Source organism: Populus nigra, chromosome 9 (genome assembly GCF_951802175.1).
Source record: "Populus nigra chromosome 9, ddPopNigr1.1, whole genome shotgun sequence".
NCBI classification, from domain to species: domain Eukaryota; kingdom Viridiplantae; phylum Streptophyta; class Magnoliopsida; order Malpighiales; family Salicaceae; genus Populus; species Populus nigra.
In genome coordinates this window covers 4,007,722-4,149,343 of record NC_084860.1, presented here as the reverse complement: position 1 = coordinate 4,149,343, position 141,622 = coordinate 4,007,722, and the positions used below count along the sequence as shown (strand labels likewise).

General features: G+C 33.6%; 14 protein-coding genes and 2 non-coding genes across 29 annotated transcripts; 5 read left to right on the top strand and 11 right to left on the bottom strand.

Annotated features, from left to right (window-relative positions):
- The first annotated feature begins 4,076 nt into the window (after positions 1–4,076).
- LOC133703532 (probable hexosyltransferase MUCI70) lies at positions 4,077–10,264 on the top strand. Of its 4 annotated transcripts, XR_009843902.1 has the most exons (10): positions 4,077–5,051; positions 5,515–5,745; positions 5,823–6,036; positions 6,225–6,334; positions 6,425–6,624; positions 7,021–7,124; positions 8,318–8,505; positions 8,593–8,792; positions 8,962–9,133; positions 9,661–9,798. XR_009843902.1 is itself a non-coding variant. In XM_062128124.1 (9 exons), exons 1-9 carry the CDS (start codon positions 4,781–4,783, stop codon positions 9,019–9,021), a joined length of 1,578 nt encoding a protein of 525 aa, XP_061984108.1. In that variant the 5' UTR covers positions 4,077–4,780; the 3' UTR covers positions 9,022–9,375. The 4 variants fall into 4 exon arrangements, 3 of the variants coding, with proteins under 3 accessions (XP_061984108.1, XP_061984109.1, XP_061984107.1); XM_062128124.1 differs by lacking the exon at positions 9,661–9,798 and having other exon boundaries at positions 8,962–9,375; XM_062128125.1 differs by lacking the exon at positions 9,661–9,798 and having other exon boundaries at positions 4,078–5,051; positions 8,956–9,375.
- Positions 10,265–13,441: 3,177 nt separating this feature from the next.
- Positions 13,442–14,250, top strand: LOC133703504 (uncharacterized). Its single transcript, XM_062128077.1, has one exon. It carries the CDS (start codon positions 13,607–13,609, stop codon positions 14,045–14,047), a length of 441 nt encoding a protein of 146 aa, XP_061984061.1. The 5' UTR covers positions 13,442–13,606; the 3' UTR covers positions 14,048–14,250.
- A 59-nt stretch (positions 14,251–14,309) lies between these two features.
- LOC133703503 (vesicle-fusing ATPase-like) lies at positions 14,310–23,672 on the bottom strand. The gene is made up of 21 exons (XM_062128076.1): positions 23,351–23,672; positions 22,862–22,958; positions 22,697–22,778; positions 22,534–22,584; positions 21,405–21,575; positions 20,719–20,873; positions 20,525–20,633; positions 19,860–19,959; positions 19,723–19,778; positions 18,973–19,038; positions 18,763–18,845; positions 18,271–18,404; positions 17,867–18,077; positions 17,475–17,606; positions 17,317–17,377; positions 17,160–17,219; positions 16,849–16,907; positions 16,656–16,743; positions 15,867–15,989; positions 15,240–15,305; positions 14,310–14,682 (listed from the first exon to the last, which is right to left on the bottom strand). The coding sequence occupies exons 1-21, from the start codon at positions 23,523–23,525 to the stop codon at positions 14,539–14,541; spliced, it is 2,223 nt and encodes a 740-aa protein (XP_061984060.1). The 5' UTR covers positions 23,526–23,672; the 3' UTR covers positions 14,310–14,538.
- A 1,044-nt stretch (positions 23,673–24,716) lies between these two features.
- LOC133703422 (ketol-acid reductoisomerase, chloroplastic) lies at positions 24,717–28,878 on the bottom strand. Its single transcript, XM_062127911.1, has 10 exons — positions 28,521–28,878; positions 28,235–28,327; positions 27,941–28,006; positions 27,691–27,831; positions 26,692–26,919; positions 26,453–26,570; positions 26,228–26,367; positions 25,947–26,114; positions 25,613–25,768; positions 24,717–25,355 (listed from the first exon to the last, which is right to left on the bottom strand). Exons 1-10 carry the CDS (start codon positions 28,806–28,808, stop codon positions 24,987–24,989), a joined length of 1,767 nt encoding a protein of 588 aa, XP_061983895.1. The 5' UTR covers positions 28,809–28,878; the 3' UTR covers positions 24,717–24,986.
- A 27,589-nt stretch (positions 28,879–56,467) lies between these two features.
- Positions 56,468–64,319, top strand: LOC133703445 (probable ubiquitin-conjugating enzyme E2 24). Of its 2 annotated transcripts, XM_062127963.1 has the most exons (9): positions 56,470–56,959; positions 57,798–58,648; positions 58,752–60,206; positions 61,076–61,213; positions 61,893–62,342; positions 62,430–62,493; positions 62,597–62,736; positions 63,034–63,345; positions 63,765–64,319. In XM_062127963.1, the coding sequence occupies exons 3-9, from the start codon at positions 58,782–58,784 to the stop codon at positions 64,008–64,010; spliced, it is 2,775 nt and encodes a 924-aa protein (XP_061983947.1). In that variant the 5' UTR covers positions 56,470–56,959; positions 57,798–58,648; positions 58,752–58,781; the 3' UTR covers positions 64,011–64,319. The 2 variants fall into 2 exon arrangements, with proteins under 2 accessions (XP_061983948.1, XP_061983947.1); XM_062127964.1 differs by lacking the exon at positions 63,765–64,319 and having other exon boundaries at positions 56,468–56,959; positions 62,616–62,736; positions 63,034–63,218.
- A 1,870-nt stretch (positions 64,320–66,189) lies between these two features.
- LOC133703410 (uncharacterized) lies at positions 66,190–70,284 on the top strand. 2 transcript variants are annotated; one of them, XM_062127896.1, is made up of 2 exons: positions 66,190–69,329; positions 69,861–70,284. In XM_062127896.1, exon 1 carries the CDS (start codon positions 66,426–66,428, stop codon positions 69,279–69,281), a length of 2,856 nt encoding a protein of 951 aa, XP_061983880.1. In that variant the 5' UTR covers positions 66,190–66,425; the 3' UTR covers positions 69,282–69,329; positions 69,861–70,284. The 2 variants fall into 2 exon arrangements, with proteins under 2 accessions (XP_061983880.1, XP_061983879.1); XM_062127895.1 differs by having other exon boundaries at positions 66,192–69,329; positions 69,934–70,284.
- Positions 70,285–71,231: 947 nt separating this feature from the next.
- On the bottom strand, positions 71,232–78,584 carry LOC133703442 (callose synthase 11-like). Of its 2 annotated transcripts, none has more exons than XM_062127955.1 (2): positions 72,973–78,584; positions 71,232–71,590 (listed from the first exon to the last, which is right to left on the bottom strand). In XM_062127955.1, exon 1 carries the CDS (start codon positions 78,320–78,322, stop codon positions 72,986–72,988), a length of 5,337 nt encoding a protein of 1,778 aa, XP_061983939.1. In that variant the 5' UTR covers positions 78,323–78,584; the 3' UTR covers positions 71,232–71,590; positions 72,973–72,985. The 2 variants fall into 2 exon arrangements, with proteins under 2 accessions (XP_061983939.1, XP_061983940.1); XM_062127956.1 differs by lacking the exon at positions 71,232–71,590 and adding an exon at positions 71,627–71,781.
- Positions 75,266–75,345, bottom strand: LOC133703998 (small nucleolar RNA J33). Its single transcript, XR_009843966.1, has one exon. It is a non-coding gene; the product is annotated as a small nucleolar RNA J33 (small nucleolar RNA).
- A 6,208-nt stretch (positions 78,585–84,792) lies between the features above and the next one.
- On the bottom strand, positions 84,793–86,700 carry LOC133703272 (pentatricopeptide repeat-containing protein At2g33760-like). The gene has a single exon (XM_062127735.1). It carries the CDS (start codon positions 86,657–86,659, stop codon positions 84,902–84,904), a length of 1,758 nt encoding a protein of 585 aa, XP_061983719.1. The 5' UTR covers positions 86,660–86,700; the 3' UTR covers positions 84,793–84,901.
- Positions 86,701–89,389: 2,689 nt separating this feature from the next.
- Positions 89,390–89,472, bottom strand: TRNAL-UAA (transfer RNA leucine (anticodon UAA)). The gene has a single exon. It is a non-coding gene; the product is annotated as a tRNA-Leu (tRNA).
- An 80-nt stretch (positions 89,473–89,552) lies between these two features.
- On the bottom strand, positions 89,553–98,678 carry LOC133702834 (probable 2-carboxy-D-arabinitol-1-phosphatase). Of its 2 annotated transcripts, XR_009843789.1 has the most exons (8): positions 98,386–98,678; positions 91,952–92,103; positions 91,739–91,858; positions 91,557–91,656; positions 91,152–91,291; positions 90,989–91,068; positions 90,405–90,735; positions 89,553–90,282 (listed from the first exon to the last, which is right to left on the bottom strand). XR_009843789.1 is itself a non-coding variant. In XM_062127149.1 (7 exons), exons 1-7 carry the CDS (start codon positions 98,525–98,527, stop codon positions 90,609–90,611), a joined length of 861 nt encoding a protein of 286 aa, XP_061983133.1. In that variant the 5' UTR covers positions 98,528–98,678; the 3' UTR covers positions 90,327–90,608. The 2 variants fall into 2 exon arrangements, 1 of the variants encoding a protein (XP_061983133.1); XM_062127149.1 differs by lacking the exon at positions 89,553–90,282 and having other exon boundaries at positions 90,327–90,735.
- A 5,329-nt stretch (positions 98,679–104,007) lies between these two features.
- On the bottom strand, positions 104,008–104,872 carry LOC133702931 (CASP-like protein 1C2). Its single transcript, XM_062127267.1, has 3 exons — positions 104,587–104,872; positions 104,370–104,472; positions 104,008–104,258 (listed from the first exon to the last, which is right to left on the bottom strand). Exons 1-3 carry the CDS (start codon positions 104,739–104,741, stop codon positions 104,025–104,027), a joined length of 492 nt encoding a protein of 163 aa, XP_061983251.1. The 5' UTR covers positions 104,742–104,872; the 3' UTR covers positions 104,008–104,024.
- A 2,977-nt stretch (positions 104,873–107,849) lies between these two features.
- Positions 107,850–110,316, bottom strand: LOC133703667 (FT-interacting protein 3-like). Its single transcript, XM_062128277.1, has one exon. It carries the CDS (start codon positions 110,314–110,316, stop codon positions 107,998–108,000), a length of 2,319 nt encoding a protein of 772 aa, XP_061984261.1. The 3' UTR covers positions 107,850–107,997.
- Positions 110,317–112,991: 2,675 nt separating this feature from the next.
- On the bottom strand, positions 112,992–117,902 carry LOC133703352 (uncharacterized). Of its 5 annotated transcripts, none has more exons than XR_009843870.1 (9): positions 117,495–117,902; positions 117,328–117,417; positions 116,811–116,870; positions 116,680–116,719; positions 116,460–116,553; positions 115,769–115,828; positions 115,599–115,690; positions 115,042–115,503; positions 112,992–113,182 (listed from the first exon to the last, which is right to left on the bottom strand). XR_009843870.1 is itself a non-coding variant. In XM_062127826.1 (9 exons), the coding sequence occupies exons 1-8, from the start codon at positions 117,599–117,601 to the stop codon at positions 115,417–115,419; spliced, it is 630 nt and encodes a 209-aa protein (XP_061983810.1). In that variant the 5' UTR covers positions 117,602–117,902; the 3' UTR covers positions 114,595–115,206; positions 115,415–115,416. The 5 variants fall into 5 exon arrangements, 3 of the variants coding, with proteins under 3 accessions (XP_061983810.1, XP_061983809.1, XP_061983811.1); XR_009843869.1 differs by lacking the exon at positions 112,992–113,182 and having other exon boundaries at positions 114,595–115,206; positions 115,306–115,503; XM_062127826.1 differs by lacking the exon at positions 112,992–113,182 and having other exon boundaries at positions 114,595–115,206; positions 115,415–115,503.
- An 8,140-nt stretch (positions 117,903–126,042) lies between these two features.
- Positions 126,043–128,924, top strand: LOC133703739 (E3 ubiquitin-protein ligase RMA1H1-like). 3 transcript variants are annotated; one of them, XM_062128372.1, is made up of 3 exons: positions 126,069–126,205; positions 127,287–127,374; positions 128,061–128,924. In XM_062128372.1, the coding sequence occupies exon 3, from the start codon at positions 128,085–128,087 to the stop codon at positions 128,784–128,786; it is 702 nt and encodes a 233-aa protein (XP_061984356.1). In that variant the 5' UTR covers positions 126,069–126,205; positions 127,287–127,374; positions 128,061–128,084; the 3' UTR covers positions 128,787–128,924. The 3 variants fall into 3 exon arrangements, with proteins under 3 accessions (XP_061984354.1, XP_061984355.1, XP_061984356.1); XM_062128370.1 differs by lacking the exon at positions 127,287–127,374 and having other exon boundaries at positions 126,043–126,205; XM_062128371.1 differs by lacking the exon at positions 127,287–127,374 and having other exon boundaries at positions 126,061–126,205; positions 127,950–128,924.
- Positions 128,925–137,621: 8,697 nt separating this feature from the next.
- Positions 137,622–140,315, bottom strand: LOC133703666 (pentatricopeptide repeat-containing protein At2g20710, mitochondrial-like). Its single transcript, XM_062128276.1, has 4 exons — positions 138,911–140,315; positions 138,242–138,804; positions 137,941–137,981; positions 137,622–137,872 (listed from the first exon to the last, which is right to left on the bottom strand). Exons 1-4 carry the CDS (start codon positions 139,358–139,360, stop codon positions 137,622–137,624), a joined length of 1,305 nt encoding a protein of 434 aa, XP_061984260.1. The 5' UTR covers positions 139,361–140,315.
- Positions 140,316–141,622: the final 1,307 nt, after the last annotated feature.

Here is a 141,622-nt window from a genome sequence, read left to right as displayed (position 1 = left end):
GTTTCTTTTTAAAATAGGGTAAATATCGCTAAAGGGATTCTTCAACAAATTTATTTTTACGAAGATTACAAAAAATGAAATTAAAAGAAAAAATAAAAGAAAAAACTACTAGAATTATATATATAAAAAATTATACCCTCAACATCAAATATGAATAATTTTTCATGTCATCACAAATCTAAAAAAAAAAACCTACTCAATTACTACATTAAATAGGAATGTTTTTGGAGGGCAACTATATTAGGTTGTCGCTCCATCGATATTGAAATAGGACTGATATGTTGCTTCAATACAACAAGAATAGAGGAGTTTGAGAAATTTAGAAAGTCTTTTTCCCTTTTTAATAAACCCTTTTTCCAACAACCGAGAGAAATCTAGCTGTCGGTGGAGATGAGAGAATAAAATTATTGTTTTTAGCTACTTAAATTAGTCAAAAAACCATTTCTTCTTAAACTTAATTCGAGGTGCTCCAAACATCTAATTAGGAATTCAGTGGGCAAAGATATACTTTCTTGAAGAAAGGTTATTTTGGAGCCCATATCAAAGCAGGCTGGTGAGGCGAAGTTCTCAGCCTTAGCCATATCAGTTATGAGTTTACCAGCAAATTAGAGGGAATTGTATTCATAGCCTTGTACGATATCCAGTATACTAAGGCTATATTTTTAGATCCAATTATCATATCAACTTTACGAGTCATTGATATAGTTATTAAATCCAGTTCGGGTAAAATAAACATTGAGATAAGCAAAAACCTGGTAAAATTCAGTTGATTTGTGACTCGAGCAACCCGACAAAACCCCATTGAGACCTGTTTTTTTTTATGTGTTTTTTCTCCTAACCGGAGAACTTTTTTTATATATTTTTTAGTTGGTTATTAACCATTTTCAAAATTCACTACATAAATAATAAAAGAATATTTTATTTTTACAATGTGGGATTTGAAACTCTTTAGTATATATATTATATGTTCACAAGAAAAAAATTATTTTTTCAATGTGGGATTTGAAACCCTTTAGTATATATACTCTATGTTCACAAAAAAAATATTTTGTTTTTTTAATGTAGGATAAAAAAACCTTTTTAGTTTAAATATTTCAACTTAAAAGATAACATATTAACATAGTATATTTTCAATGTGGGATAAAAAACTTTTTGAAATAATATTTTAAACCTCATTATTTATAACATGTATAACCTATATTCACATGAATTATTTTTTAATTTTTTCATATAAAATATTAAATATTTTTTTAAATTTTTCCAAGTTGATTCAGATTAACTTGGGACTTCTTGATGAAGTTAACCACCAGGTCGGGTAATAACTATGTTCTTAATGTTAAAAGTTAAGTACTAATTGATATTTGGGTTTGAGAGAGAATGTAAAGCATGGAAATCAACCAAAATGGATAGGCTCATGACACAGTGATGACTCCTCTATTCCCAGCAAGAAATCTTCAGAGATGTTGTATCCTTGGTCTCGCACTAAGATTAGTGCAAAAGTATTTAAACTAATCATGTTAATGGCTTTAAGGCCTCCTGAATTAGGTTAAATTACAAGTATTTATATTCTCTTCTACGAGACTCAATTAGTCTTCCTTTTATTGACATGTTTCTTACCTTTTCTTTCTATCTCTAGGGATCACTCTCAACGAGGGGTTACTGCCTTGACAAAGCCTTCACTTGGCTACAAAAAGGTCTTGTAACGCAACTTGGGCCTCACCCTCTAGGAGTGTGAAAGCAATAAGAAGAAAGTTTTAGGTGCAAAAAGCTTCTGAATTGGTTCAAGAACGGGTAGAGAGAGAGCCATTAAATTGAAGTCTTTTTCTATAAGATATGCTTGCGTTTCCCCCTCCCCGTCAACAATTGTATCCATTGGAGCACCTACTCTTTGCCTTCAATCATATCAAGACATATTTTCTTATGAAATCACACAATTAAGTTCAATGGATAATAACAGCAGGCTCAATTAATCGTTGTAGAGTCACATTAAATGATATATGTTGCCGCAAATCAAAGTAATTTGCCACAGAAATTAGAAGTTGTATAAGAATACGGTGGTAGTTACGGTTCAAAGTTTTTTCTATTTGAAAATATATTAAAATAATATTTTTTATTTTTAAAAAAATTATTTTTGATATCAACATAAAATATAAAAAAATAAATTAAAATTTAAAAATATATAATTTTAACCACATCCCTAAACACCCTCTAAACGGTCGAAATCTAGATTTGCAAAACTTGTGTTTCAGGGGTGATGCACACTCTCAAAATTGACCTGAAAATGATCAAGGTAGAAAATGGTGATGCCTCTCGTGGTTAAGACTTATCCTTCTGTTTAAACATGAAAAGGAAAATATATTTAAATTGGGGTTCTATAAATTAATGATAGTTGTATGATTACCACCAATAACCATCTTAACACTAATTGTATCATTAATCACATAATCAAGTTCAACTAACAACGTCAACAGGCCTTTGGTGTAGTGATGATGTAAAAAATTTTGTGTTTAAATTCTTTCTTTGAATTATTTGAGCTTAAGAAAAATATTATGGTAATACAACTTTTTTATTCCATTAACCATTAAGATACTACGAGTCTCTTGTTCCGTCTAACCATTAATTATGAATTGTGAGTTCTTGAATGTTTTATTCACAATTATTCTATACGGTCAATGTATATTTTTATTTCAATATAGTTTTTATAAATCTAATTCTTTTATTTTGAAGCAAAGATATCCATAGGACAAATAATCAATATGTTTAACCAATTGTTAAGAATCCAATAATAATAATAATAATAATAATAATAATAATAATTTCAATGCTTGAAAGAATTTTAAAAAGTAAATATCTATTAGTTCTTTTTTTTTTATCTATGACCCGGGTATTTTCATACCCTTTTAAAGGGTTGGACTAATCTCATTTGAGGTTCGTGACTGCCCATCTCAACAAGTGCATTTTTCAAAGATAGAATTTGTATTCTCACCCTTACAAGGTTATAGCGGTGCCTTAATCGCTAAACCAACACTTCGTTGGATATTGCGTTAGTAAATATCCATTATAATAATAATAATAATTTCAATGCTTGAAAGAATTTTAAAAAGTAAATATACATTAGTCCTTTTTTTTTTAATCTATGACCTGGGTATCCCCATACCCTTTTAAAGGGTTGGACTAATCTTGTTCGGGGTTCGTATCTGCCCCTTCCCACAAGTATGTTTTTTAAAAATTAAATTTGTGTTCTCACTCTTACAGAGTTATAGCGATATCTTAATTGCTAAACCAACACTTCATTGGATATTGTGTTGGTAAATATCCATTAGTCCAAGTGCATTGAACTAGTTTCCCTGTAAAATCCTAATTATTCAAAAGAGAATTATCGAACATAATTGCTCCAACATTCCACAATCTAAATTTGTGTTCTCACTCTTACAGGGTTATAGCGATACTTTAATTGCTAAACCAACACTTCGTTGAATATTGTGTTGGTAAATATCCATTAGATCAAGTACATTGAACTAGTTTCCCTGTAAAATCCTAATTATTCAAAAGAGAATTATCAAACATAATTGCTCCAACATTCCACAACCCAATATGTTTAGAACTGTTCATCAACTAATAATCTTTAGGGTTTATGAAAAATAAGTTAATTTTTATTCCTTTTTTCCTTGCGCAAAGATCCCTATTGCTTAATGCTTCCGATTTCAACAAACGGCTGCTTGTTTAGTTACTGGATTAATTAATTAATAGCATTAACAAATACAATTAGGCCATTAATGGCTTTATTTAATCTTTGATAAGTTCTTTCCTTGCCATAAACATATATTGTTTTACGCATCACTGTGATATTGTTTTTTTGGTCACCCAGAGATTTAGATAATGTTTGTTGTTTTGTTTGTTCTCGTTTTTTTAAATTTATTTTTAATATTAATATATTAAAATAATTTAAAAATAAAATAAAAATATTTTTTTTAAAAAAAATGAACATAGCGACGCTAAAAAACAAACCGTCCGTTAGCCTATCAAAATTATTATTTCCTTGTTTTCATGCCATAATTCTAAGCATGATTTGATTTTATCTGTCTTTTGCCAAGTAAATGCTAATATAAATATAAACACTGAATTTCTCAGTTTCTGTAATAACCTCAAATTTAGCGAAAAAGAAACCAAAAAACATAACCATGCACTCATAAAACACAAATCCCAGATTTGATTTGAAATACAAAAAAGGAAATAAACCTCGATTTCATCAATCTTAGATTTTTGCTCCTTTTCATCCAATCACAAATCCTAGATTTATTCTCTTCAAGATCCAATAAAAATCCCTTTCTTTTCTTATTCCTTTTTCTTCAAAATTCATTTTTTTTGTTACACAGTTTCTTTGATCTGTTTATTCATAGATGCAAAAAAGATTTATACTTTCTGCCACGTTCTAATCGTTGTCTATTCGTGTTGTTTTCATTTCAGTTTTGGGATTTGTAAGTGTATTTTGGATACGGAGAGTGAAAATCTTGAAGGTACCCCAAGAGTTTAGGGACAATTTGGTGAAGTGGTCTTAACTATTTTGCTTTATTTGTTGAATTTAGAGTGTGATTAGATAGTTTGTTTAAGAAAAAAATCGTATCTTTGGCCAATTTGGTGAAGTGGGTTTTGATTGTTTTCCTCATTAACGCATTATATGTTGATGAATTCATGATAGTATTTGATTCTCACGTGGGCAAAAGGGTTTCTGAGATGAGATGAGAGGGGTGTTGTTTTGTGTGAGGTTTAAGGAGAGACAATGACTGGAGGGTCATTGGGGATCCGTTCTAGTAGTTATGGTTCATTGGACAAGCAACTACAACAACAGCAACATAATGGTAATGGTGTTCTTAGTAGTACCCCCTTTCCTATGCAAACAAATGGCCGTACTAAGCCTGCAAAGATGTTCAAGGAGAAAGAGAGTCTCTTCCATTGGATCTTCAAGTTTGCTGGTAGGAAAAAGGTTGGCATGCTGTTCCTTGGCGTCATCTCTGCCGCGGTTTTTGTCTGGGTTTTGTATGTAGGAAAAGGTATGTTTTATTTTTCAATCTATCTATATGTTGTTATTGCTTAGATATTGATGTGTTCAATCATATGATATGGGATTTTAGTGGTGATTAAGTTTGTTTCTTAGTTTAGAATAATGCTCAAATTCATCACTGATGCTGTGTTGAATCGGTGCTTATGGCTGTTATGTAGTTCTTGCCTTTCTTTCAGTTGATTGTTTGAATTGGAGAAAGTGTGTTTCAGCTAGTTCGTGCTTTGCTCTTATTACATGAGCTGGGAGATTTGTATACTCATGGATAATTGGTCCCGCTGATTGATGTTTATTTTGTACTAAATTTTGAAAATATTCTCTTCTATTCACTTCTCGAGCCTTCTTGGATTAGTCTTGACTGCATTTGAACCTTTGCTAGAGTTATCAGTGTGGTGTTCTTTTTGGAGTTCGATTGCAACTGTGGAAATAACGTCTTCATTTTGCTTTGTTTGCAGGTGAAGATGCACAAGAAGGTGGCCGTCCCCCGACTATAAGTCTCAGTGATACATCATCCTTAAGCAGGATTGAGAACAAGACTTCTTTTTTTCTAGGAATATTTTCGAATATTAGTTTGCTTCATCCTCCTCCTGCATATTTTTTGGGATATACCCTTCCACCAGGGCACCCGTGTAATAGTTTCACTTTACCTCCCCCACCAGCAGATAAAAAAAGAACCGGACCACGGCGTAAGTTCCTTTATGATAAGTTAGTAATGAGATTTCACTCTCATGTTCCTGAGATTTCTCTGTCATTTATGTTTCAGCATGTCCTGTATGTTACCTACCTGTGGAAGAAGCCATTGCCTTAATGCCGAAGGTCCCTTCGTTTTCTCCAGTAATTAAGAATTTGACATATATCCAGGAGGATCCTCTTAGTAGAGAAGGAGAGTTTGGAGGCTCTGATTTTGGTGGATATCCTACTTTAAAGCAGAGAAGTGTCTCTTATGATATTAGAGAGTCAATGAGAGTGCATTGTGGGTAAGCTCTCTCTCCAAAGATCTTTTATGTATTTATGAATATTGAAGGTTGTTCCTTTGAAATTTCAGCCAACTCTATATTTGTAGGATAATCATTCTAGTGACTAGTTATTGGACCAGTTTCTCTTACTGTTGCCAACTTATAACTTTTCACTCTGCATATATTTGACACATATGTGCACTGATCAGATTTGTCCAAGGGAAAAGACCTGGCCAGAATACAGGATTTGACATGGACAAAATTGACCTGGATGCGATGGAGCAGTGCCATGGTGTTGTCGTTGCCTCAGCAATATTTGGTATTTCTCCGTGTAATGGGATCCCAACTCCTCTTTCATCTGTTGATTTGATGGCTTGTTATTAAATGATCTCCTTTTCTTTCCTCTCAGGAGCTTTTGATGACATACAACAGCCACGTAATATTAGTGAATACTCCAAGAACACTATCTGCTTCTTCATGTTCGTTGATGAAGAAACAGAGGCTTATTTGAAGAATAACAGTGGTCTTAATGACAGCAGGAAAGTTGGTATATGGAGAATTGTTGTTGTCCATAATCTTCCTTACACAGATGGAAGGCGCAACGGGAAGGTACTTGCCGTAAACTTCATTCAGCACCTTTTGTTTTGGACTTATGGGTGCAAATTTGGCTTAATGGTTGTCTGTTTGGTCATCGATGACACTATAGCTCTAATTATTTGATTTCCTTTGGCTTCTTTATGATCCATATCATGAATGGAAGGAAGATGCATATGGCTTAATGAACTTGATTTTTTCCATCACTTCCAGAACCGAAAAGTCTTATGCAACAATGATCAATTACTCATTCCAACTCCCATACCCGCTTCCCTGCTACCACCAATAGATAAAACGTGAACCAGCTTATTTTTTTTTCCAAATCAGCAGCAGACTCATGGTTCTCTAACGTCTACATTACACTAGATTGTACTTTAGCATACTTAGTAAACCTGGTTTTGTCCATGGCAGGTCCCAAAGCTTCTATCGCATAGAATGTTTCCAAATGCCCGCTTTTCTTTGTGGATTGATGGAAAACTTGAACTTGTTGTCGATCCATATCAAATTTTAGAAAGGTGACACTGATGTCTGCTCTCTCACTCTCTGTGTTTGTGTATCCATTGTGTCTGCTTTTTTTCCTTGATCTAGTTATTCCATTTATGCATAGAATAAGTCTACTAGTATCTGGATATAAGCCGCTTGTTTCTAATTGAATTGATTAAATTACCTTGGTCCTATTATTATTTTGAGCTAGGTTTGTTTTCAGTGACAATACTTGACAATCTGGCGATACAAGAAAATTTTGATTACTCGAGTTTCTGGAATTAGACATCAGATCCTCTCCAACATATGCGTTCATTATAACTTGAATCTCCTTGTTTGATTGCCTGCTTACTCTCTTTCCACTTCTCAATTTCTTATTTTATCTTTAAATTAACTTTGCATTTGCTTTCCTCTCTTTTTTCAATTTGTATTCGTTGTCCTTTTTTGTCATCCCAATGGTCACTCTTTTTTTTACTCTCAATATTGGCTAGATTAGAATCCTGAACTCAGAAACTTCCATCCAATGGCACTCGGTTATCACAACCCTTAGATTCTCATGCCCCCAAATTGCTATGAAGTTTATCATTGAATAATTTTTTTTGTTGATTTGGAGATCTTTGAGATTTCGTATCACCACTTACATGCTTATAATTCCAACAAGTTCTGGTTGACTTTTTTGGTCCTGGTATTTTCATTAAATGTATCCTTTTCTTCCAAGTAAATGGACAAAATTGATCCATGTAGCTTATCTCAAATTGATTGAGATTGTAGGCTTTACATCAGTTGAATACATCCTTTTCTTCCTAGAACATCAAACCACATCCTGCAATGTCCTGCAAGTGCCTGTCACTGAAACATTTCTCAATTGGAATGGTGATGGTGTGATGCACATCTTTGTGGACCAAATCATATTGTATTTGATTGAATAAAAACACTGTTTCTGAGAGAAACGAATGGGGTGTACATCCGAAACCAAATGGTAATTTTCTCTCATTATTGAATGAAAACACTGTTTCCTTTAAAGGACATTTCATGTGCTTAGCATTGATAATAGAAGTTAGTGAGTGGATTACTTAACAAGCTTATAAAACACTTGCCTCTGATCATTACTAAATATTTCAAATGATGTCCTCTCATGCTTTGATCAATTTAGATGATATTATTATTGGTTATTTGCCTGAATCTACTTTTGGGCACCACGCTTATTTCTTGAGCTACTCTTCAGGTTCTTGTGGAGGGAAAATGCTACTTTTGCAATTTCTAGACATTATCGACGCTTTGATGTGTTTATTGAAGCTGAGGCAAATAAAGCTGCTGGAAAATATGAAAATGCCTCCATTGACTTTCAGGTTGAATTTTATAAAAAGGAGGGCTTGACTCCATATTCTGAGGCCAAGTTTCCTATTATAAGTGGTAGGTGCAAATTCCTGGTTTTCTTTCGGTGTTTTGTTGCCTGTCCTTTGTCTTTGATATAGTTCCTGTTTACCTGTGGCTCTGCAGATGTCCCTGAAGGATGTGTTGTGATAAGGGAGCATGTTCCTATTAGCAACCTCTTTACTTGTCTTTGGTTCAATGAAGTTGATCGCTTTACTTCCAGGGACCAAATCAGCTTTTCCACTGTCAGGGATAAGATTCATGAGAAAACAAATTGGACTGTCAACATGTTCCTGGACTGTCAAAGGCGCAACTTTGTTGTTCAGGTAATCATTTTATGTACTGTTGGTTCTGTTTGTACCAAAATATCATGTGAACACCCAGTTCATTGGAAAACAAGATTATAACAAATTCTCAAGGAAACAAAAAAAGATTATAACAAATTCAACTCCTTTATAGAAAATTGTTTCTGACATAATTTTGTTTTAGTTTTAGGTTGCAGATAAGCATTTCCTTCTGATTTCCATAACTGCGTATGTTTATAGAGTCCATTAGCACCCCTCATGGAAGTTACAGTTTCGGTCTAATTGCACTGGACCAAATTGTGATAAAGAATGCCATATTTCATGGTGGCTTATCGCAAGGAGGCTTCACATGGCGACTGCTGGTGATATCCTGAATTTTATCCCATACAGTGATTTTTTGTCCTGATTCTTTTTTTATGAAAATTACCTCAAATGGTTCTTGCTAGAAACTCATCATAGTGTAGAGTTCTCTTATATTTAATTACCAGAGGATGTGTTTAACCAGGAGATTGGTTGTGGAGTGGAGAAGCTCACATAAAATTAGTGAACTGCATAAAGGACATGCATATGAAACTTGCAAGGCAGACTTTCATAAACTTCTTGAGGTTTGCCAAAAGTAAATTAGTAATTTTATATTTTTGTAATGCTTTCTCACTGGTGTCTTTAATGCTTTAAAGGCATTGCCCTAAAATTTTTCTTTGTGCTTGAGTGCAATAGATTTTTGTGCTCATATGAAACTTGTTTGAATTTGTGTGAACTGTTAAACATCGTGATGTTTTAGAAACGGATATTTATCTAATGATACTTTTCCTTTTCTTGATAGTCCAACTCTTCTGTTGTCTCCTTGTGCATTTCTTTTTAACCCTGGACTGTTTGTTCCTATGTGCAGAAATACCATAGAGATGTTTTAGAACAGATGGCTCATCGTCCGCCTGTTTATCCTCCATCGCCACCACTGCTGCTAGCACCACCACCTCCTCCTCCACCCCTTTTGGTTGATGAACCTCCACTTCAAACAACACTCGATACTTCAACTGAAAAGGTGATAGGTGCTCCTGTCCGGAGAGCCCCAGCTAGGCGTGGAAGGAGGTCTGGCTCTAGTCGCCACCGCAAAGTTGTTGCTGGTGGCAAGGAAACTGATGCAAGTTAAAAATTTTGATCAGGAATCGTATCGTTCCTTTTCCTTCTCTTCTAAAATTGTTTGCAGGAACTGAAGATTCGTGCCAGAAGAGTGTTATAGTTCTGCCGCTTCAGGGAGTTCCTTCTCATTCTTTTTTCCCTACTTTTTGAATTATCCTTTCCAACTCATTTTTTGATGTATATAGATTAAAATTTTAATAATTATGACATGGGTTGCTTACCAAAATCCTCACTGTAGTAACCCATTTTTTTGTTCATTATGATAGCAAGGTCATGTTAGACTCGATTATTTAATGGTAATACTAATGTCTCTTCTTTTAGGAACAAATAAATATAATGAACATCATTTTCCACTTCCCTTGTCGCTCTACCATTTTGTTTTGCATTATCGTCTGGTTTGCTGAGGCAGAACCCAATATGTTGAGGTATTACTCTTACAACAGCAGTTATTTCTACCAGATTCAAGGCTTACAACTAGACAGCTGAATTTACCAGTGCTGTGGCTTAATTCTGAGCTTGAAACAGAAAAATAATTGAAGATCTACTGTATTATGAGTGGCTATTAGAAACCACTGAATCTTCTCAGAACAGTAATTTATCTTTTTAACAATTAAACGTCTAAACATGTGTGCGTGTGGCATGAGCCATGTTTTTTTTATTTTAAATTATTTTTTAAATGTTTTTAAATTATATTGATCTGTTGATATTAAATATAAATTAAAAATAATATTATTTTAATATATTTAAAAATAATATTTTAAAACACAACTTCTACCTAAACACTCACTCCAAAGAAAGAAAGTTATGTGGTGAGCAGTCTTTAACCTTGTATCATTTTTTTATTTAAATGACAATGTGACAATGAGACATTCGTTAAAAGGGATAAATCTTAGTTTAGAATGTAAGGGATTAGAAAACAAATCCAACTAAATCGACTCGCCCTTGCTAGCTTAACCTTGACAACAGCCAACAGCCAAGTAAAGAGACGAGGCTCTCTCTCGCATTTAATCTTGTCGGAATTCTTTAGGCTTGATTTGACACCGGAGACCCAAAAATCTGAACATGCAAAAATCATTCACGGCCATGATTCTCTTCCTCTGTTACTAAATCGTAGGATAAAACTGCCTGGTGTGGGCATGCTTACTGCTCAACCTCGTTTGACAGAATAGTCGGCACCACAGCTAGCTACGAGATTGTCATTTTTTGAGGATTTGTATCGATTCTTTATGTCGTATTATATTTGTGATTCATGAATATCTGGATAAATGCAGAATAGCCTCCAAGACAGGGCTTAATTTATGGAAGCAAGTTTTTTTTTTTTTTTCCTTCAGTGAGCTGATGTAAAGAGAAGCAAGCAACTGCAGACATTATCTGGAATTTGTGTCAAAAGCTCATCTCAACACATTGTGCTAAACTTGTTTCTGGTACAGCTGAAAGACTTGCTTTTAGCCTGCGAAACAAGGCAAGCCATTCCTTGATTGATGCAGGCATTGCATCGCATGCGACAAATAAAAGCTAGAGGTAGCAAAAAACCGACCATCATGTCCACATGCACATGGCGAGCGTTGGCCATAATTCTTGGGAGAAAAGCTTGTCTCCACTCTTTCGTTCTGAATCATAAGCGCACATGGCCATATTAATGTACATGCTGCAAGATCATCCATATATCGAGCTCGGGTTGGATAGTCATGGCCCATGTCTCACATCTGGGGTTAGACTTGCTCATCAGTCACCACTCGCCTTAAACCAATACAAGGTGATCACTGCATGCTCATATTTCCTATCAAAGCCGGTGTCGATTGTGATTGAAAGATTTAGATTTAGATTGGCGTAAACCATTCTTGTTCTCTCACTTTTCCGCCTGCTGAGTTGATGATATGCTAGCTAGCACCATTGAAATGACTAAAAACAACCAGAATTCATGACAGCAACGCCTCAGCCCCCTTTCCTAGAGAATCTGATGCGCAGTCAGTTTCAAACTATAAAGAACAACGAGCTAGTATTGCAGGTCTAATTAAAGAAATTCTCGGATATCTATCCGCGTAGCCATTTTTGATAATATATTTTGATGAAAATGCTTTCATTTTAAATGACATTATTGAAATATAATATGGGAGTAATTTTTAAGAAATAATTCTGAAAAAGTTAAATAACATCCATTTATATTTATTTATTTCATTATTCTAATTGATCTTGAAAGGCTTCTCGAGCTCCCTTCAAGGCCAAAAAATCGCTATCTACCAGCGATGCTTAGCATTTCCATTTTCAAAGGGCATGATGATTACATCCAATGGCAATTCCATTTCCATTCACAAACCTTGGCTTTTATTTGTTTTTTCAAAGGCCATAATTACATCTACGAAGTCTACTAGAAATCAAAGCTTTAAGTAACCAATTAGGGCTAACTAGGGTATGTAATCAATTACTAATTAGCCTGCCATGGCCCATCACTGAAGTCCGACCTTCCCCCCAATTCTGTAAAGAGTCAAGACAATACCATTAGCACTACGCAGCGGATTTGAATAAAAAAATATTAAAGTACAAAAACAAATATCTATGATATTGATGACTTGTTTTCTAAAAAATATGATTTTTAAAATGATACTTTTACCTAATATTTTATTTGATATTAAGATCGAAAAATATTTCATCTAATTAGATTAATATGAATTGATTCGTGAAATTTATAAAAATAATTTAAAAAAAATTAAAAAATTTAATATTAAATTAATTTAATGTTAAAGGATAAAATTAATAAAAAATAAAATTTAATTAAAAAACAAAGTGAACTCGAATCAACTAAGAAAACTCGCGACCCAAGTTATGCACTTCATCAAATTCAATAAATTCTTTGTTCCATGAATTATTTTTTATTTAATTATATAATTAAAACACGTGATAATTTTTAAAAATCATGATAAACATGTGGTGCATAAAAATACATCATTGATAACAAAGGATGATATTGAATTCTTTCAGGCTTGAGCTAAAATAAATAAATAACCGATAACAAATGATGAAATTGTATTTTAAAAAAAAAATAAGAGGAAGAAAAAAATTAAATAATAAAAAATAATAGTAACCTGGATGTTGTAAATTAACTTGTTAAACCTATAACCCGACTCATGAGCTCAATTGGATTCAATAATTTTTTTATCAAATTTTTTAACTCATATATTCTTGGCCTATTTTTATTTTTGTAATTTTTCAAAGGGACGGACGACATGTTCAAAGCTTACTGAGGTTCAAAATCTATTGTGAAAAAAAAAATCGTGACCTAAATCTTGAACCGGGTGGACCCCGTCCGGATTTAAAAACACCGAATATTATCCTCGGTATTTGTTAAAGAATAAACACTACAAAATGCTACAGTAAAATAACAGACGGCTTAGTTTCTTTTAATTAATTAATGCACAGTCGTCATGTTACGTCAGGGCGACTAAACACATGACACGTGTCCAATATTAGGACAAACGGTCCTCTATTTTGGGCCCCACAAGATCCTTATCTTGACAGAAAGACACCTACATTCTCCATTTATCTCCCCCGCACGAACCTGCTGACAAAACTCTGCTCCGTATCTCAAAGAGAACTCTTTCTCTTCATGTTCCTTTGTTTCCCATCTCCTCAGAATTAAAACCATGCCTAAATTCCCAAACGAACGACGACCGTCTGATTAAAGCATCAGCCCTCAGATGTCATCATCTTCGTCAGCTTTCTCTACGATCTGCATCCTACACTCCCTGATAGCCATAACAAGTGGAACACTCATGATGTTCCAAATGAAGGAAATCTACACCTTCACACATGGTAATGAAACTGCCACAAAGCTGATGGGGTCGACCCCACACGACCAGCTCCTGATCCGGACCTCCGATTCATTTTCCGGGTTGCTTCTGTTTGATATCGGGTTCTTGATATTCATGGTTTCCTTTGTCAAGGATAGAGAGTTTCAATCTTTCTTTGCAAAGGGGTGTGCTGTTCTTCATGTTTTCATGGTTCTTTGGAGGGTTAATTTTGAGAGGAGAGTTGAGGTGTTGGCTTGGGTTTGTTTGAGACAGACAGTTGGTGATATCTTATTGGCTCTCTCTTGGGTTTTATTTCTTGTTTGTTCTTGGAGCGAGAAGTACGATTAGGGCTCTACTATTTTCTTTAATCTCCATATTTAGGGTTTTCTTTTCTTTTCTTTTTTGCCCTTTTCCGACGGAGTGTTATTTTCCTTTTGATGTGATGTGTATAGTCACGCCCTACCCCTTCGTCCTCGAGTGGACAACTCTTAGGCTTCTGCTGTGTGAACTGTGAAAAGCTTGTTATTATATTGAAGCACCTGATTTTTCCATGGGCAGCTGGGAATTTATTTACTTATTTATTTATGTATTGTGATGAGCAAGACGCAAGTGGCGCAAACCTTTAACAGTGGGTTTCAATACAAAATGCATCGACCTTGTTCTCAAACTCATCTGAAACTTTACAAACCTCATACAAACCTTAGTGCCTCGAAAGCTCAGGGTAAAACACACCTAAATTTACCAAAAATATACAGCAAAAGATCGCCACAACGGATGTGGTAAAAAAATTAAAATGGGAGGGGATGTTTTCTTGGCAAGGTCAACGAGTGAGCTTCAAACTAAAATCGCACCATGTCCTGAAAGCAATCGTAAAAATGTGCAATCTTAATCTTCTCTTTGCCGGAATAGATAGCCTCTGCATCTCCACCTTGCTCTCCTTGGGCAGCCATCTCAATCAGCATATAGAGCTTCTTGATGGTCATCTAATGAAGAGAGATTAAGGAAAGATAAGAGGTTAGAATTGAATATTAAGGCAGAAAACTATAGATTTACCTATTTAAATATTAAAAAATATAGGAAGAAAATCCCAGATGGTTATTCGTTATTCAACGGAAGTCAGGTTCACCCCAAGAACGATCAAACAAATTTCTCCAGTGAGATACCATGACCGTATCATTGCTTAAATGCCATTGATTGGCCAGGCTTGAGCAATTCCATATTGTGATTGCAGAAAAGACAATCATAAAAACCGTGTCATTTTAGTTCCTAGCGAGGGGGTAATAATTAAGAGCCTAAACCATCATTTGCATATATGACTAGGGCATGATCTCAAAAATACACCCCTTGATGGATGAATACGTGAATGTAGTAGCCTCCATCAGAAATTAGTTATGATTCGCGATTCAAGTATGTAATGACCAATCTACTGACAAGGGAGGCATCCAATAGTGTTAGAAGAGCAATTCATCTCTCCTTGACCAGATCTCAGTTTTGGCAGCAAAATTGAGTATAAAATAAGCATTTCAGTAGACAATCTTACATCATCCAGGGCTTCTGCAGCAGCACTGATGTCATCTTCAGCAAAAACATTGAGTTGTTTCAATACCTGGAGAGGAATGCACCATATTAACATAAAGGTTCTGTCAAGTATTTACTATCAGAGGAACTAATAAATGTGAGCTCGCGTTTGAATTATCTATGCAGAATCCTGGAAACAAATTATAGAGAGATGGGAGTTGGGACTTGAGAACAAGTACGACATCCATAGAGAATAGAGCTGTCCAAACATCTCTTAGCAGCAATGACCAGATATATCATTCATTACAAGCAACGTCCTTAAGACAAATCAATTATTTCCAGCCAGAACTGTTCTTAAAAGCTTTGAAATAGATTTGTATGAATCTTTTTGTTCGAAAAACAAATAAATAGATGGTGTCCATTCCCCATCCTAGCTACAAGACAGCAACCCTTTAAACACCTTTCACATTCATCATTCCATTAGAAACCTTTATTCAAAAACTCAAGTAGTTTTGTTGGTTTACAAGAAATGCTTAATTATGAATAACATAAACAAAAAAAGATGCTTTATACTCTTACCATTAATGACCAAGGAAACAATACTAAACTGCAAAAGGATGAAAAGTTGTACATCAAATGACCATATTACCTTCTTTGCATCCTCTGCCTTCAACGTGGGGAGGAGGTAAGTAACAGAGAAAGCATCACAAATACCAACTGAATCCAAGAAGCTTACTTCACTTGTTGTCCCTAACACCAGAAGTCTCTTTCCCTGAAAGCGAAGTTCAAGAATTATAAAAATTGCAGGTTTAATAAGGTCAGGAAAACTACTAACCAAATAAGTGAAGAAGAAAAAGGTCCCAAGATAGATAATTCTTAAATAATCACGAACGTCATTGATGCTCCAAGAAATTCAACAGTCACTAGTACTGAACGAAAATAAGTTTAGCCATTGCATTAATAGCCTATATCCAGTACCCATGTAAACTTCTTATCCCTTTTCCCTTCCTTCACAGCTAAATAGGCAATATCAAGATTAAATGAATCCAAACTATTCACTGATGCTCCAAGAAATTCAATTCGTTGAAACTATACAGACCATAATTTACTCTATTTTCCACTTTTTCTTTGGGGACATATCAACCAAAGGTGCTACTTTGGCCTAAAAAGTAACAGCGGTTTACAGAGACTGATGAGCATTTCTTACGTGGATATAGTTATTTGACCATTCAGAAGGTTCCAGGTGCCAAGGCTAATCAGAGAGTATTATGCACAAAGTACTGTAGAACACTGAATGGAAGGAGGACTTTTTTTGCTCTTAATTTTATAATATCTGAAGTCAAGTGTTATATTACCTGGAGCCGCAAGAAAACACATTACCACAAAATATGCACAAAAGTAGCTATAGCCCAAAAAAGGGAAAGGGAAGAAAGAAAACCTTGGGAGGAAGACGTTTGAGGAGTACCAACAATGTCTGAGAAATTATATTTGAAAAGCGAGGCCCAATAGCAACATACTCCAATAATCTGCAACATCAATTATCAACTGATCATCATGAATATTCATTTAAAATAAAAACATAGGACCTAAGCAAGTGATCGAAGTTAACATGTAAATTCCAAAGTAGATACCTCTCAATGTCATCAAGAATTATAATGCTCAAAGGAGACTTGTACGCATCCTCAAACACCTGTGGACAGTACCAAGTTATCCAGTGCTTAATTCTTTACATTATAAAGGCAAGTGGTACTAGTTGCGGGTGAAACTGAACAGTAAATACAGAGTTACAAATATATTATAGATTGATAACGCTTGTTAGCAAGTTTTGGGGTGTGGAGAAGTTCAAGTTCCAATTTAAAAGGGAAAAATGAAAAGCATGATAAAACCCCAGGGTACCATCAGGGGCTTTGTTCAAGGGCACATAAACCTCCCATTGACATACCTTAACAATCCGAGCGCATTTAGTGCTCTCTTGTAGACCAATCATTGTTTCAGCTGAGATCTATCAAATAAGTGGAAACTCAAAAGTGTTAAGAACAAAAATATACAGTATTAGAGTGGCTATGAAAATTGATGTACATTATGGGGAAAGAGCTCACTATTTTGACATATGGAAAATCACTGTCGATGCCAACAGTAGCTGCCAATGCAGTTTTACCACTGTACACAAGAGAGTAACATTCAAAAAACTGACAATAAAGGAGATTAGGTGACCCAAATGAAAAGGGAAATGTAAAACGGAAGGGAAAGTTCTTACCTGCCACTTGGGCCTTCCAGAAGGCAAGTAACCATTGGACTTCCCTTGCTAACTTTAACTTGCTCCACCAGTAGCATAGCTCTCTGATAAATATGCTTGTGTCGATCACCACAGTCCACCATGCCATTAAGTCTACAAGTCATGTTACGTGGCACAATTTAGGCATTTATATTTGAGTGGGATTACATTTTCTACTTTCACACAACCAACCATGCCTAGCTATAATATAATTATTTAAGCTCTTATCCACCACAGAAAATTTAGCTCCTAATACCAAGAGCTTTGCATCCAGAATTGTGGGGGTAAATTGAGATTCAAACAATTGTCAACACTTTTTGAAAGCCTGAATTAAAAATAATGTATGATTTCAAGTAGAAAATTTCTAACTCTACCTGCATCGTTCAAGGTCATCAGTGGAGGCTCCAAATGCTGGAACAATGTCATGGAGTGCATGCAGAAAGTCATCCATAGTTACTTTAATACTCTCTTCATCTACTGGCTTGGTAAGATCATCTAGACTTAGTTGTCGATTCAAAGCAAATGATACTGCACTTTTCACTACACCTTCAAGTTCTGCTCCACTGTAATTTTTTGTACGAGCAGCTGTACACAAATAAATCAATTTTATAAACTTTACTCGGTCAGTCCCATTAACAAAGTTTTGAAGATAAATGACTTCACCAACAAATATGATATGGCAGGACATAAACCCTCATTCCACCCTCCTACCGCACCCCTTCCACATTCGCACCCCTGCCCCCCCCCCCACACAAAATCACTGTGTGAGAGTACATACCAAGCTCTTGAAGATTTACATCGGGAGATAGAAAAGAATTCTCTTTCATCTTGTTTGTATGAATTTGAAGAATCTGCAGCCGACCATTTTCATCAGGAAGGCTTATCTCAACTTGAACCTCCAATCGTCCTGGCCTACAAATCACAAAATCAAAATGTTTGAAGATGAAAGGATATTTGTTCAAGTAGAAGCTTTGTTGTCATAAGCTAAAAAATAGTGGGGAGAAAAGAGTTCAAATTTCTTGTATTTTTCAGAATAAATTATATTTATCTACACTCTTTGCATCCTGCATTACTGTTCTCGATTTAAATCATCATAATCTCCATGAGTTCCAAAAACTAACTAGAGTTCATCTCTCACATTTTAATTCAATCAACTAATTACACTTCAACTTTTTCTATTATTTGCAACCCATGCTTCCACTATACGCAATTGCAATAAAATGGGACACTGTTTTACATGAGAGTAACAGAAAAGGAGAAAGGCAGTAACCTCAAAAGCGCTTCATCAAGCAAATCCTTTCGATTGGTCATTCCAATAAGTAAAACATTATTCAGGGACTCCACACCATCTATCTGAAAAGCAAGCAGTCTCTTAGTCATGCCGATGGAATCACAAAGCATTTTAAGCAGATTACAAGGGCTGAGGAAAATTATTTTATTTTCTCGAATGTTCAGAAAGCACTGAGAACTCTTCACCAACCTTTGTAAGAAGCTGGTTCACAATGCTATCATGGACTCCAGTACCATCTCGAGTTGATCCTCTTGACTGCAAAAACAAAAATAAAACATGCATGTCTTCTGTTATCGTTTTTATAATGTATGCCGACAGCCTCAATTCCAACATACATGGACACTAATGAGCATTGCATCACTGACAGATTATCATTAGAACAAAAGCTACTATGCCAGAAATGTGTGCTTGCTTCAAGTTTTTGCCATTAACATATACACATACATGAAGAGAACCACAATCAAAGTTGGTACATCTTTCCTAGGTAACACAATATATTTACTTGATAAAAATGCCTCTCTCATCTAAAGGTGCTTGAATAATATTCTTTTTAATAAAATCCCTCCCCAAACTATCAGTGCACTTAATTGGCTTTTCAACAGTGCTTTTCTGTCACTTTTTATTCTCGTCTACTTTTCTTCTTTTCAGAACAGATGTTAACAATCTACCCTTAGATTGAAGATTAGCTAACCATTACTCAGGGATATCATTACCATTTTCTCACTATATTTGAAAGATAACTGCAAAAGACTTTACCAACCACCAAAACCAGGATCAAAAACACACTTTCAATCACCATTAGATGAGTACTAATTGGCTTAAAAATGGCTCTCCCATCCAGGACAGTGGCGGGGTTGAAAAAGTAGAATAATTGCTATATAACATAGGCAATAAAATCTACTTGCATAAATGGTAACAAAGAGTTTAGAAATCTCATACCTTGCATATGGCATCAATTTCATCAAAGATTATTACATGCAAATCACTTTGGTCCCCTGAAAAGTGAAAGTAGTGGTGGCATTAGCATCATGGAGAAAATATCTAAAATCATATTGTGGTTCAAAGAGGTCCCTTACCATTGGTCCTTTGATCATTTTCAGCATCAGCAAACAGGTCTCTAACATTCTTTTCAGTCTCGCCGACAAATTTGCTTAGGACTTCAGGGCCATTAACAATCTAGTGCAGTGTTACCAAACAAAGAAATCACACATTGACATTAAACAGTAATTAACAATAACAGGCACATATTTATTACTGATGTTCCATTACAATATACTATTTCACACTTGAATCTGAACCTTAACATAAAAAGTATAAGATGTAATTCAAAAGTAAAACCATAACCACAAAAGGTTCACACAGGGTAGAAATACATCATAACTATTAACTAAGATGGATGGCTTATAAGATCCTGAAATATAGCATTCCACTGAACACACAAGTAAACCAGCCGTATTGTACTGCTTACCAAAACATAGCACAAAGCTCGATTATATTAGAACATCAGTCATAAACAGGAATACTAAGTGTTATAAAGCATCAATGTTAATATGTTTGTCCAACTTCCCACACATAAAATGAAATAGAAATCTCAGGTGTTTAGATAGGCATAAATATTAAAAGTAAAAGCAAATTTCAGATGACACTAGCAGCAAAAGGTCAAATATTCTTTTCCTTCTAGCAGACCAACAAACACACGCACACCCATGCAAAGAAAAAAACTGTGAAATCAATTCCAAACCTTTGGCTCCCTCCCATTCAACATTTTTCCAATTTGACGAGCCATGAGAGTTTTTCCTGTGCCAGGAGGCCCATAAAGCAGCATACCCTTTACATGCTTGATCCCCAATCTGGAAAATCAAATGCTTATTAACAGCAAGAACATGTGCATATCCCAAATTGGATCAGTATAACTTGAAGAGTTAACTGCATTACTTGCTTGTCACGTGAGGTGGGAAAACACGAGAGGCAAAAGCTCTTCGAAATATATCTGCAAATTCTGCGCCCAAACCACCTATACCTAGTGACTGAAGATTAAACTCCTTTTGCCTAAAGATGTTGCTACTGGCAGCTTCACGCTGATTGACAATCTGCGTGACAATACATGTAAATAAAATCCATAAAGTTTCAATCGTTTCATCAAGTTATAATTATGATCAGCATGTCAGATTAGAGGAATACTTTCCTAAAGAGGACCGGGCAATAAGGACAGTCAAAGGAAATAGATTCAATTGTCACAGATGTCTGCAATAACATGGCATCAAACACACATTCACCATCAAGTTTGGTAATGCTGAGCATTTACCAGGTGCAAATTCTGTGCAATCTAGGATGATACCATTTCATAGATTAGACTGACACAACCATGGAAGTATCCATGTCAAAAACCATTACAATTTACCTCTAGTTAGATTTATTTATAAAAGAAAAGAAAATACAGTTTAAAATGGCATACACGTTATAGTGAACAACAATTCAAAAGTTGAAAAGAAGCAGGTCATCATCTATTCACGTTTCCAAGAACAATTTTTTAAGATGATTAAAATCCACAGATAGGTGGTTTGTCCTAAGCCACATGGAGAATAAAAGGCAAGCTCACAACACAAATATCAAAATTTGACCTTTATGCCACTAGAATTTGATGCTTCAAAGACAATGTACGTGTCACTTGAAATCATTCCTCTCTCAGCATCTTTAGAATCTTCTCGCCCCTCCACAGCAGCTTGAGTGACTGTAAATATGTAATTGTTTCCGTGATACTCAAATGTTACTTTTTGCCCAGATGTCATAACCTGTATACAAAAAGTCAAATTCCATGCCTCAAGCACAATATGCAAATAATAGATCAAAATAAAAAATGGAAATCTCAGTCAGATATAACTGATCAGGATATATCTGGCCCAGAGGTAATGAGGTTAAAAATTGCCCTTTTTTGTATTTAAGTTAGATTGGTTTCCTTTAATGGGAAAGGTGAAACATTGAGAGGGATAATTATTACCCCCATCTTGATGCCTTTAGAGGTTAAGTTTTACCCTGCAAGCGTGGAGGATAAAATTTTAACCTCACGAGCAAGATTATTTCTTTTCATTCTCTTCTTTTGATCTTAACAGACACCCAGATAATTTTTTATTTCTCTCTCTCAAATCATTAGTAATATTTTAATTATTTTCTCTCCTATCACTAACAATTTACCCTTCAATTTATGAATTCACCAAACCTCCTTAAAACTAACTTCTACGTCCTCTAAATTACTTTTGTAATGATTACACTTGTAAGAACTTCCCTTCCAATTTTTAACCTTGCATTGAATGCTACCTTAGATGGAAAAGAAATGCGCATGAGAAAAGTGCGTGCACAAGAGAGAGATGGGCATCACAAAAAAAGTCAAATTCACATGATATCGTACAAGCAAGCATGTCTGATCTTATCCAAGTGTTCATTTTTTAAGTTCAAATTGATCAAAAGTAATGTGTCACCAATCCTGTATTCTTTCTACAATTAATCACATGTAGTCTCAACCAGCAAGCTTCAAATAACCAGTTTTTGTTTTGCAAGAAAAATCAGAAGAAACAAAATGAAACTCGTGATTCCAACACATAAAAAGGAAGAGTTCGATTACTTCAAGGCATTTTCCAATCACTGATGATGCAAATTACTAGATTAACAGTAAAAATCCAATCAAAATAAACCTGACTGCAACTAAGAAATATTTTCAATCATATACAACAGGTAGGGGACACAAATCTCTACCTGTTTAGCAAACCTTTTCCTAAGTTGGTTGGCCAGAATAACAGCATCAATCTACAAAAAAAAAAAAAAAACACGAGAATCCCTTAATCCTGCCACCCGTCCTAAAACAGCACAAAGTTTAATGCCGCCATAATCAAAAGATCAGGACTTCCAATCTACTTGCCTGTTCATTTTTTGTCCCTTTCTTCACAAATTCCAACTCAAGTGTTAATAATGCAAGGTTAAAATCTTCAGGAGGGATAAACCTAAGAAATTTGACCCAGCCAACAATTAGAAACTGCAATTCGTAAGAACAGGAAAAAAAATAAAAAACAAAAAACAAATCAACCTGCGCACAGATACCGTATCACCAGATGAAACCCTCGCATGCCTTCTCTGAATCGAATTCAGCGCAATTTGGCCAGTACGAATATTTTCATGAGGAGTAACTCTTAGTTAAGGCCACCAAATTATGATTACTTCAACAAAGAACTAACTAAAATTGTTACAACACACGATCACGCACATTTAAATTTTCTCATTTGTCACTCGCCGGACATCAAAAGAGAAAGAATAAATTTAAAACCATAGACTTTTTACCAACAATAACTAATAATGGTAATGCGATTATTTACTTAAACTAACAAAAAAGATTATCACAATAAACAAGAAGATTAAGTCGGCTAATTCTCTGTTTGATCATCATGTAGATTTGAGCAAACAAAACAAAATAAAACCTAATTATTAACAATATCAAAACTTAATGATCAAATTAATGAAAATACGAATGCAGTCAAAATTGAAATCGAGATGAATGTATAAATACGTAAAGGATATGAAAGAGATAGAACGAAGGAGTCAGCGACTAAAGCTAAGAAGAGCTTGGTTCCAGGGACGGCGAAGTTGTGGAGATCGGAGGGTGAGCAGTAAGCGAGGTTTGTGAGTGCGAGATCTGCCCCCGGTGTGTTCGTCACGATCATTGTCGACGATTGGAAACCGAACCGACTCGCCATTTTCGATTCTTCTAAGATCTGTTTTTTAATTATTTATAAAAAAAATAGAAATGGAAAGATATTAAATGAAGGTGATGATGATGGTGTATATATACAAGTAAGGAAGGGCGGGAGAGACCGAAGAAAATGAAATCGGAGGGTCTGTAATTGCCGGTTTACGTGTCTTAAGACTTTTAAATGCATTGAACTATTGAAGTCTTTCTCTCTTTTTTCATTTTTGGCCAAATTTCAAATCAATCCCCCAAATTAAAACCCAAACATCAATTGAGTCCCTTAAAGTTTTTTTGTTCCAACTGAGTTTTCAAAGGTTTCAAAAATTCTCCTTTGAGTTTTATGTTTGAACTCTTAGCAAATATTGACGGAAAAACAAAATCAAGCTTCAAACAAATCAACATCATTTATATGCATAACATGCAATTTGAATGGAATCCATTTTAAAAATGGACAAACGACTCAAGTTAGAATTTGGAAATCCAATTCAACCATAAATCAGGGACCAAATCAAGAATGTATTTATAATAGGGGGCATATTTGAGGTTCACCCTTAATTTACCTCCCCAACGGAATTGATCTCGTTAGAAACAGATGTGAAAGCTTATGCCATGCATTCATGACAAGAGAATGAAGACTTGCGTGCTTTTCATTTAAAAGCTGTTCCGATACAGAGACATAGTTTAGATTGGATGAGTTCTTCGTCGTTCACAAAATTGGCTGTGGGACAATCTGATTTCATGCCATGGATGAACCCATTTGGCACAGAGAAAGTAGTCTCAAGATAAAGCTTTTCTTTTTCCAAAGTTACACGCCATGGATGAACCCATTTGGCACAGAGGAAATAGTATCGAGCTAAAGCTTTTATTTTCCAAATTTACCTACCAGGTACTAGGCAGTGCACCCTCTTTCCCACCTATAATCTCACTCTTGAACATCGGACGTCTGGTTGTATTCTCAACACTGCAACAACGGAGATTTGAAACCAACCACATTACACGTCTGCTTCGATTGCATGTTTAGAGGTGATTGTAATTATCATCCCACGTTTTAGTGCCTAAGCAGCGAGTGGAGACAAAATCAGTAAGAAGAGTGCATCTCTCCTAGACTCCTACTGTCATAGCATGTATGTTCGACCTCCCTTTTCTCCCGCATTCCAATTGTACTATGTGGATACTCTGATGCTAGGTACTTTCCATATATCACTACAGAACTAGATTTCACTTCTGCAGAGTGGAAAGGCAACTAAGTTGCTCATAAAAGTGCATACTCTTTAGATGCTGACATGACAAAAATACATACTCGTTTTAATGCAGAACAAGACAGACAGACAGACAGACAGACAATACTAAGCTCACACTAGGAGTTCATAATACAACTACACTCTGCTACTCATGGGAGCTTCTCCATCAGACCAAATATGGAAAAATTCTCCTGGTTATTTCAAGCTAAAGGTTCTCCTTTTGAATCTCAGTTGCTAGATTGGCGGAGCTCAGGTCGCACAAAGTCAGCATCTGCTGGCACGGAAATGTCAACTGTGGGTCTTAATTGGGCACAGACTTCAACGGCTCCATGCACTGGATCTGAAAAGAAGTTGCTGATGAGGTCACGGTTGATGGGAGTACTGTTGTCTACCGCTACCAAGGCCTGCTGGGTGAGGATGTAGTCAAAACGAGGAGCCCATTTCCTTGATCCCAATCTTGCTGTGGTTGAGCAGTTATCAACCATAAAAGAAACTCCACGGGCATGCATAAATGGATTCAAGGAATCCACAGATTCAATCAGACTTTCATTAATGATCTCAGAGTAAGAATGGCCTTTCTTCCTCAATATTTCAATCTGGAAAGAAGCAATAGATATTAGACAGCAGAAAAGCGAAAAACAATAGAGCACCAACTACTATGAGCTTCTTTCTCCAGTTTCACCAGGTGAAACTTAAATTAGATTTCACAGAAAGAAATTAATCATTCATTCGTGTTCAAATTCATAAATCAAACAAGCCCAGCTTCTATGAATACAAAATTCAAGTAAATACCATGCTTTCACAGTATTCAACATTTTGTTGTCCTAACATACTCAGAACAAGAGCAAAGTACCTGAGCCATCATTAGTGCCACATAGACACCAGCAGTGAATGGATGCAATGGACCTAAGTCCCCAGCTGGCCGGGCAGCCCGGACTCGCTCACCAACCTTCCACATGCGTGTCTGATCAATTTTACCCATTGGAAAAGCTGGTAGACCTTCCTTTTCCTGTAAAAGGAATAGCACATCACAATAAAACAAGCTTCAAGTCTCTTCATCTATGGGAACAAAGAGATCATAACTTCAACATAGATGTAAAAGAAGATATCAGTTCCCAAATTCCAAGTTAAAAAATAGTTTCCATAGCATTTCAGTATGGTGGGCGCAACAGAAAGAGTGAACATACATAAAAGCGACGTCCAGCCAGGACAACACTGCGAATCTCACTTCCAGAGGCTACATCTTCATAGCACTCATACAAGATGTCCATGCAGGGATAAAACGAGGCACTGTAAGCAGTCTCGAATTCCTTTTTGCCTTCTGCAGACAAGGAATTGTAAACAGCCAGCATGCCCTGTTGAAACAAAGAAATGAAATCAATTAGGCTACTGATCCCTGGCTTCACTGATTAAATAAATTGACGCAGACAACTGTTTGGTAGCAGGAGAGTCTGAATTTATTATGCACCTTGGTTGATATGGTCCTTGATATGGTTCCAGTAATGCACTCAACAGTATTCTTGTAGGCCTCATCTTCACTCATTCCATTTTCAGTGTACCGTCTAAACAAGGACTCCACAATTCCATGAACAGCACCAAGCAAAATGCCTGCAAACCAATAAAGAAAAGTCAGGTATCAAGCAAGAAAAGTAGCAAAATAATAACAGAATAAGGAATAAGGAACTAAACTCACCCCTCTCCCCAAAGATATCACTCTTGTATTCCTGCTCTAGTGTAGTGGCAAATGTGAAAGGTGAACCAAGGGCAACAGACCATCCCAAGGCAACATCAGTGGCTCTACCATCAACATCCTGTACACAGAAAAGAATAAAAATATGAAGAGTTAGTGAAATGAAATAACCCCTAATTAAAACAGATGGATCTTTTGTGTGTGCGCGCGTGTGTAGGGGCAGGGGCAGGGGCAGAAAGAACCTGGTGGACTGCGAAACTGGAATTAATTCCAGCACCATTGACCTCTTTGCCTTGAACATAGAGTCTCCTCACAGAAGGACCCATTCCCTTGGGGCAAACAGCAATGACACTGATGTTCTTTGGAAAATCAAGTCCCGTTGACTGCAAATGCCCAAGAAGAAATCCATGGGAAAGCCCAAGAATGCTGTTTGGCTTCATGTGAGAGAAGACTTTCTCATAGTTATCTGCCTGTTGCAAGAGATGAAACTGTAATTGTAAAGAGGAAAACATTGACAGACACAAGACAGAAAATGTAATAGGTAATCATCAACCACAAAAAAATAAGGAACTATATGTGACAGCCCATAAACTACAAAAGTGTTGTTTCATTGACTTGAAAAAAAAAGATTTACTCTTAAAAACTTGATAGCTTTCACCATCCCTCTAGTTTACCAAAAAGTACAGGACAAAAAAAGATAGCCAAAAAAACAGCTACAGATGATGTTCTCGGGAAGAAAAAAGCTGAAGCATTGTCATTCCCTTCCTAATTCACCATATCACCTCGATACAAAATATTTACCACATGCAGAGCACTTAAGAGCAGTCCCCAAGACATGATTATGAAATTAACTTCCCAAAAGTGTTTGCTTGAAGATTCTGGGTCATACTCGTTGTAAAAAACCAACTGTCATCTTATCCTCACATACAAAACAGAATGTCAAAGGAGAAGATGCACATTTGACTACTTTTTCACTATATTGCAAGGATTACATAAAAAGGGTAATGAGAAACAGAATGGAGTAGCTTTATAGACATGCTAGATCTTTCTCTGGCTTATTTTTCCACACAACGAAGAACCGGTATGTTACATATCAAATTTTATACATTTTTATTTTTACCAAAACCTCCAAACCCACTAATTAAAAGAAAACAAAAAACAGGAAAACACAAAGAAACAATCTTAAAATTGGAACCAAAAATCTTCAGAAGTACAAACGCAAACAGAACTAATAAACAAACCTGTGCAGCATCAGAAATCAGTAGCAATACTAGATCGCTGCCAGAAACGGTTTCCCATATATCACCTAGAGTCCCATTTTCTTCTGTAAAACCAGCACCACGAGCTTCAGCAAAGGAACGAGAGCCCTTCCTCAATCCAATCTGCATCATTCAAAGCAGCAATACAAATATACAGCCAAGAAAATCAATCAAACAAGCTTTTTGCTAAACAGCTACCTAGAACAGAACATAAGAACAAAGTGCAAATTACCTTGACTTTAATATCAGACTTTGCTTCAGCAAGAGAATCCCTCAGATTCTGAGCTTGAGCAGGACCCTAAGAGGAACAAGGGATCATTGTTTAGCAACTAATGTTAAGCATTCCAAACTAAAGCACATAAAAAATCATTGATTATCTAGCAAAAGTCAGATAATGGCATAAATGATGTGTACAAGTTTTGCACAAATATAGCCAATTTATACAAATCCAATACTTCAAATTTAAGGCAACTTACACAAAAACTAAAATTAACAAAAAAAAACATAAAGAACAGAGAATATTCACCTGGGAACCCCAACCGATAACGCCAATCTGCTTAATCCCCTTAAATGCATCAGGCAGCAGGTGGAACAAATCCCTCCCTCCTCTCACAATGTACTACACAAAATCCACAAAACAACACTATCAATAACCATAACAACATAATACAGCATATAAAACCTCTCTTTACCACTCTAAAAAACAACACAGCAAAAAAAAATCTTATCTTTCTTAACCAAGTCAAAATACTCAAGATCTTATTTACATTCAAACTGAAAATTAGAAAATAAATCCAACATAAAGTAAATACCTCATCGTGACCAGCAAGAGAGACCTTCTCCTTCTTAAACACAGAGGTCTCAAAATCAAGAGAGATCATGGGTTTCACACTGGGAACCGACGAGACCATCTTAGCACCCAAAACTCCAGCAGAGATGTTACCACTGCTGGCTTTGAGTGGTTTGAAGGTCTTAGAAGAGAGTGATGATGAAAACCCTAAATTGCTGTTACATAGCAGCGATCTTGAAGATGCAGGCTTTAGGGTTTTTGAAGGGGTTGGAGTGGTGAGGGTATTGGAGAAGGATGTAGCCGCCGCCATCTGTTTTCAGTGAGAGAGTTGGAGAAGGGAAATGTGGAGAAGAGGAGCAGAGTTCTAAAATGACTTCGCTTTTAAATGCTGGTTCGTATGCTGGTTCGTGTGGACGTGTGGTGTGTGGTGTGTGGACTGGTGTGTGGTGTGAACAGTCCTTTGCTTCTTTTTTTTATTATTCAGAATTTTCCTTCTTGAATTTTTATTTTTATTTTTTCAGGCTATTATTTTCCATATATTTTATTATGCTGTCTTTCATATACGTAAGTTGGATTGTTTTTTATTTAAGTAAAATCATTAATTGTGTTTGGTTTTATGTTTTTAATTTGATTTCTTATTTAAATTTAATCATGTTTTCTCTAAATTTGTTTTATTAACCCAACATTTGACTTCTATCAAGTCTCAATGTTGAATATGAATGCTAATTGTGTATGTTTTTTTTTCAAGTAATTTTTATTCATGAAATTAATTTTTATTTTTATCTATATATGATTTATACCAGCAAATAAATAATTTTATAAGATACATTAAAAATGATTTTTAATTACAAACTTGATGGGAAAAAAACTCTATAATTGACATTACCTATTTAGCTTTTTCTTTAAGATTGATTTTCGTCTATTTTATTTAGAAATATCGAACCATTTTTTTTTATCTTTAGGGAACTTTGAGAAAGTAACTTTTTTATTATTTTAGATTTATTCAACTTTTTAAATTTTATTAAATATAAAACATAATTGACATAATCCATCTATTTTACATATTTTTAAAGATAATTTATATGATGCTATGTGTATTACTTGAATATATAAAAGGTATCTCATCAAGGAAAAATTATCTTACTCTTTTATAGTTTAGTTGTTTTTTCACTTTATTTTTTATAATTTTCTTTTTTTATGTTGATATAAAGTATTATGCAGTAAATTCTAAAATAATAAAGACAGAGTAAAAAATTATAATTAAACTATAAAAGGACCAAAGTAATTTTTCCTAAAAGTATTTAGCAATACCATGTAAACATGCATTAGTTATTTGATCTACGCTTTACTTACCATGAATTGTATACTTGTTTTTCAGCAAAAAAATAATTAATGTGCAAGCTTTTTCAATGTATTTAAAAAGCAATTGAGATCATAAATTGAGAAATTTGTGCATGTATTAAATTAAATAAATTAAGAATTATCCATGAATTATGTCAATAAATACAAAAAAAAAATTGTGTTGGATAATTTTTTTTATGGGAAAGGATAAACATGTAGGTTTTGTTAGCGTACTTTAACATAAAAAAAATATAAATATAAAAAAAATTGATACTTATATATAACAAATAAAATGAGGATTATATACGTTAATGAATACAAAAAAAGTTGTTAATGTAACATCGCGTGTAGAATATCAAGTTAATTTTTAAATTAGTATAAAAAATATAATAATGTTGCAAGTGCATTTCACTGTATTATAATTCTCTTAACTTAAAAAATAAAAACAATATTTATGCTAAATGAAAGTTAAAATAATTACTTTCTTACATGTAACAATTTTTTTGTTGTATAATTAAATAATTTTTTAAAAGCTCATTACATGAAACAATCAAATATCTTAATATTAATACATATCTCTATTTGTCAGCTCAATCTTTGGTTTGTAGCAAAAACAATTTTCAAATTGAAATTGCTGAAAAAATTCTTCAATATAAGTCAAGCGTTCTACTATATGGAGTTGACAAATTGGGTCTGACAACCCTGTTTAGTGCCAAACCCAAGTGAGGTTTAACACCCATGCATGTTCGTCAGACCCAAGAAAATTGAGTCTAGAATATCTGTCAAACCCAAAGCTTTTGGATTTGACATGGTTGTTAAACCAAATTCTCTTGGGTTTGGCAGCCATGCAAGACCCAAGCGCCAGACTCAAAAGCTTTGGGTCTTGCATGGTTGACACATCCAAGAGCCGGACCCAAGGTTCTTAGGTCTGTATTGGATGTTAGACCCAATTCACTTGAGTCTTGCATGATTATCAGACCCAAGATGCTTAAAACATTCTCTATATACTAAATATCTTTTTTATATTTTTTAAAAAAGTTGATATTGACCTTCTGCAGAGCACGGGCTAATATACTAGTAACAACTAAAATGACTAGTCTTCAACTATTTTTTAATCTTTAACGGGATAGGTAAAAGGGATGTTAAAATCCCTTTTGTCCTACATTTTTCTTTTTAAATAAAGCTGTAAAATAGAGAGAAATTTTTTTTTATCCCTTTAAACTTCCATTTTCCCATTTCCATGTAAAATACAAAACAACTTGTTAAAACATCATTTTCTTATCATAATAACACATGAGAAAAAAAATTACATTATTTAAAATATTATATTGATAATTTGGCTATTTTAAATGGCTTTTACCATGCTCTTCTAAAGCTAAACAATGTTATAGTATTTGATTATTGTTTCGAAACAAAAAAGATAGAGATAATGAAGACATAAAAGAAAATAAAACATAATTGTGTTTGGTAGTTGTGTACAAGATAAATTGATTGTCTCTGTATTGTATTTGGTTATGGGGGACAAGATATAATCAAATATAAAAAAATATATTTTACCCTTAATATGTATTATTGCCAAACTTATATATTTAAAAAAATAATTAGATATTATTTTTTAACTTTACTTTATATTAAGTGTTGAAATTAATAATATTATAACAACCCTGATTATAAAACTAGGGTTTAAATTGGTTAGAATTTAAAAAAAAACAGAGTATGGATTAACTTGACCTGACTCAGTTAAAAACCCAAGTTAAACTGGGATAAAACACGAGTAAAAATCTTGTTGACTTTTTTAATTTTTTTTTCAAAACAAGTTGTTTTAATTTTTTTTTAATATTAGAATAACCCGGTTATAAAACCATGACTGACCTAGCAAATTGACTCAGAATCAAACTGGCATGAGGCTTGGACTTGTCTGAATTTAAGAAAAAAATAAAGCATGAATTGACTCGACTTGACCCGGTAAAAATCCAAGTTAAACTGGGATAAAACACGGGTTAAAAAATTGTTGACTTTTTTTAATTTTTTTTGTCAAAACAAATTGCTTTGATTATTTAAATTTCTTTTTGGGTCAACTAAGTTGACCTTCCTAATATATGACTTGAACTTTGTTTCGGGCTGACTTTCGGGGTCAACCAGGTTTTAAATCTATGATGATAACCATTTTTATTCATATGTTATCTCGGGTCAACTCGGGTTGACCCACCTAACTTGTGACTTGGGTTTGGTTTTGGTTGACCCTGAGTCCAATTTTAAAACTATAACAATAATAACTTTTATCCTTATATTGACTCATGTCAACTCAAGTTGACCTACCTAATCCATGACTTAGGTCTTGTCTCGTGTTGACCTTCGAATCGAGTTTTAAATTATGATAATAACTATTTTTATTCTTATGTTGACTTAGGTTAACCCCGATTGACCTTCGTGACATGTGACTAGATCATTACTCCGAGTCAGCTTCTGAATCAAGTTTTAAAATTATGATAATAATCACTCTTGTTCTTATGTTAATCTAGGTCAATGATGAACCCCATTCGTGACTTGAACCTTATTTCGGATCGACCCCCGAATTGATTTTTAAAAATATAATAATAACCTTTTGTATTATTATGTGGATTCAGGTCAACCTATGAATCAAATTTTAAAACTATAATAATAACCTTTTTTTATTTTTATATCAAGTTAGGTCAACTCGACATATGACTAGGGCCTCAATTAGTAACTTGAGCTTTGTCTCTGATTGACCCTTGAGTTGGGATTTAAAACTATGATAATAATCATTTTTATCCTTAAATATCTTAGTTGGATAGTTTTGGAATCGAGAGTTTTTTACAACGAAAATTTAGAAATAAAAAATATTGTCTTTAGAAACATGTTTTCTCTGTACCTTTTATTCTAAAAATACAAATATTCACTCCAAAATTATCCACAAAACAAATTTATTTTTATATTTATCTCTTCAGCCAAACACATTTCTATCTCTACCGTTCCTGTCTCTTCTTTCTTCGAACAGTAACCAGACACTACCACTTGAACCATGTTACTTATCACTGTCTAAGGGAATGTTAAACTTAGGGAGGTTAAAGGTATTTTGTTGAAAAATTCAAAAATTATTAAAACTAAATTTATGTTTATCCTCTCTGTCCATTGCTAAACTCATCGAACAACAAGTCGTTATACTTATTAAACCAGGACCAAACAAATGACACTTACAGGATAACCTCCTTAAAAACCTCTATTTCACATATGCATTTTAAAAGGATGTTTAAGAGTGTGATAACGGTTGCAGTTCAAAATATTTTTCACTTAGAAATGTATTAAAATAATATTTTTTAAATATTTTTAACATCAGCATATCAAAACAATTTAAAAACATAAAAAAATAATTTTAAACAAAAAAAAATATTCAAATTTTAAAAAAATATAGTTTTAACTGCATTTCCAAACACTACCTAAAACCCCACTACCACAATCACTATCATCCATGGCCGAGAGACGGTGGTTCCACCATGCTCTACCTCTCCTTTACTCAAACCCCACCACCTCTCATCCTTGGTTTCTCTCAAATCCCTCCTCACTCCCAAGCCCCTAAAACAATTTCTGTACATGGACCCTGTTGGGGAATTCCGGCACCCCATGCGCGGACCGACGATGTTCTGATAGTTGCTCAATGGAGGGTTAAGCACACTGACACAATATTTTATGTGGTTCGGCAAATTGCCTACATCCACGGGAGAGAGTCCATATTATTTAGGGATAGAGAAATGATACAATAAATACATGGAGGAGGATCACTCAACTCCCAGCTCACACACTCTGCTGCATATGGCAGCAGCTCCTCTTTCTCTTCACTTCACGTTTTCCCTCACTCTCACAACTCTCACATTTTTCTCTCACATAATGTCTCTATTTATAGGCATTTCATGACAGCTTTTCTTGCTTTGTTGTCAACATTGATGGCTGCCAACTCCTACTCTTCTTCAACAAAGGTGGCTGCCAACTCCTCATCTTCTTCAACAAAGGTGGCTGCCAATAGTCAATGGTTGGTGTTGTCCATTTGCTGCACATGCAATGGCAACAACCCAACAATCACCCCCTTTGCCATTCATGTGGGGCAACTGTCCTCTTACTTCTTCAGCACAGGCTTGCATCTTGCAGCTCTTCCAAGCTTACCATTCCGAGAGCGTCTTCGACCAAGTTTACAGGTACTCGCCAAACCTTTCATTCATCAGAGTCACCAAAGCACACCTTTTCTCACACAAAAGGATCACTACAACCAGATGGTCTCCCACATCACATCTGAAGAGTGTTAACGCTTGTCTCTGGAACACAACATTCCCCTTCGAGCGTATCAACCATGCTCGGTCCGGAATGATTCATCAAGCCTTACATCAAGGCTTACAACACCCCCTCAAACGGAAATTTCTATTTCCAAGTGCGACAGTCATTATCTGAGTATCTCAATATGATCACGAGCTCACCACTCTTCCAAGAGTCTACTCATCCAGGAGTTGCGCCTGCCCTCTGTTCCACCCTAGGAACCACGACTTACTTCTCCATGAGTCTCTCGCTCTTAGTCATAAGAGTCCAGGTAGCTCTCCACCTTTAACCATGGGGGCAACCCATTAAAGGTTGATCCATATCTGTCTTCATACTCTGAGTGTTATAATGCCATTACCGAGCTCACCACCTTGACAAGAGTCAACTCGTTCTCGGAACCTGCGCATGCCATTCTGCTTCTTCATAGCAGCCGCGTCTTAATGCCCCATAAGTCACACACTTATTGTCCAAGGCAAATGTCTTCTAGCTCATTGATCTTTAGCATGAGGGCAATATCCATGAAAGTCAATTATGCATTTGTCTTCATACTCATCATAGCCACTTCATTGGCTATCTATACACCTGTCCACTTATATCTAGCCATCACATTGGTTCTGGGGTTGTTCTGAACTGGGCTCATATCGTGGCCCACACACCTTCTCCTTAGGTGTCTCCGCTCGTCGTCATGCGGCGGTCTGAAATAGGGTTCCTATCATGGCCCTCACACATTTTCTAAGGCGTCTTCGCCCGTTGTCATGGGGTGATCTGATCTTGGGCTCATATCAAGGCCCTCACACCTTCTCTAAGGCGTCTTCGCCCGTTGTCATGGGGCGGTCGCATCCTCCTTCAGCTGAGATGCTTTAAAGTGGCTCTAAAATTCTCTACCACTATGTGCACTATGGGAGAGATTACTGCCACTGATTACATAGAAAGAGAAACTTGCGATATACTCCTCGCAATCCTCCACCTCAATTTCTATGTTTGGAGAGCTTCTATGTCTTTCTGCTTGACAGCTCCACCTACACCAACTCTCTTCGGTGTCTTCGCCTTTCGTCATAGGCGGTCGCCTTTTATCACAGGCGTTTGCACCCCTTTAATTAGGTGCCTCTGCAACAGCTCTCTTTCCATCCTTGTATGCATTGGAAAGGTCTTCGCCTGTTGTCTTCATCAAGAGCATAAGAGACTTCATGTTGTACAAACTTTAACAGTCTCTGCTCTGAGCTTCATCTGGGAACTCTTCTTCTCCTTGCACCTGTTGTCTCATTACAGTACCTTGTTGGATCCTACGGGTACTCCAACATAATCTTCATGTGCAATCGTGCAATTTCTGTTCTCCAGGTTTCTCCCTATTCTTTGCTTATGTTTGACGGCAGCTCTTCCTGTCACAACATCTGTCCAAGTCAAAATAGGGTGTCAATCTTTATCCCTTGCTGTATTTCTCTTCCATTATCAGGGTCTTTATCAATTCTCCCCTCGAGAAATCACAATCACCGAATCTAACTTCTTTGGAGAAATCACCACTCCATCAGATCCTTGATCATACGGAACCCAACTGTTCCATTGTGCCATCATCCTGCTAGTCTTCAACTGTTTCATTACAAACTGCTATATATACGAAAATAGTACCGTATGGATAATCCTTCCACTAAGCAAGTTCCCAGGAAAGATTGGAGGGGTCACACTGGTCCCACTTAAAACCCAATCTCCTAGACAGAACTTCTTAGGCCATATCTATCCATCGTACTGTCTTTCCGTATATACAACCATTTGCTAGCTTTGTCCCGGCATTCCTTTACAAGTGATCTGGAATATACTGGTTTAATACATGATTTCTCAACATCTGGCGAGACTACCAGTTCTTAGATTCGTCAAGATTGGTCTTCGTCAATTTCCACTCTTTACCTCAAATTATCCACATGATCGGGTGTCTAGAGTGTCCCAATTTTGCCTTCCTTCAAGGCAGTTCAAATTCTCCCCACTTAGCAGTTCAGCACATGTAATTGGGTAAACATGTGCACCTTCTTCTTCTTCTCTTCAACGACTACCATGATGACCTTCAGATGCCTCCTGATCGGGTAATCTCTCTTTAATAATTCACCACCACCACTTTTGGTCTCAAATCTCAACGATCGGACCATACCATTGCATCCGGAATGATCAAATTAGCTGGAAACAAGTCTGAAATCGTCCAAATCGCATTTCAGACGGCTAAGATTTGATCAAAACAATTCTGGCCTGATCAACGGCTCAGATTCAATCTCAGATCCGGTTGCACGTAGACTCTGCTACACAGAATCTTATCCCTCGGCTCGGCTCCACAACGGCTCGGCTCAACTAGGCTCGAGGCTGGTGACGTGGCAGGTGGGTCCCACTATGCTGACGTGTCTGCTGACTGGACGCTAACATGACATGCTGACTGTGTATGCTGACATCATGATGACGTCATCCTTATCCGGGTCTGGCACGTGGGTCTGGTCGTCTGGTATTCGGGTCGGCTTATCCGGGTGGAGAAGACGCGTGTGACGCGTGGCGCGCGTCTGGGCACGTGGGCAGTCTCCTCACCAGCGCGTGACGACGCGTGAGGACGATTTCGACGTCCGATTTCAACGCGGTTTTCAACAGTGGCTTCGTCTCTTCCTCCTCTACATAGTGGTATGGTCAAAACACAATTTTAACAACTTTTATTTTTGAGCAATATCAAACACCACTTAAACCATATGCTCTGATACCAATTGTTGGGGAATTTCGGCACCCCATACGCGGACCGGCGGTGTTCTAATAGTTGCTCAATGGAGGGTTAAGCACACTGACACAATATTTTACGTGGTTCGGCAAATCGCCTCCATCCACGGGAGAGAGTCCATATTATTTAGGGATAGAGAAATGATACAATAAATACATGGAGGAGGATCACTCAACTCCCAGCTCACACACTCTGCTGCATATGGCAGCAGGGCTGCTGCCCATGGCAGCAACTCCTCTTTCTCTTCACTTCATGTTTTCCCTCACTCTCACAACTCTCACATTTTGCTCTCACATAATATCTCTATTTATAGGCATTTCATGGCAGCTCTTCTTGCTTTGTTGTCAACATTGATGGCTGCCAACTCCTCCTCTTCTTCAACAAAGGTGGCTGCCAATAGTCAATGGTTGGTGTTGTCCATTTGCTGCACATGCAATGGCAACAACCCAACAGACCCCACCTTGTTTCATACTCACGATTTCTCTTCAAGTTCTCGTGAAGATAGCAAAAATGAAGAAGACGATGATGAATAAGGAGAAGAAGAAGAACTGAAGAAGATTATGTTAGTGAAGATAGCAAAAATTTGAAGTGTGTTTTTTCTGATGTGAAATTTTTGTTTTTGAAGTTTATATTAGCTTATTTGTACTTACTACTATAGCCAAAACAATTTGTCAGCACAATATTGTCCTTAATAGAGTAATTTCTAAGGATTAAATCAATTATTCCTTGTTGTAATTTCTTGGATTTGTTATTTTCTAAGGACACACTCCTGCGTTGTGATTTCTTTATAATGGCTTTTGTGCTCAGATGACAATTGATATACAGTATAATAATTGCAAAAAGAGTGTAAGTTTCGATTTCTTGTTTATTCTGATTAGGCAGACTCGCTAATTACATTATGTGTGTCTTGTCTGGAAGTATTGGTTCTTAAAAGCTTGCCTGTTTTTATCCCTAGTTTAGCCGATAGACTTCAACATTGCTCTAAAACAGTTGGCTGGGTTGTGTACAGAAGGGTGTCATATGCACTATGTCTGGCATTCTTTCTTTCTCTTTCTCTTTTTATGCTACTGTGTTTGCTTGAAATGCAATATGCCAAACCTACATGATGATATCTGAAAAACATCAACTTCATGTTTCTAGTGTCTAGTGATGTTCTAGTAATGTTGTCCACAAGTGAATGTTTTTTCTGTAATTGAAGACCGTAATACCATTGAGGGCTGCAGAGTTGAAGTTAAAAGAATGGCCAGCAGCTGCAATGAAAAGTGTACGGAAGGGTCATTCAAGTTTTATTCTGCCACAAATAATTGAATTTTGTGTTCGGTTAGTACTTTCAAGGATTGTTTCTTATGCTCGTTTCAGACAATTATGGAACTCTGAAAGTTGTTTTTTTTAGTTTAATATGTCTATTTGGACCAGCTTTTAAAAATTGTTTTTTTAAATACTAGTGTGGTTTAAGGTTTTTTCAAGACTCTCAAGGGTGTGTATGGACAAAAGAAAGAACAAAGGAGTTGAAAGAAACTAAGATTATTTCCTGCACATGTTTGGATGATACAGAGGGTAGAGATGAAGGAAATGCATAATTTCTTTTGCTTCCAAAAAAATGAGCAAGTGTACTTCGACTTTAGTTTTATTATTAAGAAAAACTCTAGAAATCATGGGAGTTTTACTGTAGCTTAAGATAAAGTTTAATGTGTACTGCTACAGTAATTTTTTTTTTTGTCCTTGAGTAGAAAAAGATAAAGCCCTAAGGGTTTGAGAGTGCTTTAGTCTTTTTCATCAGCCAATTAGACATTAAAAAATTCTACATGAGCGTTTGTTTTTTTAAATTATTCAGACAACACAATAAAAATATTTTTTTACCCTTAAAATCAATAAAATTTAAAATTGTTGATTAACAGCTTTCTTGATTTTTCATAAACTTCTTAACAATAAAAATACTTATTTGGCTCCAGGGTTGAAAAATTGTTGGGCTGCTAGAAAAGGGTTTTTGGAGTTTTCAAATATTCATATAAAATGAAATTACATCTTTAACTTTGAAAAAGACAAAAAAAATATTTTTTCTTTTAGTCTTTCAATTACAATTTCTCATATGTTTTGTTACTGGATAAAGGTTTTTTGGAGTTGTCAATTTTTTCTTTCAATTACAATTTTTCATATGTTTTTTTTCATTTTGGTCCTTATTTGTTTTAATTTTTTTTCTTGGCATTTTTGTTGATTTTTTTGTTTTCAATTTCATCATTCAATTAATTTTTTTTTCAATTTGACCTTCATTCTTTTGATTTGTTTTTCTTTTTATTAAAGCTATTTTTCAATTCAATTTAACTCTCAATTTGAACATTTTTATCCCTCAAATTATTATTTTTCACCCCCATATTTTAGATCTTTTTATGTAATTAATTTTGTTTATTTCATCTTTCGATATTGGAGATTCGGCGTCGTTCTGCATTAGTTTTTCTTAAATACTGATTTTGTGATTATTTTCAAGTTTCTTCTATGACTTTATCTCAATTTCATGATTCAAGTCACAAGTTTTGCATGCCTTTTTTAAATATAAGTTTTTTTAGTTGTTCCATTTCTGTTTAATTTTTCAAGATATTATTTTAATTCACATATAATTTATTTTTTGTTTTCTACAAATAAAGTTTATTTTTCAAAATAAAAAATATTCGTTTTTAAATAATATTATTGATGTGTTTGGCCTTGCTTAATATTTTTTATGGTGTGTTTAGTTTCATTTGTATTTATCTTTTAAGTTATGAGTTTTTAAGGGTATGAATATATCTTGTATTGATTTAAATAAGTAAGTTCAGTAAACACAATTAGGTAAGTGTCTTATTTTACGTGATTGAATATCTTGATCTATATTCATTTCTAATTTTTTTTGTTATTGTTAACGACATTTTTTATCACATAAAATACTATTGATTTATTTAATCAAATGTTTGTATAGGTTTTTCAATTTATACTTTATATTTTTATATATAAAAATATATATTAAAATAACCACTACTAAAAAATATAGTAATTAGCAACTAACTACTCCGTTGCAAATAAAACTAAAATCCGTTGCCAAAACAATTTAGCAATGGATTCAGCAACAACAAATATCGGATGCAGATTTATCGTTGCTGATTTTTCAGCAATAAATTTGTTCATTGCTGATTTCACAGCAATAAAAATTCTGATGCTTACAATCAGCAATGGATAATCCGATGCTCACAAACCAGCAACAGATTTTCCGTTGCATATATTAGCAACAAAAAATCTGTTGCTGGTTTTGTGAATCAGCAACGGATTTTTCGTTGTTGATTGATGAATTATTTACGATCAGCAACGGAAAATCAGTTGCTGACTATATTATTTTTATTAAATTAATTTTTTTTATTTATCAAAATGACTTTTAATTCGTTTAATTAATTATTTATGAACATTTTAAAAGTTGTAGAATATATATAACCAACATAAATTAATATTAAAAATAAATGTATCACTCATAAAAAATGGAATAAAAATAATATTCATAGTATAAAAATTTAGTTAAACTTGCATTAATACAAATAAGTCGAAATACAATAAATAAAATAAATAAAAGATACAATCATGGTGCTAGTTGCGGAGACGAACCATGATATTGTGGATCGACACAAGATGAATCAGGGTATAGTGGTCGAGGTGTAGATCGATAAATTGGTTAAGATGTGGAACCCATACGTGTCATTATCTGGGGAGCCATAGGTGGCGACATTGATGGAGCCAAAGGTGGTGGCATACCTTGGCCAATATTTGATGTCCCACCATGGTATCCAAGATTGTTCACAAGATATTCTTTCATGGAATCCATCTGCCGTTTCATTTCAAGAATAAAATCATCTTTTTTCTTTATCTCCTCTTCTTTATTCTTTATCTCCTTTTGTAATGCTCGATACGATAAACTATGATATGATGACTCCACCGAGTAGGAATGTGATGAAGAGCTTGTACTAACTATAGATTTTGGCATATGAGGTGCACCATATACTCTACCCTTTGTAACTCCTCCTGAAGCCACACACCAAGCTGCTCCATCAAATGAAGGATGATTTTCCCGATTAGTTCCATACTTTGAAATCATCTCTATTTTATAATTTTCTTACAAATAAAATACATGCAATAATAAACTGGCATTGAATAAGGAAAGAAAAAAGACAGTCATATGCCTAGAAAAGTTAATTGAATATAACTAGCATCATGTTTACATGAACCTCCAAAACTAGGATTTACAAGGAAAATAAATTTAAATATGCATTATCTTATCCCAATAAGAAGCAGAGTTCCAATTAATTGAAAAGATTAGGATAGACATGCCCAACAGACAAATTAAGCATGATATAATTAAGCAACCATCTAAAAATAGAGCAAAATAGACTTACCTAAGCTCCAAGAATCAATGGCCCAAGGTGGAGATTTTCTCATTATAACCCAATCAGACTTAGCCAACTCTATTGGTTTATATTGTGATCCAATAAGCTATTTATATTGCTGGAAAAATAAAAAAACATAAACAATACATTAAACCCATCCAGTTATAACCATTGTTAGTTTTTAAAACAAATCCAAGTTAAACTATGAAAAATAGAAAGAATATCCAAGTTAAACTATTAATTTTTTATATTTTTTTAGCACTTGTCTTCTCATAACAATTTTTTTTCTTCTAAGATCTAACCTGAAAAATTTCAATCTTGAACAAGATTACAAATGCATTTTGAAATTTTAAAATAACTAACATTTAATTTATAACAAGGAACTAACTTATGGTTTTCAAAAACATAATGACTAACTTATAAAATCATAAAAAATGCATAGACTAAATTATAATTTACTCTAATTATTATCTTTTAAAACCTATAACTTAATAGGAATCTGTATGGTTAGGACATAATTTTTCTACAAAACCAAGCTTTTGCATAAAAGGAAATTCCAATGAGATGCTTTTAGTTCAAAGAGCAAAACAACAAGGTACAAAAAGCATGGCAGAAATAATTTAGCTGTAAATAAACCTAACTAACCAAAAGTCAGATCAATAGAAAGGCAATACAAGACCAAGAATTCACAACAAGGAACTATTGACTTGAATAAGGAAAGAAAAAATACAGTCCTATGCCTAGAAAAGTTAAATGAATACAACCAACATCATGTTCACATAAACCTCCAAAACTAGGATTTACAAGGAAAATAAATTTAAATATGCATTATCTTGTCCCAATGAAAGGCATAGTTCCAATTAATTGAAAAGATTTGGATAGATATGCCCATCAGACAAATTAAACATGATAAACAGTATGTTAAACCCATCCAACTATAACCATTGCTAATCTTTAAAACAAATCCAAGTTAAACTATGAAAAACAGAAAGAATATCAGCATTGGTAGCTCCTAAATCAACCATCCACCACCATAAAGAATTCTATACTTGATTAATGGAAGAATATGCTAAACATTTATAACATAATTGAAACGTTTCATCCGTGAGAAACATAAGGACAAAACAAAACAGGCTGTGTAAGCCTTGGAGAACAAGTTTCTAAATTACTAAAAAACTTTCTTGGAGAACAAGTTTATTCATCAATGTAAATCAATTTACAAGAAACAAACTTCTTAATGCAATTCTCAAAAAGTAATCAGAGTTTATCCTACTTGCAAAAGCTGTTCAATTTTGAAATTTAGGAATATAGTACAAAATAAATCTACTATAAGAGTAACAAGAAATTTCCATCAATCGCTCTCTTCCAGACACTGGAATTACCAACATTGGTCCAGTTGCCTAAAATCATTCAATTTATGAACCGTAACCCTAAAAATTAAATTGAGTGTTTTGATAAATTTTCAATTAAACGTGTATAATTTCTATCAATCACTCTCTTCCAGACACATGAATTACCAGAATTGGTCCAGTTACCTAAAATCATTCAATTTATGAACCGTAACCCTAAAAATTAAATTGAGGGTTTTGGTAAATTTTCAATTAAATATGCATAATTAGGTTATAGATCATGGTAAAAACATTTCGTAAACCCTTATATTATCGAATTAATAGCCTAAAATCATTATTCAAAGTATCGATAAAAAAAATTGTTACCTATATTCTTGAGTTATAGGTGAACGAGATGAATCTATACGACAGAATAACACTTGAGATTGGGAAAGTTAGGTTAAAATTTTTTCGTGTAAGTTAAATTACAATAGAGAAAAACATAAATCCTAAATTAGTTACCTGAATTATTGAAGAAAAGAGTGCAAAACCCAACCCGTTTACAAAGAGAAGGGGTAAATCAGGATGTTTGATGGTGATAATGATGGGTCTGGCACGATGTTGTCATGGGTCTGTGTTTTTGGTGGTTTACAGAGAAAGATTGAAGCTATTAAGATGAAGGAGAAGAAGATGAAGAAAAAAAATTAGGGATGTTAAAGATGAATGAGAAGAAGATGAAAAGTTTGGGACAAAAGAAAATCACATCAATGAAGAGAGGGTGGTTTTTCTACAGTTATGGATGTTATTAAGGACGAAGGAGACTGGAAGTTAATTAATTTTCAGCTGTTGGTTTCGTTGTTCTCTGTTTACGTTTCTAAGGGTATGAGGGGAGAGTACTGCAGGTGTAGAATTAGCAACGACAACGAAATTAAACGGTTGAGATTTTATCATATCAAAAGTAATCAACGGTCTATATAATTTTGGTTTTATATTAAGATTTAAATAATTATTTTTTTAATTAGTAATAGATAATCCGTTGCAAACTTTACGTTGCCTTTAGCAATGAATTTTTTGTTGCTAAAGCCTATTTCTAATATTAAAAAATAATATATGTGTAATCCGTTGCAAATCTGTTACTGAATTTAGCAACGAAATTATCCGTTACTAAATTCAGATGCTAATAACCCCTGTTTTTAGTAGTAAACATATATACCCAGTATTATTTTATATCAAAAGAACCACAACCAGGGGCAGAGCCAGGAATTTTTCATGTCTTGAGCTATGATATAAATACACAAATCATTTTTTAAGATTAATCATTCACTCGAATATATAAATTTGTTAAGTTAACAATAAAGATTTAATTCAAATACATAACACAATATATATATATATATATATATATATATATATATAAGTACATAAAATTTAAAATTTAAAATAAAAATAAAAATAAATTATACTATCAAAGTTGCACCCTTTGATGTTTTGTAGAATAGAATTCATCTATGATCGAATCCGAATCAATATCTTCAACAAGCTCTCGTTCAATGTAAATCATCATAGAATCTGCTAAGAACTCCTATTCCATTTTATTGCGAAACACAGTTTTAACATGTTTTATAGCTGAAAATGTAGGCTCTATAGTGGCAGTGGAAACAAGCAAAGTCAAAACAAAACGAATCAACTTGTTAATTAAATGGTAGTGCTGCGACTTATTTGTTTCAGCTAATCCTCAACATAATTCAGGAATGGTAGACATATTTTGAAAGCTCTCATAATGAATCACATCAATTTGATAATGCTCTAGCTGAGTTCATTGATATCTTTAGGATAAAATTTCTCAACAAACTTGTAAATAGCATCAGCTTTAAATGATTTAAAGTTGTCGTTAGGTTCTAAAGCAGAGCTAGGTATAAGGAGTTCCACTGTCCCATCACTGAATCTCGAATTTAATTCTTCAACCTGGAAATCTATTGTTGAGTTAAATATATTATAATGATAATGCTGGTAAACTGTCATTGAACCTTGTTGTTGACATGAACGACTTGTAGCCTTTTTATATGAAGCATTCATATGTGGTATGTCAATCTCATATTTTGTGCAAACAGATTGCACATTTGTAAGGAGAAGATCAAATCCGACATCTCTCAAAGTTTGAAGTAATGCTTTAGTAGTTAATACAAGATCCATTGCATTTAAGATGTCAAGAGATTTTTGCTGCAAAGCTCGATAAAGTAAATCAGCAATCCCTATTATTTTATGCATCAAATATAAGATGAATATAAATTCAAAAGATTTTATCACAATCAAACAACCACCAACTTCTCCATGTATAGAATTAGAAGATCCTTCTTGAACCATACTTTCAAGCACAGTAATAGTTACACCATACATATCTATTAAGCTGTAAATAGAATCAAAATGAGAGCTCCAGCGAGTAGTTTCACTTCGATGTAAATTACTGATTTGATTAGCTCCTCTATCAGTCTCATGTTTTTCAGTAGCTACCATATATGCAATTTCTATAGCCTGAGCATAATGTAACTCGGTATGATATTTGGGAGAAGCACAAATAAGGTTGATAATGGTTGTCAATTTTAAGAAAATTAACCAAATATAAATCTCATTTCCAGCTGCTGCAACTAATGCTAGTTGTAGTTGGTTTAAAGAATGCAAACATGGTTTTTCCTCTCTTGCTTTCTTGATTTTCCATTATAATTTATAACCTATTCAAGTAAAAGGGATTAGGGAAGTCAGGTGTAAGATGAAAAGATATTAATGCCATAATAGAATATTCATGAAATGCATAATATACAAAGATAAACTGGTGATGCAGACTACTGGGAGATTTGGAGAACTTAACTTTGAAATGACCAGTAAATTATTAGTACTAGTGTGTTAGCATCCGTCCATCTTTAAGGTACGGTCTACTGTTTACTCCACTAACAATCTATTGTAATGAATGTGAAACATTGAATTCAAAATAAAAAGTCAGGGCTTGTAAATTCTTACCTGATGATTTTATACTCTTGTGGCTCTCTGTATAGATTTTTTTTCAAAATCCAAGTTAAAATTGTATATTATTGAGAAGAAAATGCTAAAACCCCAAGTTACTTAGAAAACATGTGAACCAATTAATTATTTATATTTAGATAGGTTTGTTGTAAAATACAACTAATTAGTTAGTATTCCAAGGGAAATTAAGCAGGCGGCTAATGACTGCTAATTAATTAGTGTTGAAGGAAAAGTGGGTAGTGTTTAGATTTGCTACGTAAAAAATAAAAAAAAAGTGAATTATTAATTTTTTTTTTTGTTACCTGCACGACAGCTCCCTTAGCCTTATAAAAGGCTTCGCCCCTCACCACAACAAAACACCAATTAAATGGCTAGTCTAATCTATTTCGCCTTCTCACAGAAGGGAGGGCTTTTTTACATCCATCCATTTCTTCCAAGGTCAGGAAATAAACCAAGCTCCTTCCCTAGGAGCACTTCTCACGAGTAATCAGAAATGGTCAGTCTCCATTCTTTTAGGGTCTGAATTGTAAAAGGACTGCCTCTACGAATGCTTGCTTGTGGGCAAATGCACTTGTTTAATGGGCTAACACCATGGAGCCAAATTGCCATGTAGCTTTTTTCCAGCAACGAGACAATATTTTGCACATGTTTTTGCTACCTGCAACAGTCGAAAACATATGGATAGAGACAATGACGTTGCATTAAATCTCATCATTTCCTACTACGCACAGTAGCTCCAATCGATTGTGATTGATGTTAATGGAAACTGCAAATAGCTACAAATCCTCCCCTCTATCTCCTTCTCTTCTTTTAAATTGATGCCACTTGCAATATTGTGAGTTCCTCCACGATCTTTTCTCTTGCATGCACATCTCTTTGGTTGAGACTCTCAAGTCCAGATTAGGATGAAACTCTTCACTTTTGGTCGTTAGATTTATTTATTCATTTTCTCCTTTTCATTGATATTCCATTGGCCTCAAATCATCGACGCTTTTTCTGTGCATGGTAGCTGTATTTAGCCCTCGAAGTTATAACCCGCAAGCAAAACCATGCTAAACCTCTCAACTTACGTGACGAAAGATTATTATTTGTTAAAAATTTATCTCAACTTAATAGTTTAAGCTATTAAGTGAGGTTTCAGAATATGATTTATATTATTTTTTAACACATCTTCTTAAGTGAAAGTCTTTTGAACTTGAAATTTGCACAAATCTTATTATCTTGTGTTTAATTTTTATCAAATAAATAGGGATGATGAGATTCGAACTCGTGACTACTTGATCATTAAGACTCTGATACCATGTCAAAGAATTACTCAACCCAGTAACTTAAACTATTAGATAAGATAGCAGAATATAATTTATATTATTCTCTAATAATATAATAAAAAGAGGAGATGAAGCACACAAGACTTGCCTAGGGGTCAATATAGGTGAGCCCAACAGGCCACCTTCATAGAATTTCTATTTCCTTTGATATAATTCGAAATTGAAGCCTAAATCTTACTATATGTTCTATGGGTGGTTCTTACTATATGTTCTATGGGTGGTTGAAGGGCCATGGTGTTTATCATCATCATTATTATTATATGAAAGAATATCTCATTCCATGTAACATATAGTGCCCCTAAGTGGACTTACTTTCTATGCCACCTTTCTGTCATCTTTCAACTAAAAACTACATAAATAAGACTTGGCATTTCCTAAAGCACTTTGTTCCTCCCCCACTATCCTTTAAAATATGATTATGCTAATAGACATCGGCTGTCACAATAGTTTCTCCACTTCCTCCCTCCCTAACCCCAATTATTGCAAGCTACATATTGCTACGCATTGGATGGATTTGTTTACAAATGTGTTCTCCTTACTCCTCTGCAAAAACTCAAGCCAAAACCCTTCTCTCGAACCACATGGGATCTCTCTTGCATTCAACTCTATTATGGACTAGTTTTTTTTTGGTAAATGTCTGCATGATGGAGCTGGAATACCGATCAATCCAAGGGCCTATTGGTAGTACGTATTGTCCTATTTTATATTAAGTCTTTTTAATATTGTGATAATAATTGTTTTTTAAAATGTATTTTTTAGAAATACATTAAAATAATAAATTTTTTATTTTTTAAAATTTATTTTTAATATCAGTATATCAAAACAATTTAAAATTACAAAAAAATACTTTAAAGTAAAAAAAATTAAAAAAATTAATTTTTTTCAAAAATATTTTTAAAATATAAAAATAAACAGGTCGTTCATCCAAAAAGTCTACCACGTTTCTTAGTTACGGCAAGAATCTAACCAAGCACACCAGAAAATCCTGTTGGTGGTTGAAAATTAGAGAGCAAGAGTGCATTTACGTTGACTTGTTTGGCTGATCATTGACCCATGTATTTGGTTTTTATGAATTAAAAACAGAGTTAGTGGCCAAGGGTGAATTCCCTCCCTCCCTCCCTCTCTTCTTTTATTACTTCTTTCAAATAGGATAATCTGTTTTCCCCTCGCAGTTCATAATGGATCCACTTGCCTATATCTCTGGTACCTTCAATGGCGACGTGCAAGCTCACACATCATCTTGCTCTATTGTCAGAATTGATTTCTCATGGTTACTTTAATTTCATGGTTGGATCACACTATAGAAAGTTTTTTCTTTTAATTTCTTCATTAATCTCCCCTTTTTGGACGTGGACAAATTTAAAACATCTAATCTAGAATATATATATATATATATATATATATATATTATAGTTATTGATTCCGATCTAATAACTCAAAACTTTTTCAAGTTATTAAATTTGTTATGAATAATTTATTATATTAATTTGATTAAACCTGAATAATTTGATAAGTTGACTCATAATTAATTGAACTAATCAAATTTATGTTAAAATTAATATATATTTTTAAAAATAAAAATGTTATTTTAAAGAAAACCCAATAACTTAATAATAAGAGTGATTTAAATCAGGTCATATCCAAAGCAAAACTTGATGACTATATATATATATATATATGAATTGCCATCAATTCAGAAAAATAAGCTGATGCAGATAATCAGTGATGATTTTATGATCTCTAGTTACATACGCGGCGCCTGGCATTGAAAATAAATCAGGGAGGACGGACAGGCCAAAAAAAAAAAAAAAACATTTGTTTGCTCTATTAATAATTACATTTGAAAATGAGATTCCCATAAGTGGAAGGATAAAGAGGAAAGAAAACTTTGCTAAAATGGGATATTAGATCACAAATAAGAGAGATAAGGGCTAAATTTGTGATTATATAATAAATAGATTCTCCAATCAATTATATCTCTCTAATTTAAATAATAAAATACTTTTTCAATGAGTTCTCTTGTCAAAATTCTCTATTACTTTATTCTCATTCTATTTGTTTGTTTAAGTGTAGACTAGGGTGGGGGTGGCCATGAGCTTTTTTAATGTCAAGTCTTTCTTTTGAAGGGAAAATCTCGACGGAATGGTTAATTGGAACAATAGGGACCAATTTGAGAATTGCCCCAATATGTGAGGATGTGTTTAACAATTATCCCCATATAGTAAACGAGATCCCTTTTAGCCTGAAAAGAAAGATCATGGATTTATTGTACTCACTAATAGATAATAAATTATTAATAAGAGTTTTCTTAATGGATGATTTTTATCCATAATCATGTTGGTAAGTTTTTTTGTTGAAAAACTATGAGTATAAATATCGATAGAAAATTCTATCAGTAAATCTAAAAATTCTAGTAAGATCCTAGATAATAAAGTATTTTTTTAGTATTTTTGGTTTATGAAATTGAAACTGAAAACCTGCTAATTACAAATAAAATCAGAAATTTACATGACTATCACCTACTAAATTACCACCTACAAACTATAGCCTACTCGTTATCGGCCTATAATTACATGTCTATTTGATAAATAGATTTTAAAGATCATGTGAACTTGATTTAACTGTAATGTAGTTATTATTTTTGATTTATGAAATTAAAATTGAAAGCCTATTAATTATAAATAAAATCATAAACTTACATCACTATCGCCTACTAAATTACCACCTACAAACTATAGCCTACTCGTTATCAGCCTACAATTACATGTTTATTTGATAAATAGATTTTAAAAATCATCTGAACTTAATTGAACTGTAACGTAGTTATTATTTGTTGAGTTGTTCTCTTCTTGGTTGCCTTGCCTTCTTTTTTTAAATAGAAAACTACTTACTCATTTAATTATTCAACCTAACTTTTGTTAATTACTCATTTATTTTATTTGAGATAACTACTTGCTTATTTTTTGTTTTAAAAATCTTGTACCGTGTACTTTTCATTTACTATCTACGTTCAAATCTAGATTTTATCAAGTTTGATATACAATCAAGTAGTTTGACATGTTTTACCATCTTCTTCCTTGCCTAAACTTTTGATCAAATTTTTTTTGTGTGTGTATAACAGATATGTTTGAAAAAATCACAATAAAGATGGAGGAATCCTAAGCATAAAGCCTGAAATAAGATAAGGTGTTGACTTGAGCATTTTCGATTAATTACAGTTGATACAACATGGTAGAACTTTTTTTGTGCCGACCATTATCTATATTGATAATTAAAAAGCCTCTTTTTATAGAGCACAGAATTAGTCCATGCTTGTGAACAGGGATAGAGTGATCCCTCCACTATATATATATGGGGTTCGCTGTAGTTATACCGTGAAAAGACAGGAAAAAGACTGATTTTTTAGTCCACATTCTCAGAGCTTTCTTGTAAATTTACCTGTCTTTCTTGCATCTTTACAGACATTAGCCAACGAACTTGGTCGCCGTCTTGACATGGTAACTGGCTGTTTCTTAAATCATTTAACAGCTCTTGAGATTGTCCGAAGAACAACGGTGGCGGCTATTACATGACATCAATTCTTTAAATATATTGTTTGATTGCAAGCCGTCCATTGTTGTTTTGCAGTTCTGATGCACAATTCCACTATGCTTAATAATACAAGTAATTTAAATTTCAAAGGATGGTCTACGAGGAAAGGGAAGGGTGCTCTCTCTCTCTCTCTCTCTCTCCCTCTCTCTTCTCTTTTTTTTGGAACTTTATGATGCATTATAAAGACAAAATGAAGCATGATTATTGTAGCCAACTCCATGGCTGATTCAAATAATATCATCAGATCATTGAGTCATCCCATGAATCATAGGGTAAATTCAGTTCAATTATTATTATTATTATTATAACAATAAATTTTTGTTCCTTTTTATCTTTAATTGTTGACTCAATTTAGTTTAATTAGGTTAATTGAATCACTAAAAACATAACCAGGTTAAACGATTTTTGTCAATTAAATATCTTGTTTTATTTAACTATAAATCCAATTTAATTTAAAATTTAGATTATCATTTTTACTAGTTAATATATCTTGTAGAGCTTACTTTAACAACTATAGAATTAAAGCCCTTTGTTGGCTAAGAATATACCATATTAAATTAAATTCCTACAGATTTAAGTCATTAATTGCTTTTTCTAATTAACCACTCATGCCAATCCGGGCTTAACAATTATGGAATGAAAGTCCCTTGCTGGCTAAAATATATACTCTATTGAATGAACTGGCTACCAGACTAACTTCTAGGTTCTAACTTTTTTCATTAGGCTTGTAATCTAACCTTGTTAATGCAATTTTCTAGTTCTAACTTTTTTCGTTAATGGAACTGGAGCAGCTTAGTGTAGGAGTTTGACTCGGCAAAAGTTTGCGAGGTTACGTGCATCTCGAAAAATCTTTCTTCAAAATCTCATTTGGCTTTGCTCAAAAAGTCTTCTCACTTCTTTCGCTGAAACTTATTAACCTAACCCAAGTCTATGTAGAACATGGACCATTAACAGTAATTTTGCTGTGAAAGAATTAAAAAATATATTAAGTTGACCCTTAACAAAAATAGAATGATAAATAGATCCATGAAAAAATTATTTTACCCTCTTAAACTAGTTCAATTGATTTTTTATTAAGAGAAAATAGGTTAATTTACTATTGCAATCTATAGTAAATCAAGGTATATTTATAATGATTTTCCCATATGTTTTAGATTTTTATAACTTAGGAGGTGGTTTGCGCTGTGCTATAGACTCTGGGTCAAATTTTCTCTAATTAAAAACAAGGATGTTCAGGTAAAGCTAGAGTTTTTAAAAAAGCAAAAAAAAAAAAACATGAGAATCGAGTTATCGACTTGAATGAGTTCAATAAGGTTGGTTAATTTAATAATATAATTAAAAAAAGATATCAATAGTAAATAAAGGGATAAAGATGACAATAATTAATTATAAAAAATGAGTTGTCAATATCATACTCGGGAAGAGAATAAAAAAAAGCCCGTTGGAAACTCACTATCGCTCCATCATGAATACAATCCCACCATCAGAAAGAACTAATTGAGACAGTTCTAATACCATTGTGAAAGACTAAGAAACGACATTGAAAGAGATTGCACGTGTTGTCAAAGTAACTACTTGGGAAGCAAATCAAATAAAATATTATGAAGCGAGCATCTCATACTTATATTTAATCAATCAATTTCATTTAATTTAAAAACAAAATCTCTTTTAAAAAAGCTAAATTAACAAAAGACAACAAATAAAAAAAACTCAAGATAACCTGAGTTATTTTCAAAATCAATGAAAAACTCTATAAAAAACAAATAAAAAAATAACAGGGTCCAATCTCTAATTAAACAAATGCTTAAGAATAAAACTGAAAAAAAAAAGCTTTAAAAAAGGGGAGAATAGAAACAAACCTGGACAAATCTCATAAAACTGTGTTAATCTTTTAAACTCGTAGCCCATAAAATGGTCAAACGTCACCCTGAAGGTCACCATTTCACCACCACATGACCTTACAGGTGCCACCCCAATAGCGGGCCACATCCCATGTATTAACATGTGAATTACACGCATTAGCTATTTTTTTTCAAATAATATTTATATTTATTAAATTATCATTTTAGTAAATTTAATTAAAAAAACAGAATGAAAAGATAAAAAACTACTAAATGCAAGTTATAAAAATTTGCTTTTAAAAATAATTTAGTCGTTTAACTATGTTTAAAAAAGTAAAATATGAAAAAACCTCTTGACATTGGTTTTGAATTTTTTTTCTTTTAAGAGTAAAGTAGTTATTTTACCTCATTTAGCTAGTTAAATGGTTTTTTTTTTTTTGAACGACAAAACGCTTATTTAGCTATTCCAATCCATACAAACTTGTATTGGAGCATAACTGATATCTTTTTATTTATTTATTTATTGACAAAAAGGATCATATCCAAGGCATATTCAAGAGAAAGTGCAAGAAGTGGGACTTATAGTCCACTCAAAGGATGTATAAAAAACATATTTAAATTATGCCGTGAAAAGATAGTTAGGAAAAAGTCATTTTCATAGCCATATTTAAGCAATGTTTCTGCTTCTCCAACTAGACAGTGAACTAGTGCATTTAGACCATATCATTCTTTGAAGATTGCACCTAGAAAAGAAAAAAAGTTATTGCCCCCTTGCTTTAATTTGGCAAACATGCTTTTCTAGATCAAATTGATCGGGTCCTCCTATGTCTTTTAACGGTGAAGGATGATGCAGCCAAGTAGCTTCTATTTTTAGCAGTCATTGCTTGAAATCTTAATTTAAAAAAATTACCCCATTTTCAATCATACCATTAAATATGTTAGTTAAATTCATGATTAAAAACAAGGGGTGTTACATATCATGTCTTTGTTTCAAGATTTGGTTGCTCAAACCAATGTTATTTTTACATGTAGTACTTTAGTAGGGAGAATTACACTATCAACTTCTATGTTACACGGTAAAAAACCTAAAAATTTTAATGAATTGGACTTTCAAATATGACAATAAAAGATATGTTTCTAGCTGACCACTTTGAGATTAACAAAGTTCTTATAAAAAAAGCACGAAAGTTGTTTAATATACAAATCTAATCCTTTCATTGTAGAAGCTATAAATGCTTGAAATCATAACAACTTCATTTGTAGAAACTAATCTTGAATGGATTGAACAACACATTCTATAATGTGTATAATTCAATCAAGAGTGAAAAGATATTATGAGAAGCTTTAGATCAAAAATACATTGATAAAGATACTAGTATGAAAAGTACACAATTAGCAAATTTTTAAATTTTGAGATGATCAATTCAAGAACCATAGCTATCCTGAAAAGATTTCAAAAACTACCTTAAACATAAGTGCAAAAAAAAGGGAGTTGAGGATAAAAGAGGACAACAATTTGTTTGGAAAAAGAGTCAACTCTTCTAGTATATATGGCCCTTAAAGCAAACATTGTTGAATAAGTAAAGAAATCTTATAATAAAAACCAAAAGAAAAAAACTTGTTGTGAAGGGGAATATAATTACTAATAAATTCAATGGAAAATGTTTTATCCATAATAAAACTAAACACTAAGGCAAGGATAGTAGAAATAGAACTCAACAAAGAAATTATATAAAAATAAAGACTGCTCAAAACAATATCTTAAAGGTGATTACCTTGTCAACCTGACCAAAATTCTTGAGCAATTGTGAGTTTATACTGGAGCAATAAAACATGCATATGTCGAGAAGATGATGTTTTTCACTTACAAAGAAATATATGATGAATATTTATATATGAACGTCTCATAAGTACTAGGTATTGGGAAAGTTATACTAAATAAAACATCTAAATAACTTTTCACCCATAACAATAACAATAACAATATGATATATATATATTCTCTCTTTTCATATATAATATTTTATAAATAAAGTGTGTTAATTAGGTACGAGCCAAGCTTAAGAATATTCTTTGGACTAAAGTATGAAGATTAGAATAAAAAATGAGATCAAACAACCGGATCAAACTGGAATAATGCTTTGATCACTTTTTTTCTTCAGGAAAACAAGGGAGCTTAATTATGAGGCATTTATTTATCAAAAAAAGGTCAGAAATATGCTTTAAATGAGTATCACTACCAAGCATATTCTTTATGCTGTTTCCAAAATAAGTTTAAGCAGAGAACAGCTTGTGATTTCAACTAGCTTACACATGCATGCATGTGGAAGCCATTACTGCTATGTATGATTTTGCTATGGGCAATCTCTCATTGTATCCGAAGTCCCCATTAATTTTAATGATAGGGAACAACAGTTGTCTTCTCTTTGTTTAGAGATCATAATTTCTGCTGCCATGTGCTTGGTCCTCCTGGACATACAGAGACTAAAACTTGAACTATACGCCGCATGGCAAACCCTAATTTATATGTTTAAAGATGGAAGAATCTCCTCTTTTCTTTTGTCTGAATACACAGTACGTGCTATTATTCACTATTAGAAAGTCAGCACAAGTGGGAGAAACTATATATAGTGTGGGATCGAGACTTTTTTTTTTAAAAAAAAAGAGGATCCCTAGCTCGATGTCCAGTTGACATGCAAATAAGAAAAGAAAAGGGCATGTTAATTAAACCAGCTAATTATTAATTAAGGATCCATTTAAATATGGGATTTTTTTCTCACACTTTGAGCTTCGGAAAAGACATTGAGTTTCAATTTTTTATTTTATTTTTCCAAGCTTTTTACTTATATATAATTAATTTTGGTGTTCTTTCTTGTAACACCAAGAAAAGAGAGATTGGTATCTTATTTAATGACTTATGAATGCCTCTTAATTATGTTAGAAAAAAAGAAGTACGAAAACTTATATGTACTACCTAATTGTTAACATCTTGGTTTTCTATTAAGCCCAAATATTATTTGATATAAATTTATTTATTTTATTTAAATTTATTTTTTCATGCTAACAATGCTTATAATGTTGTTTGGTTCTATCATTGTAGAGTTATAATTAAAGTTCAATTTACAAAATAAAAAGAAAATCAGGTTATTAGAGGATTTCACATAAAAAAAATTGTCCAAATCCCTCTTAAAATGAACTGTGTCGTTTAACTAATTTTTGGTTTATTAGAGGCTTAGAAGATGTTTGAAATAATGGTAGAAATTGTTTTTCAAATTATTTTTTGTTTTGAAATATATTAAAATAATATATATTTTTTATTTTTTAAAATTTATTTTGACAGCGATAAATCAAAACAATCTAAAAACATAAAAAAATAATTTAAAACAAAATATTCAAAAAAAACAAATTAATAGTTTAATCGCTGCGCTAAACAGTACCTTAATAAGTAACTTCCAAATATTGATTTGGTAATCAAAGAGATTTATTCTTTTTTTTTTATTTTACAAATTTTAATTTTTAGAGTTGTATTAAAAAAAAATTATTTCTTTATATGTATAAAGACATTATAAACAAAGTTGATCTAACTTTGCACATGATCTGATGTAAATTTGAAGATATTTTTTGAAGAATTCTTTCATGTCAAATTAAATTTTTACGGAATAATATTAGTTGATATATTAGATTTACCAAGTAAACTCCAAATTAATTCTTTTAAAAATCACCCTTTTATGATTATATAAATTGCATTATTTCCTTTGATGGGAAAGAACAGTTAATTTGGTGATCCAAGGCTAATTTCAGAATACCCTAATTTGTTTTTAGAAAAAAAAAAAAAAAAACAAATAGGTTTTAGGCATAGCCACCCCGCCATGCCATTAACCCTTGACTGCTATCGCAACCAAAAAAACATAAAAATCTTTTCAGTAAAAATGGAGTCGTGATTAGCAGTATGTCATTTGATTGCTAGACAAGGGCAAAAAAGTGAATTGAGTAATCTGACTGCTTCTGTAGCAGCAAGAACAGTATTTGAGCCTGATCCTGTTGGTATATTCTGTGCGTATCCACATTTAACCATCTCTATATCTTATTGGATGTGACTGCAAGTTTAAGCACTCAAAACAACCTCCAAAGTTTTAGATTTTAGAGAGAGAGAGACATACCAAAACAGCCTTAAACACATACCTAACTAAACTCTAGAGAGAGAGAGAGAAACTGACCCCTTGTTTTCTTTTTTTTTTTACTGACTGTGTCTGTGTCTTTGTGCAATGTTCTCCGCTTCCGTTCATGTCTTGATGTGTGGGGTTCAGAGAGGACATCCTTATTGACCTCTCTGAATTCCCAGTCACATAAGCCTTCTGTTTTTCTTTTCTTGGCCAAGAAAGTGCGAGGAAAGTCTGAAGAATTTTGTCTTTATTGCCAAGTTATGAATTCGGTTGAGTTCTTTTGATTGGCTCATGTAGTACCTTGTATGGTTTTCCTGGTGGTGGTGGACTGTTGGTCATAGTTTGTACATATGGCTCCTGTGATGTATAGAAGCTTTAAATGGTACTTTTCTATTAAACTTTTTTTTATTTATTTCACATACATGCGTTCATATATTATATAAGTGCATATATGGTGTGTAATAATGCTATGCGTCATGGTGGGATTGATGATTTTTTTTTTTTTGAGGACTTAAGAGCTATGGCGTAGTTTGTTGATTCTTTGATATATAAAAAGGGTTCTTCGAGGTTAATTTTTCTTCTTTTTTTCACATCTGATATTGTTTTGAATTGCTTGGGCAATTGGAAGCCAATTCTTTTGTTGGCTTTTGGTGAAATTTCTCTTATGTTTACAAGGTGCTTGGTTGCTTTATAGTTTTATTTATGTTGTGAATTTATGATGCTGTTATTGAAGGAGGTGGTCCTGGGAATATGCAGATAAATATGGTTTAGGCAATTTGATTCTTTATTTAGTATATATTCAGCATGGGGCTAAAGTTTTGTGTTCTTATATACTTTTGCTCTCTGTCCATATATTTGCCTGTATTTGTGAATTTATGAACGTTCTGATGAAGGTCGTTCTAGAGAATGGGGTAGATTTTTGTTTTTGGAATTAATCAACTAGAGTTTTATTTTTTTAATGGCTTTCTCTGATGGGATGTTAATTCTTTTTCTCTGAGAAAATATGGTTCCAATACGCAGAACAATTCATTCAACATGTTTCAAGTTCTCTGTTCTTTGCTTCCTCATTCAAACATTTGTGCCCTGTTTTGGATTTTTCTTCTTTTACATAACAAAACCATCATAAATTCCTTGAGAAAAGTTTACCTTTTCGTGACTTCTTTGAATTATTGGCTTGTATTTTCTTTACATAATATCATTAATAGGTTTTGTTCTTGAAGGTTGCATGGACACACTAAACTAGATGCAAAAGGACTTACTTTTGGCAACTAATGCTGGCTATGAGACGGTTCTGTTTAAGACATCATTGAGCACAGAATCAAGTTTCCATGAATCAAGTTAAGCTGCAAGAAGTGTGTCTGGATGACCTGGTTTTACATTTTATTCTGTTTAGCCGACTGCTTTCCATGAGGTTTTGGCAATTGGCACTGGACCAACCTGGCAGAAAGTTTGGCTTCTAGCAGGGCAAATCTTCTTTGGCGATATAAATTCCTTTTTAAGAGTTGATAGTAATAATTAGACGTTAAGAGTAAGTTCTTTAGGGCAAATCTCCTTGGGCAAAGTTACTGAAGTTCCCTCCCTATAAAGGGCAGATCTTCTTTGGCATTAAATTCTTTTCTCTCTGTTGAGCTTCACTCCGATCTGCAACAGTTGTGGCTCATCAATTTATCAGCTGTGCAGTACAATCTTCTTTGGAAGTTTCTTCTTGCAGAAGCTTCAGTCCATTTGTCGGGCAAATCTCCTTTGGCATTTGGAGTCCTTGTTGACTCCTGTTATCCCTTTAGGGCAAATCTCCTTTGGCATTAGGAAGTCCTTAGTTGGCTTCCTGTTATCCCTTTAAGGCAAATTTTGGTGTTTTGAACATCATCTCTTCCTTTAAAGGTTAAGATATCCATATTGATCCTCAGCATCAATTGAGAAAACATATACTTTCAACCCATTCCACATTATCAGCACCTGTAGTTCAATCCTACGGCACACCACCATTTAGTTATCTTCTGCCAGTGTGTTTATCACAGCATTACAGTGGCGCTGATCTTGGACAGTTGCTTGAAAAAGTGTTAATTAAACGGTACTTCTCTCTTCTCCTCACTATTCATTACTTTTTTTTAACATATTTGTTAGATTTGCTTTTTTTATTATTATGACCTTAAATTATCATGTTCTTGTCTCAGAGGTGAAGTTTAGATATATCATTGTATGTGATGGATATGCTCCGCAGCGACTCTGATTGGGAAAGTTGCAGTGATAATGGTAGTAGCAGTGAGGACATAGAGGAACTTGACTTTCTGTATGGCGGGAGGGCTAGCAGCATTTTCTCTAGTCTGGAGGAAAGCATAGGGAAAATTGATGATTTCCTCTCATTTGAGAGGGGCTTTGTACATGGGGACATTGTTTCTTCTGTGACTGATCCATCTGGACAGATGGGCAGAGTTGTAAATGTTAATATGCTTGTCAACTTGGAAAATAGGCATGGAAAAATCATAAAAGATGTTGATTCAAAGAAACTTTTGAAGATTCGATCCATTTCAGTGGGGGATTATGTGGTTCATGGGCCATGGATAGGAAGGGTTGATAAAATTGTTGACAATGTCACTGTTGTATTTGATGATGGGACATCTTGTGAGGTTACTGCAGTGGATCAAGAAAAGCTCTTGCCTATTTCTTCTAACATACTTGAAGATCCGACATATCCATATTATCCGGGACAGAGAATACGGATTAGGCTCTCGGCAGTGTCTAAATCAGCTAGATGGTTATGTGGAGTTTGGAAGGAAAATCAGGATGTAGGGACTGTTTCTGCTGTAAAAGCAGGTTTAGTGTATGTTGATTGGCTTGCCTGTGCTCTTGTTGATTTGAGTTTGCCTGCTCCTCAGCGTTTGCAGGATGCGAGAAACTTGACTTTGTTGTCATGCTTCTTGCATGAAAATTGGCAGCTTGGTGATTGGTGCATGCTTCCTTTGGCTGATTGTAAGGGTATGAATGGGCAGATATTTTTTGATGCATCTATCATTAATATCATTAAAGAGGACAGGAGGATAGGCCATGGGTTTAAGGGACAGAACCCTTGCTTGAATTTTCAGGATATATTTGTTATTGTGAAGACAAAAACCATTGTTGATGTTGTGTGGCAGGATGGTGGGTGCTCGCAGGGATTGGATTCACAGTCTCTGCTTCCTGTAAATATTGTAAATGCTCATGATTTCTGGCCAGGGCAGTTCGTATTAGAGAAGGGTGCTTGTGATGATCCCCATGTTTCAGGTAACCAAAAATGGGGTGTTGTGAATTGTGTGGATGCGAAGGAACGGACTGTTATGGTGAAATGGAAATCCATTGGAGTGAACCAGGTTAGCAATGTAGGAAGTGGTCAGATTGAGGAAACTGTTAGTGCTTACGAGCTAGTTGAACACCCTGACTACTCCTACTCTTATGGGGATATTGTATTTAAAAACTTGGATCAGGCTAATAAAGACCATGTGAACAGAGAGACTGGAATGAATGCAGATGCTCCCCTTGAAGGAAGTGACCATGGTAAAGATCAGGTTGATTACCTGTCCTGTATCGGCTATGTGACTGGCTTTGAAGATGGTAGCGTTGAGGTGACTTGGGCTTCTAGTCTCAAAACCAAGGTGCGAGCTCTAGCCATTTTTCACTCTTAATTTGAATTTCATGATTATTGTGTTCATTAATTTACAATTTTCTAGTTTTAGTAGGCATTTGAGAGTCCATGATGTGTTTGCACTGTCTTGGACACATGTAGATGGTGTGATCCGTTCATTTCTCTCAAGTTGTACTATGTATTACAGAATTAGGGGTGATAAAATGGAAGTTGCACTGAATCCAATGGCTAATTATGAAAAATTTGGTAAAAAACCTGTAGTGCAATGACAATGTATGCCCTAATTAGTTTGGTTATTATTATCTAAAACATTCATATTTCCTTATTCTTGTTACTTGTTTCAAATCTGGTTGCACATGTCATGAACCTGCAATTATAGCCTTGTAAAACCCACCACCCAGCTGCAGCCTTAAAGTTGTTTGGACTTTGCACTGCTACTTTTTATGGGAAATTGTCTTGTTCTCTTAAATTGTAGACCATTAGCAAGCTTTTGGCAGAATCCAAGACGAGCCATAAAAATAGGCCAGCAGGTTCCTTGGGTTAGTTCACCCCACCCCACACCTAGTGATATTGTGGAGGTGTAGTTTTGGGGTCAGTAATTTGAATTTCTTTTACTTTTCCTTTTGACATATAGAATTAGGATTTATATTCGTGTTTGGAAGATTAGCAGGTCCATTGTGCTGTTTGATTTCCAGTAACCTTTACATTCTTGACATGTGATAATCTCAGTTTCAAAAACCAGAGAAATCTGAACGTTGGCATAATTCATCCTCTGGTTAAAATCAGCTTTTAAACAACTGTCTGCTTTATTTTTTTCATCGATTGCTGGGGAGACTGATTGAAATGTCAATCTTAAATACCGTGTTGGACATTGTACAGGTTTCACCTAATGACATTTTTCGAATTGATAAAAATGAAGTTTCAGCTGAAACAATGGTGCAACATGAACAACATGAAGAGGAAGTGAATCAAGAGACAGTTGACCATGACAAACAATTTTCAGTCCTGAAAGGAAAGGTAAATTCAACTCCCTTCTCTCATATCAAGAAAATAGAGTTGTTCTCCAGTTCTGGAAGTTCAGTATGGGTGATAACATGCTGAAATGAAGGGTCCAATTTTTTAATTTAGCATAAAATAAATAAGGAAGCAACTTGCATGTTGAGTTTTGAGCTATGAACTTCTGGAATAGCTTATGCGAAATCCAGGATTTCAGTTTTGCTAGGTGTTTCAGCTGTTACAATTTTGGTGAATGATCTGTTGAGTTTTGAAGTATATAGACGTCCAGGATTGATCTGTTGAGTTTTGAAGTGTATAAAATAGAGGATTGATCTGCAATTACAGAAGATACATAATAAAAGTGAATATATAACCTCAAAAATATTCTCTACTTAAAACTCACTGATCAGGACATGTTTGCTTGATGCCCATCTTTGATTGCTTAATAAACTGATGTCAAAACGAATTAATAAAGAATTGTCGGCTCAAAACAGTGACCCAACTTAAACTTGTTCTATGTAATACACAATCACTAAAAATATTGTGTTACCATATTTGGCAGACCATAAACAAAAACAGAATCCTGGTGAATTTCTTTAGTTTGGAATAATTAATGTTCTGGTTATTTTATAAAGCTTCTTGAATCATTTGCATTTTCATCTCCTTTTAAAACTGGAACTGAAGAGAGTTACATTCTTAGGACTTGCTAAATTCCATTAGCATTGGTGATGAGAGCACTAAGTGCCCATGGGAATCCAGTTCCTTTTCCCTTCTTCCTCAATCTGCTCTTGGATTTTTCTCAAGGATTACAGGAGGTATATTTGGACCCTTTGGTTCCACATCAGTGTCTGGCCCAGTAGCATCTGACCTTATTTCTGAAGATGGAAATGAATTCAAGACATGTGAAGAGAAAGAAAATCCGGAAACTTGTGATCTGTGCATGGAGATGCAACCTTTAGTAGCTGGTGACATGCTGAGATTTGAAGGGACAAATTTAAAGCCAGAAATCAATGATGATCAGGAGAGCAAAGAACATCGATCTTCATCTGCCAGCAAGAGACCAGAACGGTTTGATCAATTTGATATGGTTGCTGATTGTTCTGACCACCACTTTCGTGATGGAGCAGGGAATGTGCCAGCATTGTCTCAGGTCAGAAGCTTGACTTCATTTTTTTCTGTAAGCTTAGTAGTCAACAGGAATAACGAATCATATGCTTTATGTTTTTGCTCCACACAGGTGCAAAGAGGTTGGTTGAGGAAGGTTCAACAGGAGTGGAGTATTCTAGAAAAGAATCTTCCTGGTTAGCTTTTTATCTAATCTTGGACTTCACTTTTGATTGTTATTTGTGGAGGTTCATTTTTCAACTTTTGCATCATTTCTAAGACCTTTGGTAACCTGAACAGAGTCAATCTATGTCCGCAGCTATGAGGATAGGATGGATCTTCTTCGAGCAGCCATTGTTGGTTCAAATGGAACTCCATATCATGATGGACTGTTCTTTTTTGATATATTTCTTCCTCCAGGGTATCCTCATGAACCACCTGTAAGTTAATCTAAAGTTCCTAAGCGTTTACACTATAGAGCTGCTTGAGTTAACGGCTGCACAGTGGTCAGTGCTGCTCAAAGACAAAATGATCTCTATAAGTTCTGTTCCCTTATACCAAAGAGTTAATCTGAAAACGCAGTGCCATTGTTCGAAGGGACATACAATTTTTCAAATTTAGGTTATCCGATATAGAAGTCTATCTTCTTCTTTTTTTAACTATATCTACTTACATGAATGAGGATCATTCTTTTTTGACAAGAAACTTACCTTTGGTCACTGTAATCTCTTATGCAGCTGGTGCATTATCATTCTGGTGGACTTCGGGTGAATCCAAATTTGTATGAGTCTGGAAAAATCTGTCTGAGTCTCCTCAACACATGGACAGGCTCAGGCTCTGAAGTATGGAATCCAGAAAGCTCCAGTATTCTTCAAGTTCTTCTCTCCCTCCAGGCCCTTGTGCTTAATGAAAAACCCTACTTTAACGAGGCTGGGTATGATAAGCAGATAGGAAGAGCTGAGGGAGAGAAAAACTCTATAAGCTATAACGAAAACGCATTCCTTATGACCTGGAAATCCATGCTTTACCTGCTCCGCCAACCACCAAAGGTAAAATAAACAATTCTGATAACAAACTTACTCCACTGTTGCATTGATTTTATTCATAACTATGATGATAATTGCCTTTGAACTATTGTCAAAATATCATTAGAAAACCAACTGCCTCTATGTCAACTGCTACTTCTGTTTTTGGATTAATATAATATTAAGGATGCTTGGATCCTTAGATGAATTTCTCAGAGCCCTACTTTGTTCTGAGTGCTGTATTTCATGATGAGAGTGTTACATATTATGTTTTCAGAAAGTTCTTCATTAAAAACAATTTATTTGAGATTTTACAGGATTTTGGACTTCCCCTATCCTGTTATTTTCTCAGGCTTTTTTTTTTTTAGCCTTGTGAATTTAGGTAGAAATGCTGTTTGTTAGTGATCAGGATTGATTTAGTGCGTGTCAATATACTGTTACAGCATTTTGAGCCACTCATAGAGGAGCACTTAAAGCTACGTTCTCAGAATATTCTTTTGGCTTGTAAATCATATCTGGAAGGAGCTCCGGTGGCGTATGCACTTGACTCTGGAAGCTCCGAGCATGAAAATCAAAAGGGTGGTTCGACAGGGTTCAAAATCATGCTTGGAAAGCTCTTCCCAAAGCTCGTAGAGGCATTTTCTGCTAAAGGAATCGATTGCAGCCGATTCACTGAGGAAGAGAAATGAATGTTCATAGCAAGGCATTCCTCCCATATCTATAATTCTATATGATATCAACGTGTTCTTGGTGGTTTTAAGTCTTCGTGTGATCTCATTGTGTGTGCATGCTGTGTGAGAACCCAAAAAAAGGAAAAAAAATATAGTAAATATTTTTAGAGTCTTGGTGTTGTAAATGTATTTATGCTATGGGTTGCAACAAAAATTGATCATGAGAAAGATGCATTATCTAAAAAAAAATAATGTATTCTGGGATGCAGAAAACCTTGAATAATGTAATAAAATTTGGATTGGTGTATAAATGATTATATTTAGCGATGCTGCCAATGTTTTTAATTTTTTTTTTAATTAACAAGGATGTTAGAGTTAATTTGTGCATAACTAAACTAATTTTATAAGTTTTTCTAGTAATCCTCTAAAAAGACTAAAAAGACTTGAACTCGTAATAATTATTAAAATAATAATTCTTACAAACGTGTTTTCTGGAGATTCCAATTGCTAGCAACCAAAGAATTAAGCTAAATCTATTTCTCCCTGACCTAGTTTTTCACTTGATAAAAGAGAAGAAATTTGAAATTTTTACATCGACTAGATGCATCAAAGCCGAGCCCTTCATATTATTTGGCCCCCTGTGTTGACATATCATCTCAAAATCTGTTGCAGCAGTAAGCTTCGCTTTCTTTTTTTGATAATTGAGGACTTAAGTTTTACCAACCATGATTGTACTTCCGCAGAGCTCATCTCTGGATAAATCAAGACCAGATACACAGATTCTCCGATGAGAATTAACGAGTTATTTCAACTATTTCACACTTGCTCACCTAATACCATCTCGGACTTGACTATTTCACGGGTGGTTGCTTTTCAAATACCATTTTGGAGTCAAATGCAAGAGAAGATTATCAAAACAATAAATACATTTAGTCAGAACTAGTTTCCTAACACCAAGTTTTGCTGGGTGTGATTCATAAAAAATGAATCTAAAAAGAAATTTAGGTCAGGATGAATTTTTCTTTTGTAATATTATTAATCCTGACTAACATATTAATCTAAAAAACTCACAAAACTTATAACTCAGATTATGAATTCTATTAATCTAACAATGTTTTTGTTTCTTATACTATTTTCTAATAATATGATAACAAAAATACATACTTGAAAAATTAAACACCAATCAAATATTAGGATGTTCGTTTGAGATTATTGTAACCTTATATATAGCAAACCAATTTAAAATTAATGAAATATTGAATGATAAAATTGATAAAGAAAAAAAGAATTCAATAGGAAAAAAAATAAAAGATGAAATTTTAAAGAAAAATAAAATTATTTGGCATTATTATTAACTCTGACCCAACAAATCAACCTTAAAACCTCCTAACTTGACTTCTTACCTCACTTGAGTTTTAAATTTACCTACATAGGAGTTGATTTTATGTGATTTAATTGACTTGACAGATCCAAAAATAACTCGAACTACAAGTAAAACCATGGTTTGACTTTAAAATAAACTAAAGATGACATCTTTTTTAAATAAAAATTGTTTTTTATTTAATAATATGATAACAAAAATAAAAGCTTATAAAAATTAAATATCAATCAAATATTAGAATATTTATTTAAAATTGTAATAATCTTATAAAAAATAAACAAAAATAAATTATGATAATTAATTCAAAATTAATAAAATATTAAAGAATAAAATTAAACAAAAAAATAAATTAAAAGTTAATTTTAAAAAAAAATAAAAATATTCAAAAAAAATAACTTTAGTATTTACCGTGAACTTTTCTACCACTCTAAGCAGAAATAACATTTATCTAAAACTTGTTTTGAAAAAAAAAAAACTTTTAGCCAATTTGTTTTTCCATGTTAAAAATGTTTTTTTAAAAAATTGATTTTTTAATTATTTTTATTTATTTATTTATTTAAATTATTTCAATATACTAATATTAAAAATAAATTTTAAAATAAAAAAAAATAAAAAAATAACCGCAACTCCAAAGTGATACTAAACGGGTCTTGCTATTAAAAAATCTCAACTGGATTGTTATTTTTAAGATATCTGGAGTTTGAACTTAAATGTTCACTAGTTTTTTTTTTTTTTTTTGTCGAATGATCTCACCAACCCGACGTCAATTCAACGACATAAATGTTTTTTTACAAGGTTCCAAAATGTTCAATCTTTGAAAGTAAATGAAGGAGACAATAAATCTCTTGGAACACCGGATCAAAGTTTATCAACAAAAACGGTGGCCATGCCGTGAGATCCTTTACTAAAACTTTGCCCGCTTAGCCCGATCTCAGAGAGGATCCAAATTCGGGTCTGGTACAATACCGAATACCCAACAACCACACCTATAAATACCACCCTAATCTCCACCTCAGTCTACAGTCTTCACCTTTCTCAAATCGCCACCGACTATGGAGCCGTCTCGCGCTCCTAAATCATCTCCATTTCACAAAAACTCTACTTCCCGCAGATTCCCAATCACTCCCTTCCTCATTTCCCTCGCCTTTCTTCTCCTTACAACCTCGGCAACCTCTGCACCAACAATAAATTCCTTTAATTTCCTTGAATATTACGCCGAACACTGCAACAACGTAGTCCCTGAATCACCAATCACAGGTACTCTCATAAACAATGCTTCTTTCTTTGAAGACAAAATCAAAATCCTTAATTTTGATGTCGCATACTGTACTGGTGGCTCACAAATCATACCCAAAAAAAGGGACTCTGATTCGGCTCCGAGTGTCCTCTCTTTTAAGCCAAAAAAATTCGATCTTCAGCAAACTGCGAACCCTTATGTGGTTTCCCTTCGAGGGTCTCTTAAATTTCGCTTTCCTGCTCGGTTTGATTGGAGTAATGTGACACGGGATCGCAGGAATTCGAAGAGAATCCGGTACCGCCCACCGAGAATTCCAGTCAGGTCGAGGTATCTACTGTTTGAGCTATATGGGTTCTGGTCAATGAATACAGGGAAGCTGTGTATGGTGGGATCTGGTTCAGGTAACAGTGGTGTAAGTTCTTTAAATGCTGCTTTTAAGGCTAATTATCCTGTGGGTATTAGTGACTTTAGTGGCTTGATTAATGGGGTTTTGGAAAGTTTGGATTTTCAGGATAGTTTTGGTTATTTTGAGCAGGTTTCGATTTTGGGCATTCCTCATTTTGGTGAATACAAGTATACATTGGTAGATAAAGAGAATGTGGATGTGGGTTTTAGTGGAACTTATGATAGTGTCGGGGAGAGAGAGAATTTGCCTATCGAATCGGTCGATAGAAGTATGTGTTTAAATGAAATGTATAGGCATGCTAGGATATTGGAATTGGAGTATGGGAGTGATTGTAGTGGTGATAATGGTGGTAAATGTAATCCTCTTAGTGGGAGTTCTGGGGTTTTGCCGAAGATTATGACGATTCAGGGAATTAGATGTGACCATGAGCGTGGGCGTGAAGCTCGGGTTTTGATTGGGTTTTCAGATTCTGCCGTTGTTAATGTTTATGGACCTTATGGCTCTGAAAGAGTTTTTGATCCTTATACAACGCTAATTGGCGAGGGGGTCTGGGATGAGAAGAGGAATAGACTATTTGTGGTTGCATGTCGTGTCTTGAATTTTGATGATTCATCAGCTAATGCTACTGTTGGTGATTGCTCGATTCAATTGACCTTGCGGTTCCCCAGAACCTTGACAATTAGAGATCAGAGTGTTGTAGTGGGGCAAATTTATAGCAACAAAACTGTGAATGACACGAGCTACTTTCCTGGAATTGGGTTTCATGGTTCTGAGTTTCGGACAAGGCGACTTCGAGGTCTGGCTTATGAGTATACTATGCTTGACAAGGTGCATAAATCTTGTGCAGAAAAGAAGTCCATGAAAGGTAAAGGAAAGACATACCCACATGGTTATTCATCTGACATGCGGTTTGATATGTTAGTGAGAAATGGAAAAGGACACGTAGCACAGGGCTTTTCAACCCCATTGTTTGTGGGTTATCAGCTGTTTGAACCATATCCAATGACCAACAACTACAGTGGTCATCTAAATATTAGCTACAAGATGTTGTTCACGGGTATGCTTCCATCAAATGACTCTGGCACAATTTCAGCTGAAGGAACGTACGATGATGAGAACGGGGTTCTATGCATGATAGGTTGTCGGCATTTGATATCACGTTTGGGAAATTCAATGAAAAATGATTCAACTGACTGTGAGATTCTTGTCAATGTCCAGTTTTCTCCACTGAATGGAAAGGGTCAGGGTAACATCAAAGGAACCATTGAAAGTGTAAGGAAAAACTCAGACCCTCTTCACTTTGAGAAGCTTGAGATATCTTCAAACTCGATTTATAGGCACCAAGCTGCGGAATCCATTTGGAGAATGGATATGGAAATAACCATGGTTTTGATTTCTAATACTCTTGCTTGTATCCTTATGGGTTTGCAGCTCTATCATGTGAAAAGGCATCCTGATGTGCTACCCTTCATTTCTTTTATGATGCTTCTTGTTCTTACTCTGGGTCATATGATACCTCTATTGTTAAATTTTGAAGCCTTGTTTTTGTCAAACCGTAACCAACAAAATGTTTTTCTTGAGAGTGGTGGATGGCTTGAAGTCAATGAAGTAGCAGTAAGGGTGGTAAAGATGGTAGCCTTTCTTTTGATATTCCGGCTTCTCCAACTCACTTGGTCTGCTAGGCCGAGCGATGGAAGCAACAAAAACGTGTGGATTTCTGAGAAAAGAGTTCTTTATTTGTCTTTACCGATGTACATTGTTGGTGGACTCATTGCATGGTATGTGCATCACTGGAAAAACACTTCTAGGAGCCCACACCTGCTACAAGGTCATAAGGTTTACCAACAACATTATCCCTGGACAGATCTTAAATCATATGCTGGTTTGGTTCTGGATGGTTTCTTACTCCCACAGATAATGTTTAACTTATTCTTGAACTCTAGTGAAAAAGCTCTTGCCCCTTCGTTTTATGCTGGGACAACTGTTATTCGTTTGCTGCCTCATGCATATGACCTTTACAGGGCTCACAGTTCCGCATGGTACCTTGATTTGTCATACTTGTATGCAAATCACACATATGATTTTTATTCTACTGCATGGGACATCATAATCCCTTTGTGTGGCCTGTTGTTTGCTATCCTCATTTACTTACAGCAGCAATTTGGTGGTCGTTGCTTTCTTCCAAAGAGATTTAGAGGGGGTCCTGCATATGAAAAGGTTCCCATAGTTAGCAACGAGGAACTGCAAGAGATAACAACTCATTGAAGATTTTGTGACACTGAATGACTGCTTTGATGCATGAAAACAACTGAGGTAAAGTTCTGCTAAATACTCTGATTGTCTTGGTTATCTTACAAGTTCGTGATTATGGAATTTGATCACTTTATTTGTTTGGTGATTTAGAGTATCTGAGCCTGGTATCAAGATCCACCATAGCACTTTTTCCTGAGATTATCACATCTATTCTTGGAAATTGAGTTCTTGGTCATCTAGCTTTTTTTTAAAACAGCAAATGCCAACACTGATATCTGGATTTTTTTTAAGCTGCTTGCATGTTTGTGTTTTTGCTTTGTTCTTCAACAGCATCATGGAGCAAATTAAACTTCATATTTGCATCATATTACATGTGTATATGTTTGCGTGCACTCTATCAATCTTTGTTTTCTTTCAAGGGATAAATGTCCACCATGTGTCGTGCTCCATAAAATTTTGATGCGGAAAGTGAATGGTTGGTGGTTATCTTATTACCTGCACATGAGCTAATTAGGAGAATATTTAATTGCCATTTCTTTGATTCGCTGCAGACTGCAGGCACATTAACATTCTTTAAATTTGATATTGCAGCCAATAAAGCTTATAATTATAATTTGATCTTCAGAAGTCATAGTCTGTTCTGATCATGGTGATTTGAATTTAGTTACTAGGGGACAACTGGAGAAGGTCATAATATCAGTCACATGGAAATCTCAGAAAGCAGATTCAGAAGACGGGGGCAAGCTGTGGACTGGAGACTACCTTCTTCATCTACCTGTTCCATGGAACTTCTTCCTTTGCATCTCAAGAATGCTTTTCAAGTCAGTATTTGCTGTAAATGAACCAACAAAGCGTTGCCTCAAGTCTTAGTTATCCATAGGAACAACTGATTTTTTTTCGTCATCTATGAAGCATCATTCGATACTTGATGTATATTGAACTTAATCTGTGAAGGCTTTGATACTTACAGAGAAATGGTGTAGATAATTTAAACTAAACATGGTTCTTCCTCCCAGCTCCAATTTTATTTTTTTTTCTCTTGTGAGCATTACATCATGTTGTCTAAAAGAGCTGCCATATCTCTTCTATCCTCAGAAAGCAACTGAAGGACTTAATAACTTGGACTGCTGGGAGAAGTTTTATGGTGTTCTGAGTGAAATTTCTGAAATTGAATCATTAAATGGTTTAACATTATTTTACTCAATTAATTGTGCCACCCTTTAAAAACCTTATTTGTAAATCTCAAGTACAATAATGCAAATTAAATATAAAACCACCATTTTTGATGAATCTAGTGAAGATTTAATGGTTAGGTTGGATTTGATAGATTAGCCCTAACTCATCTTTTACCTGTGTTTTCTTCACAATTTCAGAATTTCATCCGTGTAATCCAGTTTTTAACTGTAGTTTTTTTCAAGTCAAATATTATTTGGCTGTGAGTTAGACTAATCATCAGGAGTTTTTTTTAAAATAAAATAAAATATGGATTGTATACATGAGAAATTGAAAAATTATTAAGAGTGATGAAATTGGGAAATTTTTACAAACACAAGGGCGGAACAATACGTTATGCTATAAGAGTTCCTGCTGCGAAAAAAACAATTGCCTACATGAACTCGATGAGACTGCTGTTCAAATTTGACCCCTTCTCACATTTCAAGTTTAGGCTGGTGGAGTTTGGCTATGGCATCAACAGGGGATAACGAGAGCAGGTCATATCATTTATGCTAAACAATGAATTTAGCCCCTGCTTCTAAGAGTTCTTATCTCTGAATATGAACCCTAAAGTATCACTTTTTTTATGCCTTGATCATGAAGATTCAATAACACAAACAATGCAGCTCTTAGCTCAGCCTAAGCAAACACTCGAGTATTTCAAAGCCAATATTCTAAATGTTTTACGTTCTGCTGAGCAATTACCTTATACTTAAAGCAATTCAATCAATATTCGATGCTCACAAGTGCAACAGAATAACTAGCAATGGACATGGAATTCAAGAGAATTACTGGCAATATACTTGGCACTACTCCTAACAAGCTAGCACTGGAGCTTACCATATCAACAATATTTACGAAGTCATGAAAAGAATAAATGCGCGGCTGGATCAAAATTCCTGTGAATCATTTCTATTTATTTTGTACAAGCAGAAAGATCTTGAAATGAGTCGAATGCAACAACATGATCTGATATGGCAGCAGCAGATGAAGTTGACAGTGGTAAAGATCAGGTAGCAGCAGCATAGAATAAAACCAACTCCTTGGTCTGTGGGAAAGGAGTCCGCCACCTTGTCTACTTATGTTCTCTAGTCCAACCTAGAAACCTGAGATGTAACAAAATCTTTGTTAATTTCATATAAGAATAGCAACAATCAACCAGGCAGAGAGAAAAAACGAATTGCATAGATGCATAATTGTCATAAAGCATGGCAGTACTTATGTGCACAATTTATAGAGCTCGCATTGCACAATCCAGTGAGCAGTTGTGAGGAATCTCCAACTTCATTTTACACAGCTGCAATAAGCATTCTTTTGACAATAAAAAATTTGTTTGCATCATTCAAAATTAAATAAAAAATTTGTTTGAGGCAATGTCATAGATTGAATCAAATAGGTAAGTCCGAGAATTCATTAATTTTTCAATATGCAATTCTGGCAGTAACTCTCAGGATCACACGCAATTCTCAAAAAAAATTGCACATTAAATGTGAAAAAGCACTGGCAGCAGACAAAGCACAGGTGCCAAAAGCAAGTTGCTGTTTTGGAACCAGCAAACATATGAAGGATGCAGTATGTGATGTTCTTATGATTCATGCAAGAATTGGCAGTAAGAGATTACAAGTCATGTTCTGTGAGCACGAAAAGCAAGAAAGCAACAAAAATAGGCTCTTCCCAAATCTGCTTTGGGAAACATTTACGTTAGGACAGGTAGGATCCAGCATCAATCAGAGTAATAGCACATACAGAATGACCAAGGTTTTCAAGTCTGAATACAATTTACCCTTTGATGGCTTGATAATTATGACAGTTTTGGCATTCCAGGAAGCTGTGGGTGTCAGCTTGGGATTAACTGAATGACAGTCCATCTTAAGCAGCCTGTTTCTTGGCTCACCTAGGACATTTTTCGGTCAAACTAGAGATTCACTCTAATAAAATTCCCACTTGGGATACTCATAACTTAAACAAACCAAGATTTCCCTCAGGATGTCTCAAGCTGATATGAGTTCCATCAAGTAAAGTAGATTAGTAGACTGCACAAGAAAAGCCCAGCTTAAGGCTACTGATTAGCTCAACTTTTTGTAACACAACTCTTTATATCCAAACATACAGGGGGTGAAAGTGAATGCTCTTATAGGGAACGGTACAGAGAAATAGCTGACATTGAATATAACCAAAAAATGTCATTCAGCAGGATATTCATGACAGAACCAATAATTGAATCTCCGTTGAAGATCAGCAAAGTGCCCCATGGATTCTTCACAAAAAAAAAAAAACCTCACGTTTTCAAGGGAAAAAAAGAGCAATAATTGAAAAAAAAATCTTTATGGTTTAAACTTCAACAGTAAAGATTAACTTAAGAATACATGAAACACAAAATTAATCCAACTCAATCACAATATTCACTTAAATGGACATACGACCAATGAGAAATAGCAATATGGAGAACTCCAGAAGTCCATGAAATGTTCGAGATAGAAGAAATCACCTCAAGTTATATATCAGTTAGACTTCTTTCCAGTGAGGATTCGAGATATTTGGAGTCCTCGGCTGAATGCCTCGTTAAATAGGATCCTTGTCTGCATTGACTGGAATCCAGGCAACCAAGACAGCAATGCAACAGGAGCCATAACAATTACCCCAAACAGCAAATCATACAGCCGAGCCAAGGACACCACAGTATCCCACACAACAGTGGACTCCAGAAACGGTCTCAGTACCTGGGCAATGCAAATAAAGCCCCACCCTGTTGGGATGAATGCCAAAAGGCTACTCACAAGATCAAGAACTGTCAAATTAGTGAATTTCAGCATTAAAACAACCACAAGTACTATAAGCACGATGACTATAAGCTGTGCTAGACGATATTTGATGTGCTCCTTGGCTGCAAATTTGTCGCTGGCATAAGCAATGATCACATAAATCCCAACCGCCACAACCATATATGTCCAAGATATCAAGTAAACGACTATGCTGGTGCTTCCACCAGAAATGTCAAGATGATATACAACACCATATTGGAAGAAGAAAAAACGAAGATCTAAAATAATCTCCAGTAGCTTCCCCCAAAGACCAGTTGTTCTCAGATGGCTCTGTTCTTCATACCACCATGTTTCCCAGCTTTGTTCTGCTTTTGTGAACACCCCACCACTATACCATATCCAATTGTTAAAACCTCCAAAGTCATATACAGTCTTTAGCCAGTCAAAACCAGAAGGATTGAACACGAAGGGGGCCATTATCCATGAAATCACAAGGAACCAGCTAGATATAGTCATGGCAATGTAAACAAAAGTATTCCGAGCCAATGGGCTGTTGGCAGCATAAACTGTTAGAATGACTCCAAGTTCAACTGCCTTCACAAAATGGCTTCGTGCATAGAGTCTATAGTTCTCAGCAAAGCTCTTGTGCTGCACCACAAAACCACGACCCGTTGCTCGGTATTTGGCACCCCCATGAAGAAGAGTCCGACCAAAGAAATGGGAACGAGTTCCCATGGAGAAAGTGTAAAAAAGTGAGGCTAGCTGCAACTGCATGGTCAGAAAGTCCCACAATGCCGGAAGAAATCCATGCTCAAGTGTGTTCTCTACGATCATTGGGAGGGCAGTGAAGAGTCCTAGCTGGATAATGAACTGCTGGTTCAGAATTGTGCCAAGAGCCTTGTTGTTGCTGCTATGGTTCAGCGCATATTTCTCAACACCACTGAGAGCAAGATAAAGGCGACCCCATAAGAATGTGTAAACAGTCAGGACCACCATCATCGTGTTGAAGTAGAACCCAACAGTTGAGTAGTAAAAAGAAAGCATCCGGAAGAAATCCAATCTGTGGCCCAACCGGTATACATCCCTGCTCAAAACCTGCTCACCATTGCCGCTTGCAACCTTTGCCTCAAACATTGAAATCTGATTCAAGCCAACATCCCTTCCCTTACCTACCTGTATATACTCATGGTGTGTCACATTGCCACCTCGAAGCGTGCAATTGAAGCCAGCAAATATATCTTCACTGATATTGATAACTTTGGAAGCCTTGCTGATTCCACCCCTAGGCAAGAACCAAAATCTATCAAACACATCGGGGTGACCGTAATGCATTCGCACCTTCAAAGGGTTTGCAAGAACACGCTGCCCCAGGGTCACAAAACTTGTTTCCTGAGCAGACATGAACCAAGCAAGTGAGGACACTGAACCAGTGAAGATATTCTCACGGACTCCTAAAATGGTTGGTCTCCTGATACCATAAAAGGCTTTAAATTCCTCCAGCAAATTCCGCATCTTCAGTGCCTCTTCAAAGTAATTATCCTGGTTCATGTCAATGGTCTGGACTGCATCACCACGAGTAAAGATTATAGCATGGTTCTGATTTTCAGGCTTCCCTTCTCCAATCTTTATGGAACCAGGTAATCTGATCCGATAAATCTCCACTTCCCTCTGCAGCTGCTGATCATACTTCACAAGAACTGAATAATACTCCACTCCATCTCTCCCCAACTTAACCTCATCAACATAAGCTACTCGAAGGGCCTCATTATTTTTCATGAGATATAGAATCTCTTCAGCACGGTGGTCTGGCTTTGCCTTTTGCTGTCCATACAACTGGCAGGCGACTACATATGTAAATTTCATCAGAGCACTACCATACTCATGCCCTTTAAACAAAAGACTGACGTTGCTGCTAGCTTTGGTCAGTTTAGGTGCGGAGGGTGGCTTGATTGAGTTAAGACCATCCAAACCACGATTGTTTCTCGATGAGTGATGAGAAGCAAGTTCTTGTGTGCCCATCCTTATATCCATCTCAGATGCCGAATCTAAATAGGAAAGTGTCTTAAGTGCTCGATAATAATACATCATCCCCCTCACAGTGCGGGATAGTGTCTGGCCTCTGTGCGAAGCCCAAAGTCGGAGATCCCTAGACCTCTTCTCCCAGATTTCGTTCTCATTCTCCATTCCCTCTCTGCGCATGCGCTCCATAAAATTATTCCACTCATCTTCATAGATTTTCTGCAGATAAAAGATTATGGAAATGCCATCTTCATTGGGGGTTCGAATGTCTTGTTTGCCAAAGCACACATCTTCCTCATAGTAAGGCGTCAGAACACTGAAAGCCATCATTTTCTCGACATTGGGAGCATGGGGCATGTTCATGAACACTGAGTTGCTAAAGAAGGCCATACGTCGCCTTGCCTCGATATTCTTTGGGACATCATGCATTGAGTCTCTAGAAGTAAGAACTGTGTGCAAACGACGTACCTGCCTATTGAAGAATTCATCCTCAGCATCAGGAAACTCAATAGCATTCTCAAAGAGCAACCCTTCACCAGAAGCTGGACCATGAGGGGCCAAACCATCTTGTTTCAATTGCAGAGTGTTCCTCTTACTTTTTGGAAATTCTCGAACATAAATCTCATACAAAGCCTGAAATATATTCACTGCTTTGCTAAGATCTTTCCATGGTCTCATCAGAAGCTCAACAAGTGATATTAATTTTGAAAGAATATCTTCTAGAAGATTCATCTTGTAAGACTCGGTGAACTTCTCGATATGTATTTTCTCATCTATTTCTTGAAAAATTTTTGCAACAATAGAATTCTCTTCTGTGCCCCGTTTAACAACCATAAGAAGCAAATACTTGATGCTATCATATGCTTCAATTATAGCGCACCGTCTATACTCACTTTGACTTGCCTTCAACCAAATCCACCTATCAGGTGCATCTGCCAGCTCTTTTGCCTGGTTCAGGGCAAGCAACAACTCATTGCTGAGCAAGATGCATGGCCAGCGAATAACCCTAATACTCCAACAATTAGGTGGCAGTTCTAAGAGTTCAAATTCCCGATCACTGATGAGATCTTCTTCCCGAAATGTTGTCACAATCTCATTCCATATCAAGGCAAATCTAGTTGCCTCCACTTGGCTTGATTCAATCTTTCTGTAAGGCTGGCCAAGTCCATATCTTAGCTTTAATCTGTGGATTGCATCACGGAGCTTCTTCACCAGTGTCATCTTAGGACTTAGCAACTGTTCTTCAGGCATGAGATTAAATTGCATAGCACTAGCAAAGAACTGAAACCTAAGCCTAAGCTGTTCAACATTCCTAATCTCACCCAAGTGAGAAAACAACCCAATTGCTGCACCAACAAATGAAGAGAAAATAGCATACCAGATTTGCAAATCCATTAAATAAATTAGAACAACAGGCAGCCACAACAGCACAACTGCGATTCTGTTACTGCTACTGAAAAACTCATGCCAATTGTAAGACACCTTCCCGAGATTCAAAAGAGCCTGCGTTGGGGCAACCAGGGGCTTGATTTGAAGGAAATAGCTGAACACAAATTTCGAAGCCAATACTGCAATCCAAAACAGTGTATAACTGATATTGTTAAGAAGCCCTTCCCGCAGTCCACGTCCCACGAAAATCCGAGTGTGAAACCACCAAGTGAACACATACAAAATACTCCAATCCAATTCTTCAAGGGCATTCCTAATCCAAGGAAGAACAAAAAACAACAATGCCAGCAACTCAGGGATAACAAACACAAAGGCAGCCTCAAGAAATGTCACAATTCTCCTGTCTGCCTCGGAAGACCAAAACCCAGCAGAATTCTTTGCACTCCAAATCCTCCCATAAAAGACTCCAAACACCACGGTCCACGTCAAAGCAGCTATACTTTTCAACCCCATCCTCAACCCTAACAACAATGTTTCCCTCGAAACCAGGCTATACTGCGTCCCTGCATCAAGCACCGACTGCACAAATCTAAGCCCAGACCAGGTAATAAAACAAGTCAACAACTCCACCTGAACATCTCGCTTCTCCAACGCCTGCCACGGATATTCAGTCCTCTCCCAAGCAACAATCAGACTAGCTTGAAAATACAAAATCAACAGAACCCAAAGCTTATCGAAACTCCTAAACACATTCCAAAATGACCTTTGCTCCACAAAACCTGTCTTCCCTACTCTCCTAATCTTCTCAACATCAGCGAAAAAATTACATGAGAAATCGATAGGCCATTTTAACTTCCTAAAACACCTCCTACTCCAAAAAAACTCATTTATATCATCATAATTCCTCCAAGCCGAATGTGGCTTACTCCCATTTCGACTACTCTCAACCTCAGTCTTAATAGTCTTATAAAATGGCATAACAATACTCTTCAAAAACGCACAATCACCAGAAATTGAAGGCAAAAAAGCCCTGCCCGTATTAGGGTCAGGCCAATCATCAAGAACTTTATTCAATTCCATTGCTATATGATGATAAATATAACAAACACACTCCGGCACGAAGCGCAGATTTGCAGATTCTCCCCAAACAAGGAGAAAAAGCCCAACATAAAGCAATTCACGGCGAAGACTATTGTCATTCGTAGCTTTCGGTAGGATCACCTCCGACTTACGCCTCAAATAAGAGCACCAAGAAGAGTAGTTTCCCAACAATTTCTTCCGAAACCGGCGGACAACGGCGGGGTCGAGAGCGTCAGGGACAGGCGGCGGCTTTTCAAGCCGCATTTGGGAGTTTGCTAAGTGAAGAACTAGGTGTTCTCTCTGGTTCCTAACGCTGTCGTTCTGAAACCCAAAGAAGACACCAAGCCAGTCCATCAAGTCCCAGTGCGGGTCCCATGTTACATACGGCGGTTTACGGAGGTCGCCGACTGTGCGGAGGGCAGAGGCAGCTGCTCGGACCTCCGGATACCGGAGAGAAGGGTGGTCCGTGAGTAGGTCGTGGATTGGGATTATGTTGTAGACTGACGGTTCTGGTGGTGGTGGTGGTTGAGGTCGCGCGTGGAGATCACTCCGAACGCGCGTGGGATAAGGCCGCTGCCCTACGTTCATGGTAAGGAACAGGTTGGCTGAGTTGGTTCAGTCTACAAATGCCTGTGGTGTAGCCGCTGCTGACTTCATCTCAGCTTGGTTTTCTTATGGTAAGGAAGAAGAGGAGAGCGAAGTCTAAGGAGAGAGAGAAAGCTGGTTGTTTTCCTTTTCTTTTCTTTTCTGGTTAAGCACTGTTTTAAGGAGGAGAAAAGAAAGCTGCAAGCGCTGCACCAGTTTTTGGCTTCGGATAACACAAGAAGAGAAATTTTCAAAAGTTGAAGTGAAAGTGGAGACCACGGCTTTCTGTTTTTGTTGAGGTTTTCAGATCCTTTCAAATAAGTCCCTAGAGTTTTAAATCATACAATTATAGTCCTTACCGTACACCAATCGTCTAATTTGATCCTTAATCATCATATTTATTCCATGACTAACTTTTTCAAACTGCTTGTTTTACTCTAGTAAGATAGTGGGCATTGCAGCCCAGCCAAATGTAATGAGCTTTTGCCCTGTAGAGAAAGAGGGACAAAATGGATGTTGGATGGTAAAATTGAAATACTTATAGTTTTTGTGTACTGATTTCGAGTATAGAGAAAAGTATGGGAACTGATACGTGGCTAAGGCTACCTGAAAATGTTGTGATGTTAGAGCACGCGCTATTAAAGAAGTGACGTGCACGGAGCAATCAGTGAGGTACTGAGAGGGGGGAATCATGTGGGAGCCCACCAGTCAAGGACTTGCCATGACGGGATTTTCTAGGAATTAAAAAAGGAGAAAAGAGAAAGGACGAGAAAATAATGCATGGGGGATATTCTTTAATCCTTTTTACTTATAATAATAGAGATGGAAAACATGCTGATCTGGCTGGTTTTGATTGGATAGATCTAATGTGAAGCTGAAAAAATAGACGTTACGGGGGAATGTCTCGGATTTATTGATTGTGGTTTCTTTAATTTAATTTAATTTTGTGGTGGGGCCTTTCGTCTGAGCTGTAACGGAAGTGCAAATTGGAAACGGGCTTTCATTTCTCTTGATAAGATCATCAAGCAAGGCTAATGGCCGAGGGAAAAGTTTGAGATAACTACATATCAGTCCTCGATGTTTATGTATGATTTCAATTGAGGTCTTATTGTTTAGGATTCAAATCTAGTAACCTTTTTTTCTTAAAAAAATAAATCGCATTTATACCCTTCAACTTTTCAATTTTTTTTCAATTTTGTTTTTGCCTAAAAAGTGATTAAAGTGTATTTGGTATTGCGGTAGTTGTTGTGGTTGTGGTTTGAAAAAAGTTATTTCATAAAAAGTACTTTTAGTTGAGGTTGATTTGAAAAAATAAGTGTTTGGTTAAAACTGTGGTTGAAATTGAGGTTGAAAAAAAAATAGTTTAATGTGTTTGGTTAAGAATGCTTTTGAAATTGAAGTTATAAAATAATTATATATATATATATATATATATATATAGTTTTTAATTAAAATATTATATATTTAACTACTATAATTACATTATGAAATGAATAATACTTAATATAAAATATTTTTTATTGTTCTATTAAACTATCTACAATTTCATCACCTATGAAATACATCCGACAAAGACTACAGTTGCATTGGTTTCGTAAGTACGCAACAACATCAGGTAAAATATTATCAGAAATAAAATTGGGATTGCGATCAAATTCTATAAATATTATATCATCAAACGATCTCCTTCTAATTTATATAATGTTATTGAATAATATGAAACACTAGTTTTTTGAATAAAATACAATTAAAAATAAATATTTTTTTTACTGGATCAGACCTGGTTCAATGTATTTTTATAGCTTTGAACCAGGTCTGATCTTCACTGTTCACGTGAACAGTAGAGAGCGAATTAAAATTCACTGTTCACTTAAGTGAACAGTGAAGAGTTTACTCTCCTGTGAAGAAGAACGCAGGCAAGAGCTGCGGAGAAAAATGCAGGAGAAGCTGATAAAACTTGCTTCTCATAAACTGAGTTTCGACCTCAGTTTTTAGGTAGGATCTATGTGAAAAAAGGGTGGTTTACAATAACCGAACACTGATTTTTAATATTTGCTTTCAACCACTGCCGCTGCCGCATTACCAAACGAGGTCTCAACATCACGTGGGTGCGTCGTACAAAGTTCTTTGTTTTTGTTTTTGCCATCATGGACTTTTGGTTGTTGGGCGCTACCCAACAAGACATTTCTGTGCGTCATACTTACAGAAGCTGTCAGCTCGAGCTTGATGACAGTGCACTCGCGTGTGGGTGGGCTCAAATGTGAAGAAGGCATTTGTGGTCATATTAATTTTGTATTTTAAAAAAAAAATTTATTGATTTTGTATTTTAAAAATTGACCACAAATGCCTTCTTCACATTTGAGCCCCCACGGGAGATTTTTATTTTAAATTAATATTTTTATTTTAGTATATTTATATTAATGTATTAATATTAAAAATAATTTTTTAAAAATAAAAAAAATATTATTTTAATATATTTCTAAATAAAAAAATATTTTTAAAAATAATCGCTATTATATTATTAAATAAGCTTCAAAATAAATGGCAATGTTGTTTTATTAACGTTGCGGACAAATCTTGGTGAAATAGCTCCATTTAGGGGTGATTATTTTCGGTTTGATTTTTATTAAAAAATTAACCAAACTAATTTTTTTTAAAAAACCAAAAACAAACTAAAGCAGGTTTAAACTGACCAGTTTTGGTTCGGTTATTTTAGAACAAAAATAGGTTTGGCTCGGTTTTTTCCAGTTTGGCTTAATTTTTTTGATTTGACTCTGTTTTTTCCCTGTTTTTTTCTATTTGGGTTCAGTTTTTTCAGTTTCAGGCTTATAAAATCAAAATCGAACCGAACCGATAGGTTTTTTCAAAATTTTAATTAGTTTTTGTTCACAGTTCGGTTTTTTTTGTTATTTTTTTCTAATTTAATTGATTTTTTGGTTTTTTTCTCACCCCTAACTGCATCATGTTTTGGAGCTAGAAAGTGTTCACTACATATACCATGTTATGTTTTTAAAATTAATGTATCTTGTTTTGTATAAAATTTATAAGTTACGATTAAAGACTTAGATCCCATTAAACTCTAGTCTAGCTATATAAATATTACATAAAGTCTTCTTTGTTGTATCTTTTATCAACACCCTGAGCGGAGTGAGTTTTTTGATAAAATTTAAAATTTTTTTATTTTTTTATTAATTTCAAATTAATATATTTTTAGTGTTTTCAAATTATTTTGATATGCTGATATCAAAAATGATTTTTAAAAAATAAAAAAATATCATTCACATATATTTTAACATAAAAAATTATTTGAAAAGCAACCACAACCACACTGCTAAATAAACTCTAATCATATAAAATAGACAGAGCAGAAACGATTCTCTCCAGAAGTACACGCAAAAAAAAAAAAAAAAAAAAAAAAACCTTTACCACTTCGTAAGGGAGTTTTCGTTCTTTTAAAAAGATATATGGGTTTGCGTGCAGAAGGGTTTACATGCAATGCAATGGTGGGCTCCATCTCCATTTTCACATTATTTTTTAAGTGAGATATTTATTACTCGAACTTGCAAGGTAATGTTTGGAAACATGATTAAACTGTGTTTTTAAAAATTTTGAAATTTTATTAAAATTTAATATGATTTGTATGTTTTGAATTGTTTTGATGTATTAATATTAAAAATAATTTTTAAAAAATAAAAAATATTATTAACATATATTTTAACACAAAAATTATTTAAAAAAAACTAGTAATTATTTTACCGCACAAACTCTAAATCCCTTCGTTGCATGTGAGTCTGATCCATTTAAACATAAGAGTCGATAGTTCACTTGTATTATGTTTAAACACTTTACTTTTTGTATTAAGAGTTGATTATGATAAACCATATGAAATTAGTTAGTTTTTAACTCATATTTAGAATTAATTTTAATTTAAAATTCTGAATTTTTTAAAGTAACGAGAATGAAAAAAAAAATGTAAGAAATAATTATATGTGCGAGATTATATGGGATTTCCTTCATTGATAGAATCGGGAAAATGTGGAAATGAATGAAAATTTTAATTTGAAATGAACTACCCGAAAGATGATTGTTTTAATTGAATAAGTCAAATGGATTATTATTGGCTAATTTAAATTATTAGATAAATGCTTGAAAATAAAAATTTATTTGGTAATAAATATAAAAAGAAAATATGATATGTTTATTGATACATGAGAACTTCTGGAACCGTGCTGTAGCAAGGAGGCACTCAAAAATCATGACTGCGTATAGGTGTTCTACACCTTAACATTTTTCTTTTTTGTAATATTATTGTTATAATGTTTTAGATATGTTATGTTATTTTATATTTAATTTGTAAAATATATAGTGGAAGAAAGTAATTTTTTAATGAAGGGATTAATACCCAAAATTAATTCTGATGATGAGATTAATATCCTATAAGAAACAGTAGCATTAATTTCAATAAAGGAATTAGCACCTAATAAGAAACAGTGAAATAAATTCCGATGAAATTAAAATTAATGCCCGATAAAAAAAAACGGTAAAATAAGTTCAATTTGCCGATTCCACTTACTTGCTTGCCTTTTTTTTTTTTTAATGATTTGAACTTGGAGAGAGTTGTCAGGATTCTCGTTATGTACTGGCTTTGTTTTCTAGCTGCCCTCGTCCACTCCTTGATGAGTTCTTGTGAATTTAACAGCAAAATATTCAAAGAAACTCAATAATACACATGTTTTCCGTTAAAAAACTACTTATATGACCCGCGCGATACTACAAGTTTATTTTTTTTTGTATAAAAAATAAATATAAAAAATTAAAATCTAAAAATATTAGATCTTTCTTTAAAGTTATATCGAGAGTTTTAGGTTTGACTGCAACGCCTAACCCAAAAATAATATTAATAATAACATTAAACTTGCATGATCTAAGTTTAAGTGAGTTTGACTACAACACCAGAACTAATAGTCTTGGATGTGGGTCTGGCTGCAAGGTCGTGTTATAAAAGTGTGATAATTAAATAAATTAATAAAAATAAAAACAAAAAAAACCAACAGGAAAAAAAATTAACGAAGAAAAAGAAAAAAAAAACCAACAGGAAAAAAAAACTAATGAAGAAAAAGAAAAAAATCTGAATTAACTAGATTAACCTTTCAACACAGGTTAACCCGTCAAACCTGAGATTCACATCATGAAAGTTTAATAACTAAATAGAAAAAAAAATTGATGGGTTAACTTGGTTAAACCGTCAAGCCAGGTTAACCCGTCAAGCCCGGAATACGTGTCATGAAAGTCTGATAATTAAATAGAAAGAAATTTAACATTAACAAACTAAACTAAATGAAAAAAATTAATTAAAAAGAAAAAAGTTAAAAAAAATTCATGGTTAACCCGCCAAACTCGAAATCCGTGTCATTAAAATCTGATATCTAAATAAAAAAATAACATTAACAAACTTAAATTAAAAAAATTATTAAAAAAAAACACAAAAAAAAATTAAATAAAAACGACAAAAAAAACAAAAAAAAGACAGCTATATTTTAGTATATATTATTATAATTATAATTATAATATATAAGTACAGGCGAGGAGAAAACTACAGTGCTTTTCCCAGGCCTTTTAGAGTATTACTTAATGGGTCTACTGTGAAATAGTACAAGTTCGAGTTGTTGAGCATGAAAAGTTTTTTTTAAAATTAATATGAATATTCGGATTAATTTTATATATATATATATATATATATATATATATATATATATATATATATATATATATATATATATAGTTTAACGTAGGTGTCTGGATCAGCTTGCGCGTACCTCTACTAATTTCACGGGCCTTGAAGTTAACGACCATATAAACCTCCAATGACCATCATATGAGCAACTATAAGGCTCGAATCTGAAATCACAAATTTATATATATATTAATTAATTTTAAATGTTCTAAAATTAATAATTATTTAAATTTTTAGTGACTGTACAATTTATATAACTTAAATGAATAATTTTTAAAAAATAAATTTAAAATATAATAAGTTAAAGTACACCTCTTCGATTGCATCAAAGTATTCTTGAATGCGAAGAAGATTGAACTAACTTGCGTGTCAATGTGTACTTTTATGCAGCAGTAGATTCTATAAAAACGCAGCAACTTGCTGTCAAGAAGATAAGTCGGCCACCCATCATCTTTATCGTCTTTATGAGACATCTGTGACATGCTCGCGTAATCGCTGATAGTCTTTTTTTTAATAATGTTGAATTCATCACGCTAAGATTTGTTTTGATAGTGTCATAATAAGAGTTAAAATCATAGTTTCTATGCCTATAGATTCTCTTTTTTATTTCTTTTTTTCTCGCTCATCTTTTTTCTAGCCTGTCCATGTCTAACTGAACAGGATCATGACTGAGAATGAACAATCGATGCCCTTCATATTTGTTTCTGCTTCTCCCAATCACAAAATGATGAGACTCCTGTTGACCAATTGAATCTTGATGCGTCTCCAAGTCCATTTCGAAAGGTACATCAAGGCATCACAAAATGATATTTATTTCATATTTGATTAAAAGATGCAAAAGGGAGCCTTCACCAGTAATCCAGACAAGAACATGAGCCGACCTTGAAGTGATGGAAGCGAAGCTTATCACGGACAATAATCTCTCTACTGGAGATAGCTGAAATAAATTTAATGGCCAAATGACAATCTTCACACATTCGAAGGTTCTTCACTATCCTGATAGGAGTTCCATGGCTCGTTTTCAATAACCCAAATGCTATTGCGAGCTTCTCACTATGGTATCTAAGTGCATATTCTCTCTCCTCCTCTTCCAATTCATGCATCACTGAATCAGATACTGGCACGTAACCCGCTTCTCTACACTTCCACATCAACTCATCTAGATAATGATAAATCGCGTTTGTCTCAGAGTGAGACTTGTCCCCCATGCTAAACAAGTAAGTTTTTTGATCCACTTCTATTGTACTATAGCCAACTTGTTTCTTCAAACATTTTCGATTCATATTGTTTCTGACTATTTCCACCTGGTCCATTCTACCTGCCAAAGCATATATATTTGAGAGTATCACGTAATGAGCTGGATTTTCTGGTTCGGCAGCTAAGAGATGCTCAGCAACTTGTGCTCCAAGGTCAAAATTCTTATGCATCTTGCAAGCTCCAAGCATCGCCGTCAAAATAGCAGGTGCTGGGTTTTCAGGAATCTCTTCTTTGATAAAATTGTATGCTTCATCGAGAAGTCCTGCACGACCAAGCATATCCACCAAGCAAACATGATGCTCCACCCCAGGCACCAAGTGATAATCTTCTCTTATGCTTGCAAACAACCGGCGCCCTTCATTCACTAACCCTGCATGAGCACATGCTGACAAAACAGCAACAAATGTAATACTATTAGGAAATAATCCATTTCTTCTCATTTCATGAAACAATTCAACTGCTTGGCTACCATAACCATTTGTTCCATACCCAGAAATCATTGCCGTCCAAGCCACTACATTCCTTTCCTTCATCGAATCAAAAACATCTCTCGCTTTACTCACATTCCCACACCTTATATACATATTAATCAACGAAGTACCAAGCACCACATTCAAATCTAAGCCATTACCAACAATATACTCATGCACCCAACACCCTAAACTAAATGCACCCAAGTGAGCACAAGCGGATAAAACACTCACAAATGTGGCCGAATCCGGTTCAACACCCGTTTCCTTCATTCGATCAAACAACCCAATTGCCTCTTTAGCAAACCCGTTTTGCTCATACCCAGAAATCATTGAATTCCATGCCACAATACTTCTCTCAAGTATTTTATCAAACACTTTCCTCGCATTAATCAAATCACCACACTTCCCGTAAAGAGCCACCAAAGCAGCTTGAACATACACATCCAATCCAAACCCGTGAACCAAAACATGCCCATGAACAACCCTACCATGTTTCAGAGCCGATAAATCAGCACAAGATTTAATCACACTCGTAAAAGTATAATTTGAAGGTGAAACATTAGAAAGGACCATGCGGCTATAGAAGTAAAGGGAATAAATTGAGAAGTTGTGGGATTTGGAGGTGGATTTGATAAGGGAAGTGAAGAGGAAAGAATCTGGATTTGGGACAGCGAGAAAGATTTGGCGCGTGTAGCTAATGGAGCCAGCAGCGCAAGCTAAATTGAGAAGCTTAGTAAGAAGAGATCGGCTGCGACCATAGCCAGAGACTATAATGTGGGCGTGGACTTGGTGGAGAAGATAGAGACGTGGTCCAGCTTGGAGAAGGAAATTGTAGGCCGGAGAATGTGGGAGTTTGTGGTGTTGTTTGGTCTCCATGAAAGTATGCCATGAATCTGCTGCTGTCCTGTTTTTATGCTATTTTGGCGGGTGAGGAAACGTTTTTTTAAACATCCTCAAAACTGCCATTAAACAATCTTTTTATTTTTTTAGTATTAATTTTATTTTTAAACTTTCATGATTTTTTAATTAAAAAAATATATCTAATTCTAAGATATTTTATTTATGTTTTTATATAAATTATACTTTTTCTTTTTTTAAAAAAAAAACCAGCATCATTGTATAGAAAATTTAACATTTACTTTAAGTAATCTTACTAAAAATATGTAATTGCGAAATTAAATTGTTTAAAATTAATATAAAAATAATTTGGATGCAGGACTGATATTATTTTAATAGTATACAATATATTTGAGGTTTATCCAATTTGAAATCTTATATATGATATACTAGTGTTTAAATAAAAAAAAAATTTAAGAGTTAGAATGACATAAAAAATAATGTGTATTGTTGCCAAAAGTTATAAAAAATATAAAGAATTTATTACTTGATAAAATAACAAATATACCACTACAATAAAAATAGTTTTAAATTGTTACCGGAACTTTTTTAAAATAATAACAAATATACCAAAACGTTTATAAAAAACAAAAAATTTCTAATATGACATTAAAAGAATATTATTTTCTTAAAGAAAACTAAAAAACTAAAAAGAGAGATGAATTCATTGTTTATTTCCTCACATAAATAATAATTTCATCATTATTTTTTAATTATATTATTTAATATTGAGTTTATTAAAAATTATTTTTTATAATTTATTTTGATTTAATTTTTATGAGGTTATTATAATCTCATGGTTTTAATAATATGTTAATCAAGTTGATTCAAGTATTTTTAATAAATTATTTTAATTTTATCTTTTAATATTAAGTTAATTGAAAATTGAGTTTCGTAATTTATTTTAAATTTATTTCTTTAAAATTATTTTATTATCATGACTGAGTTAGATGAGTTAACATTGATAAACTCGAGTTTTATTTATATTTTTTTAATTAATTATTTTTTTAATTTTATTTTTTAACATTACTTAAAATTATCTATATATATTGTTACAAATCCGCAATAAATTAATGTGGGGAGCACACATAATATTTACGGCCACCCGGCCACCTACGTGCCGCAATAATTTGTCATATGCTCAACACGTGCTTGGCGCTGTGTGCTTGCTACAGAAACCTACGTGCTACAAGTCAGCATCACCTAGACAAACAACACCACCCTATACCTCCATCCTACATGCCAGCATTACCTAAATAACACTTCACTCTTGTATTTACATTTTAATAAGAAATAATTGAGAATGGTAAATCACCATTCCCCTCCTTATATATTACTGTTCACCGGAACAAATGTTTTTTTTTTTAAAAAAAATAATTCATTCTTTGAACTAAATTTGAATTCGAGTTTTATAATTTATTTTTTTAATTTTTTTAATATTATAATTTAAATTACAAGTGTCATAGATTAACCTAATTATTTTTAATTTTTAATTTCTTTATAAATAATTTTTTTTCTATTTACTTATTATTGTAAATTAGATTTTATAATTTGTTTTAGTTCTCTATAATATCATTATAGTATCATCACATGAATCACTTACTTTGTGGCTTAATGGGGTTAACTCACGTCATTTTTTTAGATCATTTTTCTCTATTATTTTTTTTTAATTTTATTATTTAATATTGAGTTGATTAGAAAATAAACTTCATAATTTGTTTTGATTTATTTTACATAAGGTTATTTTTATATAATAATATGGGTCAAATTCTAATTTGGTATATTGACTTTAATTATTGATTTGCCTTTTTTAATTGAATTTTTTTAAAATTTTAATATTTAATATTGTGTTAAATAAAAATTAAGGTTAATAATCTGATTTGATTTAATTTTTATAGATTTATACTGATATCATAACCTGAATTGTGAATTTAACAAATTATTCTAAGTTGATCTGAATCAATTCTATATATCATCATTTTATTATTTTAAAATAAATATTATCTTAATTTTTTTAAAAATTAAATTATATTTTTATTATTTTTAACTTTATAAAATAGATAAAGTTATATTAAATTAACACCTCACAATAAAACATGATCTGATATGAGCGTAGTGGGGGAGAATAATCTAGAAGGAAACCAAAGTAAAACTGAGGAATCATTGTCCTCGCGACCACCATTTTTCTCTCCTGAATGACAAGAGATCTCACAACAACGGCAGAAATTTGAATCATAACCACTGACGACTTTTCTTTTTCTTCAAAGTCCCACCACCGTTCCCCCATACCAGCCTCCTTTCTTGACCTTCTTGCATGAACACCACCATGACCACCCTCATCAACCTTTCCGATGAGATCACATTTGCAGTCTAATGGGGAGTCCAAAACTACCTTCAGCCGGGAAACATCCATAAATTTTTCATTATCCATAAAGATTTTATGTGTTTGTATATAAATATCTAATAATTCTAGTACAAATTAAAAGATAATTTATGAAAAACAATTATGGGTTGTTCATATTAGAGTGATTTGGATATAGACTTTTGTGCCATCGTTCAGTATTTTTCGATCAAATGGGATAAAAATCAATGAACCGAGAAAGATTTCAACAGAGAACCTGAAAAGGAAAAAGAAAGAAAGACGATGGAAATATTAAGAGGCCCATAAAGTACGAGTAATAAAATAATAATAATAATGATAAATAAAAATGCAGGCTGTGGGGTTCGAACCCACGCGTACTTATGTACAGAAGATCTTAAGTCTTCCCCCTTAACCTCTCGGGCAAACCTGCCGTTTGTTACATTTCTCGAATTTAATTTAATTGTATAGTATTATTATATTCAATGATGTATTCTTATCCCGCAGCAATGATGGCCATAACTTTTTTCTTTCTCCTTCAAAATTCTTTGGATAACTAATGTGGTATTTATACTTACTTTTACACTGTATTTTGCACCAAATTATAGAACTTAAAACGACAATTCCCGGTGCTTGAGGGTATTTTAATTTTGTGGGCAGCCAGATACTTGAGCACAGAAGACTTCAAACCAGAAAGAAGAAGAAAAGCAGCAGCCTGAAGGCACTTACACCTTCTCCTGTGCAACATTCCTTCTGCCATTTCAATAATATTGATGGCAAAAACCAAATATATGATGTCCATTTCTAGTAACCTTTTTTCTTTCACATAGAATAAAATGGTCACGCATTTCCGTTCTCGCTTTCCATAAATTCCTTGTATCACCGTTCAACAAAGGCAGCCAAAAGAGTTCTGCAGTGATATGTAATTTCTATTAGAACACACTCAGCTCTCACTGCCTCATGACCCTTTTTTTTAAATCAAGAAACGATACCGGAAGTGATGACCAAGAAAATGGACGGTTGACACCAAGCGGTTCATCGACTCCCCGACAAGTTATTAGCTCTTTGCCAAAACAAAGCTTCAGTACATCTCTGCTTTTCAGGTTCCTAAGCCTGCCACTTTATCAGTTCCAAGTATACATTTTTTTGTGATTGTTAATGAATTCACAAAGTTGGGACTCAAACTCGAGTCCTTAACCCTCTTGCTTTGTAAGAATCCATTCTTCAACGAGAAAAATGATAGCTGAGAAAAGAACTTTGGAAGAGAGAATAATGAGAAAACGAATATTCTGGAAAGGGCTTTGCAGGAATACTATTCCACAGTAATGCAGGTTTTCTCATAATGAATTCAGATAAAAGCTTTACCATGGACAAGCGACCATAGCGTGGGCTAAGAATATGCATCCGTTACACCTTTTCAACTTCTAAACTACAATCCTTAACTCCTCATGGTAACCAAACAAAATTACTCTGCCCATTATCATTCCATGAGCACTGTATCACTGTTTCTGCTGTGTGTTTCCTTTCAGCAGAATTTTCTTCCTCGCCAAAAAGTGAAGTCTTGAAGTTTCAGTAAAGATAGGTATGATCATTGTACATGTGAGCTGTCATGTTCAAAGATTGAAGCATTGCTTCTCCTTTTTTGTTGAAAGTGAATACAGATATGCCACCATTATTTACATCAATTGAACGGAACCTGAACCAACAAATAAAGCACTTATAAGCTGAAAGTATGCAGCGAAAAGTGTTTCTGTTGTATAAAACTGATACTCAAGCATGGTGGCAATCAGGCTTTAATAAAATGTCCAAATAAGGCCGCATTAAACTTAATACCGAAAAACAGCCCAAGGCTCAAGGATGTTCTAGGTATTTGAGAACTAGCTGTAGATATCCCAAAGGATCATTATGCCTTAAACAGGGTTACTGACATTTTTTCAAGTCCAGCATACCTCTCTGGACTTAGCCCCAAAGCTGTACAGATCAATGCCCTCAATATTGACTTATGTGTGATGACCAAAAAGTTTTCTCCCTGAAGAAAATAGTTTCAAGTCAGTAGACTTAACATTTCATGAAAACTAATAAGGTATACCCATCAGAAGCAAAGTTACTCACAGATGATAACAATATTTCCTTCCAAGCTTCTCTAGCCGTCCCCCATAGCTTTCGCACAGGGTAGATGCCATTGACAGTAAAATTAGCAGGATCTTCTCTCCATGTTGTGTACTCCTTTGGATATTTCTCCCTAGCATCCACTGCCTCCAAATTCAGAACGTGATTTAGTCTTATAAAAATGAACAGAAAAATGCATGTTCAGTGTTATTCTCCACATAGATTGTAGAGGCTAGTTTTATTCATTAAAGTTGACTGCTCATTCTTCAAATTTGACTGAGTTATGACTTATGAACACCACAACTTCGTGACGGGGTGAGAAAGAACATGACGAGCAAACAAGAGAATTGTACGAAGAAATTCTCAAGCTTTAGCAGTAGCTGAGCAAATAAAACAAAAAGAACAGACCATTTTTCATGCCTTCAAGGTAAAATAGATGGGCCTCTTTCAATGAATCGAGAAAAACCAGTGGCTCTTCCCTCCCTTGCCATATGACTTCGGCAGTGGACTGCATTGAATGCCAAGTTTGTAATTTGATAGAGAGAAAAACTGAAAGTTAGGATACCAATCATGGCAATCATTGATCAAACCTTGGCACGAGATATTGGACTTGAAAAGCACCGATCAAAGTACATATTTCCCAAGGCTTTCCTACACCTCTCCGCTTGCCTCACTCCTGTTTCTGATAAGACAGATAAGTTTGAGCTTCCCTACGTACGCATAACATAATCAGGTTAGCAGCTTACAGAGAATGGTCAAAAAAGAAATTTTTATCCACAAATTGCAAGAGAGAAGCTAAAAACCTGAACTCTACTCTCTTTGTTCCAAGAGCTAAGACCGTGCCTTACAATAGTAACCTTCTTTGGAGATGATAATAACTTCTGAGTAAGTGACGTTGATGCTCTATCAAAATCATATGCACCGCCAGTCAAATAAGAGTCATTTACAATCTTCTCTGTCATAAATCCATGACAAAAATCAGCTTCAATTGGGAACAAGCGTCACCTAGCACTTCACAAGATTGATTGAGCAAGCCTTGTGATCGCGGCAGATGGAGGGAAGGGGGTATCATGCATAAATGCCTTGTGCACATATAGGTTGGCATCATGTCATGTATACTAAGATTATGTAATGCTATTGCCATTCACACAAAATATGCTAAAAGGGGTTTCTTTTTATGCCAAACACCATATGTGCTCAATGGCTTCATTAATTTCATTACATAGAAAAACTGCAACCTATTGAACTCCTATCACTGTTGAGATTTTCCCCAGGAAATACTTATTACCATCTCTCAGATTGGTACAGTTCATAAATTTCTTTCTTCATTTCTCCAAATAGGCAATTGCAACCAGAACACTGAGTACCCTGCAAACTGGCTTGGTACTCTCTATCACTACAAGGCACGAGTTGGTGAAATCCTAGTGTGATGGCCTTCGGACACCAACATTTTCTAGGCCTCAATTCTTATTTGTTCTGGGGTGGTTGTGTTACTTGTGTACAGAAGAAAGTCGTATGAAGATTCTCAAGAAACTTGTAAGGCTTTCAATAGTTATATCTGCAAGACTAAAACTAGAGCAAGCACCCTATTCTGAGAGTACATAAAATGATCAACTGAGGAAAAATTACATCCTTTAACAGGTCAAACAGGCCACAGAGCTAACTGTTGGGTTATTCCCGAACTCAAACACACAAATTTACGTGGTTCGGCAACTTGCCTACTCCACGGAGCTACTGGTTTGTATTAATCAAGCTTAGAAACAATACAAACAACAAAACAAGGAGGAGGAGAAATCTTCTCTACTCAACTCAAGCTCTCTCTCTCACGTTTTTCTCTCTGTGTTTTCACTCTTCTCTGCATTCTTCGCACACCAACACTCTTCACTTTGTCTAATTATAGCCAAAGCTTGGGGGAAGAAGTCAAGGCCACCAATTACGGCAAAATAGTTGCCACCATTTATGCCTCCACTTTATGCTAAGTGGAAGGTGATGTGTTCCCACTAGGCATTAGTGGAGGTGGGGCATTGTTTGTCCCCATGATATTAACAATCTCCCACTTGGAGACAAACAATGAAATTATCTTTTATCCTTGAAGGCCAACTGAAGTTTTACACAACTTCAGTTTGTCCAGTGTAACTCCTTTGGTTAACATGTCAGCTGGATTCTTGCTTCCGCAGACCTTTTCTAGCAGTAGTTGCTCCTCGTCTAGCAATTGTCGGATGAAGTGATATTTGATCTGAATATGCTTCGTCCTGGAGTGAAATGCTGGATTCTTGGCAAGGAAGATTGCACTCTGACTGTCGTTGTACAAAGTACCCTTTTCATTCATCTTGCCCAATTCTTTCAGGAAACTCTGTAGCCATACTATCTCTTTTGCAGATTCTGAAACTGCAACATATTCAGCTTCGGTTGTTGAAAGAGCGACGATCTTTTGTAAGGTCGAACTCCAGGAAACAGCAGTCCCTCCTAGAGTATATACATATCCTGTAGTGCTCTTTCTGCTATCAACATCTCCTGCTAGATCAGCGTCTACAAAACCTTCAAGTTTCAAACCACCAGCTGTGAAGGTAAGACATGTCTCTGATGAACCTTTTAAGTATCTCATGATCCATTTCACCGCCTCCCAATGTTGCTTTCCAGGATTGCTCATATATCAGCTTACAACTCCCACTGCATGGGCAATGTCTGGTCTAGTACAGACCATAGCATACATCAAAGAGCCGATAGCTGAGGCGTATGGAATCTTATCCATGTATCCACTTTCTAGCTCAGTTTTTGGTGACTGGTCTTTGCTGAGCTTGAAATGATTCCCCAGAGGTGTACTTACTGGTTTAGCATTATCCATACTAAACCTGCTGAGAACCTTCTTGACATACTCTGTTTGTGAAAGCTTTAGTATGCCTTTGTCTTGATCTCTGATGATTCTCATGCCAAGTATTTGTTTAGCAGCTCCCAGATCCTTCATTTCAAACTGTTTTGACAATTGTTGTTTCAGCTTGTCAATCTCCTCAATGTTGGATCCTGCAATCAACATATCATCCACATATAATAGTAGAATGATGTAGGAGTTATCAAAATGTTTGACATAGCAACAGTGATCAGCCTGGCATCTTGTGTATCCCGAACTACACATGAAGTTGTCAAACTTCTTGTACCACTGTCTTGGAGCTTGCTTCAAACCGTATAGGCTTTTCTTTAGCTTGCAGACTTGGTTCTCCTTTCCTGGTATTTCAAACCCCTCTGGTTGTTGCATGTAAATGTCTTCCTCCAATTCTCCATGAAGAAAAGCTGTTTTTACATCTAATTGTTCAAGATGTAAATTCTCTGCTGCTACTATCCCCAGAACAACTCTGATTGTTGTAAGCTTCACAACTGGAGAAAATATCTCAGAGTAGTCAATCCCTTTCTTTTGTTGAAACCCTTTTACAACAAGTCTTGCCTTGAACCGTTTGCTTCCATCATGCTCAGTCTTTACTCTGTAGACCCACTTGTTTTGCAAAGCCTTCTTTCCTTCAGGTAGTGTGGTCAGCTCCCAGGTCTTGTTCTTCAGCAACGAACTCATCTCATCCTTCATGGCTAACTCCCACTTGCTTGAGTTTCCATCTTGTAAGGATTCTTCATAACTTAGCGGCTCACCACCATCTGTCAGCAAAATATAATTCAGTAGAAGTGTGAACCGTTGTGGGGGCTTTACAGTCCTTGAAGACCTGCGAACATAAACAATTGGTTCACTTGGATCTGCATCATCTTGTGTAGTGGTGGGTACAGATGTGCTTGAATCTTCTTGTAAAGACTCTTGAGTTTTGTTTTGCTCGGTAACATCGGGAAGCCCTTCTAATCTGATGAATTCAGATTTTTGTGGACTTGTATCTGAATCAGTCATATCTGTTTCTGCACTTGATCTGTCTTTGTACAAAACTTTCTCATTGAAGATCACGTTCCTGCTTCTGATAATCTTTCTGTTCTGATCATCCCAGAACCGAAATCCAAATTCTTCATCTCCATAGCCAATGAAGAAACATTTCTTGGATTTGGCATCTAGCTTGTTGCGAGCATCAGAATCTATATGCACATAGGAAACACACCCAAAGACCTTTAAATGAGAAAGTTGTACCTCTTTTCCTCTCCATACTTCCTCGGGCAATCTGAACTCCAAAGGAACTGATGGTCCACGGTTGATCAAGTAAACTGCAGTATGAACTGCGTCAGCCCAGAATGTTTGAGGTAGCCCTGAATGCAGCCTCATGCTTCTAGCTCGTTCATTGATGGTCCGGTTCATTCTTTCAGCAATGCCATTCTGTTGTGGTGTGCCTGGAATGGTCTTTTCCATTCTGATACCATTAACAGCGCAATACTCCTTGAAACCTCCATCAATGTATTCTCCTCCATTATCAGATCTTAAGCATTTCAACTTTAAACCTGATTCATTTTCAACCATAGCCTTCCACTTCTTGAATGTTTCGAACACATCAGATTTATTTTTCAGAAAGTAGACCCATACCTTTCTGCTGAAATCATCAATGAAAGTTACGTAATACCGAGAACCTCCAAGAGATGCCACTGGAGACGGTCCCCATAAATCTGTGTGCACTAGTTCTAGCTTTCTTGGTCTTAAGGCCCTGCCAACCTTTAAGAAACTAAGCTTCTTCTGTTTTCCAAGAACACAGCTTTCACAAATGTCTAGATCAACATTTTTAAGCTCTGGCAGTTTTCCCTTCGACTGAAGTATTTTCATCCCTTTTTGACTCATATGGCCGAGTCTACAGTGCCATAGCTGTGCTTGATTTTCTGCTTCAGTAGAGGCAATAATGTCTGCAAATCTTGTGGTCATATACAGGGTGCCGGTTTTCTTTCCACGAGCCAAAACCATTGCTCCCTTTGATACCTTCCACATACCTCCAGAAAAAAGGATTGAATGACCACTCTCATCAAGTTGTCCGACTGAGATCAGCTTCTTCTTTAGTCCAGGAACATGCCTTACATTTTGCAAGTTCCATGTAGATCCATTCATTGTCTTGATCTGCACTTCTCCTATACCCACAATCTTCATTGGTTGTCCATCGGCCAGATAGACTACACCGTGATCTCCAGCAACATAGTTTTGCATCATCTCATGGTGTGGTGTACAATGGAATGAAGCACCAGAATCAAGAATCCAATCATCAATTGGACTTTGTACAGCAAGAATCAAAGCGTCTTGCACCTCATCTGTGGTAGCGTTTGCAGAGTCAGCTTCAGGTTTTTTCGGTTTTGTGCAATTCCTCATGAAATGACCAGGTTTGCCACAATTCCAACATTCAACCTGCTTTCTGGGTCCGAACTTGCTTTTACTTCTGTATCTTGATTTGGATCTGCCTCTGGATAAACCTCTATCCTGTCTCCTCCCTCGAGTGTTAATGTTGAGAGCTGATCCTGAACTTGAACTTTCACCTGAGTCTTTCCTTCGCACTTCTTCAGCTAAAATCAAGTCTCGGATATCATCATATTTCAGTTTGGATTTTCCAGCTGAGTTGCTCACGGCTGTCCTCATACCTTCCCAACTGCTTGGAAGTGAAGCTAGTAAAATGAGTGCACGGATCTCATCATCAAACTCAATCTCTACAGATGACAATTGATTTGTGATAGTATTGAAGTTGTTGAGATGCTGTGTAACAGAGGTGCTTTCTGTCATCTTCAAGTTGAACAACTTCTTCATCAGGTGCACTTTGTTATTTGCTGATGGCTTCTCATACATCCCAGACAGGGCTTCCATCAGTCTTGCAGTGGATCTTTCTTTTGTAACATTGTGAGCAACTCTTCTTGATAAAGATAACCGGATAATACCCAAAACTTGTCTATCAAGAAGCAACCAATCTTCTTCTGGCATATTTTCTGGTTTGCTCCCCAACAGAGGAAGATGAAGTTTCTTCCCATATAAATAGTCTTCAATTTGCATTTTCCAATATCCAAAATCTGATCCATCAAATTTTTCAATTCCCGCAGCCTTTATTTCATCTGCCATTTTTACTGTTTCTCTGATTCGAATTTGTCAAATCTGACCTTACAGATGTGTCCGGAACGGCCAAAACTATTGGAAACGACACTGAGATCACCCCAATCGGACTTCGGATGGCTCCGATTTTAACAATCAAAGTTTTGGATCAACGGACGGTGCAGATGAAGCCGCGTGTCAGGCCAGAATAGTGTCTGCGAAGCACTGGATCAAAACTCACTTTTGCTGACGTGTCAAGATGACGTGGCATCCACGTAGGCCAACTGGGACCCACGTTTGCTGACGTGGCAAAAGCACGCGTAATTTCGGCTGACGTGGCAGTTGATGACGTGTCTGCTGACTGGACGGATGACGTGGCGGATGACTGTGCAGGGTTGCTGGCGTGGCTGCTGACTGGCTGCTTGCGTGGCGGGTCAACCCGGTTCAGTTGCAGACAATCGGGTGAAGACGACGCGTGGAGAGCGTGGCGCGAGTGGTCGCGCGTGGGCAGTGCTGTCGTCGGCGCGTGTTGGCGCGTGCGGGCATGCAGGACGTCGGTTCTTCGCCGGGTTTTCACCAGTGAATTCGTCTCTTCTTCCTCTACGCGATGATAATGTCAAAAACACGTTTTGAGAACTTTGATTTTTGAGTTTGGATCAAACACCCTCTTTTTCAAGAACAAGCTCTGATACCAGTTGTTGGGTTATTCCCGAACTCAAACACACAAATTTACTGTGGTTCGGCAACTTGCCTACTCCACGGAGCTACTGGTTTGTATTAATCAAGCTTAGAAACAATACAAACAACAAAACAAGGAGGAGGAGAAATCTTCTCTACTCAACTCAAGCTCTCTCTCTCACGTTTTTCTCTCTGTGTTTTCACTCTTCTCTGCATTCTTCGCACACCAACACTCTTCACTTTGTCTAATTATAGCCAAAGCTTGGGGGAAGAAGTCAAGGCCACCAATTACGGCAAAATAGTTGCCACCATTTATGCCTCCACTTTATGCTAAGTGGAAGGTGATGTGTTCCCACTAGGCATTAGTGGAGGTGGGGCATTGTTTGTCCCCATGATATTAACACTAACTATATTGCAAAACCAAATTCTCATAATTAATCCCAGACCACTTGAAAGTAAAGCATGCAAACAACTTTGTTGAAACATATAGCGAGAACACTGGATTCTGTACAATTTTGTGTCTTGGATTTATAATGGAAACTTAATCCATTGCTTACAGAATGGGGAAGTACAAAAGCAATAACTTACCGGTGGTTAAAGGAATGTCCGGACTAGAATTTGAGCATTGAATTTTGAGTCTGGCAGAATGCTTAGCAGGTCTTTTTGAATCACAAGGGAATGAAGAGCTTGAAGAAAGAGGAGCTCTGAAGGTGAGAACTCCACAAATCATCTTGCTGTAAGATGTGTCCGAAAACCAAGTGTGTGTTAATGGTTCTTCTCTGTTTTTTTATGTCCCATTTGGCTCTCTACCATGTCAGTTGGTGGTTTAGATGCATTGACGAGGAAATACTGACTGGGGACTATGGTGAATGTTGATCAGATAAATTTGCTTGACCCCTTTTCTTTCCAGGGTAAACTTCATTTTCGTCCCTATAAATTCATCAATGTTTCAATTCTACTGTTATAGTTTAAGAATTATCACTGTTACCATTCTAGTTTCTAAAAGGTTCTGATGTTACCCCTAAGTGATTTCTCCCTCTCTGTCTTCTCCCTCTCTTTCTGCATTTCCTCTCCCCTCTCTCTCTCTCTCCCCATCCATCCATCCGTCTACTCTAACCTGATACTTGTGGTAGAGGTTTACGAAAGAGATAATGAGGGGAACACGTGGCATGCATAACCGTATATGAATGCTATACAGCCTTATCAATATCACAGAGGAAAAGTCTAAAATACCCACAAAAGTATACCATGCCGTAAAGGTACTAAAAAAACCAAGCATTTGACAATCGAAACCTTCCGCAGCTAAATGATTATTATTATTATTATTAACATAATACTAGATAAAAGAGATGATAATTAATTGTGATTCATCTCACATAAAATTATTTATTTTAATATCATATATATATTTTTAATTATTTTTATTTTTTATTTTTATAGAATTATTCTAATTACATAGTCCAAATCACAAGTTTAGTAGGTTAACCTAAGTTAATTTTAGTTTTTTTTATTAATTATTTTTTCAATTTTATCTTTCAACATTGAATTAATTGAGAATTGAATATCATAATTTATTTTCTATGAGGTTATCATGGTTTTATGATCATAATTGTAGATTTGAAAGGTTAATCTAAGTTACTTAGATAAATATAATATGTTATCATCTCAATATTTATATATAAAAAAGATGTCATTTTAATTTTGTTTTAGTCAAATAATTTTTTACCAATCATCTGAGTTATCTTTCTATTACCAAGATAATCATATTACATCAACTCAACCTTCACAATGTTTATTTTTCCTACTAGAAAAGGCATTTGCTTTGTATGATTTTTTTTTTTACATTTTAAAAAATGTAATCTAGCCCATGGCATAACGGGGCAAATAATCTAGTTAATTAGCTAATATGTGAACTGAGTTATTCATTGTTCATATGAACATTGAATCGCCTCTCAAGCTTCTTTATTTATTTTATTTTCAATTTTATTTTGAACTTTATTCTCATATTTTATTTTATTTAATTCTTTTATAATTTAATTTCATAAGATAAAATTTTATATTGTAGTAGAAAGACAAAATTAAAAGAGAGAGAACCACAATTTAAAACATTTAGAAAATGTATGGTCAATCTTAAAGTGTTTAGAATTTTGATTTTAGTTTAAAAGTTCATTTCGTTTATTTTTCAATTATACATTTGAAAGAAAATAAAGAAACTCGCTGGGAAACAACGAAAAAAAAATGTTATTGGTTGATCAAGCTTCTACCATAAAAAAAATCTTTGCATCAATAAGTTTCTTTTTTCAAAAGGAGTTTAATGGAGACAGTTTTCTTCTCCATAAAAATTATATTAGGTTTTTTTTAATCAATTAATTTTTGTTTTTCATAGTGATGATTTTTTGAGGAATAAATTATGTTTTTTAAGGTGTTTTCAAATAAAAAAAACTAAAAATTAGGTTTTTTTAGGGTAGAAAACATTATCCTAGTTTTCTAATCACCAAAGATTACTAGAAAAATAATAGTTAGTAACAAGTTGCCTACCACTACATGAGATTTATCGCTCACCTTAAAAAAAAAAAAAAAAGGAAAATACAAGTGCGCCCACTTATAAGGAAAAAAATTAAAAAACCTAGGTGCAGGCCTAGGGTTCTAGGCCTATGTACACTTAGGGTTTTTTTATTGCGGTCTGGTGAGTGGATTTAACACATTAATGCTTGACATCTTTGTTTATATATCTCTTTCCATTAATTTTTTCTATTTAAATATTGATTTGTTCTTACTTTCTTGTTTGTGAATGAAAATCGACTCAATCTTTCTAGATAGTGATTGATCTTTTTAAATTGTATTTTAGTTATATGACACTTTTAAAAGATTAGTTTGATTTGAATTAAGTTTTTTTCTTTTATATTTTACATGAATTAGCTGTATTTGTATGAATTTTATATTAAAAAAGAAATCATTTGTTATTAACAACAATAATTAGCTTTAAAATAAAATTAATACAAAATTTTCTTCAAGCTAAAAAACAAATTGACAATGCTCACACTTTATTCTTTGCTTTTTTCATTGAAAAACAATTTTTAATTCGACCATTAACGTAGCACAGGTAAGTTAGTTAGTGTTTCACTAAAGATAGGAGCAAAGCTCTTATATTATAGTTGTCAGGTTTTGAAGAACGAATCTAAAAAGAAGTTTAGATTATTGAATTATTAAATTAGGTTATGAGATCATTTGGGTCTATTATTTTTATAGACAACATCATTTTGTTTTTTAAATTTTTTTGATATTTGCCTGACTGGATTTGACTTGATCAACTAAGTTATTAAAATATCAATTCAATTATTTAATTTTAATCAAATCAATGTCTTATTCGATTCAATTAAAAATTCAGGCCATATTATATTCTAAGTTTTGAGTTTCTCAAATCAACCCAACAAGTCTGACCATGTTAATAATTACTAGATAATTGATCTGTATTATGTTACAGGTCATATCAGTTTTTTTAACTTAAAACAAAAAAATATTTAGATATTGTTAACATTTTTTTTCTAAAAATAAAAAAATATTAATCATTAACTCAAAATCTAATGCATATGTTTAATAAAATAGATTGAGAATTATGTACACTAATAAATGTTAAAAAAAATCTCAACACTAACATTTAAATTTAAATTGGGGGTAGGGGCCTCTTTTAATCTCAAAATTTATTTTTTAACTCATTTTCACCTAAAAAATCCCTAATTAACACCTTTAGAACCTAAAAAACCTAACTTACCAATCCAAAAAACCTCTAAAATTGATTCAAAAATATAAAATCAAATTAGAAAATAAAATGCTCTCTTAATCCTGATTTATTTTTTCAAACAAGATTAAGGTTTTAAAAAACCTCAATTGAATTTTTCTTGTTGAATAAAATCCGTTGATGAAATGTGACCTCTTGATAACATTCCCTCCTTTGCTATAATTAAGCAACTTTGTCTCAGTTCTTCTAAATTGAGAGACTAAAACATAAATAAAATAAAGTTTTGAACTAAATCGTATAATTTTCAAAATAAAAGGATAATAAACGAATTTGGTCAAAATCTTAAGCCAAAAAAGGCATTGACACCAGTTTTTTGTTTTAAGGGTTGCCATCTCACCCAGCCTTTAATTTCGGTATTTGATTTTTAATTTTTAACAAACAACAAACTTGTTTTTGTGAAATCAAAAACCAACTTAGTGCTGGTAAATTTTTTATTTAGATTACAATTGCTTGAAAGAAAGTAACACAAACCGAATAATCAAGCTAAATCATCACTTTGCAAAATGGAAAAGGAAACACAAAATGGCCAAGCTAGATAAAGGAAATAAAGGACCAAAAAAGAAAAATATTTTCTTCTTAAATAAAGGACTGCACTTTCAATTTTGGTTCTCTCAGTTTTAATTATTCACAAAAAAATCAAATCAAAATTTTCTTTTCAAAATCAAGAACCAATTAAATGTTAGAATTTTTTTTTAGATTACAAAAATTCAAAAGTAAAGAGCACGAAATAAATCATCAAACTCAATTATCAATCAATGCAATGTGGAAAAATCAAATTAAACAAAAAATTAATGATCAAAGTAAAAAAAAAATTCAAGGAAAAAAAACACTTTCACAATTATTCAATTATCAAGCTTGCTTGATAGTTAATAAGTTATATTTCATTTTTTATTTTATTATTTCAAATTTTAGAATCATAATTTTAGAAAATTTATTAAATGTATTATGTGGAGGAATGCATTTTATAAATTATCTAGAGACAAAAAAAAAATTTCAATTGCCTAAAAAGTGATGCAACTTATCATTAAAAAAAAGAAAAAACACAGAGAGACAAGCCCCTCTTGCAGCGGAACAACCTTCTAACTGTTAATAAAATATGTTGTCGTCTAGCCTGTCTTTATAAATAGAAGATTAACATTGAGGTTATTGTTATATTATAACCAGTTCCCTGGTTGCTGGTTAGCGCGTTCGGTGGCGCCAGTGGCAGTGAAAGCAGGGAGCATGGAAGAGATATGCGAAACTGCGTTTACTGTGAAAACTTGTCGAGGCAGCAGAAGAAAATGTAACTCATTTTAAACATCAATGGATGAGGACGGAGAATATGGATGAATAACCCTCAGTGAATATAAGAAATTCCTTGAAAAGAAAGGTTTCGCTTGCATCACAAAACGTAAGTTCTTTGGAGCCCTGGACAAGGACGGGAATGGCTCTTGATTTCAGTGAATTCCTCACCGTCTACTACCTCTACGCAGCTTAAATAGTGATCTTTTGTGACTAGCGTGAAGCCTTTCTTGCGGGAGTCTGCTTCACTTGCTGTCACATCTTCTGTGGTTCATCGGGCAATGATACGTATGGCCTTTTATTGTGCTAGAAATATTTCTGATCATCATCAGAACGATGTTTTTGTTTGAAAACCACGCCTTGCTGAAAATGACATGGCCTGAAGAAAGCTCTACAGATCACAAGGTAACGTCTACTATTTACTCTTGAGCTATATTTACTTATATTCTTCAAATAATTAATTTGTGAATCTACAATGGGAATATTCAAGTCCTAACCACGCTTGTATCACTCTCATTTATCAGGGACGTTTTAGAACGAGTGGTGTGGATAAGGTTCGTAATTGCTTTGATGGAAATGATGAATACAGTTCATGGCTTCTTCAAGGAAACTGGAAAGGACGTTTTTGATTCTGTCGAGGAAACATGCAACGAAATGTAATGAAAATTACATCACAAAGTCTGCTGCAGCCACACAGTATTAATTAAGGACTCCAGCTCCAATAATGAAAACCCCAAGAGCACCATAGCCCGTCGAATAAAGTTTATAATATCTGTTGTTGCTTGCTTTCCTTTTCCTTTGTAGGCCTAGTGATTTCCATGGTTCCTCATGCAGTCATGCTTAGTGGCTTCTCGTTGCTAGGCCTGTTAACTCTTAAATGTTCTGAGGTGGTTGCCTCAAGCAGAAAGCCATATGAAGATTCTCAAGAAAATCCTTTCCAAGGGTTCCTACTGTCATATCTACAAGACAATAACTAGAGCAAGCATGCTACACCGATATGTTAAGTGATCATCAGTCGGGGAAGAGGTACATATATTCTTTCAAAGGTTAAGCAGTCCTTGAGAAACAGAGAAGCATATAAGCTAAACCAAATTGTATAGATGAAATTACAGTATATATCTTTAGTCTTTACTCAAAGGAAGCTTATCTAAGGTGTTGCAACAAAAATAGGACTGAGGACAACATAGAGAGAACAGAGAAGAAGCACAAAGTAAATTATTGCTGCAGCAAAACCAGCAATAAGAGCTATAGTCACATAGTCGCAGAAATCAGGAACTTGTCCACAAATTGGTAGCCAACCAGCATGAGTGTTCCCTTTCTTGCCCACTTGAGCTATTGCCAACGCAGCAGAGATGCTTGATGTGAGTAGCACTGTTGTGACCTATATGACAAGCAAGTTCCCATTACAATTCATAAATTCATATTTCATGATCACAGAAGCACATATAGCTAAAAGGGGAAGAAGAAGAAGAAGATCTGCATCATTAATTACCATATCTAGGATTACAATCAAGCGCCAAAACAGGCCTTTGAACGAGAGAATGATAGATATAACGGTGTATCCACCTGCAATTGCCTCTCCAATCACCAAGTACCTAAATGCCAGCATTTGAGACCAGTAAAACCACAAGGCAGGCATAAAAATGTACTAAAAATAGGATGATAATAATCCAGGGGTCAGGGCAGAAAGGCGGGGAAACTAAACTTACTTGAATGCTGGTGTGTTGCTATATTTTGCAGTGAATGTTAAGTTCAAGACTTGGGCAGAGTCATGGCTGGTGACCATGAAGACAATTGCAACCACAGTGGCAGCCAAGGCAAGGAGCCTGAGGGTGTTGGTGAAAATCTTGTTACTCTTAGCCATGGAGGTTAAGCTCTTGTTGGATGACTAAAGTTAGTATGAAGAGGCAAACGCAGTGTCCATGGAAGTTCTTAAATGCAGAAACAATCGGACACAAAAGCCTGGGATAGTCCAGGTGGGTGAAGCTAGCAAGGAGCTGTGATGTGTAGAAAGAGAGAGAGAGATAGAGGGCTGTGATCTCGTCTCCTCCAATGGTATCTTTCTGAAAACAAGGGTTGGTAACCGGTCAATGCATGGAGCTACAGGCTTCAATGTCTTTGATTTTAATAAAGATTGATCCTAAAAATTATTTTAATAAAGATAGATTCTAATTTTTTTTTTTGTTCAATTTGAGTCTCACTTTACCGATTTCTCCATCATAAAAAAAAATTATTTACTTTGAAAAATAATGAGATATTATATTTTATTTTAGAATAATTCCATTATTAAAAATTTTACTTTTATTTGCTTTATATAAAATAAAATATGTTATTTCTCATTGTATTTGGTTGTTTGTTTTTGCATTTTAAGTGTTTTTAAAAAAAATTAAATTTTTTTATTTTTTTCTTTGCTGTAAATTAATTTTTTTTGTGTTTTCAGATCTTTTTGATATGCTGATGTCAATAATAATTTTTAAAAAATAAAAAAATTATTTTGATATATTTTTGAGTGAAAAACACTTCAAAAAACAATCATTAACACACTCTCAAATACTCTAATTTGATAACAGCTGTTTTTTAATGTGTTTTTCGCTCGTAAATACATGAAAATAATATTTTTTTATTTTTAAAAAATTATTTTTGATATTAGCACATTAAAATGATCTGAAAACACAAAAAAATAATATAAATAAAAAAATAAAAAAAATCTTTTAAAATAAAAAAATAAAAACAAAATTGTGAAAATAAAAGGCTCATCATTTGGCAATTTCGGCTCCAATTATCAATGAGCAGTTGAACTACCAAAACCAATCCGACCGGAGTTTTACCGCTATTGTCCACGCGGACTTTTTATGGCTGAGTAGATAGGTATTGGAGGCACAGTTTTCAAGCTCATCATTGTACCCGGAAAAGGGGTTATGGGTTCTAGATTAATACGTATTTTTTCAAGCTTTTGATTTTTTTTAAAAGCTTTCTATTAATATATTTTTTTATGTTTTTTATTAGTTTGATAAGCTAATATTAAAAATATAAATATAAAATTATATTATTTTAATATATTTTAAAATAAAAAACACCAAGCATACCTGAACACAATCTAATTTTTTTATGAAAGTAGGGCTCACTCAACTAAATTTTATCAAATTAATTTTATTTTACCAGATTAACATCTTATCTATTTTAACTAAAAATTTAACTCAAAATAAATTATAAATCCCAAATTTTCTAAGTTGAGTAGTTTACTCCATCGATCCCCAAATTTTCTAAGCTTGTGCAGCTACCTTGAAAGCCTTTGTGTTGTTTTTCAATCCTGCATCATCATAATGCAAATTCTATTCTACTCTTTTTTTTCTTCTTGTTTTTATTATTTCATAGTTTTTTCGCCTTTTATTTTGCGTTTCAGTTTTTTTTTAAGGCCTTCATTATGTTTTAATAAATAAATTGGAGACAAACTAATCTTAAATATAATGACATTGAATAGTGTGCCTAGTTTTTAAACCCAATTTGGGTTCATCCCGTCAATTTAAATCGAGTGTGTTAATATAGGTTAATCATATAGTAAATGGCCTCTAATAAGAGTTTAGAATAAAAAAGTTTATTTTCTATGTAATCTCAGGTTCGAGTCATGTGGTTACTAATATGATGACCACTAGAGGCTTATATGGTCATTAATTTCAGGGTCCGTGAGATTAGTCGGGATACGCGCAAGCTGACTCAGATACCCACATTAATCTAAAAAAAAGTGTGTTAACACATGTCAGTTAATTTCTTTTATTTTATAAAAATAATAAAAATTCTATTATTTTAAAAAAAATTGATCATATTTTTTCTAGGTCAATCGGCTCAATTAATCCAGGTTTTTTTATTAATCATACAATGTCAATTCTTTTTTTATTTTTATTTTTATTTTTATTTAAAAATAATCTGATTTAGTCTTTATATGACCTAAATTATAGGTTAACCGCTAAGTCAGATTAATTTTTCAAACATTGACTGCGGGCTGTGGGTCTTGAGCCAATCTTTTCTGAAGTGCTTAGGAATGGGTGCCGCCATCCCAGTGTTTTTTTTTTTTTTTCCAAATCCATCATTTTTTCTGGAATGTGGGAGCTATATATAACTGTATACATTCTTGCCATTTATCTCAACTATCAACGTTGGCATTTCTGTATACTTCTGGGTCTATGCTGATTTAAATGATAGATTTCAAGTTTCTCTGAGAATTTTTGTCGTCAGATGCAGCGATTTTGTACAAGTTTCTTTCATTCTTGAAGTAACTTTTCGAGTTATTCAAAGCATGAAGAAATATCTGTTATTTATCAATGGCTACTGTCTTTGGAATTTAGCCATTAGCTTGTCTTGGATTATGGATGTTCAGTCACAAGTAGTGCAACTGAAATTAAACTAAATAACATAGGCAACGAGCTTTTTTCCCTTTTCTTTTCATGTTTTTTGGGCTGTGGCAATGGTAAACTTGTCAAATAGTGTCCTTTATTTTTTCATCTGCTAGTGCTTATCCAGTAACGTCGGAGGACTGCTTAGCGTTACTCTTCATTGCTGGAGCGGATAATGTTCTGTTATTCTTCAAGTTCCATCTCTAAACTATGTATCTACTAAATTTCAGTACATTGCATAATCCAACGAAGAATTCTATTTTAAGAAAAAATATATTGGAAGTATTAGAAGTTACTTTCATATCAGTAAACAACGTTTCACTATAAGAACTTCACCTGTTGCTCCTGGCAAAAACTTCATCACAGTTCCGACTGGCTTGCCATGGAATCTTGCACAATTGAGATTTTTTGTGGTAGCTTCTTTATCAGTTTTTGAAGCTGCTGCTTCCCAGTGATTTTTATTGGTGTTTGAACATAGAGACCAGAATGAATATTTGTCAACAAGAAAAATACGAAGGGAGAACAGTGTGAGGTGGAAGTGCCTATGGATAAAGGAAGCATATCAACTCCTGAATTAAGACTTTCAAAACCCATTGTCAATAAGCAGAGGTTAATGCCCTCTGCTTCATGCAACAATGCAGCACCTGAGCTTGTTGACGACATTATGAAATGTTAGAAGGCAAAAAAAAAAAAAAAACCTGGCCGCAGCACATCATAAAAATGTTTTCCTTACAACATGCTATCAGTTTTAGCAGGCAGTCTCCTGAGGAAATTTTGAGGAATGGAAGGAATGCCAGCACGAAGTCTTGGAGGCCTCATTGCATAAGTCCCTATAACAAGAACCAAGTACTTGAACTTAACTTTATGAACCAAAAAACAAGCAATGAGACAGAATACCAAAAACATTGCAGTAGCTCGTGAATCCCTCCAGCTTACAAGAGCATGAATCCTCTCCAATTGAGTTGCCAAATCTCCTATAATTATCATCAACCTCCCTGAAATTCCTCTCAATCTATCATACCTTGTCTTTAGTGCTTCACCTTGCTTGGAAGATGGAAACGAATCGAATTCCTCGTCAAGTACATCAGGTTGTGCAGTTTCAGCATGGGATAATTTGGTATCCATATGTGGAGGATGTCTTGGCCTCTTTGGAAAGCACCAAACTCCAAACACGAAAGGAGCTAGAAAGAATGCAGTCAATATTAGTTTTGGGCACATAACCATGGCAACGAACAATGAGTAAATCAGGACTGTGATTGCTGAATTGATCTTCCAATGGCGTATTTGATCAAACTGCCTCCAAAGAACAACGATTCCACTCAAACATGTCATGACTCTCTCACAATTTGCATTTGCTCTTCTCAAGCTCCATCTATTTACACCTGTATCAAGCATGTACTCCACAACCTCCCTCCTTAGGGGTGGGTCGGCACGGCCAAGCCTCAAAGAGAGAATGTAAGTAGCTTGGTGTCTTAAACTATCAAGCTGATAGACTGATAATGGTTGAAGGTAATGCATCATAGGAAGCAAAGGTTGTGAGTAAGTATGAAACAAGTTGATCCAGTTGTTGCAACTAAATTTCACAGCCAAATGAAGCTCTCCCATTTTCTTCAATCCATTAGGTTGCAAGACTAAAAGCGGGTAGGAATGTGTATAAATCCTACCAGTTTCGAGAGTAGACAACCGAATCCTTACTTTGCCAAGTCGTGGATCACTCGTCCCATCGTTCTTGTCCCCTGCCTGTAAATGACAATTATCAAAAACTCCAACGGTAACAACTGTATATGGATCATAAACATCCCAGCAGTATTGCTCGTTCCACTTTGGAGCATAACTGTCTACTATAGTACTCGTCCTAACCCATTTCCGCCCGTATTTCGCTACACAATAAGCATCGGTAGTTCCACGACCATCCCTGGACTTCGTTGGTAGCAACCCTTCAGCTTTTAGGATACCTAGCTCCAAGACCCCGATTTTCTCTGGCCATAACTTGGGAGATGTTGCCCTCAAATCACTGCTGTAGTAAGTTGGTTCATCAAAAACATGATATAAACCATCTAAAAAGATCCTCAAATGAAGTCTACTGGCAAACTTCACTTCTGTCTTCTCTTCACCCTCCGCAACATACTTCTCAAGATTGATCCACTGAGCACCAATAGCTTGAGGCATCAACCTCTTCTCCACTTGGTGCAAAGGAATCACAGACCTCCCTAAACATACTTCCTTATTAGCTCCCATCTTGTCCTCCACACTTAAAATTAAATGATCATCAAATGGCTCTGCTGCAACAAACATCACTTCCTCATTCCAAGTAGGATTCGGATTCTTATCCTTTGAAACTGTAGTCCTCAAAACCAAGTTCCCAAGAACAGCCTTGATGTAAGCTTCTGGTTTCCTGTTCTTGTCTGAAGGTGTCAAATCCTGTGCTGCAATCACTTGAACTCTTAAATACCAAAGCACAGGGGAGAGGTATACATTAGAACGAATGTTTGTCACGCTTTTGCCGCTAACAGCAGCTGCATCAGAATGCCAAGCAACAGAAAACGCGTCGTCAGCTTGATTCCCTATCCAAGCAGCTAACATCAACTCTCCTGCAACCTTAACCCCATTGCGATCCTCCAATTTATACCACTGTGGTGCCAATGGACTATTTGGTGGAAACCGCGTAGGAGTATCGCCCAAATCAAAGGAAAGACAGCCAATAATCTCGTTAATCGCAGATTCTTTATCTCTTACCATGATCTCCAATCTCCCACCCTGAAGGCGATCTCTCGTGAAAGCATAGACTTCATTCCATTCCGGGTTTGAGGTCTGTTCAAAGCATCTAGTTATTCCCTTGTAGTTTCCGATCTTCAGCTCCACAAAAGGGTCACAAGTGCCAGTCATGTTGTTCACTGGTAAGCCATTGGCTCTCACAATTCTGACATAAAGAAACTGTCTTTGTTCAACTAGAGTAAGCTTGTCACTGCCTAAGACTGTCCTTCCACCGATATCAGGTGATGTCACCTTAAGGGTGTAGTCCTCCTTTGGTTTCTCTTTTGGAGGCATTTGCTCAAACTACAAGATATAACAGAAGGTGAAAAAAATCAGTCACTGCTTAGTGTTGGATCTTTATTTCCTGTTAAGACATTTTGTTGTAGGAGCAGAGACCTTTCAAAGGAAAATTAATGTCCAAGTATATAAAAATACCAGGCCTCTGAAAGTTTTGAATGCCTGAAATCTGTGATCATAAGAGAAGAAAATACTGTCAGATTTGATAGTGTTGGTTACACAAAAGAACCAGGCAATCTACACATGTATTCTAGTAAAACAGCTCAAGAAATTATAATTCGATATAAATATGACGAAACCTAATTTGTATAGCCAGGGCAGAATTGCATAACATCCTGATGCCTATCAAACACAGTAATTGCACACTTTGGCCCCTCGAGCTCCGGCACTTGAATACCCTATTAATGATTTATGAACAAAATCTTTAAATCATGATGATCTATATTATAGTAATATATAGAAGTTTGATGTGTGGTTGCGAGCACATTGATCATTTTGTAATTTTCCAGCATATAATGATCTGATCTGCATAATTTTTTCTGTCTATGTGAGACATTCATCCGCCTAGCATACCTTGGAAAGTTATTTATAAGTGATGTGATGCAGAGATTATTACCAAACATAAAGCAGAATCTCTAAGAAAGCTGAAAGGCATAAATCTTAATAGAAATTTCAGACAAAGAAACGGTTAAGGAAGTCATGTGACAATACTGTCTTTCTGTCGTTAGCCAGGATAAACACAAAGAATAGAGAGCTAACCTTTTTCATGCACAAAAATTTCCCGCAGACCTCATGCATGAAGTACAAATTGCTACAAACCCCATTAGCAAACCATGCTGTAAATTAGTGAGAAATCAGAACCCTATACAAACAATATCCAAAAGTGCTTGGAATGAGTATTAAATTTTGAAAATACATTAATTAATTGTTTATATATATATATATATAAAAGAAAATGATGCAAGAAAATTAAAAAAAAATACATTATCTTGAATGTCGTGGTTCTTTAAGGCATTAGCTAGCTCTTTTGTACCCAGGGGAAAGCATGATTGGATTCAATTTTTTGAGAACATGTTTTGTGGCAGTTGTTTGAGTTTTTCAGGTCTAAATAATTAAATAGAGAGATTGTCTATGCTAAAAGAATTGGAATTAATAATTACAATTGAATATTTTGACAGTAATAGCAATTGAAAATGGTAAGCTTATATTTCTTTCAGAATTATGTAACGTTTGAGTGTTGAATGTAGAATAAGCTATGTACCAGGGGACAATAAATGAAAGAGAGCCTGGAGATTTTCCGTTTTCTTCTTGCAGGGTGGGGCTTGAATATCATTCTAAAAAGGAAATGTTTTTTTAAAAAAAACAATTAATAATAATACAATCAGGTTGTTTTCGAAATTCAATTTACATTGAATGCTAAAAGCTTCTTTTAAAATTGTTATAATTGTTTCTTGGTAGCAAATTGGCAATGTAAGAGAATATTTAACATTGTATGGATATAATGAGTCCCAAAATTTAGGATATTTAAAAATAAAATTGATATATTATATATTTAATTAATTTTTTAATTTAAATAATCTGATTAATTTTTTATCATCAAGGCTTATGAAAAGTGTAAATAGTTGACAGTTCATAGTAGATGATGCCTTGTAAATAAAGTTTGCTGATTCAAGATGGTGACTAAAAAAGGATCTTCCTTTTTTAATGGATATGGATATGACATCGGACATGCAAAAGTCCCATGCATTGCCATTTGCATTCCTAGCCATGAACAATTACGGTTTATTTTTTGGAAAGTGATTTTTATAAAATTATTTTTTAATTTTTTTTGTATTTATTTGTTTTTAAAAAAATTAATCAATAGAAAATACTTTTCAGTTAAAAAAAATTTGGCTTGGTTTTCAGAAAAGTAATTTCCTGAAAAAATTGGGCGTAAAACACTTTTCGAAAGTTATGTAAAATTTAGAAATGTCATAATATTTGCTGATTATATCAAATTTGATCCTCAAACTTTTAATTACTATATATATTTTGTTTTGAATATTTATTTTTAAATTTTATCTCTTAAAATTTAATTTTTATATTAACTTTGGTCCTCATTTTTATAATTGTTATTTGCTTTTTCCTTATCATTTTTTTATTGAAATTTTTTATCTATTAAATTTGATCTTCATTCTTTTAATTGTTATTTATTTTATTTGAAATAATTTATGAAATGTTAATTATTATTATTTTAATTTCTTCATCTTTTATTTTTTTTATTTTTTAGATTTGATCTCTATTATTTTGATTATTATTTATTTTATTTGAGATAATTTATGAAATTATATTTTTTTTAATTTCATTCTCATTCAACTTTTTAATTTGTAAGATTTGTTCCTCATTATTTTAATAAATTTGAAAAAAATAAAATATCAATAAATTATTTTCCAACTTATTTTTCATTACATAACCAAATACTGGAAAGTGTTTTCCTACTTATTTTTCATTACATTACCAAACATTAAAAAAAAAATTTATTTTTCTATAATTTACTTTTAAAAAAATACTTTACAACAAATAAATGGATCTAGAATGGCTTGCATTTCTAGTCGTTCATGGCTAGAGTTTTTTCAAAAAACAGAAAAAATCACTTCTCCTTTCTTCCAACACTTAAATAATGATAATCATCCGAAGGAAAATCACTTTTAGAGCTCGAGGAGTATCGGTTTACTTTCATATCTAGAAAAAAAAACATTTATTTACTCGTTTTGTTTTCTTCAATCTGTGTCATAAGAAGCCGGTGATATCTCCCAAAGTAAACCAGTATATATCAAAGGCTTGTTCTTCTTCCTCCTATTCATGGCAAACTTGAGCGTCAAAGCTGCAAGTAGAGACATGAGATGAAATCATTTCCTCGCATCCCAAATTCATAACCAACATAATATAACATCTATAAATATTGCTTCTCAACTAAATCAAGCATTTAGTAGCAGCATTAGTGATTTATGTGAGAAAAAAAACATGAATTAACATTATAGACTCTATAGACCATGAAGTTATACAAAAAAAAAAAAAAAAAGAGCAAGCAAAGATCATCAACAGTTTCAGAAGATTAGAGACTGTAAAAGATCAAGTGATTTGAACTAAAATCACTGCTGAAGATTAGGAGAAATCTTCCAAACACCTTCTCTTTTATGTTTCTTTACACGGTATCAGAGCAACCATAAAAATACCAACGTCTACGCCATGTCTTCTTCACCTCCAATTTCCTCTACTGTCACTAATAATTAACAGTCGCAATCTCTTTTTGTTATCACTATGTCTAGTGTGGTCCCTGTCAAACTCAATCCCGATAATTACATTCTTCGCAAAGCATAAATGGTGCCTTAGTTGTATGCTCAGGATCTTTGGATGCCTTGATGGTACTATGCCCAAGCCTCCTCAAACCAGTTCTGTAAGAAATTTTGTTTTCAAATGAAAGGGTGTGGGCTCTGCACGAATTACACCTAAGTTCACAGCCTGACTCATATTATAAGCCCAACTATGGATGATATCCATTTGAAAAGGAATTAACAAAACGAAAAACATGTAAGAAAATGTTCCAATTTATGGAGGATCGATTAAAAAAAATAAGAAGAAGAAGAAGAAATAGTTGCGCTTGTGTTGGATCTCCTCACAGAAGTAGTATTATGATATTTTGGTGGTGACTGTCAAACTGAATTTTAGATGTAACTGAGTTTAATAATTTTGTTTTTTAAATTTTAGTTTTTATTTAACTCAATAATTTTAAAAATTGATTTTTATGGGAAAAATAAAAAATTAAATTATTGAGAAAAAATATATTTCTTCAACCTGTTAGTTTATTAATGCATTTCTTAATTATTTGAACAAAAGCTTGTATTTTTATTGTAACCGCTATGTTTTAAATAAAAACTTATCATGATCTTAAATATAATTTTTTAAAATAAAAAAAATAAAACATTGTCTTAATACCAGGTAACTGATTATTTTTTCTCTTTTATTATTTTCTAGTGACCCTCTTTCTCCACTCTCAAACTTTATAACTAAAATGTAAATAAAATAATATTTTAGATCAAAATATAAAAATTTCAGACTAAAAAATAAAAATAAAAATAAAAAGGAAAACCCACTTTTTTTTTGTCTCATTATCAATTTTGATCCCTCATTTTCATTCAAATTGCACTTTAAAAAACACGGCATTATTTAATGTTTTTTGTTAGAATAATTAGATTCCCTACAAAACGCTGCAATTTAAAAATCAATCAAACATAATTGTTTGGGGGCAAAATTAATGTAAGAATTTGTTCGGACTCAATGAATACTACAAACCCAATAGCTAGGGCACTTTCTTAGGTTCGTCCAGAAATTATGGGATCCCACATTCTTATAATCACACGTATGTGTGGATCCCAATCTGAACGGAGATCTATTTGAAAATCACCATGTCAATTCATGTTGAATTATAGTCCTCCACAAAATGATGAATAATTGACTTTAGAAACTTCGAAAATAATGAAACTCGAAGCATTCAAACTCCTGGAAAGCATGATTTTTATGTCTCGCCAAACCTAAATTAATTTTATTTTTTTTAACGTCAATTACTTCTGTGACTAACTACGAACTCCAACAAAGAACTCCTGTTGCCTCACCAAACTACTTGATTCATTACTGTAGTCATTAATTGATATTTTCCAAAGTCTCACCAAACAACTCTCTTACCACAGAATTTTCAGCTGTTATCGTTGGCCAGAACGTGAAAAGTAAGAGGAAATACGTAGCCTGACAAGGGTAGCTACAACCACCAGCAGGTGCGTATGCAACATTGAACTAGTCATGTCCTCCTTGCCATTATAGTAATAGAGGATATTAAGAGATAATCACCTCCTGCAACAAAATTAGATTACATCCAAAATTTAGACCCAAGTAAAAGTTAAATTGACACATGAACATGAACGAGGAGAATGCTGGAAGCAGAATGCATACGAGTTTCCTAGGGGCAGTATATTGTAAACTAGATTGACTTTGGAAAGGAAGGAATTGGGTATTCACAGTTAAATGCTTGGGGTGATGAAAACTAATGCAGATATGCAACCTTCAATCATCAGGAGGGAAGTCCTCATCTGAAGCATCTTCCAGGAATGAGCCGAGGCTTTTCCTCAAAATGCTGAAAGTCTTGTCATCCTGTGCTTTTCATAAAGAAAAATGTGGTTAATAGTGTTGGCATGAGGGTGGGCGGATCTAATAATTCAGTAACCTGATATCTATAATCAGCATACCTGCTTTTTCTTTTTCAATGATTCCTCCAATTTAGCAATTTTATCAGCACAGGTTTTCTCATGTTCAGATATCATGCTTTTCTCTTTCTTCCCTGATATCGACCCATAACAGAATGAGTTGAGTTATACTTCACCAGAAGAAAGAAAGAGTTTTCTTGTGCAGTCCTTACTCATTTGTTCATATCTCATACACAGCCTTTCCTTGTCTTCCTCGAATTTGGAAACAGTATCTGCCAAACAGCATTGACAAACAAATAGCACCGAAAGTGATCATTTGGAACTGAATTTGCTTGCCATAAAGAGAACAGCATTTTAACATGGAAAGGCAAACCATGAGCTGTTTTCTAGTTTTACTCTACGAGTTGATCCTCCCGAAATGATTCAAATTAAAGTAGCTCGATGTAAGAGCAAATCCTTTAGAATAGTGACACAATGCTTTACATTATTACAAAGTGCTGCTCGATGCACAGGGTCGAAAAAAAATCTGGAATTAATATCTAAGAATTTTCAGAGTGGTCCCATAAGCAAGCAAAATCATCTCATCTTCAACATAAAGGTCTCAATTTTCAAAGAAGCATTCAAATCTATGAAAGACAATAATATGGATTAGATGTCCGTAGAAGACAAGACAAGTGTATTAGGCGCCAATCCTTTTTAACCATTCCCACACTATCCGTGGCCCAATCTCCCTACTTTCCTTCACAAATCACAGTCTTATTCTACGTACTCCATCAAAACCAATGTGTAAAGTTGACTTTAGAAATCCGTTCAATCAACAATTGTTACACTAGCTCAGCGTTCATCATCAGTTGGGAAAAAGATCCAAGAAAATTAACGCCAGAAAGTCGGTAAACTAAGTACCTTTCAGGGCCTGCAAATGAGCTTCCTTCTCTTTGCAAAACTTGTCATATATCTCTTGAAACTTGGCAGTCTCACTCTTCAAGCAATTTTCACACTTCAGACATCCAATCACATAACCACACCCATATGCTCATCATTAATTACCCATTCAAAAATCTTAAAGAAAAAACAATAAAGCAAAAAATTTATCTTCGTTTTAATCCCCCTTTCTTCTACCTACCTCTTTTGAGCTCTTTGAGAGTGCCTTCGCAAAAGTTTGCCTAACAGTTAAAAAAGGAATAAAATTAAACAAGAACATCTACAGAGTTTATCTGGCTTTAATAATGGCTTTGTTTATTCTTACTAATTTACCTGTCCTTCTCGATTTTAGACTTCAATTCATCAATCATAGACTTGATCTCAGAGCCCACACTGTCCCCATAAAATAACAAACAGTCAAATCACTACACAAATTACAGAGATCAATAAATTAATTAAAAGCAAAAAAAAAAAATCAATTCTTAAATAAAAATCAAAAACTAAATTCATATTGTTTAGAGAACTAGAATTACTAAAACTGAGTCCGATCAACAATTAAATTTATATGAGATATAAAAAAGAATTACCAAAATAACATACTTAAACACACAGAAGCACACAAAAAAAAAATAAGTCTCTCAACGGATTTGGTTAAAAAAATTCGAAACATTAGAAACATGAAAATCAATTTGATCGCCTCCGAAATCAAACACTTCATTCAAGCTTTTTATCACTGAAATCCTGGAAGCATTACTAAAAAAACTAGAAATATCATGAATCCGCGAATATATATATATATTACATATAACCGATTAATATCTAACAAAAAAAGACATTAAACTCTACTAGCCTAGAAATCGTCTGCTCGTTCTTCTTCAGACCGTCCTTTTGAGCTTTCTCTCTGATCTGGTGTAGCGCCGACATAATCCCCTTGATATCGCTGAAATTAAGATCATAATTTGAATTTTAGTATACTTCTTCATAAACAATGAAAAGTGAGGTGTTTTGAGGATGTACCTTGAGAGATCGGGATCAAACTCGTCCTCGACTCGGAATTTGGAAGCCGGTTTGGTGAGTAACGACTCGGCAACTCGCTTTTTGGAGCTTGTTTTCGCTGTTGACATTTTTGAGTTTTGAGTGAGGGGTATTTTCTTGTGGTATCTGGAATTGAAATTGAGACAGAAGGAGAGGTTTTTTGAAAACGAGAGGGGGAGGTGCGTTTTCTGTGTTTGGCGCGCGCTTGCTTAATTTGGTTTCTTTTTCTCGAATTCAAATTCGTTCCTTTTTTGGTAGTGTGCGGTTATCTCGTTTGGTATTGGTCCTTTGCTCCAATTGATGACTGCCATGCGGCAACAGGGTTAATCCATGTGTGCACGTGTCATTACTTGTCAGGTTTGGGGAGAAGAGAAAATTACTTTTCCACCCCTGCCTTCCCACACAAGGCATGTATTAAGGAATAGGATTGATTATGGTATTTGCCAGTGATGATATAAATGAGTAGATTTCTTTTTAGTAAACAATGATTTTAGCACCATATTGATTAACTTAATCCAAACTATTTTAATCTCAATTAGAGAGAAGAATCATCATCATTGCCGGTTTATATTAATGGATTCTTGAATGGTGTGACTTTGTCTTGTACCTCTGAAAAAACCAACGTCTTTTTTTTTAAAATAAAATAAAATTTATTGATTCTTGAATAAGCAAGTATGACCAATATATTTTGTTTTATTAAAATGAATATTTAGACCAGTGTATACATACCTCGACTAATTTTATAGACCTTGAAGTTAATAACCATATAAATCTCTAGTGGCTCTAAAATTAATGAGACTCGAGCAAACTAATCATTAAATGCATGAAAAAAAAATTACATTGAGGAATTAAAGCTAAACAAAGCTTCATATTGATTAAAGAAAGGTTGTCTTCTACCCCAGTTTTAGCACCACCAGATTCCGACAATTTATTTCCCCTTCTTCATGGGTGTTTTTTTTATTAATATGGATATCTGGATCAGTTTGCGCGCACCTCGATTAATCTCACGGGCCCTTGAGTTAATGACCATGTAAGCCTCCGGTGGCCTTAAAGTTTGTGAAACTCGAACTAGTGATCTCTAGGAAGCAAATCTAAAGTCTGACTGATTGAACTACACCGCTTATGGTTATAACCTACATATTATTAATAGTATAGAACGGTGTTTGAAAATGTAATATTAATTGTTTTTATAATTTTTAATTAAAAATATATTAAAATTATTTTTAAATATATTTTAAAAAATTATTTTTTATATTAGTATATCAAAATTATTAAAAAACATATAAAAAAATTTTAAATAAAAAAAATTAATTTTTTTAAAAATACTATTTCAAATACATTCTCACACTAGCTTAGCCATCAAGGTTAATGTGTGGCAGGGAGCCAAAAGATGGAATTGAAGATTACAGTAATGGTGTGAACCTTTGAATTCCCTCTAACTTGAATTCATGTTCCTAGTCACCAAACTTGGAAAAAACGAGAAAAATAGAAATTAAAGGTCAAGGATAATTTCCTTATTATCTAGATGCTTCTCCTACTAATGTACTTTAATACCCCTCACCCCCTAACTAGCTGACCACCTCCCCTGGATTTACAGTTAACCAGACCAACAGGCCAGCTGCCTCGTGCCTATATTAATAAGGGAGTAATATAGTGACGAGGAAAGATCAAATACGTTGTCTTTGTTTTCTATTAGCTTTTATGTTTTCAGTCAAACAAATACAATAAAATATTTGGTAATATATCAAATTGTATTTTATGTGGTGGGATTTATTAAAAAATTAAATTTAAAATATAAAGCAGTTTTTATATATTTTTTAATTGAGTTTTGTAAAAATTTCAAAAAAAAAATTGTTTCAAAAATATTTAAAAAAAATTTCATTTTTTTTCTGCTTCAAATTAATATTGTTTTTATGTTTTCAGATCATTTTGATGTGTAAATATTAAAAATATTTTTTAAAAAATAAAAAATATTATTTTAATGTATTTATACATTCTCAAACACAATAACCAAACATTTTATACATATTTTTTGCTATAAATAAACTTTAATTATAATTTTTACATTTAAACCCAACCAACCATATCTCATTATATTTTTTAAAAATTTATTTTTAAAAAACTACAATCACAAAAAACCATATAAGGGAGAAAAGATGGTAAATAGCAGCTCACGGTTTTTTTTTTTCCTTTTCCTTTCACTTTATCATGATATATTATTACTTTTTATTTTTTCTGAGATTGCGCCCCAAAGATCGGGTAAAATTCAAAATTTATTTTACTTAAAAATTTTTTTATATATTTTTAGACTAACCTTATCACAAATCATGTATTATATTACTAGTAAATTAGATAGAATCCTTGTCTTTTCCATACAGCTGGCAATTGGATTATCCATAAATTATGGGACCAGCATTGCTTTTCTTGAAAAGCTATTTATAACTTTTACGGATTTTCTCTTTGAATTATGCCAAATACCATTTATAAATGTTTTCATTTTAAAAACGCTTTTTTAAAAAAATTAAATATTTTTTATTTTTTTTACTTCAAATTATTTTTTTATCTTTTTAAATTTTTTTAATATATTGAATAATTAAAAAAAAATAAAAATATTATTTTAATATATTTTTAAATAAAAAATATTTTAAAAAACAATTCAACGTACCTAAATTTTAGATTTGTATGCTTTGGGATTCCAAGGCCAGCTTTATTCCCTATTAAAGTTTTTACCTCATGTTTATTTTGTGTTTTTTGTGAAATTCATTGAGCATTAGGATATGAGCCATAAATAGACCCCGTCCAATCAATAAAAAGGTTGAGGCTAATTAACCCTCTTATTAATTATCAATCATGATTTTTAGACTTATCTGATTTAAGATCTAGTTCCCAGATTTTAATTAAATTACCCAACTTAATTTTTTTTAAATTAAAATGATGTTGTTTTAATAAAAAAGTAAAAGTTAACAGGTTGCAACCGGGTCTTGTCAGATCAACCGGGTCAATTGATTTTTTCTTCCTTTATTTTTTTAATCCGGCTCGGTTCCAGTTCCAGGTTGACCCACCGGGTCAGACCGGGTTTCAAAACTATGCTACCAACACATATCCTATTTATTACATTCTTAGTGATAAATAATCATTCAATTTAATTTACTTTTAAAATTAACAAATTGACATTTCTAACCTGCCAAGAGACAACAAATTCCACTCAACTGCTACAATTGTAAAATTAAAAATATCAAATTAATTAATATTTTTTCTCGAGATCATTGAAGCATATGATACTGTGAACCGAGATAGAAAGTCAAATATTAGATAATAAACTTTACCCTCACGTCTTCCATCTTTCTGGTTCTTTGTGATATTGTCTGTGCGCTTTTGTGTAAACTTTACTTTGATGCTGTCATCAATTTGCTCTGACAGCACACGAGATTAAAATACGGATATAAAAATATAGAATTCCACAAATTCCGATGGAATTTGACATCCTTGTTTAATTTGACATGTGTCACTGCATGATTGGATTATTCTTTTTAGGGTTTTTTTATAGCAATAAAAAAATAAATAATACGAGGCTGGTACCTAGGTGAGCAACAGGCCAAGAGCACGGGATTTCTATTTTAACCGGGACAAGTGGTAATAAATAATAATTTTAACAGGGTGTTTGTACTTGGAAGCAGTTGTTTTTTTAAATGTATTTTATTTAAAAATATAAAAAATAAATTTTAAATAGAAATAAATTGAAATTTTCATAAAACACCATTAAAACGTAATTATTAGGCCTGGGATAGAGCGTAACGTCCACTTGCTTCTTTATTTATTTAAAGTCTCGTAATTATATATGTTAACAATGGTAAACATAGTTAGTTATTTACTGTCCATGTCATTATCATTAGCATGATGGCATCGCTGTATATATTTTTTAAAATAATGAAATTTTTTTAATAGAAATACATTGAAGTGAACATGCATATTTTTTAAAATTCTATTTTTTTATATATAAAAGTTGAAAATCATTGTATCTCAGTTAACTATACAAATAGGAATGTCAATGTTTAGTTTAAGGACTTGAAATTTATTAATTAATTAGAGTATATAGATGTGACATTATTTACCTTAAATATATACCAGGGGCGTCTCAACCCCTTCAATTATGCTCTAAACATATTTTCCAAATAATTTCAAGAGCATCATCTTATAAAATAATAATAATAAATCAGAAATCAAAACGCCACATGTGACTTGAAATCACACTCTTTTTTTATAATTCAGGGTATTTGGACCAGCTTATACTTACTATAATTAATTTCTGGTTCTATTAAACATGCTGCAATTCCAATGATTAAGCAAGACATCGCAGGGGTGACGATCATGCACAAAAAGAATCAAATCCAGTGCAAAAAAAAAAACTAGAAGAAATTGTTTCGATTTAGATTATGGTGATTTTATAAATGTATGCCAAATCTCACCTATTCATGCCATATTGCACATTTGTTATGGGAAATTTGGTGAATTAGCTCCATTATGTTGTTTGTGAGGGACTCTTTTGTACATTTGCGGAAATGGGCCAGCTATTGACCATGCGTGGTGGCCGTATGTTTGATGATTAAAAGAACCCGTGCCGTGGCCGTATGGTTGGAAGGTATTTTTATAAAAATTTAAATATTTTTATTTTAAATAATATATATATATATATATATATATATATATATATATAATCCTCATTTGATATCGTCGTTACCACTTGTCTCTTTAGGAGCATCGGTAGTTACAGGGCAGTGATGGGCAATGAAAGTGAAACAAGAAGCTTCGAATCCACCGAAAGGTTGTTTCCAAGAAAGTCCAGTCTGCTACATGTCAGAGATTTTGTGCCTATGTGCACACAAAAATTAATTAATTTTTTATTTTTTATTTTTGTAAAATAGCATAGTTTAAGATTATCATAGTTACAAAATACTATACGAGGTAAATATTATATTTTCAAACCATGACTTTTTTATATGTCAATTTTAGAGACAGGGAGAGTTATGTCCTTATAGGGAAAAAGAAGAGAGGCTGAGTTTATTTTAATGATACATCGTGAATCCAAAAAGTTAATACTGTGTTTGCTTTTAAGGAATTTTTGTAGTTGTGGTTTGAAAAAAATAAATTTTAAAAAGGTATAGTTAGTTTGATAATTATGATTGAAGTTACGGGTATATTTAGTATTGTGATAATTTTTATGGTTGTAATTTAAAAAAAATTATTTTATAAAAAATATTTTTAATTGAGATTGGTTTGGTATTTATATATGCTTGGTTAAAATTGTGGATGAAATTGAGGTTGAATAAAAAGTAGTTTAATGTGTTTGGTTAAACATACTTTTTAAATTGAGGTTATAAAATAATTAAAATATATATATATATATATATTAATATTGATAGTTTTAATTTAAATATTGTAAATTTAACTACCATTATTACATCATTAAATAAATAATATTTTATATCAAATATTTTTTATTATTCCATTAGATTATCTACAATTTCATCACTTATGAAATTCATCTGATAAGTACTATAGTTTTCATGGTTTTTTGAGCGTGCAACAAAATCAGGTAAAATATCATCAAAAACAAAATTAGAATTGCGATTAAATTCCACAAATGCTACGTCATCATGCGATGTTCTTCTAATTTATATAGTGTTATTAAATAATATTAAATACTAGTTTTTTGAGTAAAATATAATTTTTAAAAAATAATATTTTTTAATATAAGTAATCATAATCATGACATTTTTTTTAATATAAGTAATTATAATCATGGCACTGCACGTGAACAGTGCTTAGGTGAATTATAATCATCTGGTTTGCAGACGTGAGACGCAGCTCTCAGTTACTTCTCGCAAACCGGCGTTTCAATAAAAAAAAACATGGGTCCCACACAAAAAGTCAATTACATTTTGATGTTACCAAACATATGTTTACGCGGAGAGCTTTTAAAAGCAGAAGTTATCGCGTAAACAAACACCTTATGTGTGATAAAAAAACATGTATAAAATGTTTGATTATTGTGTTTGATAGTGTGGTTGTGTTTGCTTTTTAAAGTGTTTTTTACTTAGAAATATATTAAAATAATATTTTTTTTATTTTTAAAAAATTAATTTTGATATCAGCGCATCAAAATGATCTGAAAACATCAAAAAAATTAATTTGAAGCAGAGAAAAAAAAATATAAAATTTAAATTTTTTCAAATGCGCTTTTAAAATGCAAAAATAAACAGAGTTTTAGAAATTTTTACAAAACTCAGTTAAAAAAACTTGTAAAAACCACGCTTCAAACTTAATTTTTTAATCAACCCCACGACATAAAATACAATTTAATGTGTTGCTAAATAACTTCCTGTGTTTCCCGTGTTTGTTTCACCATAAATGTAAAAACTAGCAAAATAATAATAATAATAATAATAATAACAACAACACAACCTAACTTATCATGTTTTGAATTCTAACAAGATCCTTTATCGTGTTTCGGAATATCAACATCTTTAAAATGTTACCTTTCATAATTGAGAAAGGCTAGGACTATACTATTTTATCAATTCTTTTTTGACTTGTAGTTTTTTTGTCATTTTAAATTTGCTCCGCTAATTTGTTTTTTAAAAAATCCAAATTATTTATTTTGTATTTTTGTGTTTTCTCTTACACTCAGTCAATTTGTAGTATTGGTGTTTAAATTTAAAGATACAATAAAAACAATCAAATCGGGGATGGAGGAACATGCTGCCCAACTACTAATGAAAATGAATCATCATTTTAAATTATTTTAACTCCAAAACACACGTAAAGCTTCTCTAGAAGCAGGCCATCGATTCCTTGCCAGAATACCCACGTCGAAACCCTGTTTTTCTCAGGTTGTTTTGTTCAAATTCAACAGACAAGTTTTCAATTTTCAACAAAATTAGTTTTTTTTCCCCCACTCGAAAAAATTATAAGATCAGGTATGTTACATCAATCAATCCCATAATTTATAATTTAACACATATTATTAAAAAATAATATAAATTATATTTTGAATTCTTAACTAATAACTTAATTTATTAGATTGAGATGATTATTTAGCATGATATCAGAGTCTTGATTACTAAGCGATTACGAGTTTAAATCTCATCATCTTCATTTATTTGAAAATCAAACATAAAGTAATGTGACTTTGGCTCTGAAATCTTACCTAACAGTTTAAATTATTGGGTTGAAATAATTATTTAACATATATTGTAGCTTTAATATTTTTTAAAATATCAAATTGATATTTTCTTAAAATATCCTTTTAAATGATTATAATACAAGGATGTTAGAAAAACTGAAAACATTAGCAAAAACATTAGATTAGTACTTTTAAAAAACAGATACTTATAAAAAATAAAACTTTTAATTGCTTCACTAAACACACCGTTTAATATCAAATGAATGGAGGCTCAGGGTCAAATTCTTATGCAAGAATTAACCATATGCATTAGTTAGAAGTTTCTCTTAATTTAGATTAAAAGTTTATTCGGAAGTGTGTTTGTAATTGCTTTTTAAAATAATTTTTATTTTAAAATGTATTAAAATAATTTTTTTATTTTTAAAAAATTATCTTTAATATCAACGCATCAAAATCATTTGAAAACATAAAAAACTATTAATTTAAATTAAATAAAAAATAAAAAAAATTATTTTTTTTAAAATATTTTTAAAGCACAAAAACAATACCTGTAATAATTAAATCATTCACATAATTTTACAAATTCTGGATTGGTGATGATAATACACGCAACAAGCTTTTTTATTTGGTAACTTTTGGCTGATATTGTTGGAGATTGGGTAAAATGACAGGTAGAAGGTTTAAATGGATTCTGTTTTTTTTTTTTTTGATAGTGTGATGTGAAATGTTTTTTTTTTAAATATTATTTTATATGAAAATATTCTAAAATAATTTTTTATTTATTTTTAACACTAGTATATAAAAATAATTTACAAATATTAAAAAATATCAATTTAATATATTTAAAAAACAAATATATTTTTAAAAAACATATTAAAATAAAAATTACAATACTTTCAAGGAAATCCTAACCTAAAAGGAAGGAATCTAAATTATAAACTAAATAAAACCCTATTTCTTTTAAGACTGCATGATACAGCACCATAGCAAGATTCTTGATATGTCAATAAAAAGAAATTTTTTTAATTAAATGGGAGTCTTTTTTAATCATTTTATACCTCAACCCACGCTAATTCTTCTTTTTAAATGATCTTAAATACGCAGTCTCTGTGTCAATTCACTAAATTCATAAAAAAATATATTTTTAAAATAATATCTTTAAAGGTTAAATTTATAGAGTTAAAGGAGGGAATGGAAAACATCGAGGCAGGATCCACATGTGTCAAAACCCCCCACCGAATAATTGAAAAGAAAATAAATAAAAAAAGATAGAAATAAATAAACTGAAGAATAAAAAAATATAAAAGAAAAACAAAAAAAAACAGGGGACATTAGATTCCCGGCGCTGTTATATAAACCCCACACCGGCAACAACGCTTAACCAGTCCCCTTTGCAAAAATCTCTCTGTCTCTCTGTTATCTGCAAAATCTCCATTAAAGCTTCCTCGAATCCTCTTATTTTAATCAAGCCAAATAACACACTGTTATTTTGCCTTTAATTGTTTTTCAGGTAATCTTTGGTTAGTCAGCTTTCTAGGATTCATGAATTTTTTTATTCTTTGTTTACTCTTAGTGCTTCATTTCTCTGTTTGTTTGGATTTTTGAGTTGTGTTTGTGTCCAGGATCTTGGATCTCGTTAATCTGGCTAGTTTTGTTGTTATTTCTTCTTCTTTTTTTCCTTTTTGTCTTGTATCTTGTGTTTTGTTTGGTTTCTGGGAAAGGGAGGGGGAATTAAGGTGAATGAGAGAAAATTGGCAAATTTTAAGCTTAATTAGAAAAAAATAAGGGTGGGAAGTTTGCTTCTTCTATTTTTGTGTGTGTAAAAGTAGCAAAATCTGCTTTAAATTTGAAGGTTCAAAGTGTGGACGTGAAGAATTAAACAGTTTTGAGGTTCAATTCGACTACTTTTCTTGGCATCTTTTAAAAAAAAACTACAATTATATAGAATTTTTTTTTCATATATTGTTAATTACACTAAATCTTGAAACATTTGACCATCTGGGACATTGATGGTCATCCAACCATTGTTATCCTGCCGTCTCTCCCTCTCTACGATCTTACAAATGGGCGTTCCCCTTGTATGCAATCATCTTTGTGTGCGTTCCAGTCTTTTCGTTTCCCATTTTCTAGTGGTGATAGCTTTGATGATTGGTGGTTGATGAAAGTATTAATAGTGAAAAATTATGGCGGTTCGTAATGGACCCGGTACTGGTAGTCTGGTAATTAGGTATGCTGGATGGCTGTTCAAGGATAATCATAATTTATTTAGTTCTAGAGATGCTGTGTCGTTCCTAATTTAAGTGAAGATCGGTCCTAGAAAGGAACTTAATCTTATACTTTTCAGTTTCTTTGTTGATGCGAGCGATCACCTTGACATAAAAGCACTGATTGTCTTGAAGTTCTTGTCATTTCTCTGAATTCTTGAGGTTGTCGAAAGCAAAATTGTTTTATTTTTTGTTTATGGTTTTGTCTGTCATTGATTATATGATGTAACAAGAATCCAATGCTTGAATATCTGATTTATATGATTCGACTTCTTAAATATATTCTATATTTGAGACGGTCTTTGCTGATTGTTCACTCATTTGTAGTCATTTTCACTTGGCCTTGAAAAAAAAAAAATGTGTGCGCGAGCGCGAGGAATTGGGCTCTTCTTGAACTTATCCTCGTTCATTCCTGGTTAGATTTTGTCTTCGAAATTTTTATTTTATTTTTTAATCTATTTGATTGTCTAACAAAGATTTAGAAAAGTGGTGCTAATCTAGAAGGATGGATTTTAACGTCTCTCATTGAAAAGTTGCGGAGTTTCTTGCTGGAAGGTCAAAATATTCAAATGTGCTGGTGAAAGCCATGCTTTGCCGTTGCTTTTTCAAGAGATATGAAATGGGAAATTTTTAAACGGATTTTTACCGAGAATAGAAGAACGAAAAACAAAATGGGAACCAGGAATGGATATGTTTCACGCTCTACTTCTAATTATTGCTAGGGTAGAGTCCTTATCTGATAAGAAATCTAAAGTTGTGGGGTCCTTTAACCTGCGTTTTTTGGAGCTCTGGCCTTTGGTGTGAAAACTAAACGATGGGGTGGGCCATGGGGACCTTTTGTTTGGTGCCTTTACTTATTCTAGTTCAGCCATCATAATTGCTTTGCTGTTGGCATATATCTTGTGCCTATCTAGATGTTTTTATATGCTTATACGCGCAAGTGGTATCTTTACTGATTCTGTATTCTTTCTCTGTTCCCCTTCCTGACAGTGAGTTTCAGAGTTTGTATCACTGGAAGGTTATAAGTTATTAGGTACTTGAACTTGGATAATGAGAGGAATTTTGTTACTGATATGGTTTGATTTCTCTCGCCTATTTCAGAGTTAAAGGAGAACGTGAGAATCTATGGAATTTGAGAAATATTTTACCCAGGGATGGAAATCAGTTTCAAGTGCGGCAACTGACTCGGAAAATCCCAGTGGTTGTTTCGACTGCAATATCTGTTTTGACTTTGCACACGAGCCAGTAGTCACCCTCTGTGGCCACCTCTACTGCTGGCCCTGCATCTACAAGTGGCTCCACGTCCAGAGCGCCTCGCTTGCCTCTGATGAGCACCCGCAATGCCCAGTTTGCAAGGCTGATATATCTCACACCACCATGGTTCCCCTCTATGGCCGTGGCCAAGGCTCAACCGAAGCTGAAGGCAAGACACCATACAGGGGCATGATCATTCCTCCCAGACCTTCAGCTTGTGGTGCTCAAGGTGTGGTGTCAAACACATCTAACACCGGCCAGCGGCTTCCATATCGTAATCCTTACCGGAGCCATAACTACAATGCTAATCCATACGGCAGTTTCGAAGAGGCATCCCCATCACCCTTGCTTAATCTTGGAGACCCTACAATGACCGGTTTGCAGCAACCAGTTGTTGGGATGTTCAGAGAGATGGTGTATGCGAGGGTTTTCGGTCCCTTTCCAAACTCGTATCACTTAATGGGTACTGGTAGCCCTAGGCTGAGAAGGCATGAGCTGATGGCAGACAAGTCATTGAATAGAATCTCCATTTTTCTCTTTTGTTGCTTTCTTTTATGCCTCATTGTATTTTGAAATATAGAACTAGGTTATTCTCCATTGTTCACCTCGATAGTTAGTTTGTAAAGAGCAATGGATCCGAGTTTATGAAACATCCGTGGTTCAGTTATATTTATATATATATATGAATTGATCTTCATATTTTGCTGGAAATTCATGCCTTTTAATCAAATTATATCCATGGCAAGAACCTTAACTGTGTTTCATGGGAAATAATGCTGAGTATGCAGATTGTAAATCTGAATCTTATTGTTCCATCATAAGTTGTAATGCTATGGATGTCACTACTAGACCTGATGGCAGCTTTCTTGCAGATTTAGTAGACTGACTTCGCCCTCGCCTTCTGATGATAGCTTGTCCTTCTTATTCCCAATCAGGTACTCTGCTGTAATAATAATAATTTTTTAAAATGTTTTTTTAATAGTTTATAAAAAATTTTAATTTTTTGACAAAAACTTTTATTCCCAATCAAGAGCTTATAATTTAGAGTCTTTATATTGAGCTTATAATTTAGATATATTATAACAGTGGTTTTTTTAAGTGTTTATTAAAAATATATTAAAATAATATTTTTATTTTTTATTTTTTTAATATTAAAACATCAAACTAATTTAAAAATATAAAATAAATATATTTTTTATAAAACGAGTTTTTGAATCGTTGCCTTAAGGAGCCAACTGGGTGGAAGTATCCCAGCCAGTGGCCCATTACTGACGTCGCTGAAAGACCACCTGCAAAGCAAAAAAAAAGCCACCAGCTTGGAGGCCACACACGAACTATGGCGCCAGAACCACAGACAGAAGCCTGCCAGATACCCGTAGAAAATATCATGTACGTACCGGCAAGCTGTGTCCGGTGAGTTAGGGCCCTCCGCTACCGTTCACTAACTCGGATATGTTGGCCGTCCAGCTGCTGTTTGGATCAACCGGTGCTTGCTAGACGGTTTTGACCATCCTTAATTACGTCCCCAACCAAGGGACCAAACATATACCTCATAAATGCCCCCTGAGTCGCCTTCATGGACACATGTGACCTGGCCTGCAGCTTTAGGCAGGCCTGGTACGCTCTCTATTGGCTACCCTATTTAATAATAAATGAAATGACAGAAATAAAAAAAAAAAAGCCTACAAAGTAAAAGTTTTATCTCTGCTTTATGCATCGTTTGTTTACTATAACTTAATTTTTTATTATAAAATATTTTTTAAAAAAAATAAAATATTTTTTCATGATTAATAGTATTATAAAAAAATAAAAAATATTTTTTAATATTTAATTATATTATAAAAAATAAACTAAAAAATAACTTATTAATATTTTTTTTCATGTTTATTAAAATAATAATAAAAAAATATTATAAATTTAAAAGTTGAATGAATGAAATTGAAAAAAAATTAATTTTATAAATTATCTTAAATAAAATAAATAACAATTAAAATAATAAAGATAAAAAAGTTGAAAGATGATGAAATTAAAAAATAATATTTACAATTTTATAAATTATTTCAAATAAAATAAATAAAAATAATAAGTACTAAATCTGATAGATAAAAAATTTTAGTTAAGAAAATAATAAAAGAAAAGTAAATAAGAATCATAAAAATAAGGATTAAAGTTGATATAAAAATTAAATTAAATCAAATAATAAGAGATGAAATTGAAGAAAAAAAGATTCAAAACAAAATATATAACAATCTAAAGTTTGAGGATTAAATTTGATATTATTAGTAAATAACATGATATTTCAAAAATTTTCACAACTTCTGAAAAGTGTTTTTCGTCCAAAATAAAAAGAAAACACTTTTATAGAAACTAAATTAATTTTTTCTTTAATTGAAAAATATATTTTATTGACTAATTTTTTTAATTACAAATAAATACAAGAAAATTTTAAAAGTAATTTTCAAAAAACCATTTTCTATAAAAACATACATGCCTTAGCGATTGTTTTAATTGAAAGCAATGAAGAGTACAAATAAAAATAAAAATTAAATAATTAAATAATTAAAGAATGAAAATGAGTTTTTTAAATAATATTTCATTTTCATTTATTATTTATTGTATACCAACTAATCACCACTATTAATAATGGTGATGACTTTTGATAAATAAGCTAACTATAACGTAATCTATATCATTTAATTAACTGATTGATGGTCCAAGTTATCACGACAGCCGGATGAAACTTTTTTTAATATTAAAAAAATTATTTAAAAGATTCTAGTAATTTTTTAAAAAAGTAGAATCAGATTATTGATTTTGTTTAATTTAAAAAGTTTGGTTAATTTAATAATTTGATTAAAAAACAACTACAACAGATATATCAAACAAAATAAAATTAACCCAAGTCAACTTGGTTTAATTTGTAAAACCCGTCACTCGACATATGTTATCTTGATAACTCATAAAAGAACATAATTAAAAAATTAATTGTAAAAAATAATCTAAAAAGAAACTCTTGAGATTAGAATTATCTTATAAAAAACAAATAAAAAAAATCATGAAACAAAGTTCTCGATTAACAAAATCTCAATCAACAAAATATCAAGAAATAAAATTAAAATAGAAAGTTTTAATCAAATATGATCTAAAATAAAACAAATAATAATAAAAAAATAAAATCTAAATTTGATATAAAATTAAATAAAATGTTGAGTGATGAAATTAACAAATAAATTCAATTCAAAAAATAATTAAAAACAAAAACCAAAACAAAAACAAAAACAAATAATAATAAAAATAACATAAATTAAATTAAAAAAAAAACAAATTAAAAGGATATCCTAAAAATTTACATGGCCAAACAAGCAGATCCAGTAGAGAGAGAAGTAGAAAATAAAAAGTAGAGAGAGAAGCAGAAAATAAAAGAAAGGTGTCAAACCATGAGTTTGTTGTTTATTAAAGGGTTTAATTCGGTGTTTTTTTGTTGTATGACAACGCACGCATGTTCGCGTGAATAACATCTATCTTCTATTTTTTTAATATTAAATATTATTTTATATTTATTGAAATATCAAATTACTCATCATCTAACTCTTTAATAATAAAAAATCATAATAAAAAATAAAAAAAATCCTTAGACACAAGTTAAAGATAATTGTAGTAGTAATTCTCTATGATTTTTAAAAATTTTAAATTCACATATAATTATTTTTATCATTTTCATATTTGTTTGTAATTAAGAAACGTTGATGTTCATCTTCTAATTTCCCTCTTTCTCCTTTTCTCTCTCAAACATGCACATTTTCTTTGGGATCTTTTTTTTCTTCAATACCAAGTTTTGTTAATTAATGTATCCATATACTATGGTCACTAAAATTACATCAACAACACGAATTTTTGTTTTATTTGTTTTCGGTTAATGTCAGATCTGTTCTTATATTTGATGTTTGGGTTAAAGTTTTTTTTTTTTTCCGAGTGTGTTTGGTATTGCGGTAGCTGTTGTAGCTGTGGTTTGAAAAAAATTATTTTATAAAAAGTACTTTTAATTAAAGTTGGTTTGAAAAAATAGGTGTTTGGTTAAAACTGTAGTTGAAATTGAGGTTGAAGAAAAAGTAGTTTAATATGTTTAGTTAAAAATGCTTTTAAAATTGAGGTTATAAAATAATTTTAAAAAATATATATTAATATTGATAATTTTTAATTTAAATATTATGGATTTAATTATTGCTATTACATCATGAAATAAATCATACTTAATATAAAATATTTTTTATTATTCCATGAAAGCATCTACAATTCCATTATGTACGAAATACATCCGATAAGAATTACAGTTTCCATAATTATTTTAGCGTATAATAAAATTAGATAAAATATTATCAGGTATAAAATTCATTCTAAACTAATTTTTTTAAAAAATATTAAAAAAATTATCACACTACAAAAAAAAAAAGGTTAAGTTCAGTGCAAGTGAACAGTGTACCAATATACACTGTTCATGTTAATTGCACTGTTCACAGTGCAAGAAAAGCAGGAAAGAATTGCTTGCCAAAATCGCAGGTGAAATGCCAAATTTTTGTGGGTTTCATGGCCAAAACACAGCTGTTGAAAATAACCAAACATCATGCTATTGCGTTTCAGAAAAAAACAGAAGCTAACGCAAAGTCAAACACTATAAAAAACAAGACTCGTTTGTTAAACATTGAAGCTTGACCATCAAGATAGAGGCAAAGATAAAAGAGAAAGGGATACAATGGAAGTGGGCAAACCATTTGTTATGCTCTTATTTATTAATGATAAAAAACTATATGATAATATTAATTCTTGAGCTACATCTAATCAGGCTCCGGATAAGCTCATCTGATCCATATTAGATACTCGAGCTTTATTGACTATAAATGAATCCAATCAAGCCCATTAGTATTGGATAACCTGATCTTTGTTTGTTTGGTTAACGCTGTCCTTATTGTTACTATTTTTCTCTTTTCTTATAACCACCATCATCATTTAGTATTGTTGAACTACAAAAATAAACATTATTTTAATAGATAATTTAAAATTTTATGTCTAAATAATGATCCCAAAATCTTATTAGTTTTAGGTTACTCATTTCCTTGTGTGACAAATTTTAAATTATTTTTGTAGTTAAGAAATTCATAAATTTATTACTTTTGATGGATTCTAAATTTATATAGTTTCTTATAATAAACCTACATAGATGTATAAAACCTAATTGTTCAATTGCTCAATCCTTTACACGAACTCATTCAAGCATGCCCCTAGAGAATTGGGGAACAAATTGTGCATGCAGCATAGAAAATAAAAAAAAACACATGAATTAACGTATAGCAATTTTTTTTTTGATGAAATAGTACACTTTAAAGTAGCGATTTTAACCACGAAATTTAATGATGTCAATTCTCCAATAAACAAACAACTATCGAAGAAAGAACTGGAGTGTTTAGTTATGGGAAGGAGATGTTGGTATGAACTTATAAGGGGAAAGAGAGGGCAAAGGCCAGGGCAAAGACAATTCTCATAGACATATTATCGAACATGTGGAGTGTGGATTGAATGTTGGTTTGTAAATAAAATCTTAAGGATGTTGATTTCTATCACCACTCAAAGAAAAGCAGAGGTAGAGAAGAGTTCATCATATATCATTCTAATAACTCGTACCAGCAAGAAAGTCTAACGATGATCTGATACGGAGCTGATGTATTAGGAGAAGTCGGTGCTGAGTATTGGGCATGGAAGCGCAAAAAACACCACAATAATCAAACACAAAATGCCCTAATTAATCAAGCCTGCCCCGACCTTAATTTGTGAGTGAGAAGACAAACCAGCTGTTCTGAACAGCGCAATATTTAGTAAAAATCGACCACAAAGTGAAATTATATTATTTTATTATTATTTTTTAAATAGTGTTATTTTGTCGATTTTTTTAATTACCCCTATTTTTTTCTTTAAAAAAAAAACAGAATTGGGACGGAGAAAAAAAAGTTGCCGTTTTGGCTTATGCCTTGCATAGCTTGAAAGCACAATATTCCAATTGATTGTTTAGAAAAAGGACATAATGAAGTTTTGATTTAAATTAATAGTTAAGATTTTAAAATATAATTTATATTATTTTTTAATATATTTTTTAAATAAAAATTTTCTAAGCTTAAAAATAATGAAATTCAAACACATAATCGTTTAATTATTAACATTATGATACCATGTTAAAAAACTAAGCGATCATGATTTTAAATCTTATTATCTTTTATTTATTTGATAAAAAATAAACATAAAATAATATGAGTTTATGTATGTTTTAAATTTTAAAAAAAATTTCATGTAAAAAAATATATTAGTGGATAATATAAATTATTTTTAAAATTTTATTTAATAATTTAAAATTTTAAATTAAATTAATTTGACATGATGGAGGCTGATGAGCGTAGAACTTGCGTTATGATTTAAGCTTTTTCTGTCTCTGTCAACCCACTGCCATAGCCTAAATGGTTAACAAATCGTCATCACCCCATTACCTTCCTCGAAGGGTAGTAGATGGAAGAGCAATTAAAGAAGTTTTGTTTTGTTTTTTTTTTTATTTGAATTCTGACAAGAAACTAAGCATTGAAATTAGGGTAAGCGTTGAATTAGGAACAATCGAAGCTTGTTCATCAAATTGGATGATGACGATGATAGATTGCAGGAAATTAGCCATGGCCAGAATTGACCCAACTGCCTCCAGCACTGGTGGCTGCCACCATGATCACTCATTTTGGCTGATGATGCAGCATAGACATGACACCTGCTTCATTTTACATCTCTTGTTCAGTGGATGTGGTGTCTTTATTACTTGATTAGGCCTCCCTCTTCCTTTTTCTCCATGCCGGGCTAAAAACGAAGCTTCATAGACTTGCTTTTTGACTTGGAATCCCTCCATGGTCACTTGGCTGGAACTCATCTTCTTCGCATACGTGTGCATGTTCCCAAAAAAACTTTCGAGCAATTTGACTTGCAAGTCTACGCGTTACCCCTCTGTCTGCGTTGTCTATCTTGATTGATGCCTGCAAATAATTGAAGTTCATAATTGTAGTTCTGTAGAGTCGTGATCTTAACTCATAGCCAAGCACGAAAAAAACAAAACAACAAGAAAAGAAGAGTCATTTACATATATTCTTCTCACCCCAAATAATAATTGTAGTGGTGTTATGAAGATGATTTGTGTGGTTATAGGATGAAAATATTAAAATTTTTTTTAAATTAATATATTTTTTGATGTTTTTATATCATTTTAATGCGTTGATGTAAAAAATAATTTTTAATAAATAAATAAATATTATTTTAATATATTTTCGAGCGAAAAATATTTTAAAAAACAACCATAATTTTATTTTTAAACATGCTCTTTATCCTAATCAATTTAAATGTAATCAATAAAGTATTTCCAACATATAACTTTTATTCTTGTTTGACATATACTTTTGAAAAAAAATTATTTTTTTAAAATTTTTTAGGTGTTTTTAGATTATTTTAATGCGTTGATGTTAAAAATAATTTTTAATAAATAAATAAAATATTATTTTAATACATTTTCGAGTGAAAAACATTTTAAAAAACAATCATAACTTCATTTTTAAACATGCTCTTTATGATAATCAATTTAAATGTAATCAATAAAGTATTTCCAACATATAACTTTTATTCTTGTTTTTAATTACATGAATTATTTTTTAATGTTGAATTTAATAAGAAATAAATGAGTAATTTATTTAGTTTTTAATTTTCCCTTTTCGCAACAAAAAAAAAGAAAAAAGAAAAGGAAAATGGTGATCCATAGCTGACGGCATTTAATTTCCACCGAAATACGGAATACAAATAGTAAGCAAATCTATCCCCTTTTGTGGGTTACAGACTTTTGGACTTGAAATAAACGTTTATTTAATGACGGGACCTTATGCTTTAATTAGTCAGTGTTTTCGTTAACTTAGCCTCTAATTTTTTTTTTGGCTACTTTTTACTTGAAAAAAAATAATATTCTGCTTTTTTAATTATTTTTAATATACTATATAGAAAATACAAAAAAAATTATATATATATATATATATTTTTTTTTTTCAAGTTGAAAACATTTTTTAAAATCATAAATCATTAAAATACCAGACACACAATCAATCTCATCGAGTCATTAAAAGCTGAGATTTGTGTTTTGTTTTTAACATCAACAAAGTTGAGATAGCAAGAATTCTCATCGAGAAGGACATATTTCACCGGACAGAATGATTACGTGTTAGTAAGTGCCAGCGGTTATTTTATAAAATGATTTTTAATTAAAAATATATATTTTTTATTTTTAAAATTTATTTTTTATATTAGAATATCAAAACCATCTAAAAATATAAAATAAACTAATTTAAAATAAAAAAGTTATTTTTTTTTAAAACACTTTTGCACCCACAAAATCATGTATATCTTGAAAAGAGTCCAAGTGTTTTTCACTTTTCTCTCTTTTCATTGTTTGTTGTCCACTCTAGGAAAATAAATTAGTTTTTTTTGGATCACTGAGATCTTCAAAATTGAAGGATGCAAGCAAAAGTAATAGTGGGCCCCTTCCCTGGCCCCGCAACCAAGAGTCACTCGTCGAAAGCTAAGTCAGTAAGCTCTTCTCCACGTCATATTTGTACTCTTACTTTAGCGTCCTTTCATTCGGTTTCTGTTGAGTGTTTTTTAAATAATTTTTTATATTAAAATATATATTAATAATATTTTTTTAGTTTTTAAAAATTATTTTTAATATTAACCCAACCACGTTCTCAAATATACTCAGGATGGCCAATCACTTTTGAAGTTACAAAGGTAGGAGAGGACGAAATTTGATACACAACTTGGGCTTGCTACAAAACAAAAGTGATGATTGTTTAGGCCTACAAATACCTTTCCAATTCTGCCTTTATTAGTGCGAGGCCACTTCCACTTCCCAGCAGGCGCCTGTCTGCCACTCTGCCTGGAATGCTTGTTTCAGACGTGTTCAGTGTTAGCCATGAGGTCTTTTTTTAACAATATTTACAAAAGCCATGGCAGCCTGTGGATCAGTGAGAGCCCATCTTGTTTTTTATTTTTAAGAAAATGCTCCATAGATGTAGTTCATAAGAATTACTCACATGTTTCTCAATAAAAATGAGATCTGAACTCAAAATCTCTCTCCATAGTTCATCATGCAACCTCACCAAACTTGTACCAAGTCATGATATGGAAGAAATAATTAAAGTCTCTTTGATTGTGGAAACCCTTAATTTATGTTAAATTGAATTATTTTTTAATAGGAGTTTACTTTTCATAGGATATTGGGACTTTATTTCATGATCAAACGAATTTTTCCTTTTCTTTTTCCTTTTCCTTTTCTTTTCAATGTTGGTCATATCAGTATCCAAAATCATGGTCACTCATCTTCTTCTCTAATTCTGCATAAAAGAAGGCGGAAGGAAATGCAGAGAGAGACCAATGGCGGGCCTTCGGCCCATTTCCAAACTCTAGCACTGCAAAATAAGCCGACCCCTTACTCCAGTCCTCCCATGCATCGTCCACATCACGGCAGAACTCCAGAAGCAGCCTCATAGGCCATCGGATTGTCCCCGCTAACACGGTTCCTCCACCACTCACCAGAATCATACCTGCATAGCCTAAGTTGTGATAAATTGGTTATGTTCCGTATCTGCATTAGCATCCATCCTTTGCATACCAGAGGATTGCATGGTGTCAGCTTTGAAGCCACCTGCTATCCTTCAGCGCAGAACATCTTCATATGTCCCTTTAGCTACCAAATATATCACCTACGCTTCCGTTTTTTAGTTTAGTTGGAAGAGCAGATCACATCAGCTAGAAGCCCTATTTTTACCAAGATTGTATCCAATCAATGGCCCTATAGAATCACATAATCAAATAAAATATTAATTATAAGTTTGAGTGAGTTGTCTAGCATCATTTGTTCCTTTCCCCTCAAACAAGGCCACATATTTCAATCTATCAATCTATCAGATTACAGAAGCCCATCAGATTGTGATTTGAGACCCTTAATATACGTCAGCAAACTGTTGTGAGCAACTGGAGAGAAAATATTCTCAGTTCTCAGTAATTCTATGAACTCTTCAGCTTTGTTCTGATCTCCCTTCCCTTCCAAATGATCCAAACAGGAAGCTAAAGTTTCCTTGATGGGTTTCCATCCCAGACACACCAAGATTGCTTTCTTCATAGCTTCCTTAGCCATGGGGACTTGATTAACCTCAAGATACCCACTTGCCAGAGAATACCATGCATCAGCTGAAGGTTCACTCCCTTCCATCATCGCATGATCTATAAGGGATTCAGCCTTCTCTAAAAGATTATTCCTGCTATATGCATTAATCAATATGTTAGGAACTCGGAAATAATAGGATATTCCCCTGGATTCCCACTCCTTAAACATCATCTCGGCAGCTTCAATATCATCCAACATCAAAAGCGAGCTTATCATGCTCATATAGCCCTTACTGTAGATTTTATCCCTTTTCTCGTCAGGTTTCCAGATACGATACAACTCATCTTTATTTCCTTTTCTGGAATACAACTTCAGGAGAGTATCAAATGCAATACTCTTTGTTTTTTCAGTTATCTGTCCCTCAAGTTTCTTCAGCATTGTCATCGCCTTTTCCACTATCCCAACTTTCAAGTACCCATCTGGAACCACCTCCCCCATTTGACTCCATTTTTTCCAGAATCTTATCCATTCCCTCATTGTCAGAGTCAGCTGCAAATGCAGCAAAGCGGATGCAGAAAGTATATTGGTCAAATGGAATGCCCTCTGATTCCATTTTGGACATCAAGGCATCTAGTTTCTCATTATTACCTGTCTGGAAGTAAAGATACATCAATATATCGAACACTAGAGGGGTCCTCATAACACCAATGTCCGTCAGCTTCTTAAAAGTTGCCTCTGCCTTCTCCACATCTTTTTCACGTGCATAGCAGTTGAGAAGAGCAGTATAAACCATAAACCCTTTTAGCTTCTGTGGGATTGCATTAGCATATTTCTCTGCTTCTTGTATGCCATGGACCCTCAAGATTAAGTTCATCCTGGTTGCTATATCATTGCATGAAAGAGGAAAATACATCCTGTTGCTCATCCAGTGAGATATCCAGCAAGAACAAAGAAATTAAAATTAAATCAAAATAAAGAGGATGAGGAAACAAGCATGACTTTGAAACATATCCACTACGCAAATAAAGTATAAGGTTCTGAACAACTTCTGCCTTGAAAATAAAATATCTCTGCAAATCACTGTATCAGGATGAGGCCACCTGCATATTCAACCTCCCCGTCAATTTTGCAGCTGTCTCCAAGCAAAAAGATCAATTTTTTATAATGTCAAGAGTTCCAAGAAATGCCGACAGCCTCGTTGGCAGAAGATAACCAATCCAAATCGACCATAAACAATCACAGGCACAGAATAACTTACAAGTAAACATACTTCTCTACAAGCTGATTAACATACTTAATTTCACAGGCCCATTTGCTTCGATTGGCAAAATCTGTAATAAGATTTGGTCGTTTAATAACAAAAGATCAAGGTCTCATTCTTTTTATTATATATAACAAAACAACAATGGTTCAAGTGGGTCATTCAAACTTCACAAATTCAATAAAATTTCATTTTTGCATCCCCATCTGTTGCAATCAACAGAATGTAGTCCCTGATCATCATCTAAAAAGTGAAAACCACATGAATTCTACACCAAGTTCACTTTTTTACTTATTTTCAATAAATCATTTCCTTCCATATAAAAAAAATGGGAAACAAAAAATCATAATCCAATACCAAAAGTAAAAGTAAAAATCATAATAAAAATAAAGGGACTAGAGAAATGTGGATCCTCGAAGGCATGCTTGAAACGCTTGTAAATCTTCAACTCCGTTATTATCTGCTGCAACTCATATTTTGTTACAGAATTGCCTTGATTAACCCATTGATCAAGAATTGGTGTAACTGAGATGTTGGGGTGCAAACATGTTGAGAGGCCAAAATTGAACGTAAATGGGATTTGCAATAGAGTGAGAGCCTCATTATTTATTTATTTAAATTTTTTTTTTTGGGGGGGGGGGAATTTAAGAGATGAGTCTTTAGGGATTAAGGATTTCAGGCTAGTGATGGAAAAGATATATTTTTGGGAACGAAAAGTTTGTTGTAAAATATTTTTGTGGATTATAAAAAGTTATTTTTTCTAGCATATTTTCAACTTAAGTTTCGTAAAATAATTTTTTTTGTTCTATAAATAATAATTTTTTTTATGAATTCATTTAGTTTATCCAATGAACCTTCTGAAAAATAACTATTTATTTTCTAATGGTTTTTAAAGCAAAAATTATCAGGTTTTATTTATTTATTTGTGGAAGATAATTAAATCAAACTAGTGAGAATTAATTCTAGTAATTATAAAAATTAATTATGCATCAATTTTAGTGTAAAAAATCAATATAAAAAGGATTGAAAGGGAAATGTTATGCATAACATGTGTCTTTTCTACTTTCTTCCAGCATGTTCCACCATGTTTTTCTTCGATCATTTTAGAGCTGAAGTTTGGAATTTGTACGGAGCTTTTGAATTTGGTTTCCTTGATTCGTAGATCTCAAGAAATTATGTAGTATTGTTGGAATTTTACAAGATTAATTACATTTAATTATTTATGTTAATGTTGAGCAAGAAATATTAAAAATAAATTATTGATTCTCAACGATAAATAATCTTATTGAAATTAAATTTTACGTGCTTATAATAATTTAGTTTAAATTTATATAAATTCATTGGATCATGATTATTGTGCTTTAAGGTGTTACCTTGGTTCTAAGTTCATGGAATTTACGTGCTTTACATTAATGTAGTTATACTAAACAAATAATTAATTAATACGAATTAACATTAATTAGAGTCTTTTATTTAGATCACTAATAACTTGTTATAAGCATTGTTAACATCAATGGAAACTCTATAACGAGCTGAATTACTACAGTACCCTTCTTTTGTTTACATGATCCATGCACTGAATATTTCCCATGGATCGTATGTTTGAAGGAAGATCATAAACACGCACCCAAAAGGGAATTTGTGATTAATTGCATAATTAAGAGGTTGTTCATCTCCTTTAATCTTCTTTGTAAGAACAACTAGATAAAGGGCCACGTTACGTTGCAGGCAGGCCAGATTTTTTCATATATATATATATATATATATATATATATATATATATATATATATATATATATAAAATGCTAAGGTGAAGCATAAGTTCCCAAAAATAAATATATATTTTGACACTCGAGTTATTCACTTGATTAGATTTCATAAGCTTAATTAATTTAAATAATTCAAACAAAAAATACAATGACAAAA

What these genes read in the sequence shown, in the direction of transcription:
- LOC133703504 (XM_062128077.1), top strand. Translation starts at nt 13,607, where the DNA reads ATGTCATCATCTTCGTCAGCTTTCTCTACGATCTGCATCCTACACTCC.
- LOC133702931 (XM_062127267.1), bottom strand. Translation starts at nt 104,741, where the DNA reads ATGGCTAAGAGTAACAAGATTTTCACCAACACCCTCAGGCTCCTTGCC. An exon ending in AGCAACACACCAGCATTCAA is followed by an intron (nt 104,473 to 104,586) that starts GTAAGTTTAGTT and finishes GCTGGCATTTAG; the next exon opens with GTACTTGGTGATTGGAGAGG. An exon ending in TGATTGTAATCCTAGATATG is followed by an intron (nt 104,259 to 104,369) that starts GTAATTAATGAT and finishes CTTGTCATATAG; the next exon opens with GTCACAACAGTGCTACTCAC.
- LOC133702834 (XM_062127149.1), bottom strand. Translation starts at nt 98,527, where the DNA reads ATGATTTGTGGAGTTCTCACCTTCAGAGCTCCTCTTTCTTCAAGCTCT. An exon ending in GTCCAATATCTCGTGCCAAG is followed by an intron (nt 91,657 to 91,738) that starts GTTTGATCAATG and finishes CATTCAATGCAG; the next exon opens with TCCACTGCCGAAGTCATATG. An exon ending in CCTTGAAGGCATGAAAAATG is followed by an intron (nt 91,292 to 91,556) that starts GTCTGTTCTTTT and finishes ATTTGGAGGCAG; the next exon opens with TGGATGCTAGGGAGAAATAT.
- LOC133703352 (XM_062127825.1), bottom strand. Translation starts at nt 117,601, where the DNA reads ATGTCAACAGCGAAAACAAGCTCCAAAAAGCGAGTTGCCGAGTCGTTA. An exon ending in TCTAAAATCGAGAAGGACAG is followed by an intron (nt 116,720 to 116,810) that starts GTAAATTAGTAA and finishes TTTAACTGTTAG; the next exon opens with GCAAACTTTTGCGAAGGCAC. An exon ending in TCTCAAAGAGCTCAAAAGAG is followed by an intron (nt 116,554 to 116,679) that starts GTAGGTAGAAGA and finishes GGATGTCTGAAG; the next exon opens with TGTGAAAATTGCTTGAAGAG.
- LOC133703667 (XM_062128277.1), bottom strand. Translation starts at nt 110,316, where the DNA reads ATGCCTCCAAAAGAGAAACCAAAGGAGGACTACACCCTTAAGGTGACA.
- LOC133703445 (XM_062127963.1), top strand. Translation starts at nt 58,782, where the DNA reads ATGGATATGCTCCGCAGCGACTCTGATTGGGAAAGTTGCAGTGATAAT. An exon ending in CTTCTAGTCTCAAAACCAAG is followed by an intron (nt 60,207 to 61,075) that starts GTGCGAGCTCTA and finishes GACATTGTACAG; the next exon opens with GTTTCACCTAATGACATTTT. An exon ending in ATGTGCCAGCATTGTCTCAG is followed by an intron (nt 62,343 to 62,429) that starts GTCAGAAGCTTG and finishes TGCTCCACACAG; the next exon opens with GTGCAAAGAGGTTGGTTGAG.
- LOC133703503 (XM_062128076.1), bottom strand. Translation starts at nt 23,525, where the DNA reads ATGGCGAGTCGGTTCGGTTTCCAATCGTCGACAATGATCGTGACGAAC. An exon ending in AGGCAGAGGATGCAAAGAAG is followed by an intron (nt 15,306 to 15,866) that starts GTAATATGGTCA and finishes ATTCCTCTCCAG; the next exon opens with GTATTGAAACAACTCAATGT. An exon ending in CTGCAGAAGCCCTGGATGAT is followed by an intron (nt 14,683 to 15,239) that starts GTAAGATTGTCT and finishes TCTCTTCATTAG; the next exon opens with ATGACCATCAAGAAGCTCTA.
- LOC133703422 (XM_062127911.1), bottom strand. Translation starts at nt 28,808, where the DNA reads ATGGCGGCGGCTACATCCTTCTCCAATACCCTCACCACTCCAACCCCT. An exon ending in TGATTTCTGATGCTGCACAG is followed by an intron (nt 26,920 to 27,690) that starts GTTTGTTTATTA and finishes CTCTTGCAACAG; the next exon opens with GCAGATAACTATGAGAAAGT. An exon ending in TGGCACTAATGATGGCTCAG is followed by an intron (nt 25,356 to 25,612) that starts GTACTTTGCTCT and finishes GCTTCTTTCCAG; the next exon opens with ATTGAAATATTGAGGAAGAA.
- LOC133703739 (XM_062128370.1), top strand. Translation starts at nt 128,085, where the DNA reads ATGGAATTTGAGAAATATTTTACCCAGGGATGGAAATCAGTTTCAAGT.
- LOC133703532 (XM_062128123.1), top strand. Translation starts at nt 4,781, where the DNA reads ATGACTGGAGGGTCATTGGGGATCCGTTCTAGTAGTTATGGTTCATTG. An exon ending in CCATATCAAATTTTAGAAAG is followed by an intron (nt 7,125 to 8,317) that starts GTGACACTGATG and finishes GCTACTCTTCAG; the next exon opens with GTTCTTGTGGAGGGAAAATG. An exon ending in CAAGTTTCCTATTATAAGTG is followed by an intron (nt 8,506 to 8,592) that starts GTAGGTGCAAAT and finishes GTGGCTCTGCAG; the next exon opens with ATGTCCCTGAAGGATGTGTT.
- LOC133703272 (XM_062127735.1), bottom strand. Translation starts at nt 86,659, where the DNA reads ATGGAGACCAAACAACACCACAAACTCCCACATTCTCCGGCCTACAAT.
- LOC133703410 (XM_062127896.1), top strand. Translation starts at nt 66,426, where the DNA reads ATGGAGCCGTCTCGCGCTCCTAAATCATCTCCATTTCACAAAAACTCT.
- LOC133703666 (XM_062128276.1), bottom strand. Translation starts at nt 139,360, where the DNA reads ATGAGCAACAGGATGTATTTTCCTCTTTCATGCAATGATATAGCAACC. An exon ending in TCACAATCTGATGGGCTTCT is followed by an intron (nt 137,982 to 138,241) that starts GTAATCTGATAG and finishes TCTGCGCTGAAG; the next exon opens with GATAGCAGGTGGCTTCAAAG. An exon ending in TGACACCATGCAATCCTCTG is followed by an intron (nt 137,873 to 137,940) that starts GTATGCAAAGGA and finishes TAGGCTATGCAG; the next exon opens with GTATGATTCTGGTGAGTGGT.
- LOC133703442 (XM_062127955.1), bottom strand. Translation starts at nt 78,322, where the DNA reads ATGAACGTAGGGCAGCGGCCTTATCCCACGCGCGTTCGGAGTGATCTC.